We start from the raw sequence: 144,179 nt of genomic DNA on the forward strand, positions 1-144,179 counted from the left end.
TGAATAGGAGCAATATTACTTTTTGGGAAGATAGCACCCCAGTTAAGATTTCCCTTGCAATACTCCCTCAAACCCCTATTAACCGTATGAGTGGACAGAAAGGAGCAGCAAGGAGTCAGGTATACTAGGCAGCAAACTGAATTAAAATCTGACCTTCGCCAACGAAATAGGATTTAAAAACCTTTGCAAATGCACAAAATAGCACTCGGAATTAGTAAATATTTGTTTTACATGTGTGGTTGAATAAATGAGGTAAATTTGAGTATAGCACTATCACAGATGTAAGAACACTAGCAGACTACAAGCAATGTCCTAACAATGGGCAAACAATTCAGAAAATCAACTTGAAAGTGAAAAATACAGTGCAGCCAAATCACACGCATAGAAATTGCATTTGCTAATTTCCACAGGTTTAAATATCAAAATGGTTTGAAAAACGGGTGAAATAGACAAAATCGGAATGCGGTCTTTATGCAAAGGGAGAGTTACACTTCATAGGGATAATATGAAAGTGAAAGAGTGACTCTAAATTAATGACAGGATGAGATTCTCAATGGGAAAGGAAATTCAGTTTTAAAAATAAAAGCAGTTGACAGAGAAAATCGGTTTGGAAAGGGAATTCGGTTTTACCTAAACTAGATTTTAGAGGCTAGAAAAGAGAAATGCCACCCGTAAATAGAAAGGTTAAGCTGCAGTTTTAACCCCTTCACGCTGTGTGCCTCTTTTAGGGAGAATTAATTTATTTAATCAAAATAGTACTAAGGATTTACACAAGGACAGAAATGAGTGGAAGAATGGTGCTAACACTTAGTAATCTCAGACAGGATGCACATATGATTCTGACAGTTTTAAGGATTTCTGTTAAGGCAGTTATGGGATTTCTATGGAATTGGACCTAATACAATTTAGCAGAGCAAAGCGTAAGCAGGTAGTACAGGATAATCCCAATGATGATTCAGCCACCTTTCCCCTTTCTCCCTGGGTTATTGGGGTTTTTAGTGGGGTTTTTCTGGATCAGTGGTCCTGCCTAGATAGGGGCAGCTATGCTCGGGCCTGGGAATGGAATCTGGAGTCTTGCAGAGTGGATATGGAATATCTGGATATGCAGGAGCTGGAAAATTAAGAAGAGAGGATCCTTTGTCTCTGTGAGCCTCTACCTTTTATAAGGTGGGTGACATCACAGGATTTACTATGGGGCAGACCTAAGCCAGCTCTACGTCTCAGAATCCTATGAATGTTACCTCCCTAGAAGCAGATTGGACTGAAGGAGGGGACTCAGTTTTATGTTAGTTATGACACAAAAATGCACCTTTTTACAGTTGTGGCACTTTTGAAAATCACATAGGCAGATTACATATTTCACACAGAGCATAACATTCCAACTCCCAAGTTTGTATGACTTTGTTTCATTCTTCTAATCTTTTGCAATTTTTGGTGGGAAATATTTCTCTTAACATTCTACAATTTTATATATGTGTACTTATTATCACAGAGCATGTTTGCATTAAATTTCAAAGTTATACCAGGTACACTTTTCCCATGAAGTACATTTTTCTGCCATTTGCGTCCCATACATACTAGGGAAAGACAAAATATCCTTTTTTAATGCTACAAAAATGTACATTTAAACTGTTAAACCTTTGCATTCCTGCGTTTTCCGGTTGCAGAAATAAGAGTCTTCAAGTTTATAAATTCAAAACAGTGTTTTGCCCCAAATGGGCCAGCATTGTCTTCCAAATAAGGGCATTTTTTCAACCCACAGCAAACTGTCAGGCACTAGCCCTGTGTTGCCATGGATTTGTCTTTGAAGCTTCTCAGTTTGAGTGGAGCGTAGGTGCTGCTAAAAAGTCACACCTATGTGTCCTAGAAGTCCATTGTACCTGCCTGGAGAACTGCCAGAGAGTCTGACAAGGGTGCGAAATCCACCACCCTGGACCATTCATATGCCCCAGGTGCTGGTTCACTTGGGGGGAGGTAGATCCTGTAGTCAGTCCTTTGAAGCCAAGGCCTAAAAATCCTGTCCTGCTGGTTTCACAGTAAATGTATTTATTTTTATGTTTTTATTTTCTTTCCTGAAGGAGAAAGCAAGACTGTTGGAATTAAATAATCTATCTATATTTTAAAACAAACCCCCCTCACCTTTCTATGCAAGGACAATGGCCCTCATTACAACTCAGGTGTTAAGGGTTTAATGGCGCCGTCGGCGTCGTTAACCCTTAACGCCGGATTACAAGTGTCCCTTTGCGGGTTGGTGTTCAACGCCTGCTTTTAGCAGGCGTTAAAAATCCAACCCGCAAAGGGACTTGGAGCTAATAACGGCACCGTAATTTACGGTGCCGTAATTAGCGCCTTTCCCATTCCCATTATGCCCTATGGGGGCAAAAATGGGAATGGGGAAGGGCAAATGGTGAATGGGGAATTACCGCCCCACTCACCTTGGAATGGGGCGGTAATTCCGCCATCCACCATGGCGGAATCGTAACCTTAGCGGCATGGACCATGGTGCTAATAGCACCATGGTCCTCCGCCAAGGTTGTAATGAGGGCCTTTTACTTTTAAACAGACATTTGCTTGTTTGTAAAAGCACCATTTTACACTTGGGTAATTTTCCTTTGCTGTCACTTCACAATGCCGTTTTCTCTTACATCTAGATTCTAAACATCATTTGTAGCCCTAGTCAATTTCTCATACACAGAAGTCTGTTAAAGGCAAGGGGCCACTGAAACTGACACGAGCAAAGAGAGAGAGAGCTTCTTATGAAGGGTTTATCTGTGTCATTTTGTTGCAAAAAAGAAAGCGTATGGCTATGACTTGAAGTGATTTTCTTTGTTATTTCTTGCCTGACACAGCCTGCCATTCTATGAGAAATGCCCCCTTTTTGCTGGAGCACAACCTGAATATGGAGGGACCTAGCTGGGTCTCACTGGATCAGAACTGTCTGCTGTTGAACGGATGAAAAAGAGCACCAGGGTGCAGTCATTTTAAATGCAAGATATTTCCTTTTTCAATGGGAAATTTTGAGCTAGCAGCATAGCAGCACTGCTTTTCAATTCTTTTATTTGGTGCACATAAGGAAAACACTGGCAGTCTTTCTCGGGGTGTTCCATCTCGCCCCATATGTGCTGGGCAAAGACAGCGCAGCCATTATTTCGGTGACGGCAAAACAAAGTTTTGGTGCAATGCAACAGAGCCACCGCAGCCATTCTGCTGGTAGTGCTTAAAAATGCCGTTTGGCGATGTAAGGGAGTTCTGCTGGGTGAATAATCTGCCCCACATCCCCGATCAAAGTATTTCTTATAAAGCTTCCAGTATGTTATTACTCATGCTTAAAATGTTTTATGCCAGTTTTTTGTTCTGTGGAACTAATCCCTAAATAGGGGCAAATGTTTTAAATTCCTTATTTGGTCTGATCTTTTAAAACGTTCTCGGGTGGAGGAGAATCCCCCCTCAAGCACTGCTTAGTGGGACTGCGCTTGATCGCTACATTCAGTCACACGGTGCAAAAAAAGAGCCATTTTGAAACCTACTTCCAAAGGCACTTTTCATTCTTCATCCCCACCATGATTTACCTCAACCTTCAGCTGATTAAGGGGGCTTCAGTTAAGGTATAAGCACCATGGAGTAGGCAATTCATTTATTTCTCCTGCATGCCAAATACTTGATTTCCAATATGCTCATCTATTTGACCTTTATTGGCCTGATGTCAGCATTGAACATGGTTAATAGAGAGAGGCTGTGCTCTAATTTGAAGCGTTGGCATGTTCCTTTGCGTCTCCTCAATGTAAATCAACTTTTACAATCAGACACACTGACTACTAGCTTTGGGGTTGCAGAGGGGGTACAAATGCAATTTCTGTGATGAGGGGCATTTGCCAGAGGTGTGTACTGGCACATGGGTGCCATTGATGAGTTACACTGATGATACTTTACTAATCGTGAGAACACCATATGCCCTAGTGTTTAACTGATAGGTATTCAAAGTATATGTCAAAAACATAAATGCCCATTAATAAGGAAATCGGCAATCTTGGCTATAGGAGCAAAGAAAAACGTGAACTGTAGCTTCAGAATTAACTGCAAGAGACTCAAAAAAGTTTAGACCTTCGTTGATTTGGGTTCTCTCTTTTCTAATAAATGTTAGGGGACTTGGTCACATAAACAAGCAACGTTATTATCTCAAGTTAACGGTGCTACTTTACAATGTTCTCTTTGTATAGGAAGGCAATCAATCAAAGGTTTACTCCAGATTTATAAAACTTAACAAGGGGAAATTGTGCTTAGGTTTCCAAGTTAGGGGGCCAGAACATTTTGAGTGGCTTCAAATTATTGACGATGCCTTTAAAAAATAATTACGTTATCTAAATCATCACCTAACGTTTCTGTGCACAATAAACTAAATGTAGGCTGCATTTTAGATACATTTCAAAATTAGACCCGTGCTGATGTGAATACCAAAATGAGGAATCCTGTGTCATTTTTCTCATGGAAAATTCTGGGAGCTATCCGGAAAAGGGAGTGTGCTTTTAAAAGCCATTTGTTTTGTAAGAGACACATTGCAACTCGTTAAAAAGGTTAATGCCCACAAAAATTGAGGATATGGGGTGATCCACTAAATTAAGTCAAAAGTGTACTAGACTGCACTTTGCACTTTCGCTATATGGGTCAACTGAACAATATCTGCTATGTATAGCAGAACCGGTCCGGAGAAAATGTCTAACATGCTTTAGATTTCATGTACTACTGATAGATAGCACCTTAACTGTTTAGTCAATTAGCCCAGACAACATTAAAATATGCCCTTTCTGCACTTAGTTTCAGGGGACATTAATGAATGATTTGCTGTTTTACACAAATGATCACTGCGTCTGTTGCCCTACTACAGTACCTTTCCTGAAATCTAGCGGATTTAGACATTGTTGTGTTTTCCGCCAGTATTTACAATGTATCTCTGATCCTACTGTGGCTTGTTCAATTCAGCTGTTTTTATGCTGAACTCTAACAATTAGATTGAGAGCTGTTTACCTATGTATAATGTTTTTTTATGTTTTGATTTTGCACCTAGCTCTTTGCATTTATATTTAGTTGTTATTGTTCTGATTGCCAAACTGCCATTCAAGATTGGTGTGCCGCCAATGATCTTTGTCTGAATGCCAGCAAGACGGAGATCCTCCTCATCGGCACACCTTCACCATCCTTTCCCCTCACTCTCTGCCCGGCTTCCCTTGGCCCTCCTCCTACCCCCACCTGCGAGGCTAAGAACCTCGCGGTCATCTTTGACTCCACCCTTTCCTTCCCCGCCCACATCCCTGAGGTCTCTAAAAAGTCAAACTTCCTACTGCACCTCTTCAGAGGTACTCTGCCTTTCCTCTCCTTCCCCAAGAAGCTCCTTTATCCCAAGCTCTGGTTCTCTCTAGGTTGGACTATTGTAACAGCCTCTTTCTAAATCTACCTACCTCTACTCTCTGCCCTCTGCAACTAATCCAGAACGGGACTGCAAGACTTGTCCTTGACCTCAAGCCCTGGGATCGTATCTCTCCAGCTCTGAAATCTCTCCATTGGCTCCAAGTGGATGCAAGGATTAAATTCAAAACCCTCTGAATTGTCCACAAGGCTTTCTGGTGCCTCGGTCCAAAATACCTTCAGCTATCCCTCCGCAAATACCTTCCCTCTCAAGCTCTTTGCTCCTCCACCTCTTAACTCCCTTAGGGTCAGTCATTTTTCAAAGAAACCAGCTGGGGCTAGATCACACTAACTATGCAGATGATACACAGATCCTCATACCGCTGACGGCAGATTACGACAAGGATTTGGCCTTCGTGAACAGAGTATATCTCATCATCCAGGCATGGATGGCCTCACATGGACTATGCCTGAATGATTATAAAACTGAACTCCTCATCTTGGGCACTACCGCTAATCTTAATAAATTAGGCCATATACTCTAACATCACCATAGACAACAACAACATCCCAGTAGCCAAGGAAGTGAAAACTCTTGGCTTTTACCTAGACTCCACTCTTACCAAGTAAATTCCTTGGCTTCGGTCACTGCCTACACGTGCAAGCTTATTAGAGCAGCTAAGCCATTCCTCACACCTAACAACTGCATTACTGTAGCAAGAACCTTGGTATTATCTAAACTGGATTATTGTAACACCCTATATATAGGATGCAACAAATACATTACCAATAAGATCCAGATCTTACAAAATAATGCTTTAAGTGCAGCCCTCAACATTCCTAAGAGAGCCCACATATCTGACTTTAGAAGATCCAACAACTTGCTCTCCACCAAAGATAAAATCCTCCTCAAATCAGCCTCCCTAACTCATAAATGCTTACATAGGGCCGCCCCAATACATTATTTGTAGATTCCAGAGACACTCCACTAACCGCCCTTCCAGAGCAGCTAATACTAACCTACTTCAAGTGCCTAGATTCATACGCATGAAGACTGGTGGTAGTAGCTTCCCGGTCAAAGCTGCCCAGAACTGGAACTCACTCCCACCCTCTCTAAGAGAAGACTTGCCCTACCCACGCTTCAGATCTAACCTCGTCCAATGGATTAAGGAGCAAGACATCTGACCTCGTCCACACCACCACACCACTATCCAGCACTGCGTATAACTGTATACATGTACATATATCTGTACCTGTATCTGTATAATTGTATATATTGTACATAACTGTTGCTTGATGCTCAATGCTACCTCTTGCTTATTTGTATGATTTAGGCCAGCACCGTCTATCACTATTATTTTGTATTGTATTGTACAGCAATGTAACCTAAGCTGAACAATCCTCTTTCCCTTTTCTGCGCCCTAATACCCTTGGGTCTGGTGCGCATTATAAATAAATAAACAAACAAACAAACAAATCTCTGTTTTCGGCTGGGGCCTCCCTTTGGAACAGCCTCCCTGCCACTCTAAAACTTGAGGAGAACCATCTCCGGTTCTGAAAGCACCTCAAGACCTTCCTCTTTTCTTCTGTCTTCGCTCCTCCTCTCCCCTGCTGCTCTGTTCTTTCTTGGCACTGTGCACCTGGCCACCCTCTGTCCTCTGGGCACAGGTACCTGCTCACCCTGACACCCTCCCGCACTGCCTCCGGGCCACCCCTTGCACTGGGGTCTGTTTCTGTACCCATACAGCCCCCCCATTTTTCTTCCTGCACTTATCAGACCTACCTTGTTTGCTGCCTCAAACCTAGCACTTGCAAATTGCTGGCAGCACTACCACTGTTTGTTGCCTTTATTATTTATTTATCATTATTTATCTGTTTCTCCTCTGCTTCACACTTTCCACTTCTCCCTCCTTCCATGCCATTTTCCCCTCCACCTCTCCCATGTACTTGTGCGTTCTCAATGTCACTGGGCCTAGTAAGATCGCTGTTTTGTTCTCCCCATTTCCCCTCCCTTACCTTGTCGCGCTCTGAAACACTTGTGTACGAGCGCAATAGAAATAAAATATCAAAATCAATATCAATACAGATGTATATGAATTATGGATTTGGTAAAACCCGGATAAGGCTTACCTATGAGATTAGTTAACCAAAATAAAGTATTTTGATTGAGTGATAAAGAATGTCATGGCTCCTGAAGGACCTTGAGACGTTGTGTATCACCAAGTGTGATCCCTTTGTGTTTTCACTGTGGAAACGAGTATTCAGTATCTTAATACATGTTCTAGTTTCATTGCATCTTTCACGTTTCACGGTTCCAGTTTCAGTGTAATATTTCACATCACATGTCAATGTTCAAACGCTGTATTACTTTCTGCTTTTGCTGTTAGGTATTAGTACTCAGCTTCCCTTAATGTAGGATGTCAATGTCCAGCTGCTTTCTTGCTTCACTATGGGCATCATCATTATTCCGTTTCTACAGGTCAGTCTTTCAATGTTCAAATGCTTCCTTGCTTTACTATGGGCATTCATGATTACCTTTACAGAATTCAACTTGCTAGTGAGCAAATGCGTTCTTACTTCACTATGGACGTTCACGCTCAGTTTCCCACACTTATTTATTTCCATGCTCACATGTTTTGTTGTTTTACTATGGGCAGTAGTACTCTGTTTCCCAAGGTTCTGTGTTTCAAAGTTAACATTCAGAATGTTAATGTTTTTCTGTGGGTATAGTTACTCAGTTCCCCAGAACACACTCTTTCAATGCTAAATTGGTTTTCAATGGTAACTATCAAGGTGTTTAGACACATCTTTGCTGGCTGCTCTTTCCTTGGCCCTTCTGACTTCCTTTCTCCACAATTATGTCTTAAATATCCTCTTCTGCACTTGCTCTGGACTTTTGCCAATTCTTTCTAGGGCTTTCCACTTCTCCTCAGGAGTTAGCTCCCACTGCTGAAAAATAGCAGATTCCACTTTCATGGCTTGGTTCTTGTCAAGGGTTATCCTTTTGGGTTATTGTATCATTTTACCGGTCTCTTGACTGGATGCCATCAGTAGTTCTGCTCCCCCAATTTAAAGTGGATCTGTATTGTATACTTTCTAGTGCTTAAGTTTCTTTTGCCACTCGTCTCCCTCGTCTCCCTGGTACCTGGTTCATGAAATGGGCTTTTACCGTTGGCATTTCTAGTTCGTACCTTGCCTACAAGCACAGTTACAGGTTTCCCATCATAGGTCAAAAACTCTTCCAATGCATTTCTCAGAGCTATTTTAACCATAGCTCGACTTGCGGGCTGGATCATGATCAAAAAGATAGAAGGCAGAATCATGTCACATGTCTCTGAGGCTCTGTACTGAGAAGAAAATCTCACATACCTTACACCTTGGAGTTCTCATCTCTGGTTGCTCTCCAAAAGGAGTAGGGAACATGATTACAAACATCTGTGTTCTGGTGGAGTGTACTGCTGCAGTACACAACCGTAAAATTGCATGGTTGTAGCACCAGAGACCCCTTCAGGTGCCGGCATTTGTGTCCTTTTTTGCATGACTAACAAAGTAAGGGCACATGATTGGTGATAAGTGTAGACTTCCTTCCAGCCAAATAGTAGCATAGGGTGCCTAGTGCACTTTTTACAGATGTTAACTGCTGCTCAAAAGCGCCATAGCTGATCTCTCTCGGGAGCAAGTTCCCACTAATATATAACTCAAGTATTGCTTTCCTGTCATGTAATTGAGGCAGAACTACGAACTGAGTCTACTTTTAAGTCATCTGGCTGTAAGACTAATAGTTAATGAAACGGGAGCATTTCACAAATCATCTTTCATTACTGAAAGGCTTTTTCTGTTACTTTACTTGTGGAGTGCTGGGTCAATTGTTGAGGAGTATGTTACTAAGAGTAGCTGATAACATGTACATCGAAGGTATGACGCATCAGTCCAACCAAGCCCAGAAAGGAGCATGCATTTTCGTTGCATCTTCTTGGCCATGGGTTGTATCTTTCAGTTTCCCACATGATACCTGAGATATTTAAGTCATTTGATGGCTGGTGTATACTTTGCAGTATTAGAAATGAGGCTGGCATCCTTCAGACTTGTGAAGACTTTCCATGATGAACTAAGGATCACAATATCAAATAGGTAGGCTCCAATCTACTTTCAAAGAGAAATGAAAGGTCCATCAAGGCATTGGACAGTGGCAGAGGCCCAAATGGAATCCAAAATGTAGTAGAAGTGTCCTTGAGGGCTGGCAAGTGGAGCTTTATCTTTATCCTTGGGTGAAGGGTCACTTGCCAGTTATCCTTCACTATGTCTAATATGGTGATAGCTCTTGTTCTCTTCGCTTGCCAATCCTAGGCAGAAGCGTCAAGATGGTAATCTGCAATCTAGCTTTGGGGAGAGAATTAAGGGGGAGGTCCACTCACTAAACTATTTTTCCATAAACTGATTTGTAGAATATTTTCCACTCAATGATGCATGGCAGGCCATTGTGCCTCTATAATTCTATATGGTCACTGCCGAATTATGTTCCCTCTAGGGGTCCTTATTCAGTGTTGGGTGATGTTAATTTTTGAAGAATGATCTGCGAAGAAATTCTTTCAAAGGTATCTCTTGGTCGTGTTTCTGATCTTTGTTGATATCTCAGGTAAGTGGTGATAGCCTTCTCTCTTTGGGGTCTACAGCTCCTCATTACCTTCCTTATGGTTGTGGTATAGCCACTTGGAAGGCCTTCCTTCTCTCTCCCTCAGGATTTCAGGCACTTGATTCACTATACCTGATCTTTTTCCATGTCTCTCTTGTTAGTACACACTCTAAGTCAAGTCATGTCCAAAAGGTAATCTGCTCGTGATCTGGATGTGTTTCCGGTTCTTTCTCTAGGCTTTCTTCTTCTCCTCATGTTCTTTCTCCATTTGTGCCTGCTTTCATGGCTGAGCCCCTGCTTGAGGGTCACTTTTTCAGTAACCGGGTCATCTTTCTGGGTCTCCTGAATCTGGATGGTATTAGTAGTTTCCCCCTATTTGCATGAAACAAGTTCTGCTTTGAACATGTTTTATGGCTGCATTTATCTGGGAAAGTCCTGTAGGCACTTATTTCCCTGGTATTCAGCATTGGAAATAAGATTTCCACTTTGACACCTGCACCTTGTACCTTGCTTCAAGGTCAGCACAGATACCAAATGCACCGTACATTTCAAACACTCTTACAATGCTCATGGGCTAGGCCACCTTTCAATAAGAAAGAAAACAGAGTCAAGCTGCATGTTTCCACAGTCTTACGCTTTGTAAAATGATGCCCAGTTTACACAGAAAGGCCACATTATTTTACTCTGAGCAGAGTAACACCATATTCTAGTTTTCCATTTCTACACAGGATTCTAAGCATCCATTTATTACAGTAAGGCCTGATTCTCCGGCCTGTTTATCCCTGGCTGTAGGTGCTTGCTTTTATATTGGGCTACCACAAACAAAAGGAGGGTCTGCTGAACAGCACCCCCACAACCTTCCCCTTTATGCAGAAAAGCATCCCTTGTCTGTTTGCACATGTCCTTCAACTTTTTGAAAGCCACTAGGTTTATAGGGAACCAGAACATTACATTGTTGATGCAAATGAATGACATGCCCAACTCCTTTTAGTAATACATTGACCTCTAAAGATGGCTCCGGTCTGGCATGATCAGCCCATCTAATCATTGCTTGTGTCTATGCATTTCCAAACATTTCCTCTACATATTATCTTTAAGAAGTAAGAAAACAACAAACCAATAATCAGACGAACATGGGGTAACTTTCGAGAGGTTAAAACAAATGGAACAATGGCCCTCCTTATGAGTTTGGCGGTCTGGAAATAAAGATACTCGTCACAACGTAAGGGCACACTTTCCTGACCGCCAAACTATAAGTATGCCGGTAGGGGCACTGAACTACCGGCAGGCCTGACCTGCCGGGAGTTCAGCCTCCTACTGGCGTTTTTTCCACTGAAGCACCAGCACCATTGACAACGGTGCCCGTGGATCACGGCCCCCATTCCAATGGAGTGCTATGGGACTCCATGGGAAATGGGATTTTCCGTACCGCTGCCGCTTTGAGATGTCAGGTGCTGGTAACAATGTTACGGGGTTGCCGGTAACCTGCGGGTTACAAGCAGCTTTTTACCGGCCTCTCTTAATGAGGCCAAATGTATTTTGAAGTTAAAAATGCTTTCCCATGCATGAGAACAATGCTTTATGTGAATCCAAAATGTACTATTTTTACTCTGCATGAGTCACCCATCGACTCTTCCTTTGTCCCCTTTCTTATCCTTATTATGTTATTAGGGTATTTATTGAGTTCAGACCTAGCTCAGGGAAGCAACTGAGCACTTTACATGTTATAGGGGCAAGTACAAAGAGGGAGATCGCAAGGAATCAATACGAGGGCGCAAGGTGCTAACAAGGGGGAGGGCAATTTGGCAGCAAGGGATCTACAAACAACCATGTGAGGAAACAGGTGGAGATAGATTTCCCATTCACAGGTTAGGTGGGGAGTGGAGAGGGTGTTGACATAGGTTCTATTGTGGAACAATTCCCTGAAGAAGAGGACCCTGAGCTCCTTCCTTCATAAATACCCAGCACAGACAGTTCCCTGAACATGTGCACTTGTACAGACACAACCCCTCCATGTAACTGGACGTTCTGCCATTTAAGACCTGCAAACCCTTTTAAAATTCTCAAATGGTGCATCTTGCACACAAAGTTAAAAACACTTTTTGATCTGTAGCTCCAGTTGTTGATCAAAAATGAAAGTTCACCTGTAAAGTGGATAGTGCTAAGAGACCAGATGTTTCCGAGGACAGCAAGTCCCCATTATGTGGACGGTGGTAATGGCAAAAACCTGCATTATTTTAAGTACAACTCGTGAATTCACTTCTGCCCCGCAATGGAACATGGATGAGTAGAGACTAAAGTGCCTTCTCAGCCCCCACACTTCCACAAACTAAAAGCCAATACAATCACAAAGTTAAAACAGGCACAGTTTGGAGATCTACCTCCTATGCCTTTTGTGGTAACATGGGACAAGGGAAAGATATACTCTCCAGAGGGGTGTGAATGCGATTCAATAGTGACCCAAACAGCAAAGCATAAGAGAACAAAATAAAGCAATGTCCAATAAAGAACGCCATATTCAATAATAAATAACTTGAAAATACTACACAAAATGTATCCCTTAGGAAACAACACAGGATCAGCAAAGATAAAAAGATGCAGCATTCTGGGTAATTAATCAGGGATGAAAAGCAGGTAAAAGCCACTTTGTTCTTTAATGTCAGAACCTAACAGTCAAAGGGGTGACCTTCCCTATGAAACAGACCTTCCCTAGTACAACACTACAAGGGAATCTCTGGTTCAGATGGAAGGGTGAAAAGGACACCCAAGACTTCACCAGGTTGTAAAGAAGAAGGAACAGCACTGTCATTTCAGCCATGATTGTAATACAATGTGTAAGTAGGGAGAAAGGGACCCATCTCGATATCCTGGGTGATTGCATGGTTTCCCGGAGAACAACTCTGGTGATTAGAAAGAATGATTGTCATGTTCTGTTATCAAAAGAACAAAACAATACATATGTAAGGGTTGAAGAACCAAAGGAGTAAACAAGACAGGGATTAAATGGAGACTCAATACTGACAAGAGGGCACAGCCAAGGGATCTGATGAGGTACATCAGTTCCAAATATACCCAAGACAGGATAGGGATACATACAAAAAGAGATTTGAGTAGAGACAATTAGGAGGGATTAAATAGGGTTTTCGGACCTGAGCCCGAACGGCACAAGGACGTACTAGAAAGGGAACCATAACAATGGAGCCAGTCCGAGCACTTGGAGAGCTTCCACAAAAACAGTTCCACTAATGAAGTAGCACATCCAGGGAAGAGAAGGGTCAGGAATAAACTGCACAGAAACAGAAGGAGCAAAGAAGAGTTACCAAACGACTCAAATCAAACAGGCATAATACAATTGCAGATCCCTAACAACAAAGTCCAGGGGTTTGTCAGAAGTAATCATCTGAGCAACAGTACCAAGGGAGAATCCAGAGAGTGGCCAGAAGGAATAGTGGGGGTCAAAAACACAAGATCGAGAAGCAAGAAAACAGAAGGCAAGGATAGCGGACTTACTTCAATAGAAAGCAGAGTTGCTGCTTTGGCGAGGGTCTTTATTTCTTGCTGAAACATCACTGTTGGTTACAGGTCATCCGTGTGTCCAGGCGAACACGTGACACACGTCATGTAGCATGGAGAGTGTGAGCTTTGGGTCACCCAAGTCCAATGCGTTGTGCTTGTCTCCATGGATACCACCATTGGTGCAATGCGACGATCCATTGCACCTGCCATCGGCGCTAAGAAAGGCAGGGATGGGCGGGGGGACAGACGGATGGACGGACGGACGGACGGACGGACGGACGGACGGACGCGAGTCCTGACATTTAAAAGGATATGTTCTTAGTTTCAAAAGGGATGAAAGTGACCTAAACAGTCTTTAGGGCCCACGCAAAAATGGACCAAGGTGGGAATTAGCAGTCAATAGTACCTTTTTTATGGTTCTTGGTGGTTCGACAGCCTTGAACCAGGCTTTGAGCTGTTGTGTAAGCAGTTCATGTCAGGTCCAGATGCTGGCCCAAGCGCTGAGCTGGCGTCGAACGCTGGCAATTTTGGAGGTCAGGACGCTTTTGAAGGTGGTGTTCGAGTGATACAGGCTGAAGCACCTGAAGCACTGACCAGGATATGTTTGGGGTTGAGCTGGTTTGAGTCAGGGTTCTAACCTCTAGGTAGGATTGACGAGAGACAGTGCTGTGATTCATGTCGAGGGTTGGCAATGGTTTGAAGCAGCGATCCTGATGCTCTGGTGTGCGCTTTGAAGAAGCAGCAGTTTGAGAACAAGCTGGGTTGAGTTATTTATGTAACAGTTGGTTTGATCCAGCGAGTGACACTCCAGAAGTTCGAGACGGGGTCCGGTGTTAAGCAATTGATTTGAGCCAAGCAGGCGATGAGCTCTACAGGCACAATGCGACGTCAAGTTGATTTGAGATGCAAGCACGCTGGCTCGAAGTGTTCAATCGAGTGCCAAAGCCACTGGTTGGAAATTAGTTAGATCAGTTTGAAAGCAGTTCAATTGGTTTGGTGCAATGAAAACAGGAACCCTGGCTGTCTTGGCTCTCTGGATGCTGTGAGTCTCAATTCAGGGGCTTAAGGATAAGTTTGGTCCTTGTTCTCAGGCTCCCAAATATGGTGGAGACTGGCACACAACTACAGGGGTCCTTCAATATGGTGAACTCCTGGGTACTGTTGTAGCAGACAGAGAGGCAGATCTTGTCCCAACAGCAGTTGACCCTCACTGTTAGATGGTTAGGGGACAGAGCTTCCCTCTGCCTTGGACACTCAGTCTTCACCTCACTGTCGGAGGACTTTGGAAAGATCAACTCTCTCAACAGAGAATTCTTTCTTAAGTGTTTGTCAAAAAGTGAATTCAGAAAGGAGTGGGAAACTCCTTATTTTAAAGACAAAAGCCCACAGCTGATTGGAGTAAAGCTAAACTGATTTAGGGGGTCTAATCCCTGTTCATAGAGCTAGTGGACTTTGCTTTCTGATATCACACACAAAGTTCTTTGTGCTAAAGGAAGTGGAAAGGGCAGGTGCAGAGAGAAACAAGATGGTAGAACCTTCCTCAAGCTGTACAGAGCTCCCCCTGTCTACCTCAACCCCAACCCTTCCCATCTCAATGCATGAAAGGCCTTTTTGGTGTGCAACAGCCCGGCATAAGGCTACGCTTTTTGAATGGGGGAGCCCTTTGGTTCCTGTTGATAGGGCAGCTTCCTCTTGAGTTGCTGTCCCTCTTTGGAGGGTGTTATCTGCCCTCACAAAGGATCAAAGAGAGGCAATCCTCAAAGCTACCATCCTGCCAGCAGTGGCAAGATCAGCATGTCTGGGGAAAAATACATACTCCTTTCACAACTGAGGTGGACTCACAGGGCAGACACATGTGATATCAAAATAATTTGGCTTGGATAACTATGAGAGTTGCTGACCACCAAACCTTTAACTCAGGTCTGGTTAGATTTAAATTTGTATGTGCCTCCAGGTCAACATAGTTATGTAGTTCAGCTCCTGAGCTGCAGAGACTTGGCGGTCACGGCAGCTGTTAAATGGGCACCTGTGACCTCTAAACCTGGTCTGTGTCACTGGAGAGCAAGTGTTGCAGATCAGGCTATTGATGCAGCAGGGCAAGGGTGTATACCGTGTTTTTGGGATGGAGCGTCTGACAGGGGAATGTGATCAGCAGATTACCCTTTTAAAGATGGAATTACCTGCATAAGTGTATTAATACAAACTAAAAAAGCCACGGTTTATACCCCTTGCCAAATGGTAATTCCACCAAACGTGTTTTTCAAAATACTCCCAGTTTTGAGTTCAAATCGCATGGGATATTTGTTGCACGAGTGTATAGAAAGTACTGCGTGGGGTAAATATGGATTACTTATTCCAATGCTTGACATTCGATTTCCCCCTTACTGTAAATATTCCATGCAATGGAAACTCATAATTAGGAGATATTTTAAAAATATTAGTAATTAATAATATCCCATGTTCTTACTCTTAACACCAGACTCATAATAAGACTAAAGATAAAAAGAGATTGTGTAAATGGCACATCTGACAACTTGGGGAGGATCCCTATGAGTGTCAGACGGTGAGTGGATCACTTCAATGGGATGTGAAGTAGTTATTTGGACTTGTGTGACTTGAACATGATACTTAATTCTAGTATAAGTGCACCTGTACTTGGGAGTGAGAGTGATAGAGTACGTTATTGATTTCGGTTATGTTTCTGTATAGATAGTCGAATTATTTCATTTTTTGTTTGATTTTTTGAATAATAATAACATTCTTTCAAGAAAAGTGTGCCGTAATCGGTAAAGGGGAACAATCTTGCGGATACTCATCTTAGTATCTGCTGAAAATGCTTAGCTAAAGTGCTGTAAATCGTCTTGTGAAAATGGCGATACAGATCTGCAGTTTGGCAGCAGAAACAGTCAACCACTTTTTTAGTTCGTGAGATTGAAGAAACACCTTTATGCAGAGGCAGCGGAAGATACATGGAAGAACCTTGGACAGAATGAAATCAGAAAAGAAAAAAAGATCAATGTTAAAGACTGGGGTTACAGTGCAGGACGGGCCACAAGCAGAGTGTGTCCAGGCTGGTGCAGTGTTTGCACTTATACGCAGAGAAATGAGAAAACATTCTCCCTATCAGAAGAAAATAGCATTTTTTAGACCAATAGCAGAGGTGTCTGTCTTTGAGGGTAAAGGAGGTTTGCAGTTTTATTTTAGAACAGATTGGACATGCATTATTTTCCACTGAAATGAACACCTGTCTTTCTAAAATCAAGACTTCATTCCAGAATGTTAAAGGATAGTGCGGTTTTGTGAAAAGTGAAACCAAGTCCTAGCTTTTATCTGTCAGGAGCACAATTAGCTATCATTGTGCCAGGCAGATCAACCAAAGCTGCAAATACTAAATACATGTTGCTCTAAACAATTGGAAGAAAAAACACAAATACGGTACATAACATTTTTAGTAAAACTCCCCTTTGTGAAAATAATCTCATATTGTATGATAGAAATCACGAGGCAGGCTTTTTATCTGTTGCAAATTGAATACCTATTCTGTAGCCAGAACCCTAAAACATATTTATCCTCAATTCAACCTGTTTTAACCAAATCGCTAAGTTTTCACAGGCCATTGCAGTTGCATTTTATGCACAACAGAATATTAACATTATATGGTCTAAGTATTCTTATCCAAACACATGTTCATTGTTTAATGTTCATATTAAATCCAGAATGCAGTATATGCAAGTCTGAATAAAGGACATTTGAATACTGATGATTAGGAATTCGGCCATTATAGCGTATACACATGTCTTCATTTCTATAGGAAAGTAGTCGCTTTCCGGCAGTGAAAGGGCTAGTTTTTCGCCTTCCTAATGTGCTTCTGAGTGTCTGATATGTCACTTGTGAACTACAGTATGTAGCCATATAAATATAAAAAATATGTGGGAACGGACACACATCACGTCGGAAGTGTTTGGTTGTTTTGACCCCCCCCCCCCGCCACACACACCTCCCCATTGAATGGTAATACCATTGCTGGCCTCTATAGCCATTGGCACCCTCTACCTGCCCCTCTTAGCCCATAACACATCCCACTAGGGTCTCTTTGAGCTAACTCTGTGCTTTCTGACCAGCCCTCTGAAAGATAAGGGTTTAATTACTGCTGGAAACCAGCTGCTGGTGCAATAATATTGTCCAGGTGTTGCCTGTGACCGCACCCATTATCTTTTTGTTTGCAGGATCTACATGTTTTTGGCTTTGCTTGATCCTTCTTTTCATGGCCCACTGGCTCACCCACTCCTCCCCTCCCCCTCTGCTGCTCTTATCAGTCAATTCCAAGGCAGAGCTGGACACACTATCTGCAGTGGCAGGAGCTGTGACAGCGGTTTTAACCCATCACCAGCCTTACATGAAAGCAAGACTTTCTTTTTCTGAATGCACGTTTTACCTCATGTTTCAGAGGCAAACGCAGGAATGTAGGATTTTGTCTGTGAAACTAGGATACAGAACACAAGCCTTCTCACATGCACCGCTGCCAGTCTCAGCTGATAACGCTAATGAAAACCCATTTGGCTTAGGGACCTGTGTGTAAATTAACACGCTTAGATAGACGAGGAGGGGCAGCTGCTTTGTGAAGAGATAAACAGGTTAAGCTTTCTAGAGCCATTTTAACGTTACCTTGACTACAATCACCCATGCATAGAAAGTAAATATTTTAAAGTTAAATTCACTGGCTTAATTCCCTGTTTAGTTTCTATTGTGCAATGGTACTTCAACATTTAGCTTGATTTGCTTGATTGAGCTCCCAGGTTTCTCCATGTGTGAGAAGTCATCCAATCCTGTTTTTACATGGAATTCTGGAACTTGTAGCTTTCCAAATATTCAAGAGAGAAATAAAACTTCAGGTATTATGGCTCATGCCGGAATGAAATGGATTGATTGATTGAACAAAGAGGGGCATATCAGTCTTTGTCCTGCTCAGGGGCAGTCCAGCACTGACATGCTACGCAATTCTCCTCTAAACAAGAGTACCAACAGCAACCCCTGACACGTGTTTCCAGCATTTCGGTGCTGGACTGCCCCTGGGCAGGCCAAAGACTGATATGTAGGGATATTTCTACTCAGTGAAAGGGACAGTGAGCTGAAGACTTGGTTGAGACACTCCCAGGGGCCATCCACCCAAGAACAGGTCAATGGGCTGTGTCCGTGCTGGTAGAGAGACTCACAGGCCCCTCTTTGTTCAATCAATCAATCCATTTCATTCTGGCATGAGCCATAATACCTGAAGTTTTTTTCTGCCGGGAGTTCAGGCTCCTACCAGCGTTTTTTTCACTGAAGCACCAGCACCATTGACAACGGTGCCCGTGGATCACTGCCCCCATTCCAATGGAGAGCTATGGGACTCCATGGGAAATGGGATTTTCCGTACCGCTGCCGCACCGAGATGTCAGGTGCTGGTAACAATGTTACGGGGTTGCCGGTAACCTGCAGGCTACAAGCAGCTTTTTACCAGTAGCTCGTAATGAGACCAAATGTATTTTGAAGTTGAAAATGCTTTTCCATGCACGAGAACAATGCTTTATGTGAATCCAAAATGTACTATTTTTATTCTGCATGAGTCACCCATCGACTTTTCCTTTGTCCCCTTTCTTATCCTTATTATGTTATTAGGGTATTTATTGAGTTCAGACCTAGCTCAGGGAAGCAACTGAGTACTTTACATGTTATAGGGGCAAGTACACAGAGGAAGATCGCAAGGAATCAATACGAGGGCGCAAGGTGCTAACAACCCCTGACACTTGTTTCCAGCATTTCGGTTCTGGACTGCCCGTGGGCAGGGCAAAGACTGATATGCAGGGATATTTCTCCTCTGTGAAAGGGACAGTGAGCTAAAGACGTGATTGAGACTCTCCCAGGGGCCATGCACCCAAGAACAGGTCAATGGGCTATGCTTGTGCCGGTAGAGAGACTCCCAGACCCCTCTTAGTTTTTCATCCAAAACAGGACTACGAGACTTGTCCTTGGCCTCAAGCCCAGGGATCGTATCTCTCCAGGACTGAAATCCCTGCACTGCCTCCTGTTAAGCGACTTCAATTCAGCAATCCCACTAAATCAATGCCTCGTCTAGGACGCCCAAGGGAAGCCCTTATTTATATATTTTTATGACAAGTTATACTCTGGATGATAAACCCTTATATTATGCCCCTCTCTTTGAATTCCCCTGACCCCAATGAGCCAAGAAGTAGGTTTGTTTTGCAAATTAAAAAGGTTTATTTGATAAATTAAACAATAGAGATATATCACACTTTGATAATAAATTAATATTTGATAACACACTTAGACATATGACAGTGAGTGATCAACAATGGATGATGTTATACTAGCACACTGGTTTAATTACTTAGGAGTAGTATAGAGGATAAGGTAGCTAAGAATGCTTTATATGGTACAAGGAAATGCAAGGTGGAAAAGAAGCAACACAGGGATAAACTTGATATGATTTCAGCAAAACATAATATAATCACTTTTCCCCTTTTGGCAATTTACCCCCCCCTCTATGCAATGTAAGGAGGTGGAAGTAACACACACAGTCTTCAGGAATAAAATCACAGTACAATACGAATTCAGTTCCCCCCTAGCAAGCTTAGTGAAACAGGGATGATTTTAAACATAGGCAAAGTACTTAAAAGGTGGTATGAAAAGAAGGGAAAGATATGCTAAACATGATTTTAATTCCCTATAAGAGATTCAGGGTGCGTGATAGCTACTTTAAATTAGTTCAGGATCACTTTAGCAATGCTCTATGAATGATTGTCAGGTTGCAAACGAATTTCAGCAAAGGAAAGCAAGAAGCTGCTATTTTGACACGTGAAGAAATTTGAGCCAAATCGCAAATTGCGGCACTTTTTCCGAGTGCGTCGAGCGCGATTACAGAAAACGTATAATGAATAGGAAGTCGGTTCTGGGTTCGTTGGAAAGCCTAGAATCTTAGCTTTATAATGAAAGTAAATCTCGCTTCTAGCACAAACAGTTCAAGAATACGGACGATTTAGTGGAGGTAGATTTTCAGAAATGAAATTTTAAAGTTTCAGAATGACAGATGACAGTTTTGCAGCTTTAAAGTCACAGAAGGACACACAATTCTATGATGTAGTTCTAGATAGGTTAAAATAGTTTGAATTAGATTATTTTAAACTAAGAGATTGGGTTTTGCACAGTTCTGGCTGAGTACTCACACTATAATTTGGACAGGAATTCGACTTCATCACGGATCGGGTCAATAGGTTTAGCTGCAGTTCTCTCTGCTCGGCGGGTCAATCAGGCACCGGTTCTGCTCACAGCGGTCTGGGTCAGGTCTGCGGTTCTGCTATCGGCACTTCTTTCTGGGTCTGCTACCAGTTCTGGCAAAAGTTCTTGGCAAAGAATTCAACAGCTCGCCCGGCTGTAGAATAGTTTGTTTGGATTGCTGGATTCTGAAGGCCTGCTGAAAAAGGATTTAGCTGGTGGTCCAGGCCTCTCTGCTTTAAGTTCTGGAGTTAAGTTCTGGTCTCTGGAGATTGATGGATTTGAAGTCTGGAGTCTCCCTGCAAAGCATTCCGCAAGAAAGTGGAAAGTGAATCTCCCTGTCTGGCTTCCAGTGGCTCTTTTTTATGTCTTTTGAAAATGGATGTGAATGCTAACTTTCTTTGCCCAACTCACTCACGATTTGATAGGTCAAGGATTTCTCTTTGACCTGATTTGAGAAGGGAGCAGTGAGTCATCCTATGTCATCCGGTGTCATTTTTATGGCTTACAGTTACAGAAAGGACACTCCCCTTGTCAATTTGCCCACAAATCTATTTCTGATCCAAATACATATTTCTCAGATACACAAGTGGTTGACATTACATGTACATATTACAGATTACTTATGGTACATTCTTGTTCAACTCTGATCTTCCTAAGAGCTTGCTTTCAAAAATGACAACTTATTTTTGTTTTTAGTTGGTTTACCAATATCGGACGTTTACCGAAAATGGCACAAATGTACACCGCCTTTCTACACATATTCCAGTAAATTTCCATGTCTCTAGCTTAAACCCAGTGTCTGCAACATGAATAAATTGGGGGGTTCGGCCCCAGAACATCGTACGGAATTGAGTTTAAACTCAAATTGTAGGTACATTATCCATTTTAAGGATCTCCAAATTGTACATTCCTGTCATCTGGTTACAATTAGTTATCAGTGTTTTTATAAAACATATATTTGCCTTCAATTCAATTCACAAAAAGTGTCTGAGTCCGCCCCCAGAAGCTTGGTGAGTCAGAGATCACATGTCTCTTCTTCCAGGCAGAGCTCTGTTTACAGTGCACACCCAAATCAGCATACTCCATTCAATTGAAAGAGTCTATTGTGTTGACTGAGGTCAGCAGACCAGGGGGCCACTCTGCATTTGGTTAGCATGACCATGTGATCTCCTGGGCTGTTGCTGGTAAGGGCTGGTGTGACTTTTTCCCATGGACAGAGGCCCTTTGAACTGTTTTAATTGAATCAGACTGCCTCCTGAGAACAAACCTTTGAAGTGCCAGCTAGCTCAGGATGCTATTTAGCTTCTGCAACACAGGTCCCCGGTCAGAGTTTAGACCGCTAGCGCCGGCTTGTGTCCAATGCCGGTACTGCACCTATTTTTGAGATCTGTCTTGAATTAATACATTTGCAAAAGAAAGGATTTTACTTGATAGTGTATGATCCTTGCTTGACATGTCATTGGTGTGGATCTGTAGTAGAGCAAAGTAAAACACTCAACTATAGTTGGATTTTTGTTTGGTGGTTCCGGGACCATGATCTTAGCAATTTTTGACATTAATAAAAACGGCTTTGAACAGAACCATCTTTCTTTGCACTGGTGGGTGGCAGGTCAGGGGACCATTTTGCTGTGTGCAAAACTACACGGTTTTCCAGGATTCTGGCGCAAATGTGGGCTTTTCCGCCCTCTTGGATTTCCTAAGCCCACAGCACCAAAGTTGCAGCATAATAGTCCAAACATGGGTCATAACACCCAACAAGCCCCCCCACCCGACTGCGCTTTGATTTCGAGTCGAGGGGGAGTCGGGTGCAACGGATGTTTTGATCCACGCGCTGGTATGTCCGCATCATCTTCTTCCAATTCCGCAGATGGCACAGTTCAGCATCTTTTTCCTCCATCCGGTTGGATCGATCGGTTCTCCTCACCTGTCCTGATGGGAATATTGGGCGGTACCCCGGGCCCCTCGGATCTTTGCTCCCTGTCCCTGGGTCGTTCCCCTTGGTCAGTCTCCATGGTTTCATCTCTCCTAGGATGATAAAGCAAAGCGGCAATACACATTCCTAGACATTTTTCCACCGCTATTAATGGTGTGGCGAACATATACATTTTATACATCCGGATACATTTTTCAGTCTTATTTTAAAAAACAAGATATAACAGGAAACATTTTCATACCAGAATCATGATATTTTAGAGACTATATGCAGGATATTTTAGGGTTGGATTTGAATTACTCTGGAGCACCCCCCTCTGGGATTCCAGAGGATTCCTCCAGTTGCTGCAGAGTGTGCCTGGGATGGCAACACTTTAGCTGATTTATATGTACCCACTTGTCTTCCCCTTCCGCCAGACTACCTTTGGGGATGCAGATATTATAAGCTACTTGGGAGATCTTGTCTATAATTTCAAACGGTCCCTTCCATGTAGGCAAACATTTTTGCTGTTTGGCCTGGTTTCTTTGGAAATTGTATAGATAGACCCGGCCTCCCACATTATATACTTTCCTGGAAGTTTTCAAATCGTAATGGGTCTTCATGTTATCAGCTGATCTTTCTAGATTTCGCTGAGCATAGGCAAAAGCATGTTGGAGGTGTTTCCTCAAATTCTCCACATACTCATGAGTTGTGGAGGCATTGATCAACGTCTGCTCATGGGTCCTGTATAACAAATGCTGGGGAAGCACCATCTTGCGTCCAGTCATCAACTCAAATGGTGACATTTTGGTTGCAGATGAAGGGGTAGATCTGATGGCCATTAGGACCAGAGGTAATTGGATATCCCAACTTGGCCCAGAATCTGCCACAAACATTTTTAAGATGCTCACAATGGTTCGGGTATAGCGTTCTACTGCCCCAGAAGAAGCTGGTCGGTAAGCAATATGTAGCTTCCCTTTTACCCCCAGCATCCCCCACATCTTTGTCATTACCTCGCTGGTGAAATGGCTACCTCTGTCTGACTCAATCCTTTGAGGTAGACCAAAACGGGAAAATATGTGGTTAATCATCAGGGCAGCTGCTGTTTCTGCCTTGCAGTTTGGGGCCGGGAGACATTCCACCCACTTGGTAAACAAGCATGTGACCGTCAAGATGTACTTGTTTCCTCTAGATGAGTGAATCACAGGGCCTACGAAGTCGATTTGCAAATCTGACCATGGCAGTGTCATCCCCCTCTTTTGGAGAGGCGCACGGTGTGAGAGGGATGTTGGCTGAAATTGTGCACACACAAGACACCCCTTCAAGTATTGGTCGAGGTCCTGCCCCATGTGTGGCCAGTATGCAACCTCTCTTAAGATTTCCAGTGTTGTGTAAAACCCCCTATGACCGGCGGTAGCCGCATCATGGGCGTGACTTAACATCAGGCTCCGGAATGAGGTAGGAACCACCCACTGATCATGGCCAGCCTGGGATTTCCTTACCAACAAACCGTCTTGGATTCGAAACATTTTTGGACATTTCATCAACACTCTAAGGTCCTCCTTCCCAATGTAATCGGTATCCGTCAGGGGAAAGTTCTCAGGGTCCTCAATGTGTTGGTAAAACTTACCAATTATTGGATCCCCTTTTTGAGCCGTGATCAAATTGGCATCTGGGGTCTCCTTACTCCATCGTGCAGTTGAAAGATCATTGTGAGCATTTGTCTGGGACCTAGTGATAGCAGTGACCTGGATTTCCCCCAACAGGGACTCTATTTCTATTAGATCCCCTTGGATGGCCCCGGTTTTGGCCAGCTGATCAGCGAAGTCATGTCCAGTTTTTTCTGGTCCCTCTACTTTGGAATGACCCTTGATCTTTTTCCAGTAGATGGTCATCCCATTCGATGTGACCAGATCATCAATGTTTGGATGAACTTCCCATGTTTCCAGGGTTTGTTGTTAGCACATAGCATGTCTCTGGTTTTCCAATTGACCAGGTGCTCCACGAACCCGTTCCGTACATAATCTGAATCTGTGATTATGACCAGTTTGTGGAGTCGATGTTGGACAGCTATGAGATGGCTTGATGCACAGCCATCAACTCTGCTACTTGACTACTTTGGGGACCAATTTTGTACCCAGCGGAGGGTTCTGGGGACTCATTCACCCATGCATTCCCTACGCCGGCCACTAGTTCTTTTTCCCCATTGTTGTCAACATGGTAAGAGCATCCATCCACATAGACAGTGGGCATTCCCTCACACTTGTCCTCTTCAAAGACTTTGTGTGGGGAATTAAGGTATGCCTCCATGTTGTCCTTGATTTTTAGACTTTCGTCCTCGAGACAGTTTTCTCTGGCACAATCATGCAAGTCAGCCAGACCTTGCGCTAGGGGACTCTTCTTGTTTTGGCCATATCTGACCTCCACAGGAAAGCCTTGCATTGACAGAATCCAGGAAGTAATTCGGGAATTACTCACATTTCCGTCTCGGATTCTGTCACTTTGGAGATATTGCAGAGGCTGGTGTGGAGTCTCCACTATGATGTGTTCCCCCTGGATGAACGGGCGGTAATTCCTCAATGCCCACACCGTTGGCAGGAGTGCCTTTTCACAATCGTTGAATTTTTCCTCCACAGAGGATAAAGTTTTGCTTGCATAGGAGATTACTTTATTGACCTTGTCATGCTTTTGGTATAATACTGCCGTCAAGCACGTATTAGAGAACCCTGTCTCCAGGAAGAACTCCTTGTTTCTGACAGGGTAAGCTAGGCAAGGTGCTTGTGATAGGCTTCTTTTGAGTTGTCTTACTGCCTCGGATTGTTCTGGACCCCATTCCCACTTGACCCCCCCTTCAAAAGATGAATCAGGGGTCTGGTGATGTCCGCGTAGCCCTCAATGAACTTTCTGCTGTAATTAGTCAGTCCAAGGGGCACCTTAGTTCCCGCAGAGTTGTGGGATCCTTTAGTTTCTGGAGTGATTCCACTTTCTTTTCCTGGGGACAGAGACCCTGAGGAGTAATCTCATGCCCCAAGAAATTAACATGTGTTCTACACCACTGTGCTTTCTGAAAGGAAAGTTTTAATCCGCTGCCCTCAACTGTGTCAGAACATAACGGCTCTCCGCTATGTGTTCTTCCACAGATGAACTTTTGATAAGGACATCATCTACATAAGCCAGGTTACCCCTCGCACCCAGGTCGGGCATGGCCTTATGTAGGAAAATGTTGAACTCATTGCCGGAGTTGAGGTATCCGAAGGGAGTCCGGGTCCATTTGTACTGCTGGCCCCCAAAGGTAAAAGCCAGTTTGTATTGGTCCTCCCTACTGACAGGCACGGTCCAGTATCCATTGGTCAGGTCTATTGCAGTGAATACCTGTGCCCCCTGAATCTGGGCCAGCCCTTGGTCAATGTAGGGCAGAGGCTGTGTACTGGACGGATTATTCCCCGGGACTCAAGGTTCTTAATTATTTCAGTAAGGGACTCCATGGATACGAGAGGCAAACGATATTGCTTCACAAACACTGGAGTCATTCCAGGGTCCGTGGGAATTGTTGTTGTGTGGATGTCGGTGCGACCACAGTCATATGAGTCTACCGCAAAGAGATCTTGGAAATCCAAGAAAACTTGTTTCAACTTTTGCTTCTGTTCCAGAGTCACGCTGGCATCAGCTAGGTTGACCCTCTCTTCCACCATCTGCCTGAAGCCTGGAAAGACTTCTGGTTTTGCTATCTCAGCGGCCTCCTCCAGATGGGTGGAGAAGTCCCTGGTCAGAGTGCTGATATGGACCGGAGGCTTTAGGTGGGAAAGGCATCCCTCATGGACCTTCTGTTACGTCTCCCACTACCCCACACACTTACCTGGGTCCACGTAACCCATTGACCCTCAACCATCCTGTTAGAACACTGCATGGCAGACCCGGCGTTTATCGCCCCTCCCGTTCTTGGCAACTGAACTGGAGATTGACATCTCGCTACAACGCAAAGCGTTGCCCACGGAGACATCCGCGCGTCACGGATCACGTGATTGCCCTTCACGCAGCAACGCTCCCGTGTCACGTATCACGTGACCCCTGAAATGATATAAAAGACTTCCGGAAACAAGGAGCGTTGCTTCACAGCTGTTTTCCTCCTGGATCACGTGACGCTACTTCTACGCTTCTGAAACTTACGGATTGTTTTTCTTTCCTCGACCACGCTTTGTTTCACGGATTGCCTCGCATTGCCCTTCTACTAACAGAACTTTTGGATCTTCAGTTGCCGAACTACGCTTTGCTCCACGGACTGCTTCTGCCTCACCCTCCTGTTCGAACTTTGGTCCTCTTGTTTACTTGACCTCGGCTTCGTCTCTGGATACTCTACGGATCACGTCTGTCTGCTTGGTAACCTGGCCTCCGGCCTCCACTCTAGGTGTTTACCTATCCATATTCATAGCCTCCAGCAACTCCTGCTCCGGGGTTCAGCCTTTTCTCACATCTCTGGGCCACCTCTTGTACAGATAGGTAAGCAGCACCAACTTACCTGTGTCTTTAGTTGTCCTTCCTGTTCTGTGCATAACTGCCTAACCTTTTGCTTTACAGCGTTCAAGGGGTTCTTCCGGCTGTTCCCAAATCGGCTCGACGGACTTCCACCTGTGGCCTCAAAGACCGCACAGGCAGTATTTCTGGTGTTGTCTGTGGGGTACTTGGGGACGGAGGTATTTATACTCTGCACGACCATCAAGTCCATAACAGACTGTGAAGCCTTTGGCCGTTCAGAGTATGAATCCCTCCGCCGGGGACCCAGTGACCGCTCTAATGCAGGCCGTAGCGGCCCTTAGGACCGACATGGCGGCAGCTACGACCGCCATTCACCATCGCTTAGACGCCTTGCAAAGCACACGTTATCCTTTGCCTGCAGACGCCGAGTTCGGAGACCCTGCCCCTCCAGTACAGCCTGTCCCGGCCCCGGCCTCCGCACCCACACCTGTTTTGCTCCCAACATCTTTCCCACTTGCCGCTCCAGAACGCTATCAGGGTGACCCGCGGAAATACCGCACCTTCATAAACCAATGCAAACTCCACTTCTTGTGCAGACCCCAAGCCTTCCCCGATTCTATCACAAAAGCTGCATTCCTTTTGTCCCATCTTTCTGGTGTAGCGGCTACCTGGGCAAACCCAATGTTAGAAAATGACCATCCTGCTTTATATGACTTTGAGCTCCTCATAACGGAAATGGCTAAAGTGTTTGACACCCGCTACAAGGCCCAGTCAAGGGACCTGGAATTACTAGATCTCTCACAGGGAAAGTAAACACTTATCGAGTACATCACCCGTTATAATCAACTCGCCGCTGAGACCTCCTGGCCAGAGGAGAAAAAGGCGATCGTGTTCTACCGTGGGTTATGCAACCCCTTGAAGGACGCTCTATCAGTGGTTCCTGCTCTTCCCTCTGTGTTTACGGATCTTGTAGACCTTGCACTACAGGTGGACGCCCGGAGGTCCGAACGGAAGGCAGAAACCACGTTTGCTGGCCAGTCAACCCCTGTTCCTTCCCCCGCCAGTTCTGAACCCATGCAAATAGGTGGGATCCGAAGCCCAATAACGCAGTCTGAACGGGAACGTCGGAGAACCGACAACGCCTGTTTTTACTGCGGGTTAAATGGACACTACGTAAGGGAATGCCCCCGACGACCAAAGAACAAGGCGCCGGGTTTTCAGAAGGCTCGCCCATGATACAGGGGGCACCGGCGAGCCTATCCACGACCCCCACTGAACCCACCTTCGGTCCTATCAGACCGGTTGTGGTCCAGGCCCTGTTGAAACCTACCCAGGAGATCGTCCATGCCGTTCAGATCGTGATCGACTCCGGGGCCACGGGTTGTTTTATAGATATCACATTAGCCCATCGTCTCAATCTGCCTTTGATCAAAAAAGAACACCCGGAACCAGTGCAAGCGGTCGATGGCACGTCCTTGGCCTCTGGTCCGATTAAGCACCAAACTGCACCTTTGGAAGTGGTGATACAGAGCACTCATAAGGAGAGCCTGTCATTTGACCTCATCACCACGCCACAATTCGGGGTTATTTTGGGTATCCCCTGGTTAAGGCACCACAACCCTTTGATTAATTGGGGAACGGGACAGGTAACGTTCGAGTCAGAAGAATGCCAGCACTTCTGCCTAACAGAACCAGAATCACTCTCCTCTCCCGCCAGAATCCTCGGCGCCTTGGCTTCCTCCAGTATCAGGGAAATAGCCACTGACACCACGTCAACACACACTGTGGGAGCCGTTATGGCAAGTATTCCCGTGGACTACCATGATTATCATATGGTCTTTGACAAAGTCACATCGGAAGGTCTACCTCCACACAGACCTTATGACTGTCCTATTGATCTTCTCCCGGATGCTCCTATACCAAGGGGCAGGATCTACTCGTTATCACAGTCTGAAGAACGGGCTTTGAAAGAATACATTCAGCAAGCCTTGCGTTTGGGTCATATCCGTCCTTCCTGTTCTCCAGCTGCCAGCCCTATTTTTTTTGTCCCGAAAAAGGAAGGTGATCTGCGCCCGTGCGTAGACTATAGACGGTTAAACGCTATCACCGTGAAGAACAGGTACCCCATTCCGCTCATCTCCACGCTACTAGACAGGTTGACAAAGGCGTCCCTGTTTACCAAATTAGACCTGAGAGGGGCATACAACCTAATCCGCATGCGGCGTGGAGACGAATGGAAAACGGCATTTTGCTCCAGACAGGGTTTATTTGAATACACAGTGATGCCTTTCGGGCTCTGTAAAGCACCTGCAACGTTCCAGCGTTTCGTCAACGATGTATTCTCGGACATCTTGGATACGTACGTGGTGGTCTATCTGGACGACATTTTGATCTATTCATCCTCCTTGAAAGAACATATTGCTCATGTTAGAGAGGTACTCTCCCGTCTCAAGAAGAACGCCCTGTTCGCCAAACCCGAGAAATGTCTGTTTCATACAAGGGAGGTGGAGTTTCTGGGGTTTCACATCACCCCTGGAGGGTTGTCTATGAATGAGGCAAAAGTCCGTGCTGTCACGGAATGGCCAGTCCCTGTCAACCTCAAACAGCTCCAGTCTTTTCTCGGCTTTGCTAATTTTTATCGGCGTTTCATTGCCGGTTTTTCTTCCATTGTATCTCCCCTGACTGCGCTGACCAGCCCTCTCGTCCCTTTCGTCTGGTCCTCCGTACACCAGGAGGCTTTTGAGGCACTTAAATCCAGATTTGTTTCTGCCCCCGTATTGCAGCACCCTGACCCGGACCTTGCGTTTGTAATAGAGGCTGACGCTTCCTCGTTTGCTCTGGGTGCCATACTGTCACAACCATGTCCAACCACGGGTAGTTTGCATCCGGTAGCTTATCACTCACGGAAGTTCACGGTAGCCGAGTCACACTATACAGTGACCGAGAAAGAGCTGTTGGCCATCAAGGACGCCCTCCAATCATGGCGTCACCACCTCATGGGGGCAAAACACCAAACCATAGTATACACAGATCACAAGAATCTACAGGATCTGGCCTCTCTTAAATGCATGAACAGCAGACAAGTGCGTTGGCATTTGTTCTTCGCTGCTTTTGATTTTGTGGTTAAGCACAGGCCAGGTCTTGTTCATGGTAAGGCTGATGCCCTATCCCGTTCACCTGGGGGGGAACCACTGTCTTCATTTCCAGACACATTGTTGGGGAAGGGTCATGTTGTTTGTTTGTGTACACCATCCCAGCCACTGCTTACCTCTATTAGACAATAGGTCTCCCAACATCCGCATACACTCACAGAATGGGACATTGTACTACGAGAGGGGTTGCCGTTTGTTCAGGGCAAGTTGTTCCTTCCCACATGCGATGTGCGCAACCAAGCGCTGGCCTGGTCTCACGATGCTGCCATAAACGGTCACCCAGGGCAGCAACGCACCCTGGATCTGTTACACCGGTGGTGCTGGTGGCCGTCCATGAGAAGGGACGTAGAGAACTACGTGAACACCTGTTCGATATGTGCCCAATGCAAGTCACGTAGAGGACGCCCCCTAGGCCTACTCCATCCATTGCCCATACCCCCCCGACCGTGGCATACTATCTCCATGGACCTTGTCACGGATCTGCCACGCCGACGAGGTTATGATGCCATCTGGGTTGTCGTGGACTCCTACACTAAGATGGCACGCTTCATTCCCTGTACCGGCATACCTTCGGCCCCAACGCTAGCCCGCCTGTTCTTCAGGACAGTCTTTTGTCTCTTTGGTCTTCCACAGCTCATCATATCGGACCGCGGGTCGCAGTTTACTTCCTGTTTCTGGCGTGCCCTTACCAAACTACTGGGAATTGATGCTCGTTTCTCATCTGCCTATCACCCAGAAAGTGATGGGCAGACTGAGAGGGTAAATCAAGCCATGGAACAATATTTGCGGTGCCTGACCCTTCAATACCAAGACTCCTGGTACGATCTGCTCCACCTCGCTGAATTCGCATATAACAACTCACGACACTCAGCTACTGGTTTCTCTCCTTTCTATTCTATGTATGGTCAACATCCGCGCACCCTTCCGCTTCCGGATCTCTCCTCCGACACCCCTGCTGCCAACGCCTGTGTTCGCGACCTTGCGGACGTCCATGCTCAGACCCTTGTCCATCTCCGTGAGGCCCAAACATTGATGAAATCAAAGGCTGACCGGAGACGGTCGGTGGCCCCTGCTTATCGCGTAGGGGACCGGGTGTGGTTGTCAACCCGACACTTGCGTATACCTGGGTGTCGCAAACTGTTGCCCCGTTTTGTGGGTCCCTATAAAATCACTGGGATCTTGAACCCTGTGGCCTTTCGCCTTGCTGTCCCTCCTTCTTGGCGAGTCCACCCGGTTTTTCATACCTCTCTCCTCAAGCCTTGTCTGGCCCCTACCCGTGTCACTGCTCCGCCACCCTCTGTCTCGGTGTCCTCTCCGGATGTTTTCGAGGTCAGTGCTATCTTGGGTTCCCGTTTTCACAGGGGTCGCCTTCAATATCTCGTCGACTGGGTGGGTTACGGTCCCGAGGACCGCTCTTGGGTTTCCTCCAATGATGTCCATGCCCCGCTTCTTGTTGCCCGTTTTCATAGGGACTGCCCTGCCTGCCCACGGGGTCGTGGGCCTTTGAGGGGGGACTCTGTTACGTCTCCCACTACCCCACACACTTACCTGGGTCCACGTAACCCATTGACCCTCAACCATCCTGTTAGAACACTGCATGGCAGACCCGGCGTTTATCGCCCCTCCCGTTCTTGGCAACTGAACTGGAGATTGACATCTCGCTACAACGCAAAGCGTTGCCCACGGAGACCCGCGCGTCACGGATCACGTGATTGCCCTTCACGCAGCAACGCTCCCGTGTCACGTATCACGTGACCCCTGAAATGATATAAAAGACTTCCGGAAACAAGGAGCGTTGCTTCACAGCTGTTTTCCTCCTGGATCACGTGACGCTACTTCTACGCTTCTGAAACTTACGGATTGTTTTTCTTTCCTCGACCACGCTTTGTTTCACGGATTGCCTCGCATTGCCCTTCTACTAACAGAACTTTTGGATCTTCAGTTGCCGAACTACGCTTTGCTCCACGGACTGCTTCTGCCTCACCCTCCTGTTCGAACTTTGGTCCTCTTGTTTACTTGACCTCGGCTTCGTCTCTGGATACTCTACGGATCACGTCTGTCTGCTTGGTAACCTGGCCTCCGGCCTCCACTCTAGGTGTTTACCTATCCATATTCCTAGCCTCCAGCAACTCCTGCTCCGGGGTTCAGCCTTTTCTCACATCTCTGGGCCACCTCTTGTACAGATAGGTAAGCAGCACCAACTTACCTGTGTCTTTAGTTGTCCTTCCTGTTCTGTGCATAACTGCCTAACCTTTTGCTTTACAGCGTTCAAGGGGTTCTTCCGGCTGTTCCCAAATCGGCTCGACGGACTTCCACCTGTGGCCTCAAAGACCGCACAGGCAGTATTTCTGGTGTTGTCTGTGGGGTACTTGGGGACGGAGGTATTTATACTCTGCACGACCATCAAGTCCATAACACCTGGAAAATCACCTCATCCCCTCTGAAGTCACAAGTCACATCTTCCTTACCATAAGGGCAAGAAGTGTACACCAGGAAGTTCCCCCAATGCCGGGTAAAGATCCTGTCTGGTGTTGTATTGTCATCACTGTCACTGTCAAAACAGTCCTTGGGGATTGGTCCTAACAGTTAATTTCCTAAATCAATGGAGAAATGACGGTCATCAACCGCCATTCTAATAATGGTGCCTGCGGCTAGAGTAATACTCTTTAAGTCGCTGTTATCCACCTCTATTGGAATGGTGTCATGTTCTATGTTGACTAATGGTGTTGGGTTACCCCTAACCCTTGCTGTTGGAGGAAAGCATTTAGATGAATATAAGCATCAGGAGTTTGCAATTTTTGTCCTCTTTTAACTTTCACTTCCACGGAGAATTGTCGGGTCCTTTCTGGGATGGTGACTTCCTCTTTAATCTGAATTTCAACTGCATAAGGTAGCAATTGAGCTGACCTAAATGCTTTTTCTGGATCATCAAAGCCCATGGGAATGTCACTGCCTAAGTAAAAGGCGGCAGTGACGTCTCGCACGACCCAACAATTATGGACTATGCTCTTGTTGCCAATGGAGATTTTGAGCATACACCTGCTTGGCAGGAGATGTTTGGAATTAGGTGCTTCCAGGTCCATTTCCCATTTGTCTATCAGTTTGAATGTGGGAATGGCTGGATCTTTTGGGAGTTGGCGGAACATGGCTTCGCTGATGAAGCTCTTACCGTTGTTCACACACACTCGGGCGAGAACACAGTCCTTCCCATCATTTAACTGAACAGGGATGAACAACTGCTCTCCAATTTTCTGAATATCAGCCAGGCTCTGAGCTGATTTCACATCTTTCTGGACCATAGGAGTGGGAGTTTCTGATTGTGGATTAGTAAAGCATTTCAGAGTGTTTCCTTCCAGTGTGGAATACCACCTTAAACTGGAAGGAAGGTTGATTTTCAGAAATAGAGAGGACCCCCCATCACCAGTCTGTTGTCCTACTGCTATTACTGTCACATCTGGAATTTGGTTGTTCTGGAAGTGAAATTCTACTTGGTCAGATTTTTGTTCAACCATGTGGCACGTGCCGTTTAAACTAACATGGTTGACACTCTGTTTTAGTTTTATTGGGCGGCTAGTCTGGGTCCAGAGGACCCTGTTTACGCACTCTATTAGCGGTGACAACCTTCTCAGGAGGTCATTCCCTAGTAAACAAGGGGTGCCCTCTGTAGTCACTACTATGACCGGGTGTTTCACCTTGTGTCGCCCAATTTTGATGTCCAAATCTGCAGTCCCCTCGACGGGAATTTCCTTCCCGTCAAAGTTCTGGAGTTGTCCAGGAAGAGAGGTGAGAGGAATACGGTAATTCTCCCCACTTCCTGCATTTAGTTCATCAAAGGCCCTTTTGGACAGAAGGGTAGCTTGGGATCCAGTGTCCACCAGTGCCAAAATTGTACCCTGCCCCGGTACTTGTACCGGGGCATAGTATCGTCCCTCCTTCTCCTCAAGGGGGCCCAGATAATGCACATTTTTGGACAACTAGTGGGCTAATTTTCTGGTTTTGGACATTGGGAGAGAAGAGATTTGGGCAGAATTCTGTGGAGAGTCGTGGGAATCTGCAAGAAAAAGTTGGCATCTGGAAATGGTTTCGGATTCCCCTGGTTCCGGGCCGCCCCCCCCCCCTTTTTGGAGGCAGTCATCAGGATGGGTTTGAACCAGGGGTTTTTGGTATTGTTGGTTCTGGGATAGAATGATGGGCGGCGACAGCTCAATCCCCACATCTACCCAGTCTATTGACTCGGTTTTAGGTTCCCCTGGTTCCGGTTCTGGGCCGCCCCCCCCTTTTTGGAGGCAGTCACTGTCACGCTCACCTGATTCCCACGGAGGCGCTGGTCTGGCTTCGAGTGCTGATGAAGCGCAGGACTCTGAAGATGGCCTCACTGGTTCGCAGGAATATTCCCCTGTGCGTGAAAAGGGAGTATTACCTACTGACGGAACAATGCTCAAGTCTCCCACTCCCTTCCAACCCTCCACGATACCCTTCCTTGATTCCCCGTGAAGTCTCACCTTAGGGTCTGGAAGGATGAGTTCTCCATCCTGCTTCTGATGCAGGGGCACGTTGAAACCCAGTTACTTCACTGGATTGAGGTTTGATGGGAGTTCAAATAAGCTTAACTATTCAGGTAAGGCGCTGTAAGAGTTCTGTAGCAAGTTCAAAAGTTCAAGCTTAATAATAATGTTCTTTGTCTTATTGCAGCAAGCGCTAACGCTTATGTCTTTTTCCCCTTAGGGGCCGGGGTTCGGAATGCCGGAGATATGGCGCCGACCCGAAGTGAAACGTGCAGTTCCAGTAAATGACAGGTAAGTTCTGGATGAGCGTTCGAGTAATGTCTTTGCATTCGCTCATTCAATGTCTTTGTCTTTTTTCCCCATAGGGGCCGGGGTCCGGAATGCCAGGATGCGGCAGGACCCGAAATGAAATGGGAATGACCCAACAGGTAAGTCTTAGAAGGAAACTGAGCTTTTCCTATTCCCTTCCTTCTCTCACCTTGTGTTCTTGTCTTTTTCTCTCTAGGCTCTGGGAAGTGGCTGCGGATCCGGACGATCGCTGCTGAAGATGGAAATGCCCTGGAAAGGTGAGTGAAATGCAGCGCTGCAGCGATCGAAGCGAAATGCTTTTAAAATGATGTCTTCCCTTTCAGGATCGTCGGTGTGAAGTCTCTGTGATGCAGCTTTAGCAGGTAAGGTCTTCTTTCTCTCCAATTCTCTCTTAGCAGGTGGCCCAGGATGCTGACAGGCGTGGCTGCAGTCCAGATGCAGGAGCTGACATGGTGAGCGTCCAGCTGCGAGGAGCAGAACAACGCAAAGAGTGAGTTGCTGATCGGGCGTGGTTTAAATAGCTTTGGAAGAAGTTCCAGGTATCCTTCCACCGATCAGGTATGTATCCTTCCCCGACCACACCCAGGGGAAAGTAGTTCCACAGGTAAAGTAGTTCCATTCAGGCCTCAAGAGGGCCTGGATGTAGCAGCATGGTCTGCATCAGGTAAGTGCACCTTAAAACACTTGAACACATGTCTAGCTTTATGAGTCTGGCGCCTAAGGCGCCAGGACAGGGGTCCAACATGAGCCTGGCGCCTAAGGCGCCAGGACTGTGTCCAAAGGGCCCCAGCTTGGGCCCGCTGGCACTTCCCTGGGGGAAATGATGCCTGCCTCTGGGGTTGCTGGGTCAAACCTGGCTCCTTGGAGGTAGGCATCATGACAGTCACCAGGATGGGTTTGAACCAGAGGTTTTCGGTCTTGTTGGTTCTGGGATAGAATGATGGGCGGCGATAGCTCAATCCCCACATCTACCCAGTCTGGGTTGGAATCCCTTGGGACCCATTTTTCCTTGGGAGGAGTTCCCTCATCTCTGAAGGAGAAGATCCTTTCCCCAGGATCCTCTTGGGATCCCTCTCCATCAAATTGGAAGACCTGTACCTCCTCCATGAAATGGGTCTGTTTGGGTCCTTGGTTTCTCCTACCTCCTCTTTGCTCCTTGGGTGGCTGACTTTCAGGGGTAGGAGATTTTGTTTAAGGTTCCTGGGTTTCCAGGGGCTGTTTACAAGTGGGGAAGGAAGCTTCCTCCAAGGCTTTACACCCCCCTTGCCCTTGTGCCTCCTCCCTGGGAACCGGTGGGTTATCGGGGTGCTGCCCCGTCATTGTTCTGGAGCACCAGGCCCAGAGTTTGGGGCATTCTGCGGTGGCATGCTCATCTGAGGGTTCTGTTGAGCCCTCAGTATGTGACCCAGATCCCGTGCCATATTTTGGACCTGGCGCTCAAGTTGGGAAACCCGCTCAGGCTGATATAGGGTTCTGTTTTCTCCCCTGGGCTGATCCCGGGAAGGGTAGCTATCCCTTCTCTGGTAGTGTCCCGGGTTGGGAAGATTTGGGTAACCCTCCACCCTTGGCCTCCCCTCTCCCGGATTAGGTTGTCTGGGATCAGGGAAGTGGAGAAAGTAGGATGGATGATTTTGGGGCTGGAAGTTGGGTTTATACCTGGGGAACAGGTTCCGCCCAGGATTTGGTGAATTTCTGTCACGGATCGGGTCAATAGGTTTAGCTGCGGTTCTCTCTGCTCGGCGGGTCAATCAGGCACCGGTTCTGCTCACAGCGGTCTGGGTCTGGTCTGCGGTTCTGCTATCGGCACTTCTTTCTGGGTCTGCTACCGGTTCTGGCAAAAGTTCTTGGCAAAGAATTCAACAGCTTGCCCAGCTGTAGAATAGTTTGGTTGGATTGCTGGATTCTGAAGGCCTGCTGAAAAAGGATTTAGCTGGTGGTCCAGGCCCCTCTGATTTAAGTTCTGGAGTTAAGTTCTGGTCTCTGGAGATTGATGGATTTGATGTCTGGAGTCTCCCGGCAAAGCGTCCCGCAAGAAAGTGGAAAGTGAATCTCCCTGTCTGGCTTGCAGTGGCTCTTTTTATTTCTTTTGAAAATGGGTGTGGATGCTCACTTTCTTTGCCCAACCCATTCACGATTTGATAGGTCAAGGATTTCTCTTTGACCTGATTTGAGAAGGGAGCAGTGAGTCATCCTATGTCATCCAGTGTTATGTTTATGGCTTATAGAAAGGACACTCCCCTTGTCAATTTGCCCACAAATATATTTCTGATCCAAATACATATTTCCCAGATACACAAGTGGTTGACATTACATGTACATATTACAGATTACTTATGGTACATTCTTGTTCAACTCTGATCTTCCTAAGAGCTTGCATTCAAAAATGACAACTTATTTTCGTTTTTAGTTGCTTTACCAATATCGGACATTTACCAAAAATGGCACAAATGTACACCGCCTTTCTACACATAATCCAGTAAATTTCCATGTCTCTAGCTTAAACCCAGTGTCTGCAACATGAATAAATTGTGGGGTTCGGCCCCAGAACATCATACGGAATTGAGTTTCGACTCAAATTGTAGGTACATTATCCATTTTAAGGATCTCCAAATTGTACATTCCTGTCATCTGGTTACAATTAGTTATCAGTGTTTTTATAAAATATATATTTGCCTTCAATTCAATTCACAAAAAGTGTCTGGGTCCGCCCCCAGAAGCTTGGTGAGTCAGAGATCACATGTCTCTTCTTCCAGGCAGAGCTCTGTTTACAGTCCACACCCAAATCAGCATACTCCATTCAATTGAGTCTATTGTGTTGACTGAGGTCAGCAGACCAGGGGGCCACTCTGCATTTGGTTAGCATGACCATGTGATCTCCTGGGCTGTTGCTGGTAAGGGCTGGTGTGAATGCTTCCCATGGACAGAGGCCCTTTGAACTGTTTTAATTGAATCAGACTGCCTCCTGAGAACAAACCTTTGAAGTCCCAGCTAGCTCAGGATGCTGTTTAGCTTCTGCAACACAGGTCCCCAGTCAGAGTTTAGACCGCTAGCGCCGGCTTGTGTCCAATGCTGGTACTGCACCTATTTTTGGGATCTGTCTTGAATTAATACATTTCCAAAAGAAAGGATTTTACTTGATAGTGTATGATCCTTGCTTGACATGGCATTGGTGTGGATCTGTAGTAGAGTAAAGTAAAACACTCAACCATAGTTGGATTTTTGTTTGGTGGTTCCGGGCCCATGATCTTAGACATTTTTGACATTAATAAAAACGGGTTTTGAATAGAACCATCTTTCTTTGCACTGGTGGGTGGCAGGTCAGGGGACCATTTTGCTGTACGCAAAACTGCACGGTTCTCCAGGATTCTGGCGCAAATGTGGGCTTTTCCGCCCTCTTGGATTTCCTAAGCCCACAGCACCAAATGTTGCAGCATAATAGTCCAAACGTGGGTCATGACACCCATCACTCCCAGTGTCAGCGATGATTAAGTTCAAAACACTCTGAATTGTCCACAAGACCTTCTGGGGCCTGGGACCTCAATACCGTCAGCTTGCCTCGTCGCGCCTTGAAACACATGTGTATAGATGCGTTATAAATGCCATATCATATCATAACAATATTTCAGCTTAATTTTGAAACATGACATCATAGTCATGTTTTGCAGCGCTATCTAGATTCCCCAAGCATGTGTGATCTGGACATTCTGTACTGTTTTTTTCTTTGAACTGTAGCATTTTTACTTTAGGTTTTCCAATTTTAAATTGACTAAAAGTCAGAGAATGAAAAGAAAAATACCAAGACTGGAGGACCTTCTTAGGCATGGCATGCGGAGACTGTCAAGATCTTTTTTTTATTATTGAAACAAACGTTGAATTGAGGCTAATACCTTCCCAAGTGAGGGTCTCTTAAGCTCACGTGAGAAGGAAGTGTTCACAGTAAAGTTCATACAATCAAGGAAGGTGTGGAAACGTAGTTATTGACTATGGTGCACATACAGTGCCTTTTGTTAAGTACATCACAAAAGCACAGTAGGTTTTGGGGCAGTTCCATACAGTTTTTAGGAATTCCCTTCCCAAAAATATAATTTGACCCCACTCACCTAATTTTTTCAAGACAGTGAGTTGCCATTAAATGTAAAGGTTTGACTAAATAAAGATTGTTAGTAAGCCATTTTGTTGAATAAATATGCCACCAAATATAAAGGCAAAAACACATCGGGCCTCATTACAAATTTGGCGGAGAATCAGTGGTAAAGCCACCTATTTACCAACAACATTGTTTACTGTTACCTGCACCCGGTCCTTTGGCATTACCACAGCCTTATGAGTGGTAGCATGGCGGTGCAAATCCTCATTTGTAGAGCCTATAGGAGTTCATGTGGATATTTGACAGATTTAATCAGAGCAGTAATTTGGAAATGCCCAAAAATGTTGAATAGAAAATTCAGAATGTGCGTTTAGTGCGCATTCGGCTCCAATGAATATGTCGAAATTCCATTATACTAAACAGTGGTGTCCTCCGCTCCCCATGTTCAGTGTAATGGGATTCGGGGGCTGTGGGGGTGTTCCCTGCTTCAGTCAGAAGGAGAGCAGTGCGTCCCTAAAAAAAGAAAAAAACTAAATAAATAAAAAAGGACTCTGCGGTGGAAGTTCCGATCCACTTTAGGGTTGGGAAACCTCCACTACAGGCAGACAGGAGCATCAAGATTTGGGAGTGAGGAGACAGCAGCGAGGGAACAGGTAAGTGGGGTACCATGGTTAGCGGGTAGGTTTACTGTGGGACCAGGGGCTCCATGTAAGCACTGCGTATGGTGTGCATTGCTGTTTTTTATTTTTTTATTTTTTATTCAGCGTAATTTTCACATGAATTCCAGTAATTGTGCATGGTAAATCTGATGATTTATGGCCTTAAAGTGGAGGATTTACCTCCAGCATAATGTAGTAAAACGTCCACTTCATGGTCAAACTCACAGTTCGACAGAGCGGTAAGAGTATCAGTTATTTCCGTTACTGACAAAAAAAGTGACGATAGTGACATTCCTGCAACTTCTTTTTACTCTGCCACTCCCAAACGCATAATGAGGCCCATTTTTTTGTGGGGTTTCAACATATACAGTTTCACCATGAGATGGATACATTCAAGACATCGGGCCTTTTTCTGTGTAAAAAAAGTGCTGGTATTCATGGATACTGGCACTTTACCAGAGCGGCCAACTCTGGGTTTGCCGGTGGGACACCTGGGTTAGAGCTGGAGGTAAGCCAGGTGCTTTACCGGCAAAAAATAAGCTAATGGCTGGTGCCGTTAATGAAACACCTGTCTTAAGCTGTCTCTCCTTTCAGCACCGCACCCTGTAAAACACAGGTGAGTCCGACGATAAATTAATTCCAATTGTATACGAAGCTCCTCCACCTTTCCTTGCAATGCCTGACTGAGCATCTTATCTATCCTCACCCTCAGCCCAAATATCTACCAGACCTTGCTCCTCCCTACCACTACTGAATGTTCTGTCATACTCCTTTGCCTCTCTGACAGGCAAACAGTGTTTCAATGCTATAACCTATGACAGCAGGTGCTATACAATTGCAATATGACATAACATATGTACAATGAGATACATGACCAAGGACTAAACCAGATGGATTCACAGACTGATGCACAGACCGCAACAAACAGTACTACGCTATTGTTAAAAGATGCCAGCCCAAACACTGGCTATGGTGATGCCTGCTCATGAGTTAGGTTTGCGCTTTAAACAATAAAATAAATAATAAAGAAACATTACCTCCATTTACCTCTTCTTCATCACAGTACTTGCTTATTGTAGGTGATACAACTTCCGACAGAACCCCTGCCAAATTGTTTTATAGACCCACCCTTTCACAGCCTGACATATAAAGCACCTGATATGTCACATAATTCTTCTGCCTACACCAAAAGAACCGAAATGTTAATTAAACTGCTGCCCATTAGTGAAAAGTTAAAGAAGAAATAGATCATTGTTTCGGGTATGTTTTAATATGAAAATCTGTGTTAGTGAGGAAAAAGCTAGAGGTAACTCATAAGTGTTATTACATGGCTAAATTGGCATATATTGTTGCAGCCAGTCTGGGCATTTTCTCTTACTGTGGCACAGCATTATTTACTGGGTATCAAGGGTAAAGCAAATATGATAAATACTATTGCATGGCTAGATATGCCAGTCCTGACCTGTTTTCTTACTGCAACATGGCATTTTCACTAGCAGAGCCAACATGAGTATGTTCTTACGTAGCCCATCTTTACATGGTTACTTGCTGTGGCATGGCATTTTTTACTGGGCATCAAGGGTAAAGCCAACATGATGAGTGTTGTCATCTAGCCATAATATCCTACATTGTTGCAGCTAATCCGGACATGTTTTCCTATTGTGGCATGACCCTTTTACTCGCAAACCCAACAGTATTATGGGGTAGGCTCCTACATGGGGATACTGGCTTATATTGGCAAAGCCAGCATAGATATGTTGTTTTATAATATCAATACTGGAATTATGCACAAAGAAAACATGAGTATGTCTTTGGGAATACTGGCATGTATCTGTGCCCCTAGCATGGACATGTGTGGGCACAGTTACTTGAACATTTTTATATACTGTCATATACTATGAGAACAAGCATCGTGAAATGAGTTAACCCACAAAACCGATTGCAAACCATGTGGCGATTTGCTCAATTTATTACGGAAAGTGTGCTGTAAAATGCCCCACATTAAGAAATTATTTTAAACATTTCTCGTGGAAAGAACCCTCCAAGCCCACCCTGATTGGGTTTGGCTCCCTTGATATGTTTGGTTGGTCCCTCATACTTGTGGGTAACATTTACACCTTTTCAATTAAAACATTCACCAGCCGACAACTGCGTATTTAGTGATTTGATTTCTCCTGATGGGTCAGATCTGGGTTAGACTACATCAGAGAGTTGTGATGAATCAGTAATAATTCCACTCAGAAACCTGGTATGGGACCCTCCTCATGTGGCCAGGGAAAGGTAGACGCGTCCTGATCCCGACCCTGGAGGTGGTGTAATGTGGGAGGATCACAACGGTGGGGTAACAGACAAGGAGGACTGGGACAACTCTTTTTTTTAACTTTCCCCATAATCACACACTTTTGATTGCTATTTGCCAAACTGCAGAAGTGGACAAACATAACTTTGTTGAAAGGGACCGCAAGTCCCAGAATCCCAGAGGTACTGTGACGAGGAGGAGGGCTGAAGAGGCACGCAGATGTAGCAGTAAGCCGATTTAGCCTAGTAGCCATTGCAGAAGTCAGGCAATTGAGCTTAACAGACAGCCCAAACCTGAAAAGTGTTACTAAACCTGAGAGGTAGAAGGAGCTGGAACGGGAGCTGGAAGGCAGGCTGGAGTAGTAGAAGTAAAGAAGAAGTACAATTCTGGCAATTCACAAAGAAGTGGGAGCACAAGAGGAAAACCAGAATGTGGAGACAGCAGATTTCACCTGCAAGTTCCGAGAGAGTCCTGTTCTCCCAAAATCTGAAATGCAGAGCCTGCACAGTGGAAGACATGCAGAATACTACGTTTTCCCCATGTGATACTTATGGCTTTAATTGTAGAGCCGTGAATGTGCAGGAGACTGAGGCCAGAAGCAAGGGGCAAGCCAAGGTTTTCAGGAGGAAAAGGAACTCCCAATTTGAGTGGCCGGACCAGAGACACCCGTGCAGGAGAAGGGTGGGTCCCCAGCGAACCAGAAGCAGTAGACGTGGTAGTGCAACCCACAAAGCAAGTGTCTAAGAACCCTGTGAGTGAAGCACAGGCTTCTAACACTTTGCACAAGCCTTACTGGTAACTGTTTCCAACTCTTAGTTGAGTTGTGTATGACTTCACGCGAGCATAAGCTGGTTGTTATATTCAAAGTGCTGTTCACAATGAAAATGTAGCCCTTGCGTATACTGTGGAAGAATTAACATTCGCTTGAGAGCTAAACTACATTGTTGAACTACTTAAAGACTGTTGCTGTATAACAGAGTTGTCTTTTGTCCCTAATTAAAAGGGGGGACAATCTCTAAACCATTACCGAATACTTAATCTTGACAATACCTGAGTTACAAAGTATAAAGTCTGAAAGCAACATCAAAAGGTGGTTGCAAGTGCTTAGTTGTGATTCCTAAACGAAGTCAGAACTTTATCTTTTGCTGTTACACAGGAATAAAATACTCTTTGCATCTTTAAACCTTGAAATCTACTTTAAAGAGAGGTCACGTGAGCCTAATTGGGTTTTCAACTAAGAGACTGAATTTTTATATTGTATCCAGAAGTACTTATATGCAAGGTTGGATCAGTAGAATGGGATGACACTCTTTCAATACATATTCAAATTGTATTCAATCAATTCATCACACGAAAAAATCATCTAAATACCATAAAAATTGATAAAAAGCACAATTTCATACCAACAATCATAGCCACATACAAAACTCATTCAGACATTCACACAATAAGAACACCCAAGGTGTTTCATGCATCAATAGGTATTGGAAATATAGTATTTCCCTTCATTTAATACATTAAACAATGACCCAGTCCCTAATATTAGGTGTCGTGGTATATCCAATGCCGAATTAAGGTCAGATATCTTTCACAGAAAAGCGTCAACACGTGTTTCGGTCGGAGACCTTCTTCAGGACGTAGGGCAAAGAAAACTTCGCCCTGTTCTTAACATGTATGGGCCTGTAACCAATCTAAAAACAATAATAAAAACAAAGTGTCATCCTTATTTCTTCAAAAAAGTGACTAATAATGTCACAATGTGTACCAAGTCTCTTAACACACCAGTCCCTACTCACCCCCAGGTTCCAAGTCGAGGGTAGGTGAACGGGATAATGGACATTAATCCTCCAATGGAAACAGTGTAAGTACTGTGCCTGTGGAACCAACATAAACACACATTTCAGTGTCCATGCCAATATTAGTATCACTGCAAGTAATACCGTGAAATTTAAAAACAATAAAAAACACTTAGAGGCACCCGTGGTGCAGCTCAAGAATCTTCACCGAGATATCGTGACCAATGGTCACTCACAGACCAGAGTAGAACTGGCTGGCTCAATAGAACCTTCACAGTGCTATAGAGAAAACACATAATAAGACCCATGTTATAGACTGGATGTCTTCTTCATATGTACCCCCAGTTCAAAAGGGGGGGAAAAACACTCCCCTAGTGCCAGTAAAAACACATTTTCCATAGCCCATTTTACTGTGTCCGCATAACCACGCGTATGTCCCAGTGTGTGCACAACCATGCAAAATGCAAAGTGAAACTTCTCAAACCAAATCGCGAAGTGAAACATCTTGTTAAAAGTACTCAACAGAAAGGGACCACCCTTCCATCTTTTTATATTTATTTTGGTACACGTAACTCCTATCCATCAATGCTACACTCACAATTCAAGCTGCGTGCCTGTCCTCTGATTAAAGAACGTCTTTGCATGAAGACGAAAACGGAAACGGCACGCCGTTAATTACACAGCGCTCGTTTCATTCTATAGTTACTCGGACACACCACCGACTATTCGCGTGGTGCTCAGGTCTGCTATGGAGGGCTGACAGCAGCCGACAAAGCTTAAACAAGGGTGCACGTACTGGTAGCTAAACGAAACACCGGCTGCTTGCGAGATACTAGGACATGCTATCGAGGGCAGGCTGACACTGATCAACAAAGCGTTTACCTTTAGTGCGCACAAGAGTTTCAAAAACGTCTGCAATCCATCATTCGGCTCAAACAAACAAGTGAGCTAAATATAGGTAAAGGACTACCAACTATAAAGAGGGCTCCAGACATTAAAAAGGGACCAACACGCCGTCTGCATTAGCCCGAGGACTCGGAACCAGGAAACGTTTGTACCTGTGTATCCCGAAAGTGATCTACACCAAAGATAGAGCAAATTTTTACCTGACTCACTAATTTAAGGAACTGGGTCAATTTTTTAATATGAACATGTGGGTAATTGTACCAGAAAGGTTTTTGCGTGCACCTGATTACCATGATCTTTAGGATACCACGAGGATGGCTCATTAAATTCACATTATCGCATTTTTTGGAAACATTTCTAAATGTAAACATGTGGATGATTACAGTCCATGGCTTTTTACATAAACAAAAGATCTATTGTGTATCTAGGACCCCTTTATATATTACATATAACACTTGAACCCCATGAGTGTTAAGATGTCAATAAATTGGCTCATTGTATACACAACACCATAATCTATTCTGAACAGGATAATATACTCCAATTTACACCATATACTTGAAAATTAGTGTACATAATGGTCATTGGCCAAATGGTTCAAGGCAGTCTATCATATACAGTAAATTCAGTAAATACATCTATTGTTCATATTAATTACTCATTTAGCTATCTATTTTTTGTGATCAAGTTGTTCCACTTTACCGAAACGTTAAAACCCTTATGGACTGTATTCAGGGTAAGGATCCATTTTTGTTTAATACGATGCAGTGTTATACCAATGTCACCTCCTCTCATGTTAGTCTTAATATGTTGCAGTACAAACCCCCTCATATCTGTATCTTTGTGTTGCATCTTAACGAAGTGTTCAACTAGCGGTTTATCTGTTACTCTGTTTCGGATACAGCTCCTGTGTTCAGATATACGCTGTCTAATTTCACGTGTAGTCTTCCCCACATATAGCAATTGACATGGACAACTAATGATGTACACTACATTTTTAGTCAGGCAGTTAGTGTGGCAATTCATCTTCCAGGTCCTCTGACCGTCTCGAAACTCACGTTTCGTCTCAGTCAGAGGGCATGCAACACACCCGCCGCACTTAAAATGTCCAACAATGGGTGGCAATCCCCATTGGTCATTGATAGTAGGTTCTCTTGTTGGCTCTCCATAGGTATGGACCAATTTCTGTCTAAGATTTTGATTGTGTTTAACCCTTTAAGTGCCAAGGACGAGGTATCTCGTCCTTGGAAGTGCACACGCAGTGCCAAGGACAAGATAGCTCGTCCTTTTCGGCACCTTGTTTTGAGCGATCCCTGCAAAGCAGGGATCGCTCAAAACTGTAATCCAACCCCCGGGCTATGTGAGGGGGAGGTCCCCCCTCACTGCCCGGGGTTGGATTTCCTTCAGTTTCACGCCGACGTGCGTGACGCACGTCGGCGTGAAACGGAAAGTAATTCCACCGCAGCAGCCATTTTCGGCTGCTGCGTTGGAGAGAGAAGGTGAGTGCCCTTCTTGCTCCGCCTCGATCTCCTCCTAGGAAGGGGCATCTGACCCCAGGGAGGGATGCATGAGGTGGGCCCCCCCCTATCTGCCCCCAGGGAGGGTTGCATGAGGTGGGGCCCTCCATTTGGGGTGGGGGGGGTTGAGGGCCACCCCCCGTTGCGGTACATCATGCGCTGCCAATTTAGGGTGGCCCTCAGCCCCCCCTAAAAAGCAGCCTGTGGTTTTGTATATTTTTTTTTGTTTACCCAACTTTGCTAGGTGCAGATGGCCACATTAGTGTGGCTATCTGCCCCCAGGGTGCCCAAACCCTACTGCCCCATCTATTGGGGGTCCTGCCCCACCTTTTGGGGTGGCCCTCTCCCCCCTCACCCCAAATGGAGGTGGGGTGTACCTCACGCAGCCGTTTGGAGGAGGCCCAGGGAGGCCTGCATGAGGTGTGTCCCCCAGCCATTGGGGGTGGGGTGGGGGGGGCACCCCAAAAGGTGGGGCAGGACCCCCAATAGATGGGGCAGTAGGGTTTGGGCACTCCGGCGCCAGATTGGCACACCAATGTGCCCCTGTGCACAAAGGGGAGTTGGGTTACCAAAGGAAAACAGTGAAATTGTTGGAAGGTTTTTTTAGGGGGGGCGGTGGAGCACCCCAAAGGGTTGGGAAAGCTTCTAAAGGAATGGGGCGTTAACCCCCCCTGCCCACAATGGAGTGGGTGCCATGTCATGCAGCCCTCCCTGGGACCAGATATCTGCTCCTAGAACGGACGCCTGAGCCTAGGGAGGAGTGCAGGACAGCCTTCCCCCTTATCTGCCCCTTGGGAGGGCTACATGAGATGGGCCGCCCCTCAAATTGGGGTGGTGGTGGAGAGGTGCAACCCCCCTCACGTTAGGAAATTCCACAGCGGTGTAGGGGGCCCCTCCGCCCCCACAAAAGGGCAGCCTGCCATTTTGAATTGGGTTCTTCGTTTACTATACCTGCCTTGGCGTAGAGGGGCACATTGGTGTGCCAGTCTGGCGCCGGGGTGCCCAAAACGTACAGGCCAATGCAACAGGGGGGGCCAATATGGGTGGTCTGGTATTTGGGTGGGCTGACACAGATAATATATGTTTTGTTCTTCCTTTACAGGTCTTGAGCAGTTCAAGCTTCTCCCTTGTTACGTACGTATGAAATTTTGCTTATTCCAACATTTTATAGTGGGTGGAGGGCACATTGCTATTCGGTTGGGGGTGAACAGGGCCTGTAGTGTTCTGTTGTGAAGGAAGTGGGTGCTCTGGGGAGGGATTGGGGTGGCCAGGAACACACTTGCCCGGGTTGCGGACGAAACGCCCCCCCAGTGCAGCTGAACAGTGCTGTTTCCCTGGGAGGGAAGTTTGCCACTTAGCCATCTGTGCAATGTTTTTTTTGTGTGCTGGGGGTTGCCATACACCCATTTGTCTTAGGCCAGTTTGCTATCACTGTGCAGTCCAGCCTTCTGTGGAGGTAGATGACTGAGAAGTTTCATGTATGTGGTGGAAGGAGCTGAAAAATGTACAGATATATGCCAGACAGTTTGGATGTGTTATTGGTAGGCAAAGCACTGAATGTAAATCTTTTATGTTTCTGTTGCAGTTGCGGCTACTGAAAAGCTTATGCTGACTTATGTAAGTACCACATATATTACTTGGTAATGTGCGGGTGGAGGTTTACTGTGGTGGGAGAAACTGTGGCTGCAGTGTCAGTGGTATGGGTGAGAAAGGGTAGTAGGGCGGTTCGGGGGCCAGTGATGGGAGTGCCTTGCATTGAGGAAGGTGGCTGCTTTGCAGAAGGAAAAATTGGCCGACATAAGTAGCAGCTCCTTTTCAAAAATGTTGCCGGTAGTAATGCAGATGGTCATTTTGTTCTGAGCATGGTACGCGTACTTGATACAGAGAACACTACTTTTACTGCAACGATCACCATTTCTGTGGTCCTTTTCCAGCAGTCGTCCCAGTGAGCCCCGCCAGGCTCCCCATCCTTTTGCAGGGGGAAAAGCTGTAACGCAGGGTAGCTAGAGGGGCAGGAGGGGTGGGGGATGAAGTCATTGCCCTTGGGCGTCCATCTCCCAGATGGATATTTAGTCCCTCAAAAGCAGCAGTGGGTGCAGGGTGCCCCGGCACGGTCCCCATCCCGTCCTAGAGGGGAAAGCTGCAGTGCTGGCCAGGCAGAGATGTAGTGTGGTGGTGGTTGATGTGTGTGACCTTGGCTGCCTCTCTGCCTTGGTAGTTGAATGGCCCCAAGTTCACCAGTACTTTAGGAGCTGCGCCCCAATTTCTCACAATCAAAGTGTCCAAATTTGCATGCATGTGTAATGAATGGCGCACATTCTGTCAGAGGAACTATATTCGGAGAGGTTACAAAACACCCTTGCTGCACAGGTCATATCCTCTGTCAGACTAGTCACCCTGCCAAAGTGTAATGGTGTAGCATGTGGAAGTCACCTTACCACCGTGCAGTGCAGGCGGTGGGCCACAGGAGCAGACAACCTTTACTGATTACAATTGCCCCAGCAGAACTGTGTTATTGGCACAAGGTGACATACTGTCTTCCTCACCTCTTTGCCACCTCCTTCCCCTAAAACACAAGTGCCAATTACGTAATTACCTACTGTAAATTCACATGAGAGGTGCATGTCCGAATGGGTGAAGTGTGTGTCTGGGATTGTTACAAGAGCCATGTGTTCACACAATCATTCAGCTAGTTGGTAAACTGTATGTATAGGCATATTCATGGGGGTTCACTTGTTTCCATATCATAGTGACGATGAGGGTTGTGTAGATAATTGCCTACTCTTTCACCCAAAGGGCTGCACGATTTTCCGAGGGCCAACCACATCTGGCTCTCAAAGGGATGCCCTCCTGGTGCATTGGTTTGGGGTTAGGGGGAAGTGATTTCACCAGCTCAGAGGAGCCATCAGCGATGTCCATGCAAAAGGAGATGCAACCCCAACACCCTACAGTGGTGCACCTGGGAGGAAAAGATTTAACGTCTGTGGGAGGGGAAGGGATACATGAGCTGCTAATGGAGGAACTGGAATGGATAGCACAGATGTTTCCAAACAGTGATGTTTTGGTGCCAGATTTCCGGGATTTATTTATTTTTATGTTTTTTCTGCAGGATGCCATATGCCCACTTGTCTTATTTCCATTTCCAATCCGTGTGCAGTCTAGCCTTCCGTAGTGGTAGATGACTGAGAAGTGTCATGGAACTGGTGGAAGGGAGTGAAAAATGTACAGATAGTAGCCAGACAGTTTGGATGTGTAATTGGTAGGCAAAGCATTGATTTTAATTCTTTTATGTTTCCTTTGCAGTTGCGGCTACTGAAAAGCTATTGCTGACTTATGTAAGTACAACATTAATTACTCGGTAATGTGGGGGTGGAGGGTTACTGTGGTGGAAGGAATTGTGGCTGCATTGTCAGTGGTAAGGGTGGGAAAGGGTAGTGGGGAGGGTCGGGGGCCAGTGATGGGTGTGCCTTGCATTGAGTAAGGCAGCTGCTTTGCAGAAGGAAAGGTTTGGCCGACAAGTAGCAGCACATTTTTAAAAAAAATTTCCAGTAGTTATATAGATGGTCATTTTTTCTGAGCATGCCATGCACACTTGTTACAGAGCTCATTCCTTTCACTGCAAAGTTCACCATTTCTGTGGTCCAATTTCAGCAGTGGTCCCAGTGTGCCCTGTCAGGGTCCCCATCCTTTTGCAGGGGGAAAAACTGTAACATAGGGTAGCTAGAGAGGGGGGTGTCATTGGCCTTGGGCGTCCGTCCCCCAGGTGGATATTTTGTCCTCCAAATTCAGCAGTGGGTGCAGGGTGCCCTGGCAGGGTCCAATCCCTTCCAGGAGAGGAAAGCTGTAGTGCTGACCAGGAAGCTATGTAGGGTAGTGGTGGGTGATGGGTGTGACCTTGGCCACCTCCCTTCCTTGGTAGTGAAGTGCCCCCAAGGTCACTAGTGGTCCTGGAGCTATGGCCGAAACACTCACATTGAAAGTGTCTGAAGGTGCACCCATTTGTGGTAAATGTGGCACATTCTGTCAGGGTACCTATATTCAGAGAGCGTACAAAGCACACTTCCTGTGGACTTCATATCCTCTGTGAGACTAGTCACCCTGCCAAATTGTAACGATGTAGCATGTGCAAGTCACCTTACCACCGTGCTGGGCAGGCGGTGGGCCACAGGAGCAGACAACTTTTACTGATTACAATTGCGCCAGCACAACTGTGTTATTGGCACAAGGTGACATACTATCTTCCCCTGAAAATAATGTGGCAATTATGTGTCGATCTACTGTTATCTCAAATGAGAGGTGGTTTCCGAATGGGTGAAGTGTGTGTCTGGGATTGTTACAAGAGTCATGTATTGGTGCAATTGTTGTGTAATGTGGTAAAATGTATGTGTAGCCATAATCATGGGGGTTTTCCTGTTTCCATTTCCTAGTGAGGATGAGGGTTGTGTGGATTTTCGGCCACTCTTATATCCAAAGGGCTGCACGACATTTCCGAGGGCCACCTACATCTGGGTCTGGAAGGGATGGCCTTGCAGTGCATTGGTTTGGGGTGGGGGGGGTGCGCCTTCACCAGCTCCGAGGAGCCATCATCGCTGCCCAAGCAAAAGGAAAGGCCCCCCCCCTGACCTTATAGTGGTTCACCTGGGAGGAAATGATTTTGCGTCTGTGGGACGGAAGGGGGTACGGGAGCAGCTCATGGCAAACCTTGAATGGATTGCACAGAGGTTTCCAACACTGTGGTGGCCTGGTCCCAGATGATTCCCACGATGGATTGGAGAACTCAAGGGAATAGAAGGGCCATCAACCGCTCGGTGTGGAAAATGAATGGCGAGTTCACTAGACTGACAGAGGGCAACACCAGAATACGGACCATTCACCATGGCAATATCAAAGGTGCTGTGATGTTTCACAGAGATGGGGTGCACCTTTCCAAAACAGGCATGGAGCTGTTCATTGGAAACATAATGGATTTTGCCCAGACGCTATTTTAGGGGGAGTTTGCCCAGTGACTGATGGACACACTGGAAGATGTGAAAAGTGAATACAAATGGTAGTAAGTATGTTGGCAGTGAGACTTCCACTTTCTAGCAATTGTTTGCATTCATGGCATGTCAAAGCATTCAGTATGTGTCTGCTACTTAAAAGCAAACATAGGTTTTTTCATCAAAGACCCAGGTTGTTTGACTAAATTCCAATATTTACCAATAATTCTTTTGACATCCCCACTAAATGGATTAAATGTTGTGACACATACCAGACGGTCATTCTTATTTTTCTCTCGTTTGGTGAGGCAAATATCCTAGTTAGTGTTTTCAGCACTTTTCATTTGATCTTTTATTAACCTTCTCGGGTACCCCCTATTGGTCAATCTTTCTTTAAGTTGTTCTGCATGCACTTCAAACTCCTCCCTCTCGGAACAGTTTCTCTTGATACGTAAAAACTGCCCATAGGGTAAGTTTTGGAGTAAACTTGCAGGGTGAAAACTGTTAAAATGCAACAGGATATTCTTGTCAGTTGGTTTCTTGAAAAGAGTAGTAATCAGTTGGTTCCCAGTCTTTTTGATCAAAAGATCGAGGAAGCTAACCTGACGGTGGTTGTATTCAATAGTGAATTTTATGTTTATGTCACATTGGTTCAACCATTCATGAAACTCAATAAGGGATGCAATGGAGCCCCTCCAAACTAGAAAAACATCATCGATATAGCGATGCCACGTTTTCAAGTGTGTCGTTAGAGTGGGGTGAACCTTGAGCAGATGATGTTGCCCTAATATGAACTTATCTTCATAGTCTGCCATATATAGATTTGCAATGTCGGGGGCAAATGTTGCCCCCATACTAACCCCTTTCTCCTGTTTGTAAGGCTGTTTTTTAAACGGGAAGACATTTTCGGTCATCGCCCAACCTAATACACTCTTGAATAAACTCTGTTGGGGGCAAATGTGGTCTGATTCTTTTGTCTAGATAAAGACCCAACACATGCAAACATTCCATCTGGGGTATCGCCGTGTACAGTGATTCAACATCCATTGTTACAAGGATATCACCTTCTTCAATTAGAAAGCCACTGATGATATGAATCATATGGGTCGAGTCTTTCACATATGATGGCATCTCCTGTACAAACAGTTTTATGAAAAACTCAGCATATACAGACAATGGTTCTAGCAGTGAGTCAATCGCCGAAACAATGGGTCTACCCGGGGGCTGAGTAGAGTTTTTGTGGACTTTCGGCAGTGTGTAGAAGGCTACCATCTTTGGTCCAGTTTTTTTCAGAAAAAGGCCTTCTTCGTCGCTAATCCACTTTTCATTCATAGCATGGTCAGTCAAACACTTTATTTCCTCTTGTAATCGTATTGTGGGATCCTTCTCAAGTTTTTTGTAGGATTTCTTATCATCCAACAAACGCCTACATTCTGTTTCATAAATGAGTGTATCTTGTATAACAATTCCACCCCCCTTATCAGCGGGTTTTAGGGTAATGGATTCATCATTACACAATTTAGTAAGGCTAAGCCTCTCCACCTTAGTCAAATTGTCAGGCTTACAGTTCTTCGACTTTCTGACCTCGAGTATTTCTCGTGTAATAATGTTCTCAAAGGCCATACTTTCTGGTGGGCAAGTATGGGGCGGTGGAATGAAGCCCGATTTTATTTTGAGACCGCTAATGTTAGGTACTTTGTCAGAGAGGGATCCCTTTTCAAAAGGATTGGCTGGGAGGTACACCTCAAAAAAATGTTTCAACTTAATATTTCTAAAAAATCTGTGTAGTTCCAATGCCATATTGAAAACATCAGCTCTCGTGGTTGGAATATATGAAAGCCCTTTGGATAAAATATCCAAATCGATATAGCGATGCCACGTTTTCAAGTGTGTCGTTAGAGTGGGGTGAACCTTGAGCAGATGATGTTGCCCTAATATGAACTTATCTTCATAGTCTGCCATATATAGATTTGCAATGTCGGGGGCAAATGTTGCCCCCATACTAACCCCTTTCTCCTGTTTGTAAGGCTGTTTTTTAAACGGGAAGACATTTTCGGTCATCGCCCAACCTAATACACTCTTGAATAAACTCTGTTGGGGGCAAATGTGGTCTGATTCTTTTGTCTAGATAAAGACCCAACACATGCAAACATTCCATCTGGGGTATCGCCGTGTACAGTGATTCAACATCCATCGTTACAAGGATATCACCTTCTTCAATTAGAAAGCCACTGATGATATGAATCATATGGGTCGAGTCTTTCACATATGATGGCATCTCCTGTACAAACAGTTTTATGAAAAACTCAGCATATACAGACAATGGTTCTAGCAGTGAGTCAATCGCCGAAACAATGGGTCTACCCGGGGGCTGAGTAGAGTTTTTGTGGACTTTCGGCAGTGTGTAGAAGGCTACCATCTTTGGTCCAGTTTTTTTCAGAAAAAGGCCTTCTTCGTCGCTAATCCACTTTTCATTCATAGCATGGTCAGTCAAACACTTTATTTCCTCTTGTAATCGTATTGTGGGATCCTTCTCAAGTTTTTTGTAGGATTTCTTATCATCCAACAAACGCCTACATTCTGTTTCATAAATGAGTGTATCTTGTATAACAATTCCACCCCCCTTATCAGCGGGTTTTAGGGTAATGGATTCATCATTACACAATTTAGTAAGGCTAAGCCTCTCCACCTTAGTCAAATTGTCAGGCTTACAGTTCTTCGACTTTCTGACCTCGAGTATTTCTCGTGTAATAATGTTCTCAAAGGCCATACTTTCTGGTGGGCAAGTATGGGGCGGTGGAATGAAGCCCGATTTTATTTTGAGACCGCTAATGTTAGGTACTTTGTCAGAGAGGGATCCCTTTTCAAAAGGATTGGCTGGGAGGTACACCTCAAAAAAATGTTTCAACTTAATATTTCTAAAAAATCTGTGTAGTTCCAATGCCATATTGAAAACATCAGCTCTCGTGGTTGGAATATATGAAAGCCCTTTGGATAAAATATCCAAATCGGATTTATTGAGATGGTGCTGAGACAGGTTGAAAATGGGCATCTGATCAGTGGTACCTTGGGTCATTGGTTGGAGTGCCACTGTCTGGTCCTCATTCCCTGTCTCTGTCCATACTGGGGTTGTTGCTGCCTGGGCCTGCCTCGCTGCCCCCCTCTTAAAAAAACCTGTTGTTTTTTTTGGCCCCTCCCGCCCGTGCCGGTGCTAGGTGGTACATTGAGGGTTGGGTCTGATCCACTGGAGGATCCTGAAGTGTTGGAGAAGTTACAATAACAATTGTTCCTACGGGGATTGTAACCACCTATTGGGGGATCGGTAAAGAATCCTTTTCTTAAATAGGGGTAAGTTCTCTCTTCGTTGTCATTTGAGATATCTTTTTTCAACTTATTGATTTTTTTTCCAAGTTCAGGTCTTTAAATTTTTTAATTTCCTCTTCTAATCCTTCAAGTTGTTTCTTAGCATCCTTGATTGTGGTATTTTCAAGGAAAGCTTTTTCCAAAATCTCCAGCTCCTCCCCTTGTTTTTTGGTTTTTTCTTGGGCTGTTTCAATAATCAGCATAATCCAGTCCCAAGAACATCTGTTGCCAACCCCACTAACATTTTTCAGGAATTTGGGGTTGTCAACAAATATCCTCGGGATATTTTTAACCTGTAGGCCCTCCGGAATAATTCCTGACCTCGGGTATTGCAACATGAACTGGCCATGTAGGTCTGTCCTTGTTATTTTTTTAATTTTTTGTAAAAAAATTTCAATTTCATTCGTGGCAGCCACTTTTTCCACCAATGGACCCTCTCCAAAAGGGACCATTGGTAATTCCAACAACTTTTTGTACTGATCATCTGTGAACGAAAAAATGTTCACATTTTCCATTTTTTTGAAAAAAGAGGAGAAACTCCTCACACTTATTTAAGTGTAAACCCCTGCAGCCACGGGCTGTACTAGACAAAGGGGAAGTCCTGCACTTATATCCCTGATCCTTCAGGTGTAGTGTACTTATATCCAAGGTTGGATCAGTAGAATGGGATGACACTCTTTTAATACATATTCAAATTTTATTCAATAAATTCATCACACGAAAAAATCATCTAACTACCATAAAAATTGATAAAAAGCACAATTTCATACCAACAATCATAGCCACATACAAAACTCATTCAGACATTCACACAATAAGAACACCCAAGGTGTTTCATGCATCAATAGGTATTGGAATATAGTATTTACCTTCAATTAATACATTAAACAATGACCCAGTCCCTAATATTAGGTGTGGTGGTATATCCGATGCCGGATTAAGGTCAGATATCTTTCACAGAAAAGCGTTGACACGTGTTTCGGTCGGAGACCTTCTTCAGGACGTAGGGCAAAGAAAACTTCGCCCTGTTCTTAACAAGTATGGGCCCGTAACCAATCTAAAAACAATAATAAAATCAAAGTGTCATCCCTATTTCTTCAAAAAAGTGACTAATAATGTCACAATGTGTACCAAATATCTTAACACACCAGTCCCTACTCACCCCCAGGTTCCAAGTCGAGGGTAGGTGAACGGGATAATGGACATTAATCCTCCACTGCAAACAGTGTAAGTACTGTGCCTGTGGAACCAACATAAACACACATTTCAGTGTCCATGCCAATATTAGTATCACTGCAAGTAATACCGTGAAATTTAAAAACAATAAGAAACACTTACAGGCACCCGTGGTGCAGCTCAAGAATCTTCACCGAGATATTGTGACCAATGGTCACTCACAGAACAGCGTGGAACTGGCTGGCTCAATAGAACCTACACAGTGCTATAGAGAAAACACATAATAAGACCCATGTTATAGACTGGATGTCTTCTTCATATGTACCCCCAGTTAAAAAGGGGGGGAAAACACTCCTAGTGCCAGTAAAACCACATTTTCCATAGCCCATTTTACTGTGTCCGCATAACCATGCACATGTCCCAGTGTGTGCACAACCATGCAAAATGCGAAGTGAAACTTCTCAAACCAAATCGCGAAGTGAAACCTCTTGTTAAAAGTACTCAACAGAAAGGGACCACCCTTCCATCTTTTTATATTTATTTTGGTACACGTAACTCCTATCCATCAATGCTACACTCACAATTCAAGCTGCGTGCCTGTCCTCTGATAAAAAAACTTCTTTGCATGAAGACGAAAACGGAAATGGCACGCCGTTAAATACATGGTGCTCGCTTCATTCTATAGTTACTCGGACACACCACCGACTATTCGCGTGGTGCTCAGGTCTGCTATGGAGGGCTGACAGCAGCCGACAAAGCTTATATAAGGGTGCATGTACTGGTAGCTAAACGAAACGCTGGCTGCTTGCGAGATACTCAGACATGCTATCGAGGGCAGGCCGACACTGATCAACAAAGCGTTTACCTTTAGTGCGCACAAGAGTTTAAAAAACGGCCGCAATCCATCATTTCGCTCAAACAAACAAGTGAGCTAAACATAGGTAAACCACGGGTGCCTGTAAGTGTTTTTTATTGTTTTTAAATTTCACGGTATTACTTGCAGTGATACTAATATTGACATGGACACTGAAATGTGTGTTTATGTTGGTTCCACAGGCACAATACTTACACTATTTCCAGTGGAGGATTAATGTTCATTATCCGTTCACCTACCCTCGACTTGGAACCTGGGGGTGAGTAGGGACTGGTGTGTTAAGAGATTTGGTACACATTGTGACATTAGTCACTTTTTTGAAGAAATAGGGATGACACTTTGTTTTTATTATTGTTTTTAGATTGGTTATGGGCCCATACTTGTTAAGAACAGGGCGAAGTTTTCTTTGCCCTACGTCCTGAAGAAGGTCTCCGACCGAAACACGTGTCAACGCTTTTCTGTGAAAGATATCTGACCTTAATTCGGCATTGGATATACCACGACACCTAATATTAGGGACTGAGTCATTGTTTCATGTATTAAATGAAGGGAAATACTATATTTCCAATACCTATTGATGCATGAAGCGCCTTGGGTGTTCTTAGTGTGTGAATGTCTGAATGAGTTTTGGATGTGGCTATGATTGTTGGTATGAAATTGTGCTTTTTATCAATTTTTATGGTATTTAGATGATTTCTTCATGTGATGAATTTATTGAATAAAATTTGAATATGTTTTAAAAGAGTGTCATCGCATTCTACTGATCCAACCTTGGATATAAGTACACTACACCTGAAGTATCAGGGATATAAGTGCAGGACTTCCCCTTTACTTTCTCTTTGTATCCAGAAGTGACATTCTTTCTATTTCTATGAAGTAAAGAGTTCAAATTACTGAAGAGAGCAAGCGTTACCTAAGCCAATAGGCAACCCCTTCTAGTGAAACCAACCTTTCAAGAGTTAAAGCAGCATCCAACTGCACTATGAAGTTGGTAACACTCAAGTGGCCTTTATTATAAGTATCCCAGTATTACTTGAAGCTGAGAGAGTGGCACCAAGGCTCTTTGGTAATTACTCTGGGCTGCTAACTGACAGAAAGATGTGAGTAAAGCCGGGGAAGGGAAATCATTATTTGTGAAAGACATTCTGTAGTAGACAAAACCTGGGGTGCCAAAGACTGCAGAAACCAGAGAGAGAGGGGAATTTTATGGGCAGCACCAGGTTGTTATTGTGACAGACAGGAGAGGCAAAAAGGCTGCCCCTTTGAGAAAGTAATTAAAGGAAGAGTGCCTTGCCTACATGAGGAGGTTGAAGAGTCTTGTCAAAACCTTCATAACCATTCCAAGTACTGAGCTGTGGTAATAGTACTTCAAGTGTGGTGCTATAAAAAGTTACCAACAGTAGAAGTATGGTTGCTGAAGTGGAAGCAGCAGCACAAAGAAAACATCCTGACAAATATACTGATGTAAAGTTGTAAATAATGAAGTCCTAACTGTTGATTAAGAACTATGGGTTGTTGACAGTGGGAGATATAAGAACCTCTTTTGAACTGTGGCACATTTTCTGGAAGAAGAGACAATACATCACAACCAGGATTAGCATTGGTCCTATTTCTTTTCTGGAAGTTTGAAGTGGATCTTTCCTCCAGGAACAAAGAGTTGTTACCAGTGGATTTGTGTTCGTTGAACTTTTTTCTTTGACTTGGAACTATCAAGAGCTGGTTCAAAACCTTCCTTTTCTTTTGTTTGAACATTTTTAGTTGACTTTGAATCCTGGGGAAGGGATTTAGCCAGGACAGGAGACGGCCATTCAAACATTGTGTTAATATTGTTTACTATATTGAGTTGCTATATATTTTCTGCATTTGTTTGTTGTTTAGTGTGAGGTCCAGTAATCCCATGCTAGAGAATGTTCCCTTAGCTGTTAGACAGTGGCGTAACACAAGCTCTGGGGGCCCCCCTAACTCGGCAACAAATCACGAGTCGCGCCACACTCTGGGCCGCCCTAGATTACCACGCTTGCGCAACATGCACAAACGTGTTGCTGAAGGGGTATGCCACACACTGCACTAGGAGAAAGATATAAATATGTGTTTTAATGCAATATACAGCACACTTTCTGAGAAAAATTTACTTAAAAGCCACAGTGTTTGCTTTTGTTGTGTAGGGTAACGGCAATCCAAAACATGCAAGTCACCAACAGTGCACATGAACATTAATGCTTTGCTATTAAAAATGCCATGACACAATGAAAACATGTCCAACTGGCTGCACCATGTAGACCAGTGTAGACACATAATAACATTACAGTAAAGCATGCCAGGCCACATTAAGACATACCTAGACCGGTTGCACCAAAATGGCAGTCGAAGCAATAAGACTCATCAAGCCTGCGTCTCTACGGCCTCTAACATACTGCCTCATACACAAGTACTGGGATGAGGAAGAATAGGGCTAAGTGTAAAGAAGATTACCAATAATTAATGAAGGCATTAAACACAAGTAGTGGTGCAACACCATTGAGCTGACTGGGCTTCAGCACTTCCCCCCACTGAAATTGTGGGCTATGTTGACTTGACCTGGCTGCCCTTCAGAGCAGTTGCTGGACAGAAAAGGACACAGATGTTAACAGGCACCTGGGTTTTGCCGTTAACAAGGGCCCAGCCCAGCAATTACTAATGTGCATCATTTCACTGTTAGTACCTGCATTCAAATGCCATTTTTTTTAAGCAATAGAAATTGTGATCTGGGTTTAGTACTTGCATGCCTGCCAGGGGAGTGATTGGAAGGGTAGAGCGGAAACAGGAGACCAGTCATTCTCACAGCAGCCCATAAGTGGGTCTTTCAGACCTAAAGGAGAGAGTTAACTGCATGTAACATTGAAGCTGCACTAGTATAGTCTCATTAAAATGCGTAAAGAAGTTAGATGCACCCACACAAATAGGTTTGCTCCTCCCCACCACACGTGAAGTTAGCACCTCTGCCAACATTTCAAAAGTTAGCCCCCCTGAAATGTAGGTTTTGTTGCGCCCCTGAACACAAGCACACACACCATTCACCATATATACACACACACACCCAGCCATCCATATATTTAAGAGTGCACTCTTTCACCATACAGGCACACCCAGGCAGCCACCTGTACATTTAAGCGTGCAACCTTTCACCACACAGGCACACATACCCAGGCACCTACCCATACATTTAAGTGTGCACCCTTTCACCATACATGCACACCCAGGCAGCCACACATACATTTAAGTGTGCATCCTTTCATCATACACGCACACCCAGCCACCCATACATTTGTGTGCACCCTTTCACCATACACTCACACAGGCAGTCACCTATACATTTAAGTGTGCACCCTTTCACCATACCCTTCACACAGTCCTTTACTATAATCTGGTTAGCGTCATATGTAAGGTCATGTTATTTCCTGTGATATGATCAGGTTAAAGGTCATGTGATGTAATTTCCTGTGATGTCATCTTTATGCCAATTACTATTTTTGAAAAATAAACAATCCTTCAGCTTTTTGGTCACACAATGTTGGCAAGCATGCAGCCCCAACAATAGCCAGTAGAATCATTTAGCATTCCTTCAGGCTTTCATTCCAGTCAAGATCTCCAACAATCTTAAACTCATCTAACTTAACGCAAATGCGATGTCTCCCCACTACACAAAAACGTACTGATCCAAACTATGTGCATCATTCTTCTTCACCCACACCCATTTAGATGTGGTTGACAGAAAGAAAAATGGCGATTTCTCTGAATTGGAGCATCAAAACTGTGCAAGAGTTTAACCCTCTGGGATCTCTTTGTGTCTAGCTCTGTGCATTCTGAGCTGCCTTCTGAAAGATAATAGCTTAAAAGCTTAATTGCAGCTATAAACTAGCTCCTTATGTAATATGTCTGACTTAATCAAGTGTGCCTTCAGCCACCTTAATTTGTAAGCAATGCATTCTTACATCTGTTCCTCAAGAGGAAACGTGCACACATGGAAAAAAAACCAGGAAAGAGCCCTTTTCTTAACATGCCTTTGTCTTCTGCAACACCATCCTGTTGACATTCCGGAAAGTACCAATGCTCTTGTGGTTCGGAACAGAACTCACAAACCTATGCTTCATGCAATGCCTAGGTACTATCTAGTCTCCTTGAATTCCTGCTTTTACATGCAACCCCTATGCCAGAACATCTGTGCCACAAATTGGAACCCCATTTACTTCATATGTGAACCTGAAAATGCTATTGTTTCCTAGATAGGTTTGCGCTATATAAAACCCAAATACATACAAATCCATATAGGTATTGGACAGGTACTTACCAGGCAAGGGCGGCATATGCCCAGGTATTAGCACCATGTTTCAACTTTTGCAATCTGAAGTAGTACCATTATGGCAATGCCTGAAAAATGTGGATTCCAAGCTCACAAAAGTCAAAACTGTTGGCTTTGCCATTCTTGTTTTAAAAGTGTTAACTGCATGCAGGGTACTCCTATGTTACCACTTACATTCCTTTGGGTCCCCTCCAATCAATTTTACACATTGACGAGGCAGAGGGGGCAAATAATGAGTAAAAGCGAGGTAGTAACGTGCTTGAGATGTGCAGACACAACGTTCCACACTCTGTACCAAGGGACACAAAACGAGTGACACAATTCACCTCTCTTTTATTCTGTCAGACAGCTTGGTGCGGAACAAACAACATACATGTGTTTAATAAAACGACTCGTTCTTGGTGCAGAACGGAAAGGACACCTTTGAGTTAGTCCCTCGACCTATCAAATTTGCTCACGAGGTATTTGAGATCTAGCGAAGGTTTTGACAAATGAGGATCCCACCTGAGGAGCTCCTCTTGGACAGCTATAGCCCAGCCACTGCCACTCCCTTCTTCCAGTAATTTGCAGAACAAACCTTTGATGACCCTATCTGATCCTTCTCCTGAAAAAGTGGCGATTTGTAGTGTTGTCCATAACAGAAATAATTCTCCATGAAGTCTTACATGGACGTGTGATTCTAGACCGTGCAGGACGCAGGAACAGCTGCTTCAATATCACATGCATGTCAGACACAGTCCTACAGTGCTTTCTGCTGCCCTCTGAGGACAGCACATTCTCAGGTTTTGTGAATCTGTTCTTTTCATAGACAGCCTAATGCCAGTACTGCGGGGGGAGGGCGGTAGCGGGGGGTTGGCGGCAGGGGGGTGCTGGGGCGCCATGCACCTTTCCTGCTTTCAGAGAGAGATGGACCTAGCAGCTGTGCTCTTTCTCTCCCTCCTGCTGCGTGCACCCACAGCATTCCATGTGTGCATTCATGTGCATGCAGAAGGATAGACACAACATGAAATGTTTAGGAGGCAGTATTTAGACCAGGCAATGCCCCAACAAGAGATGAAAAAGCTGAACACAAGTTGAAAAGGTGTTGGTACCACCAAGCAGTCAAATTTAAAAGTTGAAATGCCCATGTTTTCAATACAATGTTAAGATTTGCAAAACAATACTAGGAATATCAGATCACAATGTTTTATGGTACACAGATTTAACTTATTAATCATTATCAGTATATTTCGTAATGGCAAAAAAAAACCCTGATGATTGCATCTATGTCACCTTGCTTTTACTCCAGCTGTAGTCCATTACACATAGAACACTCGTGTCATTTCCTAGTTTCCTGAAATGCGGCTTTGAACGTTGTGTGCTGTCTTTAAAACTGTATTTAAAATTGCAATAAGAAATGTCTTACCTGTTGAAAGTGATAGATTTAATTAGAACACAATGCACAAGCTATCTATTGAAGAAGATATTGAATACGCAAAATGCTGTCTCCACTAACAGCTCACATGGCTATTTGTATGCAACCTAATGTCTGCTCATCCCAGCCAACAAAAGAAGGCATCCAGAAATAGCTGGCGTGCTACTTTATGTGAGGTCACATCAAATGACTTTACACAATCTCCTATCAGTTGTCATGGTTTCACGGGGTAGCAATTCACTTCATATGGCCAAACACATATTCACTTTTATGTACCGAGAATCGAATGCGTTTCCTATTAACATTAAGCATGTTCTAAACATATTTAGATTTAAAAGAGGTGAACGTATTGAAGTGATCAGTTTGCCATCTTTCATTGCATTTTTCTCTTGCATTTCAGATAATGGTGTATCGGTGATACAATGTGAGGGTAGTGAGAGCAGGCGTAATGAATGTTGCCACTTTAAGCGGCATTCTCCCCTTCATGTGACCTGACGACCTCATGGCAATTAACCTTTTGGCACCCACTGATTCCTGTCACTTGTGGCAAAAAGGTATAACCATAAACATACCATTCCCCTAAAACATGCATCTCTAATTTGATGCTATTGATGTGTCAGACAAATATTTTATTGTCTTTCTATGTTAGTAAAAGATGTATGAACAATATTCAGGAAAGTGCATTGGGCTAAATTGGTTACAGTTTAAAGATCTCTTTATGGTGCTGGGAAATCTATTTGCCTTTCTCCACAGGCCAAGCAAAAGATGACCAGAGCTCATATTAACTTTAATAATAATTCATATTGGTAATTCCCATACCCAATAATATATGTCTGCCCCCACCTCTCCTCCCTCCTTCTCTTCCTTTCCTCTTTCCTCCCAGGCCATCTGCATGGCACTGGCCTCTCATTTCATCTCTGAAACTCAGGACATCCTGCCCACCCTCTCGTCCTCTCCTCCTCTTAACTCTTCTCTCTCCGCCACCACCGGCCCCCTGCAACAGCCTCTCCTCCCTCCTCTTCCTTTCCTCTGTTCTCCCCTGATGATATTTCCAGACAAGTCTGATCTATGAAAGTCTCGTCAAAACAGGTTCATCCCTGTTCGTCCATAACCATTAAGGACCATACTGACACCCTCACTCCTACCCTAGCCGATTTCTGCAACCACCTCTTTGCCTCTGCAGCCTTCCCCTCCCCTCTGAAGCCCTCTCTTGTGCACCTTCGTCTCTAGAAACCCTCTGCCGACCCCTCCCTTCTGGCTAACCATCGCCCAATCTATATCACTCCTTTCCTGGGCAAACTCCTGGCAAAGCTGGCCATCTCCCAGCTTAATCTTCACACCGATTATGTTGGCTGTCTCCATGACAATCAAACTGGCTTCAGAGCAGCCAGATGCACGGAAACTGCTCTCCTGAACATCTGTGTAAACCTGCTCTCCAACCTTGATTCTAATATGCCATCTGTCCTCATCGTACTTGATCTCTCTTCTGCCTTTGACACCCATGTCAACCATGGCATCCTGCTGAACCGACTCCGTGATAACCTGGGTATCACTGATCAGGCTCTGGCCTGGCTGGCCTCATTCCTTTCTACCAGTCTTTCCCAGGTCCAACTTGGGTCCTTCCTTTCCTCTATCCCATTCTCTACCTGTGGTGCTCCCCAGGGGTCTAACCTCGCTCCCTGGCTTTTCAACCAATATCTGTCACCCCTCTCCCACCTCATTGCTGCTCTCTGCTCCAATTTCTAGTGCTATGCGGATGACACTCAGCTCGTTTTCAGGCTCCCCTCTGCCACCTCTTCTCCCTCACTCATCTCTGTCTGTCTGCTATACAGGAGTGGTATGCTGCCCACAACCTCTGCCTTAATGCCAGTAACACTGAGATTCTCCTCATCGGCACACCGGCTCCCTCCTTTCCTATCACTCTCTGGCCGGCCTCTCTTGGCCCTCTCCCTGCTCCCACCTGTGAGGCTAAGAACCGTGGGATCATCTTCGACTCCACACCTTCCTTTTCTACACAAATCTGACGTTTCTAAGAAGTCAAACTTTCAACTACACCTCCTCAGAGGTATTCTTCCTTTACTCTCCTTCCCCCAGAAGCTCACTGTCTCTAGAACTCTGGTTCTTTCTAGGCTAGACTACTGCAACAGCCTCTTTCTAAATCTTTCTGCCTCTACTCTCCACCCTTTGCAACTCATCCAGAACGAGACTGCAAGACTTGTCATTGGCCTCAAGCCCAGGGATCGTATCTCTCCAGCCCTGGAATCTCTTCATTGGCTCCTAGTGGCTGCAAGGATTAATTTCAAGACCCTTTGCATTGTCCACAAGGTCTTCTGGGGCCTGGGGCCGCAATACCTTCAACTCTCCCTTCGGAAATACCTTCCTACTCGAGCTCTTTGCTCCTCCACCTCCAACTCCCACAGGGTGAGCCACTTCTCCAAGCAACGAGTTAGGGCTAGATCTCTTTCTTCGTCTGAGGCCTCCCTCTGTAACAGCCTCCTTGCCTCTCTGAAACTTGTGGAGAACCATCTTCGGTTGCGGAAGCACCTCAAGACCTTCCTCTTTGCCTCTGCCTTTGCTCTTCCTCTCCCCTGCTGATCTCTCTCTGCTTCGGCACTCAGCACCTGGTTACCATCTGATTTCGGGCCCAGGTCCATGCCCTCCCAGCCGCTCACTTGCACTGCCTCCTGGCAACCCTTGCACTTGGGTCTGTATCTGCAACCCTACAGTTACCTTCTTGCACTTACTTTGACGCACGCTGTCTGCACCTTTTGCTCGCACTTACCACCTGCTGGCAGCACTATTTGTTGTTATTTCAATGACATGTTCAGCACTTTCCATTCCTCCCCTCCCCTTCGCACTTCCCCCTTCCCTCCTCACCTGCACTTGCATGTACTCAATGTCACTGGGTCTAATAAGATTGTTGTTTTGTTCTCCATTGCTCCCCTCCCCTGCCTCGTTGCGCTCTGGAACATTTGTGTATGGGCGCGATATAAATATCATACATGCACAGTAAACAGTGATGCCACCTTCTACATGCCCAGTGACAGTTGTAGCCAACATTGACTAACCCAGTAGAGGGCATTGTCACCTTCCACATCCCCAGAGACAGGTAAAGCTAATTTTCGCTCATGTCTAGTATCGCTATCTACCACTCATTTCCTGTAACCGGGAACTCTAGATCCCACTCATGCCCTGTAACAGGTGATGCCAGCTCATCATATACTATATAATAAAAGGCCAGATGCATGTTTGTCCAAAGCCGTCCTGCCTACTTCACCTATTATCACTGCTAGAGGGAGCTGTTGCTTTACGCATACAACAATAAGACTTCAAGCAAACAAAAGGTGTATTTCAGCAATAATAACATACAATTAGCTGCAGAGAAGACCAAAGATAGGATACCACTTCAGCACCATACTTCATGTTGCATACACTGAGAAAATATATACATTTAAAAAACATAAGCAGAATCCATTTGATTAGGCGTAATTTCTCTAACAAAATAAATTACAATGTACTTATATATTATGTAATTATTGATTGTAATATTTCTTGGTATGTATTATTATATTAATAACATTCTTCATTTAAATTTTAAATTTTATTTGACTTCAATGTACTATATTTTATTATCTAATGTCTACTTTGAATCATGCTGCATGTGAATTGTGCTACTCTCACATCCCTCAACATTATACATTTGAGTCGAAAACCCGTAAGTGGATTCCAAGACAATGAGGAGCAGATGTCGAACTTTCAACAGATTCTGTGAGATTTAGTTTGAGGTTACTACTCCTCCATGCAAAAGGAGCAAGATCATTTACAAAACATTTCTTTTATCTATTAACATAAATTACATTAAAATACACCACATAATATATTTACACTCTGAAAATGTCTTCCTTTATGCACATAAGCCTGTGCAGACAGGCTTTCCCACTAGTACCTGATCATTGGCCAACATTACAAGTGCATGCAGTGCAGGTAAAAATGGTGGTGATGCAGCATTTGTTTTAGTTATTGCGTTACTGCTGCATTACCACACCACCGTACTACAAGTTCAGTGGTAAGGTGGAGCTTTTACTCCACCTGTAGTTCAGCTTGTTGCTGGAGGTAAATCCCCACCTTACTGCAAACAATTGGCAAAATTGCAGAATTACTGCTGCTGAAATTCCCACAGAGTCCTATGGACTCAGAAAATGGGGATTAACACCACCCTCCCACCGCTTGTAATGCTGCAATAATTCTGCAGGAACCGTGGATCTTCCATTCCATGCACTGTCTGCATTCCCTGGCTCTGCCCCCCTGGTCTACCCCGGCACTTGCTTTCTCCTGGGCCCTCCGCCCTGACTGGCACTTACCCCATCCCCTCTTCCCCTCACTTCTTGTTACTGCATTTGCACGATACGAATATCACAAGGCCTAGTAGGACCATTTTTGTTTCTGCCATCCCTGTACCCCCCCTTGTCCTGTTGTGCCTTGAAACACATTGTGTATAAGTGTATTATAAATACCCCATAAATACAATAAATAAATAAATAAATGGTAGGGACGGTAATTGAGTTCGGCGGTAATTCAGCGGATTTACCACCAAACACATAATGATGCCCAATGTGTACAACCAACTTTTGCTCACACCAGTTAACATGCTCCCACTTATTTCTAGTAACAGGTACACACTGTTATCACTTTCATTTCAAAAACATTTCCAACTATTTGCCTCCATTAGAGGATAAAGGACAATCAACTTCCACTTCTGGCTATTAACAAGAACAGCTATGCAAATCTTCCACATGTTTTGCAATCACCTGTAAAGCCAATTTTCATACAACCCATAATCTGTTTCTATTGGACAGCGAGAGCACAGCAAATATTTCATTGTGGATCGAGAGCAGGTGGAAATAACATGGATTAGAAGCACCCAGAATGGCACTTTTTATGGTAATTGTTCAATCTGCAGGTAATATGTACTGGTATAGACAACAGATTATCACGCCATTATAGCATTGAGTGCACTCAGCCACCATTTCCTATCAAGCGCAGTACCATTCACCAAAGGAGCACCTGAGCGCCATGCTACAGATCAAAGACGTTCTTCTGGAGAACTTTATATTTCTAGAAGCCTAAATCCACGTATCCCTTAACTGAACCACTAACAATCCCCCTGGTTCCCAAAACCTAAATCTCATGCATGGTGATGTCTTCCAAAGCACTTATTTGTCTCTTCATTAAAAAGCTAAGATGTGATGGACATGAACACACAAATCATAAACCAAGCATCTCAGATAGTGATCTACAAATAAACAAAACCAGCGGCATAATCAAAGCTGATCACCTCTTTAAATTCCAGCTCAAGTTGAGGTATGGCATCCAGCTTCACTTCCCCCGATGAAGAAGAGAGGCTGAGCCAAAACTGCCTCCAAACACATTCACCTTTTGCACGGATGGACAATGGCAGAAGATATACCAATGTATCCTTCATCAAAGCCACACAAAAATTCTCAGTTAAATCAAAAATAAGAGCTCCCCTTCATGGTGCTCTGTATGAAGTGCCTCACGATGAAACATGTCTGTTGATTCACTGCAACTTTATATGCAAATACAACCTGAATGCACTCCCTCATTCTTTGCACAATATGTCAGTCCAAGAACCCTAAATGGAACTCACTTGTTACACCTGCAGGGCACCTTGGAAAACACCCTAGCCTTAATTCATGATGTCGACCATTAGCAAAAAAGCCAACATGGGTCCTATAAATACACCAATGCCTGTGAGCTTCTGCCTGGAAAACCTTAGCCAATGCTGGACTACATGCTCAACAAATAATGACTGTCACCAGACACCGGAACACATCCTCCATTCGATGCCACTGGGCTCATCAACATGCCAAAAAGTATAGAGGGTCCAGACTCCTACAAAATGATGGCAATCCACTTCCCAACACTGCATCAACCTCTATTCCGACTACCACTTCTAACTAAAGCTCGCTTTAAAAAAATCTTTCATCATCAATATCTCTGGCACATAAGTTAAAATCAGCAGCCTCTTTCCACAGGGCCACTTTATGAAGTACACCCTTAATTTTAATCAAAATGTTCATTTTCACCTTTAATACATTCTTTGTATCCTGTATAAGTATTCATGTTAAATGCTTGAATCGACCTTATTTTGCCTCCCCACTCCTTTTCAAAGTTATTTTAAAGAGTTTTATTTTATAGTCCTTGGACAAATAGGTCAACCCTTCTCTAAGCAGATTCCCCTTTCCACGTGACTTACTACATCATCACTACTGAATCCAGGTACAGGGTTGGCAAATAAGTATATTGATAAACTAATAAGTCATGATCATCATGTGATGTCTTAATACCAGGCTGTTTGTTTAGAATCATACCATGGTTTGTGTCTTTGTCTTTTGTCATGTCCCGTGTTTGCCCATTATAGTGCCTCGATGCCTGAGTGCTTTTGACACTCTCTAAGTATAATAGAATAAAATAGAATAGATGTGCACCCCACCGATCCAGACACGTTCAAAGTAAGACTGTCAAGGTCAATTCTGCTATGATAAGACAATAAGCCTTCTCATTATAACAGATACTGTGGCATACACAAGCTGCACCCTTGTACTAAATGTATTGGCATAACCTCTGATCCTCCAATCCCAAATCACAATGTGTTCCAGACAAGGTCCCCCGTATCTCCTTTAAACCCTAGGTGCTCAGTAATGACGTGACCAGGGCACCACTCTTGGGCTTATATTTCAGGGATTTATTTGCTTTGGTAATGCGTCTACGTGTAGTTCAAATAGGATGACAGCTCCATGGGTGAGGGCAGTAGTGCTCTAAATCTTTGCATGGCCTGTTGGCATCACAAACCCCCTGCCCTGTTCTCACAAATTTGCCCTTCAAAGGGCGCATCCTTATCTTCCCTCCCCACATCTAGCATTCCTTTCCCAGCACCTTCAAACTTTTCAGCTGGATACAATTAACATTTATCTGCAGAGCACGGTTGCCTCTGGCCTTGGCTTCTCTCTTGGGGGATAGAAAGGGGAATTGTCTTGGGACTGAGCTAAACAGAGCTGCAACTCAACATAAGGCCCTTCTTTCTAATAATCATGTACTAAGACTAGAGATCCAATATGGTGGCACTCTTGCCATGTCTACCGGCTGACTTTGCATTTTCCGCATCACCTTTCTGACTCCATTGAGTACATCTAAACACTGGACTTAAAATGCGCTGCCCTAGCTATAACCTCTGCAACTGCAACATTTGTACATTTGTCGCGCTGTCTGTGTTGCTATGTGATATATCTAATGTGTGTCAAAATTAACTGCCTTCTGCTGTGCCAAACTCAAACTGCCCACTCTGCAGCACTTGTTAATATGTATTTCTCAGCCTGAACCTTTTTGTCTGGCTGGGACACACTACGTGCATCCCAAAATTCCCCCTTTGGTCAATAGTTCATTAACTAACCTATCTGATTCCCTTCTTCCATAGTCATCATCTCTGGGTACCCATGCACTACACACATGGCGTAAGCTTCCCCAATCTGGGCATATTCCTCTGTAGTGCATGTCATTAAGCAACACTCCTATCTATGCTTAGATCAACCCAATAGACTACGTAATTCTCAGTAGCAGGTGTAAGGGAGGTCAAGGTACTTGGGGGTCCAAAATCCTGCTCTACTCTCACCATGCTTGGCTTTACAACACCATCCACTTATCAGTCAGGGTATACACATGCTTTGTGAGAGGAGGAGGCCTACCCTTTGTTCTGAATACCATCATAGTCACACTCTTCAGCAGAGTCTTTGTACAGCATCTTGAAATCATCTGGCATGAGCAGAAAAACCACTATAGGATTCAGTAACTTTACGGCTATTTCCAACCACGACAGGGCCCACGATAACATCAAATTGAACCATTCATCAGAATTTACACCTGCTTCCTTCTCCATGACAATCCTCAAGTTGTGAAGAGCCCTTATTTCATGAGTCAGGGATCCATTCTCTGCATCATTTGGGGGGGTGTACATGCAAGAAGACAATCCAATTTTCCTGCACCCCTACCCCCATAGCTGTGTGTAAATCCAGATCATATCTGTTCTGGAGGGTCATGAGTAGTATTGCTTGTAATTCTGTCTTTATCGAATTAAGACCCACCTCTGTTTGCTTTGCGAGCTGAAGCTTCTCCCACCTGGTGATCTGCCGCCACTTGCCATTTGCTGCAGTCTGCATACCTGGCACAAGGAGGGAGGTGAAAAATGCTTCTGTCTTGGTAAACAGTTGAAACTGGTCTGGAAACGCCTTCAGTTTGTCGGTATGAGTCCGGCGACCAGTAACTGGACCTTTTCTGGTGATGGGATCTTAATCAGCAGGGGGCACACTTGTAGGAAGGGGCTTAGTTGATACTGGGGGACACATGGTTATAACTGTTAGGTACGAATCAGGAACTACCAAGACTGCTGAATGCAAAGTGGTGAGTGAACAGACAACCCTTCCAGATGACGGAAGGTGGAGGTATGTGTATTGTCCACATACCAATACAGATCCATCAACATCACTGTGCCTTCAGTTAGATCAGAAATTAACAATGTTCTATTAGAACAAATGTTTGTACCTACAGGTATAGTGCCATTTCCTCAAAAGCAAAAGGAATAATCCACTGATATCTGTACTTTTGCTGGCTTCTCACTTAACTCAATCCATGTCAGCTTTGGCACATCGTTTCCCCATATCCTGCCAAAATATTGATTGACACATGCCACTACGTTCTCTGAGAACCCCAGTAAGCCCCCGGCTGTGCAGCTCGCTACTCATGTCACCCATCTATCATTGGAAAACAACACACCTTTTATTTTTAACAATGGTCTTATTTTACATGGGCTTGTTCTTTCTTCTTGGCAAACTCTTTCTCATCTCTGTCCATTATGATTGCTTGGACTGTGTGCCCTTGGAATAGACTTTGTACTCTGCACAGGTCAGGGTGTGCTAAACACTGGGTGATAGAAAGCAGCATTTCTTGAGGTATAAACAGCTCAGGTGTACCCGTCGTGTGAGGTATTAAAGAGCATACATATCAGCTCTACTTTGAGCTCGCCCTACCCCCCCCAAGCATGTGATTATACCACATGTCGTCGATCTCCTCGAGGTGGTGTACATCTGCCATAGCCCATATATATATATACATATATCTATATATATATATATATATAATGTGTTATCTCCAAGGTTTTTACATCTGTATCATTTCCAAACCCTCTCTTTATATGGCCCAACCATACAAATAGCTAAAGAGTTAAAATATAGAAAAAAGACAAATAAGACAACATATACAAAATAACATATATATTACACAATGCTTGATGTGTTGACCCTGCAGAGGGAGAAAAAGAAGAAGAGAAACCACAGACAAATCAACACATTTCATTGAATTATAGGGATTGATTATTGGCAGCATCATAATCAGACCTGAAGGTAAGTATACTGTTACTGTATCCACTAGAATCTGCATCTTCCCGAGAAGGTGGAGATGCTCTGGGTGCCCTACTGACATCAGATAAGTGAACACAATTCCGCCACTCCTTCACACAAACTGCAAATAGCCTTGAAAACACAGCTCGTCCACCGCTTCACCAAATACTGCACATACATTTTTTATATGGCGTACAAGTGTGCTGCTGGTAAGCTCACTGGATCAGTTGAAAGTGTCACAGCCATCTCTTCTCTTATATAGGAGTGATCCATTGAGATAACAACTTGATGCTTTTGGTTAACTCCCTCAAATATCCCTGAAACTCCTCCCCCAACACTGCTGCCCTGTGCACGTCTGACACTCTGCATGGCAGTGTGAGAAGTGTGTGCATTCTTCTCCCCATCACTATCTCGTGCGGGGACAAGTGGTGGCCCTTGCTTGGCTGTATTCCTAAGCTAAACAATCCCAGATGGAGACAATGGTGCCAATTCCTCCATAACGTACTACACATTTTAGACAGCTTAGCTTTTAACAGTCAATTGAATTTTTCGCAGTCCTATTGGACTGAGGGTGGCAAATTGAGCACAGTTTGTGTCATATCCCTAATAGGGATGACATTTCTTTGATCAAATCATTAAAAAAGTGAGCCCAATTATCAGAGGTCAGGACATCACATATCCCCCAGTGAGGAAAGACTTTGCATACTAGAAATTTAGCATCTGGTTGTGCACAGAGGTCAGCCTCAATCCAACTGGAAAATGGGCAATCACTGCACCTGCTTAACATGTCCACGTAATCATTGTGAAGTTCCCGGAACAGTCCAGGTTGATGTGAAAATGTGCTGTGCAATGTCCTGATAGTGTGTCCTGTACTGTAAAGATGACAAGTGGAAGCATTTGACACACATTCATTGATCCATTCATGCATGTTGGGGCCAAACCAGTCCTCTTGAACATCTGCTGCAAGTTGCTGCTTATAAGTATGCACTGGATATTGCAGTTGCTGAAGAGCAAACAGGCAATTCCTGTGGCATTACTACTTTACCTGTAAGGTTTTGTCTCAATATCAGTTTTGTCAGTGATAGAGAGCACCCCCTTTTTACATACCTGTCTTTTTCATCTTGGGGTGCCTGACCCTGTAGTTTAATTGTTTGTGTATGCGGTGCTGTTGTATATGGTATGGCTAACTTCAGCTGTTGAATTGCCACCTCAGGATATGCGGGTACATCTGACCCTGCAAATATGCTGCTTCTTTGGCTGCTCTGTTTGCAGCATCATTGCCGAGTGAAACAAGGTCTGCATTTTGGGGGTGGGTGGCGCATTTAAGCACTGCCACTAGTGTTGGGTGGGACAAGGCATAAATCAATCTCTAGAGCAAGGCCCCATGCTGCACAGGTGTGCCATCTGACCTTCTAAATCCTCTCCTTTTCCACCTGGACCACCCTGAATGTACGATGGTTATCACGCATGCAGAGTTAAGAGTATATGGCTACTAAACATCCTTGAGATGCTTCTAGTGCCTCAATTAATGCAATCAATTCTGCCTCCTGTCTGTTCAATGGTGTGTTGGTAACCTCTTTTTAACTATAACCTCATACTCCTCCATCTACAAGATGCACCACTGCTTTACCCATGTGCCTCTGTCTTATCTCCTGAACAATCATTGATGACCCATCAATGAAGAGGATTTCCTACTGCCTGTATTAACTCATCCCCGGGTCCTTCATATGTAACACAATCATTCACTCTTCTCCTTGCTGAACAGGGATTGCAATGAATTTGGCAGGGTTGACTCTACAACACCTCACACTGTGAATGGACAGACTTGACAGTATTACCTAATAGGTAGAAACCATTTGTGTGGTCAGAGTGGATTGGGATTGCTCCAGAATTGCAAACACTGCATGCTTTACATATAATGTCACTGATCAACCTATATTGATTGTGGAGGACTTTTTCATTGCAGAGGCTGCAGCAGCCAATGCTTGTTCACAAGAGAATTAACCCTGCATTATTGAGCATTGACTGTATGCCACTGTAGTACACCAAGGGCTTGTGTCCCAAAGCTGTTTGCTGGGACAATACTGCAGTCATGACCTGACCATTGGAATATGAAAACAAATACAATTCCTTAGTGTAATCAGGGGTTGCTAGTACTGGAGCACCACTTATGGCAGTTGTAAGTTTCTGGAAACATGTAATCATCTCTCCTATCCACGTGAGTGTTCCTTTGCATTTCTCTGCTTCCTTTAGTCGCTGCAGCAGTGGCTTTGTGCAACTAGAATAGCCAAAAATCCATGCCCTACACCTGTTGAATTTCAACTGTATTTGGCTGTGGTGTGTTTTGACCTTCAGCTGCTATCTCTGGTGTTATCCATTTTCCTGCAGACAATATAATATATCCCAAGTACAGTACTTTCTACTGACAATATTGCATTTTTCCCTGTCCACTTTGTATGCTTTGTCCACAGCAGTGATAGCAGTGTCACTGAATCTGCTCTACACAGGTCTTCTGTTGTGCTACACACTAGGAAGTCATCTGCATAGGGGACATTACAAGTTGGCCAGTGCCGTAATAACATGGTGGTATTAATGTACACTGGCACATTACCGAAATGGCAAACTATGAGTTTGCTTGTAAGGTGGCAGATTGACCTCCAATCGCTGATATTACAGCTGCTGGTATTACTGGCACTTGTAATACTGGCAAAATCCCCAACGGAGTCCAATGGAGCTCCATGAAAATGGGACTTACACCATCTACCACCACTTGTAATCCAGCGGAAATACCACCGGACAGAGTGGCGTTATCAGTAAATCCAGTTGCCGGTATTATGGTGTATTTACTGACAGAATACCAGCAAACACATAATGACCCCCGTTGAATGACAATGCTCATCGCATGTATGTTACCCAAATACATGCGAGGCTCTTTTGAAAATGCTGAGGGGACTCACAGTACCCCTGAGGAAGTCTGTTGTGTTGGAATCCTTGCCCACTGTACGTAAACACAGTGAAGTATTGGGAATCGGGATGCAATGGAATGGAGAAGAATGCATTTTTCAAATTAATGTGAGTGAAATATGTGGCTTCAATGGGTATATTACAAAGGATCGTGGCAGGATTTGGTACTACTGGAAACTCATTTTCTACAATATTAGTCAATGGGCGTACATCCTGTACCATTTTCCAACTTGACCCTTTTGCTTTTTTGACAGGATATATCACTGTGATACACAGGGACTCTGGAGGTATTATGATGCCCTGCTGCCATAATGCCACAATTGTCTCATGTATTACCTCCTCTGCTTCTCTCAATAATGGATACTCTTGTACTCTGGGTAATTCTGCACCCTCCTTAAGCTTGATATGAACAGCTCCTATGCTCTTCAAGAACCCTACATAATGGGGATTGTCAGTCCATAGAGTGCTTGGTACCCTCCGTATATTTTTCTGTAAAGATGCAGACATATTTTTAGCAATGAGAATAGGGTAGGTTACATTTCTGTGTTGAATCATTATTTGACATGGGATACAAATCTCAAATATAATTTCACCGTTGTTGTCAACAGCTTCGAACAGCTGTCAATCTCAGTTGCTGGGCTGGATCAACATGCAAAATTGTATGCCACTCCTCTCCCCCCTCATCAGTTCATATTAACACTAATTTGTCATTCATAATCATCACCGCTTCCAGGTCTAGTGTGACAATGGTACCCAGAGCATGGTTGTGGAGGACCACTGGCCTGAACAAAAACGTGGATGGCTCTCTCCATGGCATGTGTTGCATGCCAGGCGTCCAACTCAGCAACACTGTCACCCCAAACATAAATAAATCTGGGTGCAAGGGTATTCCTCTAGTGGCGCTGTTGCTGTACAATACTAGGGTTCTGGTGGTAACACAAGCATTGTCTAGAAACAGCGCTATTAGAGGAATAACTCTAGCATAACACATTCCTGATCTTGTGAATGAAATTGTCATATTTGATTGATTGATTGATTGATTGATATTTTATTTCTATCACGCTTGTACACAAGTGTTTCAGAGCGCAACAAGGCAAGGGAGGGGAACAGGGGAGAACAAAACAGCGATCTTACTAGGCCCAGTGACATTGAGAACGCGCAAGTGCACGGGAGAGGGGGAGGGGAAAAGTGCATGGAAGGGGGGAGAGGTGGAAAGTGCGAAGCAGAGGAGAAACAGATAACAATAAATAAATAATAAAGGCAACAAACAGTGGTAATGCAGCCAGCAATTTGCAAGTGCTAGGTTTAAGGCAATGGAGGTGACTGCCTAACAAGGACACTGGTGATTCTGTGTACTTACCTTAATGGGTAAATCTTCTGCGCATGGAACCAATTATATTGCCCCAGAGAACCCCTGTGTGTCCATTACCTTTCCTGTTAAAGGGGAGCACCCATCCTTTATGCAGGATTTTGTTGCACCTATATCAACCATGCAAAAGAATGATTTTCTACCTATCTTTACCCCTACTACTCGTTTCTCTTGCGGGTCGCTAGTGACTGACAGAACCGAGCATGTCAGGGCTCGCTGTGGCTGTGCTAATCCAGATAGGTATTCGACCTTGGGAATAGGATGGGGTTAGCGCCCACCACACTTGTCCCCATACTTGTCCCCATATAGTGCATCACTCTGCCGTGCGGCCAATTGTTTTTGTCCCATAATTGGGGTGTTGACTGTTGTATTTTGCTGTTGTGCATATGCTGGTGCGATATTTGGCGTGTGGCTGTATCTGTTGTGGTACTGATGCCGGATACTGATACTGTAAGCAAAAATGTGATAGGTAGACCTGGCCTAGCAGTTTGGGCAGGGCTGTTCCCATTGGTAGCAGTACACGACTGATTTGCATACGGCTGGGCCACTTTTTCAATGGTGCAGACAGGCTAAAAAACGTTGGTGTTGAAGGTTGCCCAGAGTAATGTCCGTGGTTCAGATTCATTCAAAACTTTCCACACATAACTTTTTTGGTTTCAGTTTGTCTCCCTATGTGAGAGAGGGTATGCCCAGATGTGGGTCCCTTGCTTGCTGTGCCATAGAGACCAAGTTGCACCTCACTAAGGAGTCCCATCAATGCCAAAATATGTCTGAGGATGCTTGTGTTTCTGTGCAGAGGGGACCTGGCCTTGCTGATTGGGCAGGGCTGCTCCCATTGGTGGCAGTGCCTGACTGATTTGCATATGGTCGGACCCCTTTTGCAATGGCACAGACGGGCTAAAAACGGTGGTGTGTAAGGTTGCCCAGAGCAATACCAGTGGTTCAGATTCATTCAAAACCTTCCACCCATCACTTTTTTGGTTTCAGCTTGTCTCCCTCTGTGAGAGATGGTATGCCGAGACGTGGGTCCCTTGCTCCATAGGGAACCAAGCTGCACCTCACTGAGGAGGCCCATCAAGGTTGAAACATGTCTGGGGTTGCTTGTGTTTCCATGCAGAGGGGACCTGGCCTAGCAGTTCGGGCAGGGCTGCTCCCAGTGGTGGCAGAATGTGACTGATTTGCATATGGCAGGACCCCTTTTGCAATGGCGCAGACAGGCAAAAAAATTGTGGTATGGAGGTTGCCCAGAGCAATGCCAGTGGTTCAGATTAATTCAAAACCTTCCACCTATCACTTCGTTGGTTTCAGGATACTGATACTGTTACTGGTGCCCCTATAGGAGTCCCTGCACAGGACACTGAGGGGCATTATTCTCAAAGCTTTGGGATATTTAATTAGGACCACAGGTCTGCTGGGGTAGGCACAGGGATCATACGAATATGCTGATCTACTATTACATTCCCACGCAAAGTGGCTCATTCTCCCACATGACCAACACAGTCCTGGGCCCCCAAATCTCAGGCCAATTCCTCAAAATCCTCCTCCTCTGACTTCTCATCCTCCTTGAAAACCCCCTCTCCCACATTGATAACCTGCCTGATACCCTCTGTTATCCAGATAACCTTGGAACCCTTCTTTCCACCCCGTTGTCATTCTTGTATCCATCTGTCCTACAGGCAGGCTTGTAATTACTGTTCCTTCTATACTCAACTTTGCTTCTGCGCTAACCTAGCTTCAACCTTCTGTGCATTATCCACCACTTCCTTCTCCTTCTCCTGTCATTGCCTACAATGGTGTACTATATGCCTGAATCTCTGCCCATCCCTTGGCCTCAATCCCCACCACTTTGTCCAAATAATACCGTATATCCTAGTCCATTCTTTAGAATATGGACGAATATTGCTATGTTTTTGTCCCATAGTTCACTTGTCTGAACCCTCCACATCTCCTGAATTTGATTTATATATTGTGCAGGGTCTTCATCTTCTTTAACAGTGCGCGCCATAATCAAATGTGTATCCGGTGTCGGGATAAGCTGCCCTTAAGGCAGCCCAAACATTTTCATGACAATCATTAAAATGTGCTATGTCATGATTATCATCACCCATTTGTACCCCTGGGTAAGCTTTCCTCCAAATATCATCTGCTTGGTCTTCTAATAATGCAGCAAACAAGCTTTTCATATCCCCCACCGCTAATGTGATGCCTGGTGTCTGCTTTTCAAGTGCATATATTCACTTGCCTGCTCCTGCTGTGAGAAATGGCAGGGCCTTCATCAAATTGTTTCTATCCATGTGCGGCCACAGCATGCATTTTGCTTGTCCGGGGCCTTTATGTAGCAAGGGAAGTTGTGTACTCATCTGTATGGCTGATAACGTACCCCCCACCACTTCCCTTTTATAACTGCCATGCGACCTGATCACATTTTGAGTCTTTTCAAAATAAAATATCACCTACTCTCCATTCATCCGTGCCTATTGGCACTCTTTGTCCTTTTCCCAGTCCTAAAGTTACTCACGTAAGCTCTGCCTCCGCCCTTCGAACCGCTGTTTCTTAGCCTCTCTGCGCTCTTTTCTCTGTCTCCATAAATAATGGTTTGCACATTATATTCAGGATGTTTTCACAGGTGGTGGGGCTCTCTGTCGCGGGGCTGAGGGTCGCATATACTTGGGATCAGTATAACCTGCAGCTGCTTGCATGGTGTAACATCCCTGTGGAGCTGGTGGGGCTGTGGGGGCTGTCGGGGCATAGCAGGGTGCTGGTGTTACACAAGGTGTGATGGTAACACTGGGTGCTGGGGTTATGATGTTTTATTTGTGTTACACGGGTTACAGTTTCTCGTCCCTTAGGCTACTCGGGGACATCTTCTAAATTCTCAGCCACGCATTCCAAGTGTGTGCAAGTGTGCTGTTAGGCTGGGGACTACGAACTACGGTCGTTGGCCTGATGGCTCCTGGACGACTATTTCATGGGAGAGACTGCATGCTCAAGAGGAAGAGCTGCTACTGCCTCCCAGGCGAAAGGCCTTTAAAGGACAGACACGGACTCTAAAGCCCAAAATCCATTGCGTGGCGTAGCCCCGCCGCCTGTGTACCTGGAAGCCCTTCTTGTAGTAGGGTGAACGTGCATTCAGCGCACAAATTCCAAGTGTGTGCAAGTGTGCTGTTTGGCTGGGGACTACAGACTACGGTCTCTGGCCTGATTGCTGCTGCACAACTATTTCATGGGAGAGGCTACATGCGCAAGAGGAAGAGCTGCTACTGCCTCCCAGGCAAAATGCCTTTAAAGGACAGACATGCACTCTAAAGTCCAAAATCCATTGCGTGGTGTAGCCCTGCCCCCTGTGTACCTGGAAGCCCTACTTGTAGTAGAGTGAACACGCATTCCTTGCGCGCATTCCAAGTTTGTGCAAGTGTGCTGTTTGGCTGTTATGGTGTAAGGGTGTGCGGGTGTGAGGTAGGAACTTTTTCACCTTGACATCTCTCACCCCTTCCATTGTATTTCCGATGTATAGTTGTTGACAAGTGTACTGTTTAATTTGAGCTGGTGGTAGGTGCCTTGTGCTTGGGTTTGCTTTGCCAAAAATATGGCAAGTGGTCTACACAGTGTTCATTGTACTGACCTAACTTTCGCTGAAAAAATGAACATTGGCCTTTTGGTGTGCCCAGGCAGTAATACCTTTATCGGGATCAAGGCTTTGGACCTTGACCCCAGTATAGGACATGCGACCCTTTGTAAGGAAAGTGCTGGCATGTGCAATTTGCTCCTTTAGTTGCAGCTGCTTTAACTAGTAACAATGCCTAAGCAGCAGGAGCACATAGTTCACAGACTTTGCACACTGCCCAGGTGCACTTGACTTTAACGAAAGTCCCAATAAAGTATTATCTTCTATTTCAAGTCAGGCAACCCTTGACAAGGAATCAATGGTAAGCCTTGAGAAAGAGGAACATGCTCCCGTCCATTTGCTTGAATTCCGATCACCAAACACATCATCTGTGAATAACGAGGTTTTGAATGACTTATCCAAAATAGGAAGGGAAGTTACAGCTGAATTGAACAAACAGGTTAGACTTTCTATTGGTCTTTTACCTCCCTTAATTCCATGCTTAGTTGATGAAGAGGATCTCAGCTATCTTGGCAATAAAAAAGTATTTGTGTACAACACCAGCAGTGCAGAAAATCCAATAAGCTGCTCACAAGCAAAATATTCCCCGGATCCGAACCATGATAATAAGAGTGGCGAATATATTTCCGGGAAAATTAGTGATTATCCTAGCTACTCTCCTTGTGTAAACGAGGAAGTTAATTAGAATCGTTCACAGGAAGTGGCTTAAAACATCAATATATATCGCCCTCACCAGTCACAGAAAGACCTTCTACTTTTCTGGTAATAATTTGAATACTGGATCTTCTGGATAAAGGGCACAAAGTCACACACCTAGCGATACGGGAAATCAAAGGCTCATTGAATTACATCCTCACTAAGATTAATCATGTGGTGGGCTTCACAATAGCGAGGGAGACAATTTCAAGAACAAGCCAGTTAATGACCCTATTCCTACTGTGTTGCCTCCTTCCTCAAAAAGAGTGAGCATGAGTTATGAAAAAAGTTCCCCGTGCAGTATAAAAGATATGGTTGAGATTGGCGTAGGTCAGATCGAACCTGCATCATCGGATTCTGATCTAAATACTCCTGGTAACTCTGCACATCGCATGGCAGACATAGTTGGAGACCTTAAGGCTATGAAATCTGCCATAGATGAAATAAGACTATATATTCTGACGTCTAAAATGGAATCAATTTCTCAGCCATCCTAACAGGTAAACAAGCCCTTAGATATTCCCTCTGCTCATACTAAAATTATTGAACAAATGGAGTATGAGGATGGAGTGACTGAGTCTACGAAGCAAACGGTAGGCTTTATGTCTAGATGCACCAAAAAACTGCAGTTGAGAGCTGTCAAAAGGGCTAAGAGGAGAAGAAAAGTAGCTGATGATCAAGCTAATAATAAAAAAAGCAACCTAAAAATATACCTATTGGAAAAGTTTTAGTAAGCAAAGCGAATAGTAATGACATTAGCAATGGAATCAGTGAGGACAATCCAATCAATGTTGAACAACTCACTGCAGAGAGTCAGGCCCTTCTCCTGCATACGAAAGTAAATGAAAAGAGGGGATTAACTGTACACACCTCTTCACCAACTAAGAGGGGTGGAACGAGTGCCCATGTGGTAAAAACTGGAGCGCACGTATTCACAGCTTCTAAGACTGATAACATCTCAAAACATAAAGACTGAGTACTTGACGAAAATATGATTCAAACTGAGAAATAAAAAAATGTAAACAATTATTTTCCAATAGAAGGAAGGGCACGCAGACTGCCCTTATCTATAGCACTGAAGGGCTCTCTTCCGGCTACTGGTAGTGTTATGATTCGCTTAGCCAGTGGTGGCAATCAAGTGCACGAAAACAAACGCTGATCGTATGTGGAGGCCTGCTGCACTGAGAATGCTGAGAAACCAGCAACGTCCAGTACGGACACTAAAGGTTTTATCATAATAAGTGGCTCCAGGAAATCCAGGGAATTACCGGCAGCTTAACTTGTTGAGCATACATCATATGGTATTACTTCTGAGCCTGGAACTAAACCTAAGTTGCAGGCATTGACTAACGCACCAAAAATCTGCACCGGTCCTAATCCTGTGTGCCCCTCAACTGAGAGCATAAGGAATAAATCACCCACACAATGTAAATCTTCCACTATGCTGCAGGAGGCTCACTCGTACATGGTGCCATACTCTTCCCAGGCAAGTGGTTCCTGCCAAGATAGAATCTCAGGTACATATTCTAAGTACTTTGAGAAAAGCCTTGGACATCAGCCTAATAACTTCAGAGGCTCTATTAAGGAATTAAAACTATCTGGCCGGGAAATGCAACTCACTACTATCCAAACAGGAGTGGCAGGAGCCGTATTGTGTGCAATACCGGACCCTGTGGTGCCTGGTTTGGCCGTAGGGCGAGGCAATGATAGGGAGTCTCCCGCAAGGTTAGCCTCTGCTTCCCTAACTGCTAATAGGCCGACAAATGGAACGATGCTTTCCATTGAAAGAACTGCTAATCCCTCGATCGATGACCAAGCCCCTCGTAGTGCAATTAATATCATTGGCCTGGGGGCAAGGCTGATATACTTGGAGATGCAAGAATAAACTGCAACTTTTTTCTTGAACTAATTGCTTGTGTTCCCTCCTTAAGAATATTTACAACTAAAGATTTTAAAAGATTTTCGCTTTCACGGCTGAACAAATGTGTTTGGTTACATAGGCCTGAGCTGTTATAATTAGGTTTTACATTACATACTTCTAATGATGAGATAGTTGCGCAGGAAGTCTTGCACCTCCAACTGACTAGCAAGGGTACGTTGGTGGAGGCAACCACAAGAGAGCATGGTAGCACTGCTGAGGAGAAATTGTGTATCTCGCAATTTTTGGCAATTGCGGGGAACAATAAGGAGATGGCATGGATAGAGCCCTTATTGCGAATCATCTTTAATACCAAAACTGATAAGAACTCAACCTAGCATTGTCCCAAACAGATGTTCACAATAGTATCATGGAACTCATGTGGTTACTATAATCTCTCTAAGTGGTTGGCTTCTCTTTTTCCCTCTCAAATCCCGAATGTATTGTTTATTTAGGAAACAATGAAAATTGATGTACTGGCATTGCCGGGCTTTCAAATCTTTTGCTCTTATGTGGCTAAGGCAAAAGAAGGACGCCCCCCCCCTCTGGTGGCCTTGCCATTGCTATTCATAACAATATCGAATGTCACACTGAGCTTATGTATGAATCCAAAAATATACTAGCAGTGGCAACGACCCTCAAAAAAAGCAAATGTAAACCATTGCTTCTAATGAGCCTGTATTGGAACCCTTTTAAATTGGCTATTGACGATATGTTTGACGAGATTGTTAAATGTTTAGAAAGTGCAACTATGCAAGATATCAAGTTTGAAATTATTATTGGAGGCTATTTCAATTCATTTTGTGGTACAAGGTCAGACGCAGTAGATGCATATCAAAATGAAAGAGCTAAGAGAGCTGGAATGTGAGGTAACAGATGGGTGGCATATTTTGAAGATTGGGATATGAGCATTGTTGAACGCGATGAAACATGTTTAAATTATACATGGAGCCATGGATCGCTGCGTTCAATTATTTTTTTATTTTGTGTATCACAATCACTTGTACTCTTAGCAGACCCAGTGATTGTACAAGGGATCAGCTCTAGTGACCATGCTCCAATATTATTGTCCATTGACATTGCACATTCGTTACTCGCTGTTGACGAGTTGTTGCAATTTCCTAAAATCCATCGGCCAAATGTATCCCTCAGATGGAATCCTGGGATATGCAGACAACTTGCAACTCTGGTGACTTTGAAATTGGATGATACTGATGAGCACATTTTACATTTTAGCTATCCCGTCTATCAAAGGGAGGTGATTGTGTCGAATATTGTGAGAACAGCCAAATCAATCTTATTTCTAGGCAAAAGCCACGTCACAATTTGACTACCCGCTCATTTGATCAGACTTGCAAAATGCTAAAACAAGGAAAGAACAGGGATTTGAGAACTCTGAAAAAAGAACAAATAAGTAACTCACATTATCTTTATTTGAAAAGACATATTTTTCAAATTTACAGGAACACTGTTAGAGGATCCAGAATCCTGAGTTATGATGAAGTAAACTGTGCACTTATAAGAGCGATTTGTCAATACGATACGAGATCTATTTGGGCTGCAATTAAGCAGTCAAATCTACAGAGTAATCCAATCTCCGCAAATATGATATCGTCAGAGGTTTGAAGAGCGCATATCGCTACCAAATACGAACTTCCACCACATTTTATGGATTGCACATTTCAGCATTCCCAAGGCATTGTCATGCAAGAACTGAATTGGTCCCTACTGGACATCGAGTGGGCTATAGGTAAGTTGACCCATTTGAAAGCAGCTGGTTCGGATGGTATCCCGCCTTGTGTATACAAGGCTGATCCAGCGCAATGAGCCACAATCCTTAAAATAAAATTGATCTAATTTCTCTTTCTCTTTACATTCCTCAGTCGTGGGTCACCTCGATAATAGTTCCAATTTACAAAAAAGGTGACCCCTCCAATCCTGACAACTATCGCCTCATCTCTCTTATGGATGTGCTGCAAAAATCTTTGCAATCCTGATTCTGCACGAGCTAGAAAAACACATTTCTGTACATGACATCTATTTCAGATCTCATATTGGTTTTCGCAAGGGCATGTGCACCGTGCTAAATGCAACCGTCATGTCACACATATTAGCTGGTACTAAAACCAAAGGGGCCAGTCCGGTATATATGGCATTTATAGACATGTCTGCTGCATTTGATACAGTGATTAGGAACTTTCTATGGAAGAAGAGGATCAAGTTAGATATTCAACCAGTCCTTATTTTATGGATTACACTACTTCATACAAGCACTTTGTATAAGATCAGAACAACACAAGAAGGAGCATTGACTGAACCAGTAAGGATTTATCTTGGACTAAAACAAGGCTACAATTTAGCAGCAACACTATTTAATCTTTATCTATGCTATCTGGACAAGAAATGGAAAGATCTAAATATGTTTGCTGTAAAACTTGGTACCGTGCGGCTTCGTTGGTTAGCATTTGCAGATGATGTTATCCTATTTGACCCTACTCCATCAAGGCTCCAAATGAAGTTACATCTATGTGAGCAATTTGCGTACAATCACAACCTTAGACCCAATACTACAAAGACCTTTATGATGGTCTTTAAAGCTGGAAAAAGGTAGAAACAGTATTGATGGAAGATCAATGGTACATAGATCTCCCAATATACTGATGCTATCTATGTCGGGTACTATATTAGCAATGCTTCATCTATGAAACTGTGGAGCGAGAGACTTAATATGAAAGCTAGACCTCTATTGAGCCAGTTGAAGGTGATCGGCTCCAAGTACTGTAAATTCTCCTTGGTCCCGTTCTTAGATTTCTTTAACCTTAAGGCAGAAGTAGTTCTTTTATATTCCTTAGACATTTGATTGCTTAGCCTTAATACATTTCTAGACTCTTTACAGGGGCGCTTATTGAAATCTGCAGTGCACCTATCTTTGTCAATTCCAACTTGCATAGTGAGACATGAGCTTGGCCTTATCTCACTCTCTTGTAGATGGGAATGGCAAACTCTGGCTAATTATGTAAAAAATTCTTGATCCTTCCAAAAAATCTCTTTTATCAGGTTTTCCATCAAATTTTACTGGGAAATGGTCTAGGCTCCTTCAGGAAATATAATGGGAAAATGCAAGGTCTGCATAAGGACCTAGATGTTACCAATCAGGATTTATGTACTAGACCAGCATACGTCAAAAATAAGTTGTTTGAAAGGGACTGGATTAGCACAATCGAAGAACTCAGTCGATACAGCACTTATAGGGACTATGCAAAGCACTCTCTGAAAAGAGTTTCGTGCTGCACTTACCTAACTATATTTCCCTGTAACCTTACCCACACGTACTACATGCGTTTTAAACTCAATCAATTTCATACACGAGAAAGGGCGAGGCATTGGGAAAACGAAAAAGGGCTTGAGCATGCGAAGAAATGCCGCTTTTTACTCTGTAGCGAACTAAACAAAACCCTCCAACATCTAGTGTTGGAATGCCCTCACTTTAGGGTTGCATGAATAAACCTGTTAATGAGATTTATCAATATTGAATTTGAGGACTGCCTTGAATCCCTATTGACGAGTATGATGTTGGGCAACTATAAACCTTTGATATTTGCACTGTTACAGTTATTGAAAGTCATTGAAACCGATTTAGTGATTCATGATTGCAGTGATGTAAATAAAATATAAGTAGTTCACTAATTGCATTGCAATGTGTCCATGGTGATCTAGCGGGCCGTTAAGGTATACAATTTGTAATGGGCTTTAGCGCTCCCACATGCATGTATTCTACAGGATATCTTGCGCATTAAATTAAGTGTTACCCGATTGTTGTCCTCTGAACTGTAAACGGTTTTTATTTCTTACTTGATCTTATTAAACCAATGTGATTCGGATATTAGTCAAGTGTTTACACATTGAGCGTTGTAATGAACATATTTTATGTTGTATTGATATATCAGCATTATATATTATTCTGAATAATTTGAATGGAGTAATGTTTAATATTGCATTTTATCCTGTGATTTGGGTGGTAGAAAACACACACCTTGTAGTAAAATATTATATAAGCATTCAGATTTTCGTGTATTACACACTATCGTGAAGATGCTTATGTAAGGGTGAGAATTTTAATTTAGTTGTTATATGTTACATGAAAAAGGATTGGAATTGTTTTTAGATTTATTCAATTTGCTATAATGTAAAAAAAAGTAGAGTTTTTTTAAAAACCATAAACAAACAATCCTCCACAGCTCCAGAATGCTCTGCCTATTCCTCAACCTTCTGCCCTTAAACTTCGCTGCTAAGTATGTCCTTGTCATTCAATCCTTCTTTGGGCCAAGGTTTAGACATCCCTCCCCTCGTGTAAGAGACCCACTTGTGGTGGTACTTAACTATCATTTCCTGGCACTGCGAAAGCGTGGTACACATGTATTCAAGTGGGGTCAGAGTACTCATGGTTACTTCTAGTTGCACACTGTTAATACCCTTTTGTTTCCTAAACACTGATCCAGCGGTGCCAGTCTGTGCTGCCCTCCCAATACTGCCCACACTCCCCATTCCCCCTCCCCTTTTCTACTCGCCCCACACACCATGCCCTTATTACACCACATCTATCTTCACACAACTCAACACCCACCACTCCACACTATAACAATTCCATAAATAGCATAAACCACAATTCAATAAAACACAATTATATACAAAATGGTTTAGACCCTTCCTGAACCTCCTCATCCTCATCTCCGAGATGAGGGAATATAATATGCTGGACAAAGGAATCCCAGACCCTCCATATAATGGGCCTACACAACAAAATTACACAATGGTTTAGACCATTCCTTTGTCCCCTTGCCTAGAGGACTGGGAATTTCTCATCCTCACACTCCCTTTTGCCAAGTGGAGGGATTCCAGGCCCTTCATATACTGGACCTCTACTTTACTGCAGCGCTGCCTTTCTGCCACAATGGAGGAGATTCCATTGTATCTCACTTCTCTTTTTTTCACACTATACTATTGAGACGTCACCTTTCCTCTTGACAGAGGAGATCCTTCTGGCCAACTCAATTTAAAAACCAATATATATTGCCATGTGGTCTTTTACACTTCACAAACTCCCAATTAACTCATGCAACAGACACCCTGTCCTAGTTGTTTTCTCGCTCAAAGGTGCACTTACATCTATGCATTCTACTGAGCACCTCTGATACGGGGTCCCCATCAATGGACTGCACAGCTGGGTGCACTGCCGCACTCCAAAGAAGAAGCAGGACATTTGGTAACATGGCACCTGCAAACCTCTTCAAGATAAGGGTTGCATCCTTATCTTCCCTACCCACATCTAATATTCCTTTCCCAGCGCCTTTGAACTTTGCAGCTGGATACAAATAGTCTGACCTCGGCTTCTCTCTTGGGAGATTGAAAGGGGGATTGTTGTGGGACTGAGCTAAACAGAGCCGCAGCTCCATATCAGGGCCTTCATTCTAAACATTGTGTACTAGCACTAGAGATCCAATATGTCGGCACTCTTGCCATTTAGACCTGCTGTCCTTGCACTTTATGCATCACCTTTCTGACTCCATGTTCTCTCTCTCCACCTACTTCATTTCCCTTCTCGTACCTTATGCAAGACTTAACACTGTGTACTACATCTAAACACTGGGCTAATAATACCCTGCCCTATCTATAACCTCTAACCATATTTGTACATTTGTTGCTCCTTCTGTGTTGCTATGTGATATATCTAATTTGTGTCAAAACTAGTGATACAATAGCCTTCTGCTGTGCCAAACTCAAACTGTTCACATTGTGGCACTTGTTAACATGTCTTTCTCAGCCTGAATCTTTTTGCCTGGCTGTGACGTCTTCGCGTATCCCAACAGACCTGTTAGTGACATTTGGGTGAGGTCTACACCACTTATTTATGATGTTTACTATCAGAGTGATTAAAATCACTTGTGCATTATTTACTGTGCCCTACCTTGTGTTGCTCTCCCAATCACCATGCAGAATGTATCTTAAGCTACCTTCCATGTCGCGCCTGGGGAGGTAATCAGTCAGAACTGAGGGCCGCAGGGGGTGTAGTACAATATAATGGGCCTCATTACAGGTCGGGCGGTCCGGAATTAACAGTAACGGTAAACCCGCCGCCACTGTTAATTCCGGATGCCCGATCCCGAGTCCTGCAGGTGGGAGCTGATGTTCCCGCAAGGTCTGACCTGGCAAGTTTAACACCGCCCGCCTGCAGGCGGACGTGGAAACATCAGCACCATCACGAGATGGTGCCGGTGTTTCCACTTCCCCATTCCCATTGAGTCTTATGGGACTCAATGGGAATGGGGATTTACCGAATTCTGCCTCCGGAATTCCCAGGACACCAGGGTCGTAATGCCCTGGGATTTCCGGGAGTCACGGAGGCAGAATGATAATACGAGTCCAGCAGTAACAAGGTAGTTTTACCGCCTCGGTTACCGCCGGACTCGTAATGAGGCCCTATGACTTTTGACCTGCTGGGATATCTAAGGCTGCTCTAAATTAATACTTTGGCATGTTAAATACATTTTTAAGACACCAAAATGTAGGTTACTATATTACTAAATAGTAATTAATAGCTTTCATTAATATTGAATAACAGAGAAAACTACATTGTTGTGATTTGGAAACACATGCCTGCCCCTATCTCTCCAAGCCCACTTCTTTAGTTCATGGTTCATTTGAGAACACATTGTTTGACCTGTGCACCACGACTGTTCGTTACAATCCTGACTCAGGGCTTACAACATCTGTGCCCTCCCAAACAAATACTCTCCAGCCACTCTAGTTTTACTTGCTTTTGTCTTGAGGATAAGCAAAGGGAGTCCTTCAAATGGTGTCCAACAGTGGTTGATTCTGCTCTTCACCTTAAACGTTCAGCAGTCCTTCGTGTATCTGGGTTACGCAGCAGCTAATGTGCAGTCTCTGTATTATTCCCATTCAGAGAGAAGCCACAGAGCTGTCACTACCCCAGGCCAGAGTAAGGAAGTAGAAAATAACTGCCTCTCATGATGTGAGGCATATAGAAATGACTCCACCCCCAAACCAGTCTCCACTGCTGGGTAGCCAAAAGCGAACAGGCTTTGAGTAAGAGGTGTTAGAGATGGCCCGTAAATCTTCCTGGACAGAGGACAGCAGCCACAGGAAATTCGACCATGTGAATATTGTGTTGTAGTGTCTTGCTGGAACTGTCATGGTGACCCCCAATCATTGTGGTCTTACTTCACTCTTCAGTTGCGTAGGAGCTGCCTCAACCAATGCATGTATGATCATTTTGCAAAAACCTACCTGGTGCGCTGTGATCTTTATTAGCAATATGATGTGTTTTACTATAGATTTATTGAGTGCATGAACAGCACATTTAGAATCTTGTGACTTTAGGTGTTGTGAAATATTGTGAGTTGGCTTAGTAAGGAAACCCTGATGTTTGTAATTGTTTCCAAAAAACAAGATGATCTGGAGGATTATGAATGAGTCTCTGCCCAGTATTCAAAACCTCTCCTGCTACTTATAAGCATTGACTTTATACATTATACAACCTCCATGATTGTATAGACCCACGAACTATACAACAACCTTGTTCTTCATCCAAAAAGCAGATAAAATTAAAGAGCAATTCACTTCCCCTACCTAACCAATGAACCACCAGTCCCTCCACCAGTCATTTGCCGTCATTATGACCCAGGCGTTGGACCATGGTGCTAATAGCACCATGGTCCATGCCGGTAACTTACTGACTCCGCCATGGCGGAATGGGGAATTACCGCCCCATTCCGAGGTTGGCGGGGGGGTAATTCCCCATGCCGCCATGGCCCTTCCCCATTCCCATTTTTGCCCTATAGGGCTCAATGGGAATGGCGAAGGCGCTAAGTACAGAGCCGCAAATTGCGGCACCGTACTTAGCACCAAGGTCCCTTTGCAGGCTGGTTTTTTAACGCCTGCTAAAAGCAGGCGTTAAAGTGCCACCCGCAAAGGGACCTCGTAATCAGGTGTTAAGGGTTTAACAGCCCCGCCACCTTTTACGGCGCCGTTAACCCCTTAACGCCTGGGTTGTTGTAATGAGGGCCATTGAATTGTCTGATTCACCCACTCTTGCTAGTTTGTGGGGTGCACTTAAGGCCCTCAGTAGAAATCGCTTTCAAACCAAAAATCACATGAAATACCACAAAAACACCGGTGCTTTTCTTTTCCCTGACACAGTTGTGGCGATTATTGAACACTGCCACCCAAAGAATGGCTCTGCATTTGTTTTTCTTTCAAATTAAATCATAAGAAAAAAGCTGCATTCAGAATGGCTCTACATTTGCTGTTCTGTCCTCTGGAATACCAAAGGTACGCACAGCATTCAAGACAGCCGTGCATTTTTCTTTCCTTCATTAAAACATCACAAAGTTGTGCTCTCCATGGAAACACACCTCTGCACGCTTTATTTCGTCTGATTGCCAAGATGTTAGGCAATACCTCCTAAGAACGTCATTGTATACTGAGAAATCACATTAGGGGCAGAGAGTTCTGCTTTTCACTCAACACAGCTTTTGTTTCCTTTTAAAGTGAACCATCACGCTCAAATTGCAGCAAATGAAAGAAATAATGTGGCATTTCTTTTTTTTCATGTCATTATCAAAGAAATCCTGTGAAGCATCCTTTTTGCCAATAAACCAACAGTACATGCAAAACCCCCCAGAAGATTAATTGAAACCATCCTTTGGTCTGCAGAAACCGCATTTGTAAACTTGAACTGAAAGGAAATGAACACACGGGTGAATCTGCTCTTTTGAAAATAAGGAAAATGCTGTTTAAAAGCTAATATTTTAGCTATATAATGTACATTATATTTGACCCATATGACTTGGTTACATAGAAAGGACTCAGAAACCAGTAAAACTGGGTTTTTGGCTTGGGCACTGAATTCAATGGCAGGCCCTGTCCCACAGAAAAGTCGAATCCATAAGTGAACCAGGCCACAATGACATATGAAAAGGCTGAGAGTGTGAGGATTCACTGCTATGCTAGACTAGTAGGCATCCTTGCCAGAATGAACAATGGAAGCCAGTAGGGCTGGTGCATGACTGAGAGGTGCGATTCCTCCAGCATCCCTTTGAAGGAGGAACTGTCAAACTTCAAAGGGCATCATAAAAGTCCTTTGCTGCAAGCCGAGCCTGGCAGAGACAGTTTGCTGTGGGGGTCTGTAGCACCACCCACACATGTGACAAATCCACCCCATTGCCATTAAAGGACTGCAGTATTTTAAGACATTTCTCCCAGCACCCTGAATAAGTAATACTTTTGTATTATGCCAGTTTTCCATGTGATTTTTAGAGAAATGTAAAGAGACGAAGTACATGTTTCTAGTACTTGGTGAAGAGAAAATGTCATGAAAGACGCATTTTGGGGCAAATTATAAATGGGACAAATATGAAACTAGGTGGGATGATGCAAATTGTTATTGGGAATATTGTTATTGGGAATATGTGTAGTCATTGGCAGAATTTGAAATATTATGCAGTTCTTAAAAAGGGCAAAAGTGTGCCAAAGGACGATGCAACCTCACACAGAGTAGGAGGTCGGATTGTCCAATTCCATGTGACCTATTGAATCCGCATATATACTTCTCATGGTGGTGGCTAGTATAAGTTTGAATTTTTGATCTATAACTCTTTTTTGGTAAAAAGTAGGCTTGGGAGACAAAGAAAGGTCATAAATGCAAACACATAAATGATGTAATTTCCCCTGAACCAATTGGCCTGGCGGGGGAGGGCAGACCAGTAGGCTGTCCTATCCCAGGAGATTAATCATTCCAGGGTACTTACCCCCAGGTTGTAAATTCAATGATGTCTTTTTGGCTATATAAGGGGGAGATAGAGAAACACAGGAGACTCTCAAGACTCACTCATTCACTCAAAACTCAGAATGCATGGAAGATCCTGGAAACCAGATACATCCATCCAGGCAGATCCATCCATTCATCCAGATCCAGGCACACCCAAGAATCCCGGGAGAAAGGAGAGGAGGCAGCTGATCCCATCCTAGAGAGTGCAGTGACCAGACCTTGACTAGCTGTCCAGCATCCCATCCAGGAGAGCCCAGTGACCAGATCCCTTGGCCCAGCTGTCCCATCTGGCCCAGCCCACCAGAGTGACCAGATCCCATGGTTTAGCTGTCCAGAGACCTTGCTGGCTTTCCAGAACCCCAAACTCAAGATTACAATGTAAGCAGCACATAACACCAGTTCCCAAAACTGCATATCCCACTTTTTTAACCCTTGCACCCCATTGAAATCCCATTCAAGTCCCAAATTGCCAGTATAATCTGTTCACCTTTCCATAGACAAATTGGTGTTAGCCTGTGTCTTTAGAGTATTCCTTTTATAGTTCTTTCCGTTAGTACCATTTTGAAGTAATTTAAGTAATTCCCCTATAAGGAAATTCATGGTGTGAGCTGGTTAAAATTCAAAATTAACCACCTTGCATTTAGTGTCTTCCTTTAAATAACCATAGTAATTATAATAGAATTAGTCCCTGGTAGGAAAAAAAAGAATTTGCCTGTGTGTGTGATTTCCTACCAATTTCGATTTGCATTTGTCCCATAGAAAAACCCAAACTGTAGTCCCATTAAGAGTAATGTAAGAGGATTCAATTCAACACTACAGCTAAGTCAATGCCTAGTCTGGGATACTGAATGGAAACCCTTATTGATATATCTTTATGTCCAGTTCATGCGTTCTGGATGACTACCCCTATATAACACCCCTCCCTTGGAATCCCCATGACCCCACTGAGCCAAGAAGTAGTTCTGTTTTGCAAGTTTAAAGGATTATTTGATAATTTAAACAATATATATGTATATATCACACTTTATAATAAATTAATAATTGGATATCACACTTAATCTGATCAGTAATCAATAATGGATAGTCTGGCACTAGCACACTTCTTTATAATCAATGATGAGTGGTTATAGGATGGCTAAGATAGCAACAATACTTTATGGTTTCAAATGGATGCAAGGTGGAATGAAAATGCAGTACAGAAAATACTCAATATGCGTTCAACAAAACAATGTAATCACTTTTCTCTGGCAATCCCCTCCCCCCTTTATGCAATGCAAGGAAATGGAAGGAAAGCACACAGTTCTCAGAAATGCAATCAACTGTAATTCAGTTCACCCCAGCAAGCTTAGACTACAGAAGTTGGAAACACAGGCCCAAAATGCTTTTATATGTGCTGGCAATGAAGTGAAAAATATGCTAAAATGCTTTTAATTCCCTCTAGAGGTTCAAGGTGAGTGGTATCAAGTTAATATTAGTCCAGGCTCACTTTAGCAATGATCTATGAGTAACTAGCAGGTTAAACGAATTTTTGGCAACTGAAAGCAAGAAAACTGCTGTTTTCACACGTTGAGAAATTTGCAAATCGCAGCAAATTCGCGAGTGCATTTTTCACGATTACAGAGGTACTACAAGTACTAGCACTATCGTTTTGGGGTCTTAGGACAGCCTAGGATCTCAGCTTCCAGATGAAAGTTACTGCAAGTCTCTAGGACAAACGGTCACAGAGATATGAGCGATATGGTAAAGGTCGTTTTTCAGATTTGAAATTTTAAAGTTCAAAAAGACAAGTGACAGCTAGCAACTAGAAAATGACAGGTGACAGTTTTACAAATGACAGGTGACAGTTAGGAGGCAGTTCTACTTAGATTAAAATAGCTTGGATTAGATTATTTTAACTAAGAGATTGGTTCTGCACAGTTCTGCTAGGTACTCACACTATATTCTTGAATTAAATGGGCCTCGCCACGGATCTGGTCAGGTTTTAGACTGGACTCTGGTCTGGTCTCTGCACTTCACAGTGATCTGGGTCAGCTCTCTGGTTCTGCTAACAGTGGTCTGGTCTGGGTCTCTGAAGGTGGATAGATTGAAGTCTCTATGTTGGCTCTCTGGAGGTTGATGGAGGTAAAGTATGGATTTTCCCGGCAGAGCGTCCCGCAGCAAATGGATTTGAATGTCCCTATCTGTCCTGACTGTCTGCTTTTATGTGTTTTGAAAATGGGTGTGTGTGCAGCATCACTAGGCTCTACCCCTCTCCACTTGTCATTGGCCACTTCCTCCTCTTCCCCTTGATTGGGGGAATGAAATGAAGTGTCATCATGATGAGGTCTGTTTATGGTACAGAGAACCCACCCCTGTCAAATTACACACAATCTATATTTTGACCCAAAAGACATATTTGCACAGGTACACATTTGTTTAAAATTACATGCACCCATCACATATCACAGGAGGTATACCCTGTCCAAATCTGCTCTTCCTGGAGCTTGCATTCAGAAATGGCGACATTTGCACTTTTTAACTGATTTCGTAATATCGGACATTACCCCAAATTTACACACATGTGCGCAAGGAGTATGGACATTAATTGATGAAGTGTCAGATTTTTAACATGCATACATTTTAAGTAATACCCTCTTAACTGCTAGCTTGCCCCCAGATCATGCCACCGGTTCTAAAAACCTCTTAAAATGTGGGCAGAAAAATCACAAGAATTATGGTATCATTTAAATAATTATGACAAGTCCGTACTATGAGTTATTCATCTTTTTCTAAAACCATATTCTGGCTACAGGGGTGTGGTTTCCCCCCAGCACAAGGTTGAATTTCTGGTTTTTCCAGTTCTGCCAAGCCAGCTTGCTCTCACATGCAGTGCTCCTCCCCTTTACTTCCAGGAGGAAGCCACTTTTTACGGCCCCCATAATAAAACATTTGCCTGAGTCAGGACAGGGCTTTGTTCAATTTCCTGCAGAGCCCAGGTAATTCAATCAGGGAAGTGTCATATCGCTTTTGGTGGGAGCAGCAAAAGGGCAGCTAGGCCTGGGAACACAGCTGTTGTGCAAGTCTCATCTCCTGTCGGGGGTAGCTGGTGGGCAGAATTCAGTTCCTTAAGCCAGGCCACAGCTAAAATGTCACTTTGTGTTACCCAGTTTAAGTCAAGACAATGTTTACATATGCAGCTAGAATGCTGATTCTAAGTTTAAAACTATGACATTAAAACAATTGCAACCTATGTGACACTCAAAAGTAGGTCACTTATTTCTTTTAAACATTTAGTTTTTTAGTGTCTTTCAGTCCAAATTTACTTAAACTGCTGAAATCCACAGCTCAGCCAGTCTTGTTATAAACCTTCAAGTCACTTCAGAATATAACTTTAGATTGTATCCACCTCTCAGTAAGTCTTTCTTTGGCTTGCCTTGGGTTCATTTATTAAGTTTTAAACAAAATCTGGTGGTTTTAAAACGCCGGCTTTCTGATAGTGGTGAGTACTGGTACTGCACCCCTTTTTGGGATTTAAGAAAATGAATTCCGCACAATTCTAGGTTGCTTTTGGCAATCAGCTTTGCCATTCCCAATGGTTTCAGACTACTGTGTGGGTAGTCCAATGGTGGTTTTAGGCAGTGCCCTTCTGTGCCCATAACATCGGCAAAAATGAGTGGCAGCCTATTCTTCATGCACTTCCCTGGGCATTTTCTGGGAAGCTCTGGCCATCATGATGTTTTCAATGCCAGTACTGCACAGTTTTTGAGGTAGGGTTTGGATGCTTGGGTAAAAACATCCCACAGTAACCCTTACTGTCAGAATCCTATTTGTTGTGTGCCTCTGTTCCTTGTCCTGAAAACTGATTTTCCATTTTAAGAGCCAAGCCCTTTCCGTGGCTGCCTGTCATCGCAAGTCCTGTGTAGAAAAGAATTGCCATTCTGCCGCTTGTGTTTTCTTTTGCATTTGTTTTCATTCCCAAATCGATTTCCTTACCTGTGTTCATTTTGACTTGGCGCCCTGCTGGTAGTCTGTCAGCTTCCTTATCTCTCAAGTGTAGCAACACACATTTCTGTCCTAGCTATCCCACCGCAGTTGCAAACTGTTCTGTGAGTAACAAGTGAACTCCGATAATGCCATTTTGTTCATAAATATGGTTTTCATTTAAGTTTCTGGTCTCCCATCTTGGGCTGGTGGGCTTTATTCAGAATCTGATGTTTCCCTCGTCATTCTGACTCCTTGCCACTGCCTTCCATCCACAAATAATTTAGTTAGCAGGAGTGAGTGTGCAGTGGGGTGCTCAACTTAAACACTATGGGCCTCATTACACGGTAGGCGGTGAGCCATGGCGCTATTAGCGCCATGGCTCATGCCGGTAAAATACCGGCACCGCCTTGGCGGAAAGGGGATTTACCGCCCCATTCCAAGGTTGGAGGGGTGGTAAATCCCCCTTCCGCCATTGCCCTTCCCCATTCCCATTTCTGCCCCATAGGGCTCTATGGGAATGGGGAAGGCGCTAATTACGGCACCGAAATTTTGTACAGTGCCGTAATTAGCTCCGAGGTCCCTTAGCGGGTTGGATTTTAACGCCTGCAAAAAGCAGGCGTTAAATCCCTCAACCCGCAAAGGGACCTCGTAGTAAGGCGGTAGGGATTTACCGGTACCGGTATTTTACCGGTACCGGTAAATCCCTACCGCCATCCGTGTAATGAGGCCCTATGTATTACTTTTAAAAGCAATGGGCCTCATTACGAGGAAGGCGGCCACGGAATGAACGGTGCCGGGAAGCGTTCATTCCGGGCCATCCTACTACGAGGTCTGCAGCAGGTCCCTTTCTGGAACGCCTGGTCAGACCAGGCATCCTTAGCGAGACCCGCTAGCAGACCAGGATGCTAACAACAGGCCTGTCATTAACAGGCGCGTTGTTAGCAACCTCCCCATTCCCATTGACCCCTTTGGGGGCTCAAATGGGAATGGGGATGTACCAGGTCCGGGTCCCGAGAATGGGAATTACTGGGCCCACCAAAGTTGGCATGGCCCCGTAATTCCCTATTCCTGGAACCCGGACCTGATACCCGGTATGGGGGTAGCCATGCCGCTAAAAGCAGCATGGCTACCTCCATACTTGTAATGAGGCCCAATGTCTCTTTTGCTTGCTATTAAAGGTTTCTGTATATTATGTTAGGAGTGTGAATTAACTGTGTTGTGAGGATTTTTTAAACTTTTTTTTGTTTTTTTATTTTTTTATTGTTTCATAGTCAAAACGAAAAAAAACAAAGTTTTTAATAAAGACATTAAGAAAGCTTTAACATTATTTCCCATAATGATCCTCCTAGGACCCTTCACAACACATAATTAAAATCTTAAAACCATCACAAAATCATAAAGTTAACACTCAACATTCATTCCCTATAGTGCACTTCTTCTTCCCAGATGTACCCTTCTATTTATACATCCCGATATTTACCTTCATTTCAATCTTCGTCCACTACCCAAAGCACCACCAACTGTCTTTTCTTCTTTGTCGCCTTCATCTACTTCCATGTCCCTTCTTCATCTTCATCTTCTGATTCTTCTTCTTCTTCTTCTTCTTCTGACCTTTGGCTTCTTCTATGTCCCATTCTTCTCATTATTATTCTTCCTCCTCTTCATCTAAGCTGACAACATGCCGATCTACTGAATTTTTCCAAAGAAGCAAACAGGGCTACACCAACACATAAGGGCTTGCACCCGGGGAACAGGTCCTTTAAGAAGAGATAACACTATCTGAGATGGATGCGGATGCAGATCATACTCATACATCAATAATCAGACCGACTCAGGAAGTTGGCGAAATCAAGGCTGTTTTAATAACAAGTCTTTAAAACAGGGAGTACAACGGACATAAATGGACGCCGCACAACACGCTCAATGAGTTCTCGAAAACATATCATAAAAACATTCTTTTATACAAGAAATTCATCATAAGTGATGTCATACTAAGTGGCAAATAAGAAAAACCTACTAGGGGTTGTTGTTGGGCTACGGGGAACATCTACATATACTTGTATGGTATACAGGGATGTGATTGGGTCTCTAAGTTCAAGTGGACAATGAAGCCTACACCAAGTGCAAGTCATCTTCCGTGTCAGACTAATACCCAACATACTAGTGGCTTCTAAAACTGTAAGGCTCCCCAATACGTGGCCCTTTATAATTGGTTGGCATGCTTGTACTAATCTGGAATATTCCACTCACTTAGCAGCACGCAAGCTGGTATACCAGGTACTGGGGGGGGGGGGGTTGGCCTGGTCATGTTTCCCCTCCCAATTAGCCCTGCACCCATCATCACTCCTGTTGTCTGCCATTCAGTAAGTTCTTTGAACTCGGCCTTGCAGAGGCTCACTATGCCTGAGAATAAAAGGGAGTGTTGCATGGCCTTACCTTCTGTTCTCGGTGTAGCTCGCCCCAAAGTCTATTTTCATCTAACCATGTGACTGGAGACCACGGTTTTGAGCTCCTTTATTATATTTTATGCTATTAAATGAAGAAATCTTGACACACTCAGTGGATTTCATTACACCTCAAACAGGAGCCCAGCTTGCTTCTCACGTTATTGTATCTTCTTGAGTACATAACCAGGCTCTCGGCGGCCGACTCTTGACACTTGGCCAGGCAAGCTTTCTCAAATCTTCCTTTGCCATCAGCTATTCTTATTCTGCTGTGCCTTATGATTACTTTGTCTACTTGCGTTAAAGAATCTGTACATTTGTAAAATGGTTTTGCATTTTCTTCAGTGCTTCTGCGCATGTGCAATCTTCATTTCGCAACCGAAATGTTGCTCACTTCGCTACTTTGTCATCCGATTCTATAAGGTCTTTATATCTTTCTTCAATCGTATCTCTTCTGGGTGCTTCATGTGACCTCACCAGTCTTCTCTTTCATTCATTTCACACTTCTTCCAGAATTTCCTTCAGAAGACCGTCATTTCTCAGTGGATACATATAGGGTATTCTCAATGAATACCTTGTTTCAATTACTTTTTGCGATATAGGCACCATTAATGATTTGCGTATGTCACAATTTCTGGTTTCCAACATCTAGGCAGAATTGGGGCAGGACCTCCGATAGAGGGACTTGGCTCCTCCTCTACAGGCTGGTGGTCATTGAATTGTGGATGAGCAAAGTCATCTTGGCCCCATTTCTATCTCTTCTTTTGTAAAGGTCCATTGAGCTGTGCACTTTAGCTCTGAGTTAGATTGGCATATCTATCAACCATTTTGGGTGGAACCACCAGTTATTGCTATTCTCTCTTTTAATGTATAGTGAACATTTACCATATATTTATTATATTTAGGCATTTTCATGGATACTTTTCCATATAACAATTACATCTGTTTTGCTTTGCACAAACACTATTTACATTAGTCCACGCGAGAGGTAAATCTTTAGCAATGTCTATGGGCCTCATTACGAGTTTGGAGGTAGCCATGCCCTTATGGCTACCTCCAAACTCAGGTCCGGGTTCCTTGAATGAGGAATTACCAGGCCATTCCAACCTTGGAGGACCCGGTAATTCCTCATTCAATTTACCCATCCCCATTCCCATTTGAGCCCCCATAGGGTTCAATTGGAATGGGGAGGTAGCTAACAACGGACCCGTTAAGGGGATCTCGTAATGGGGCGGAATGGGTTTAACACCTCCGGCACCTTTACTGGCGCCGTTAAACCCATTCCGCCATGGTCATAATGAGGCCCTATGTGTGTTCATACAAACCTTTACTTGTCTTCAATGATTCTCATTATCATCTCTTTTGCGCTTCACAATTTTGGGTATTGGGTAACTGTCATGGAGTAAAAACATATAGCACAGGTTATGTCTGGCATCTTGTGTTGATGTATATTTGTTGTGTATCTGTAACATCATCCATGTGCCACAGCTTTTTTGGTAATTCATGTGACAATGCTCTGAAATGATGTCTCTCGTTAGAAGATGCAAAGTTTTGTGGATAGAAAGATAATTCTACATTGGTTAAGCCAACAATCTTGATTATTTAAACATTGACACCATCCTTCTTTGTAGATTGAAAGACTGTTTAGAAACAGGTTATATCTGACCTTTTAGGTAGGCCTGCAATCATATTCATCTCTAAGGATGTATCGGGAGAGCTATAATGCAATTCATCCTTCCAGTGTTTACAAATAGATCTCCCATGATTACTGACAATATGACTATGTAAGAACTTCATTAATCTTCGATTAACATTCAACTAATTACATGTAAATCATGTTCTTTGTTAAGGGATAGAGTTGTTGCTTGAAGCCAGGGGGATTCAATTATTGTTCAATGTCTGAGTTTGGAATTGCTGTTGCTGCCTCTTGGCTGTCCTCTGGTGTGATCTACACCTACGATAAGGAGTTCATTCTGTTTAATTTTTAGTTAAATGGCAATTTCCACCCACACACGACCATATTTGATACATCGAATATACATCTGTTAAATTCCAGATGTGTTCTACAATGCCATAATTTTAATACTGGATCTTGTTTCTGTTATAGAATATTTTACATTAACATGAGAGCATACACTCTACAAGTGGATGGGCAGTTTCTAAAATCATGCATTCTATATTCTCCGACAGCTCCTAATGTAAATGCCCATGCCATTAAATGCATGTGGGCATATCAAGAGAATGATGACAGACTTTGCAATTTCTGCATTGGAAACAACTCAAATGACTTGAGGGTAAAACCAAGTATTGCTGGCTAACTTTTTAAGCGTAATGTTTCCAAGTGTTTTTATGGGATATTAGATCAATCGGCTTCCATGTATTCATCATCTCTGAGATGGATGAGAATCTTGATTTACAGGACCCTATGCCCAGATTCTTAACAGCAGCCGTGTTCCCTTTCCTGCTTGCATGGCATGTTGGTGTTCAATTTGTTAAATCATTTATCCAAGCTTAGATTGGAAAAGGAGCAAAGGGAAGCTATTGGTACACCAAAGTGGTGCACAACCTGCTTAAATGAAGTAAAGTAGCCCAATGAGTAATAACTTAATGCACATGACCGCAATACCTAGTAGGATGAGCAGGAAGTAAAAACGTGTAGCACAGAGTAAAATAGCAATTTAAAGACATTTGTGGCAGATGATGCAGCTGAGAACCTCAATTAATTATTTGGTTGAAGATTCATGGGAGGGTTTGAAGGTCAAATGCTGCAAAATAGGATGTAATTCCCCCATGGAGGGATAACGTGGTTTACAGATTACACTGACGCTGGAAAGTACAAGGTTAAAGTAATTAGATGGACCAAGATGAATTGCCTGTTAGAAGTAGAGAGCCAAGGGCATGTGAAATGAGTAGTGGGATGCTGTGGCTTGCTGCGCCTTCTGCAGATGGGCCCAATCAGATACTGCAGTAATCCACTGCCTATGTTGCTATGAAAACACGTATAGTCAACGTGCATGATATGCTGTACTACGAGTTAAACAAGAAAACGCTGTATTTCAGAAAATAGGCTTAAAGCCTCTGCAAACAACACAAACGACTAGCCGTTGAATAGGGGAGAGCTTGCCAGCAGTAATGTATACAGACACATTCTTAAATGAGCACTCACATTCATCTGTCAAAACACGTAGCTTGTCTAAACATGTTTGCAAGATGTGGACTAGCAGATATCGTGGACTGCAAACATCCAGTCTCATTATCTGGAGATGCGCGCCCTAATCATGTCTTAATTGTTGGATGCGCTGCCTGTCTGAAGGCTCGAAAGCAGCGGGATCTCGGGGATGCCAAAGTGGTGGTCCATATGGCATGCTTCTTCACTGGCAGTTTCTAAAGAGACAGAGGCTGGCAGCGTGAGCACATGCAAATCTCTTTGTCAACTCGAAAGCTGCTGGGCGAAATTCGTCTGTTCTCAATTTATCTCACATCATTGAGTGAGATTTTTTCAGCATGTAAAACCCAAGCTACTTAGATTCAATACACACATCGCTTGTAAGCTTATTATTAAAACAAATCAAACAAATATGTGCTTTGGCATGTTAGCCGTGGAAGTCGTAAATAATTGTCATGCTGTTACCCTCAAATTTTATATATATATATATATATATATATATATATATATATATATATATATATCAAAAACAATGTTAAAGGGACACTATGGTTGCACCAGCAAAAACCTATCAAATTCAATGGAAAAACGTTGCTACAGGATTGTTATGGTTACAGGTAAAACCGAAACCCCCCTGAAATTTGACATTTATGGTAAGCTATGCAACCATAACTCGTGCCACCAGTGTGCACTGCAAGGACTAACACCCGTGACATCAAAGATGGCATCCCAAATCTCATTCGTGACATCACATGTGCATTTACTTTTCATAGGAAGCCTCCTCAAGTGATTTTTTATTGTAATAGGGGCAGAAAACTATGAAAGAATATTGGAAGAACTATCATGAGAGAAGTATGTCATGGAGGAATGCATTGCTATACACACCATAGTATTACACACTTCTTCAGTGTACATGAAGGAACTCATGTGCAAACGTAGCCATTGTCTGCACCATGCCTCATGGAAGTGTAACCTTCAAAATCTTTCCATGTTACATAGTGAAATCATGAATGCATTCGTTTTAGAGTGTCGGGTACTGTGAAACATGTAAGAAATAGCTACCATTGCCTTTATAACTACATTTTTTCACTACTGCACAGAAACCATAAAGAAAGCATAATGCATACAAACATGACCATATGCAAGGGAACTAAAGTAAGCTAAAATGCACCAGTATTACCAGAAACTATTCATAACATAAGTGATTCTGTTCATGCACAGAAACCAGTGCTGTGTTTTACACTTTCCTCTTCCCTTATATGTATATGTATCATATAATGTGAGTGAACCATAAGGAAAGGTGTGTAAGAACATATGAGAAGGTTGCCCTACACAAATATAGAACCTTTTGAATAGTTTGTTCCTGACTGTTAGTGAAGAAAAGCACCTGCCCTACTTAGGGTAGTGAACAAAACAGAGGGAGCCACACATGTGATGCCATGAGTGATGTAATGAATGAGATTTGTGATGTCATCTTTGATGTCATTGGTGTTAATTTTTGCAGTGCACACTGGTGGCACGAGTTATGGTTGCTTAGCTTAACATAACTGTCGAATTTTGTTTTTTCCTGTTTTACCTGTAACCATAGCATCCCTGTAAGAATGTTTTTCCAATTGAATTTCATAGGTTTTTGCTAGTGCAACTGAACCATAGCGTCCCACTAACAATGTTTTTGTTAGTGAATTTCATAGGTTTTTAGTAGGGTACTGTAAGCAGAACATTGCTTTAGCATACCATTTTCTGTAAAGAGGATACGTATTTGGTACAGCAACATAACCATAACGTCCCGTTAACAACAGTTTGTTACTGATTCCTTGCCTGCCCTCATGATAAATGTATGGAAAGGGCAAATTGTCTGGTGTATGTATCCTTTTGCGCTACCCCTTATTTTTCCAAATGGAGTTGCTGTATCGTACCAATTAAAGATGTACATAGTAAATGTTGTTTAGTGGGACAGGAGGCTCTCTTTTTCTGTTAACAGTGCATGATAAATCTATACCACACACTAATGGCTGAGATAACTACAGATGAGCAATATGGACGTTTCCTAGGGACAGTGCACCTGGTTGTCGTGTATGCAATCACACTGCAGCTATCCATAGGACTACATTACTGGTTGCATGTTCGCATCTTCGAATGCACTTGTAAGTAGTTGTGGAAGGGCACGTGTTTCCATTCCACACCTAAACCCATGCATAGCTCATCCACTGTATGCTGGTAACACTTACCCTGTCGCTAGCCCTACGGATTCATGCAGTAGGCTACCGCATTTAAAGTACTGCTGCCGACTTCGTGGGTGGTTCTGCAAACCAACCAATGTGTGGCTAAAGTACTCCTAACTGTATAACGGCCACTGGTAAACAAAGAACAGCAACCTGCAGTGTCACGTGGGCGTGGTAAATGTCGCATTACTTTGATGTATCTGCTGTTTTCCTTTCCATGACCCGTGAAACACATACATTGTGTCTGCACTCAGAAGTGTGATGGAAAGTATCAATAGGGAGCCTGCCGGTCGTGCAGTTGAAGAAAATATGTAACCGCAAGTGGGACAGTTTGTACTAAGTCTGCAAAATGGCAAAGCTGGTGCACCTTCCTCACGCACATACTAGTGCATGTAAAGGTAAATAAGAAAACAGCAAAATATGCAGAGCACAAACAACCTTAGTGGTGGTTAGAAAAGCGTGGTAGCTGCATGGGTCGCATACAATAAATGGCTCCCTATTGCACGTAATAAAGCTGTGTTTCCCATTGTTGTAAACATTATTGTATTCCATAATGTATGTAGATCAGTGAATGCTACCCCTAACACTAATGGCCTAGCATAAAGTGTTTATACTGCATGTGACAACAACTGAAATGAAAGCACAGGGCACCAGTGGGCAGGCTACCGCCCTTCCAACAATTACGTATCCTACTTTCATGTACAGCATTTCCCTCATTTGCTGCGGGCAACAAGAAGGGCACTCCTGTAGGGCAGCAGAGCTGTAAAACAACCTTAGCAAACCATGTGCCGCACTACTGACCCTTACCCGGAAAAGGGCATTGTATTGTGCATGTACGGGAATGCGATACTGTACAGAGAGGAGGTACTTCGAAGTGCGTGGGAACGGTCCTTACGGGAGCATTACAATGACTGTTGCCTATGTACGTGAGGGCCACCCAATAAATATGTCTCTGGGCACGTCCCCTATAGTATCCAGGTGCTGCCCCTTCTGTACCTGACCTTTGCTGTCCTTCCTTCTGTGATGTGTGTGAGAACAGCATGATAAATGAAAATGAACTGGGAAAGGAACAAAAGGTAAATAAAGAAAGCACCTTTCACAGATCAACAACGCAATTGCTAATACGCGCATGCAGGGCTGGACGTGTGGCAGTTTGATAAACACTGTAGTGGAATCGGTTGGAAAGGGGGTCACTGTACTAATAGTTTTTTTTACGTGTTGCAGAGTGTTTTCAAGAGAGTGAGAGCACAACACTAACTACAAAAAAATATGAATACTTTCAAGAAGGGCACCAAACCAATGTAGTTGGGGGGTACAGAAATCGGGATTGCTGGCATAATAAGATGAACGTTATAGCTGCCGTAAAGTATTCATGGTATGAAACGCCATATACCCAAGGGCGAAGTATGTCAATGGCACATGTTGAAGAAAGGCAGAAATACACTTCTTTGCAACATATCGCGCTGTCCACATTCACAAACCAAATAGAAAATGACGCTCCCACATCAGTGGCTGCATAATGCGGTAAAAACGTATGCAAAAGATCGGCAACAAACGCATGGACAGGGCAAGTGCCTCCTTCATGGCAAACGGCACTGAAACTCATATAACACGCTGTGCAATTTTCCTTACACAATCAACAACAATAATATTGGAATGATTGCATGGCACCAAAGTGTCACACAGAGAAACCAAAATCAGGCAATTCATTGTAGCTACTCCATAGCACTACACATCATAGATTGCAAAATGAGTAGCCACTGCACAGTGTTTTGCATTCACTTTCAGTCAATGTATGTCGAAATTGCCTAAAACCAGCATGCTGTGCCTTGTGAAACACACAGTCATAGGTGCACCCTCTGCATTTCTGTCCACAAATACACTGTGTAGCACAGTCTGTCCGTACACACCACACCCACAAACTTTGTTACCCAATCACGTAGTCTGCAAAAGTGGAGTATGTAACACGTGCCACCCTGCAACTATCGCGAAATTTGCTGACTTTTCGTGCTGGGTGCACGTGGGAGTTGGGGAATAACTTAGAACCAGGGGAGCGGACGTTGTTAGTTGTGGTGGCTCTTAAAAGAACCTTTGGGGTCTTTGTCTGTGTTTTTTTTTTAAAGGTGCTTCCCTAGAAACACTGTTTTTGATGTTTTCATACGTAAATGTGTGTTTTCAACGTTAGCTCACATTCTTACGATAGGCTCTACATTGCACTTTGTAGATTGTGAAACAACATTTAATTCCCACTGTACGACAAAGATATGCCATTTGTGGCAAAAAGGTGTATGTATCGTGAACCAATGTTCACATTCTCACAGTAGAACATCCCAGCAGCACTTAGGAAGTCACACATGCTTCTGTTGATGAGACCCCTTCTGACCTCTGGCTGGCGACAGGAATCATTGGAATACTTCCACACTATTATTGGGGATATACATGAGAAAAGCACCTTTGCAGTAGGAAAAATGTTCTGCACTGCTTTCATCGTAATCTTCAGTTGACGGAACACACAGGAACAAGGCATGTAACCCATAAAGAAGACCCCAAAGTGCACAATCACTACATGTACAGTTGACAGAGAGGCCACGCGTCGACATTCTAGAAGCAGTCCAGGCACTACTCCACAAAGCGTCCACTCCCTCCAAACCGAAATTGCCAGACATGTCTTCTTGGAAGGCATACACGCACAGATCTTCCACAAAGCCATCACCCACGACAAAAACTGTACGTCTTGCCATGTTTGCCAGCTGCAGTACACAAAGTAATGGGGAAAGTGAATGCCTCCCTTTCCTGTGACGCACACCCAAAGCCATAGTCCCATTTCTATTGGCCAGCATGCTCACAAGCACAGAATGTGGCATGTGTCTTTCTCCAAGTACCACCAGGGCCGCATCCCAGTAAAGCAGGAGGAGTCCCTTCTTCCTATTGGTGCGCTTTCCTCTGATGCACACCCTGAGCAGCACCTGATAGGACAATCGCTACAGTCCCATTTCCATAGGCCAGCATGGTTAGGAGCGTCAAATGTGGCACGTACGTACGTATTGCCGCACATCCTAAGCAACTCATTGGCCAATCCCCACTGTTACATTTTCATGGCTGCCACCCGCAAAATCCCTGCATGTGGCTTATGTGCTGCGTGTGGGCATGGGGGAATAACTTGCAACCAGGGCTGGGGGAGTTTGTGGTAAGGTGTGACTCTTAAAAGATTCTGTTTTTTTTGTGTAGATCCTTCAACAGAAACAACTTTTTTGTCTTTTTAGTAGCTTTTGTGTTTTCTTCTGCGCACATTAGTTCAGTAAACTCTTCACTGCATCCTGTAGATGAGCAAACAAAACTGCATTGCCAGTGGGTGACAACATAATGCCATTTTCTTGGAAAAACTCTGCATTTCCACAAGTAATGAGGTCATTGTTGCAGAAGAACATTCCATGAGCGGACAAAAAAGGGTACATGATTCTGTTGATGAGAAAACTTCCTTCGTCTGGCTCGGAACAACATCCATGAGCAGTGGGCCATACTCTTTGCAGTATTATAGATGAGAAAAGCACCTTGGTAGTGGGAAAAAGCATCCTCACGACATCCAGCAACCTCCTCAGTCTGCGCAACAAATCTAAGCAAGTCAGGTAACCCATATGCATGCCGCTGTAATGAATGACGATAATATCTACTACTGAAAACGTGGCGAGGTCTTTGCAAAGTGCATGCATATCGAAGAAATTACACTCATACACAGTGTTTCACAATGCATCCACTCCTTCCAAACCAAAATTGCTGTCAAAGTATATTTGCAGGGCATAGCTGTGCAAATTTATTACAAAGGGATTACCTACAGTTAACACAATACGTTTTGCCATGTCAGCCACCCTAAGTACGCATAGTATAATGTGCAACCGTTTCACCTCCCCTTCCTGTTAACCACACCCACATTACCTGATTGGCTAATCCCCACACGGCCATGGCAATTGGGCAAGGTGGTGTAAAGGACAGATTTTGGCATGTGCGCCTCCCAAAGTAGCGCGTGGGCCGCACCCCTGTAAAACGTGAGCAGTCCTTCTTCCCTTTGCACTATCTTCTCTGCAGTTCTACTTCATTGGGTTACGGGTAAATAGGCACAAGTGTATCCATTAATCACATTGAAGCCGCCATCATCAAACACTGTCACTCCTGTACAACACTTGAAATGTACCATTACACATTTAAGTACAAATGTCGTGCCATTCCAAAGCACGTCCACTACAAAGTTCAATGAAAGATGCACTGTTTCTCCATCCGCATACATCCACATAGCCACCCAGGATGTGGCACGTGAAATCCTGAAAGAACTGCGTAATCCACTACCTTTTCGTGATAGTGAAGCTAGGGGTGGTAGGTGGTAAACAATATGAAACTTGGTAGGGGATTCAGTCTTCCAGCGTAGATGTTTAAAGGTTTTTTTTTTTTTTTTTACATGCATGCAAGTAAGCCTCTCCTCACATTGTTACAACATTCTGGTCAAAGCTTCTTGCACAGTGTAAATGAAAACGGCATTGCCAATGGCGCTCAAATAAATGCCATTTCTACGGAACCACTGCATATTTTGCGACCTCATGATCTCATAGTGGGTGGAGGACATGCCAGCAGTCTGCATAAACTAATGCATAATTATGTTTATAGCTCACCTTCCGACCTCTGGCTGGGGACAATCACAGACCCACACTGCTCTTGGTGTTATCCATGAGACAACAACCTTGACAGTAGGAAAAATATGCATCACTGTGGTCAGCAACCTCTTCAGAAGACGGATTAATCGTCCACACGACATGTAACCCAAATGTACACTTCCATAGTGCACCACGACAAAGTCCACGGACGCCACACATCTGCAAAGGCGAACCATCCTGCCGAAACTGCAGTCACCCTGACAGGCCCAGAAAGCGTCCACTCCTTCCAATCCGAAATTACCAGTAACACCTCTTTGCACGCAAAACCTGTGTAGATGGCGCACAAATGTATCACAGACGATAAGCACTGTACGTCTGTCCATCTTAACCACCCTCAGGACACAGTATTGGGACAAAATGGTACCGCCCCTTTATATGAACCACACCCTAAACTCCTAATTGCCTATTTCCCACAATTCTATTTCCATTTCCACTCTGCTCATAATGGGAGGATATGCATGTGCGCTTACCCATCTAAAGTGAGGGCTACAGCCCAGTAAAGCTCAGACAATACTTCTTCTCTTTGCACAGTCACTTTTTGCAGCACTCCCCCATTGGGTGCTGTCACATTTTAAAACACGCATGCACCAATCACATACTAAACCTCTGCATTGCACACTGTCATTTCTATACATCATTCCATATTTACCATTAAACACTCTCAGTACACGTTCTGTTTAATTGCAAAGCTCCTCCATCAGAAACTTCTGCTGAAGAATGCATGATTACAGCATCCACAAACATCCTAACACGCACCCAGCACACCTTTGGCCATGCACACAACATTGCACCCCTTTCCACACCCACTATACATCCAAGCAAGCGACCATGTGGGCACCTAACATTATGCACAAGCGTAGCATACGTAGCGGCACTTCTACCCAACTCCTCCACACCAAAAAAACACCCATTCATGAAAACGTGTCACACTTAGCAGAAACCACAAACATAGCGCAGCCTGCACCACCCCTATTCACTGCCATTCACAAGCAATTGAATCACTGCCAAACTATGCACAGCAGCTTCACAACATTGGGCCTACTTCAATATATCTACACACAGCAGAGTAACGAACCACATATAAGCTGCCCTACAACCATACCCACTTTCATGCTCACATTACGTACGCACTGCACCCTGTGCCCACGCTACACAATTTCTAACTGCACCATCTCCTGCCGCACACCAAATGTTGTAGCATGTTCCAACTATCACCACCACCATAGAATGCACAATACACGCTTTGCAACTAACTTGTGCTGCTGTGGCATGTCGACAATGTGCTCCCCACACATTCTCCAAAGTTCACCACCCTGTGCCTCATATAATGCCAAACCTGCATTGCTCCGGTGGGTGTTCTCCTTGCACACATTCCCTCCATCGTAATTCAACCATGCATGTCAGCCTATCACTATGCACATATGCATCACTGGCACCAGCACTCCTAACCAACCTCCACACCGCAATGGACATGCACACTGTTACATACAACTGTTACCATAATGTATAAACATTACACTGTCTCCGGCACCCCTACGCCCTTTCATTCACATACTATTGTCTTACCCACTTCCACTCAGAAAGGATTGTTTCACTGCCACCGTAACCACAATCTGTTTGCAACAGTGGCCTATAACGGCTTAAATGTGCTTCACACCCATTCCTTACATGTCACCACCATCTAACTGATGCACATTGAAAAATGCATTACTGCCGTGCGTGTCCTCAAGGCCTTGGCTCTTGAATGCATGGTTTACGGCCTACGGCTTTCGGCCATGCATCCAATAGTATAGGCCTTGAACACACTCACTGCAACGTAATGCCACCATGCATGTATCCATATCAGCAACTACGACAATCCACATAGACACCACTGCCACCAACACTCCTACCCAAACTGTACACTGCCATGGTGCTACGCAGCAACAAATTGCAACAGTTACCATAATGGCCATGTTGTAAGAAGATTCAATTCAACACTACAGCTAAGTCAATGGGCCTCATTCCGAGTATGGCGTTAAGGGATAGCGGCCACCGGTAACGAGACCGGTGGCGGTGATCCCTTACCGCCATACTCCGAGTTCCCTTTGCGCCCTCGCCCTTAACGCCTGCTTTGAGCAGGTGTTAAAGTCGAGGGCGCAACGGGGCCTCCAAGCCAATAACGGTGACCGTAATGAACGGTCACCGTTATTTGCATCTTCCCTATTCCCATTGAGCCCTATGGGGGCTCATTTGGGAATGGGGAAGAGCGTTGGTGAATGGGGAATTACCGCCCTGCCAACCTTGGAATGGGGCGGTAATTCCGCCATCCACCAAGGCGCTGCCGGTCCGGGTACGCGTCAACCAAGGCGTTAATAGCGCCATTGGTTAGCGCCGTACTCGGAATGAGGCCCAATGCCTAGTCTGGGATACTGAATGGAAACCCTTATTGATATATCTTTATGTCCAGTTCATGAGTTCTGGATGACTACCCCTATATAACACCCCTCTCTTAGAATCCCCCTGACCCCACTGAGCCAAGAAGTAGTTCTGTTTTGCAAGTTTAAAAGGTTTATTTGAGAAAAATTAAACAAAATATATATATATCACACTTTTATGATCAATTAATAATTAATATCACACTTAAAACATGAGCAGTGATCAACAGTGAATAATGTCCTACTAGTAAACTGATTTGGTTACCCAGGAGTAGGATGAGGTAGCACACTTGTGAATAGGAACAGAAGAATAAGGTGGGAGAGAATGCTTCATATAAGTTCAGATGGATGTAATGTTGAATGAAAATGCAGTACAGAAAATACTCAATATGATTTCAACAAAACAATGTAATCACTTTTCTCTGGCAATCCACTCCCCCCCTTATGAAATGTAAGGAAATGAAGAGTAGCACACAGTTCTCAGGCATGCAATCAAATGTAATTCAGTTCACCCCAGCAAGCTTAGACTACGGATAGAAGTTGAAACACAGGCCCAAAATGCTTTTATATGTGCTGGCAATGAAGTGAGGAATATGCTGAAAATGGTTTTAATTCCCTTTAGGAGGTTCAGGGTGAGTGAAAGATACTTGGGATGAGCTCAGGCTCCCTTTAACAATGCTGTAGGAGTAACTAGCAGGTTAAACACATTTTTGGCAAAGGAAAGCAAGGAAGCTGCTGTTTTCACACGTGGCTGGATTTTTAACCAAATCGCGAATCGCGGCAAAATTCGCGAATGCGTGAATCGCAATTACGGCAAAAGTATAAGCAGTAGCAAGTCGGTTCTAGGTTCGTTGAAAAGCTAAGATTCTAAGCTTTCAGAGGAAAGTTAAACCAAGCCCAAACGGTTCCAAAGATATGAACGATTTTGTAAAGGTCGTTTTTCGAATTTAAAGTAACTCAAATTGACAGGTGACAGCTTTTAAAAATGACAGGTGACAGCTATGCGGCTGCAGAATTGACAAGTGACAGTTAGGAGGCAGTTCTACTTAGATTAAATAGATTGAATTATATCACTGGAAACTAAGAGATTTGGTTTCACACCGTCCTAGCTGTACTCACAATGTATTTGGAAGGTCTAGGTCTCACGGATCGGGTCAGGATGGCTTCGGTTCTGGTTTCGCCCCGGACGGTCTCTGCGCACAGCCTCTGGTCTCTGCTCTGCTGGTCTGACACTGTTCCTGGCCCGGCTCCTGGATCTCTGGGTACAGCGTCTGTGCACAGCTCCTGGATCTTTCTGCACAGCTTTCTCTGGCCACAGCGCTGATCTGCACGGCTCCTGGATGCTGCTACCACTGTTAGGTTTGCTGGATGCTGAGGCCTGCTGAGAAGAGTTCTCAGTTTGTGGGTTTAGGCCCTTGCTTTGAGTTCTGAATCAAGTTCTTTGGAGTTTTAAAGTCTAAGTGTTGGATCTGGTATCTTCTGGATGTTGTGTGGTCCGGCAGAGCGCGTTGCAGCAACTGGATTTGAATGTCTCTACCTGTCCCAGCAGTCTCTTTTTATGTGTTTTGAAAATGGGTGTGTGCCTGGGCCTAGCTAAGCCTGCCCCTCTCTACTTGTCATTGGCCCAATTCTCCCCTCTCCCATGATTGGGGGAAGGAAATGTGAGTCAGAGTGATGCTGTAGGTTTTATGGGTCAGAGGATCCTCCCCTTGTCTGTTTGCCCACAAATCTATATTTGATTCAAATACATATTGCACAGATACAGAGTTGTTTAAAATTACATGCACCCATCACATATCACATGAGGTATCCTCTGTTCAAACTCTGCTCTTCCTGGGGGCTTGCATTCAGAAATGGCAACATTTTGCACTTTTTAACTGGTTTTGCAATATCGGACATTTACCCAAATTTACACACATGTGCGCAAGGAGTGTGGACATTAATTGATGAAGTGTCAGATTTTTTACATGCAGACATTTGGAGTGAAACCCTATTTTCCGCTAGCAACCCTCCAGATCATACCACCAGGTCCGAAAACCTCTTAAAATGTGGGCAGAAAAATCCAAGAATTATGGTATCATTTAGATAATTTTGACAAGTCCGCACCATGAGTTATACATCTTTCTTAAAATCATATTCTGGCCAACAGGGGTGTGTCTTCCCAGGTCACGTGGTGGAGAAACCAGTCTATCCACTTTCTTTAAGGTCAGCCTGTCCTCAGAGGGGCTGCCCCTCCCCATTTCTGCCAAGAGGAAGCCACTTTACGACCTCCCCTGAGTCAAGGAAGGGCTTTGATCAAAAGGAAGCCATTTACGACCACCCTAATAAACCATCTGCCTGGGCCCAGGACAGGCCTTTGTTCAACTCCCTGTAGCTGCTCCACCCCTAATCTAATCAGAGAGGTGACAACTCCTTTTGGCAAGGGGAAGAGTGGCTGAGCAGGTTTTAACTCCTGTGGGGGTAGATGTCAGGCAGAATTCAGTTTCATTAAGCCAGGTTTCAGCTAAATGTCACTTTTTGTCCCCCAGTTTAAGTCTATTACGATTTTTACATACACAATAAATAATTACTTCCTTCAAGTCATTTCAAAGTATAGTTTTACATTGTATCCACCTCTTAGCAAGTCTTTCCTTGGTCTGGTTTTGTTTCATTTGTTAAGTTTTACACAAAAGTCTGGTGGTTTTAAAACGCCGGCTTTCTGATAGTGGTGAGTACTGGTAATGCAACCATTTTTGGGATTTAAGAAAATGAATTCCCCACAGTTCTAGGTTGCTTTTGGCAATCAGCATTGCCATTCCCAATGGTTTCAGGCTACTGTGTGGGTAGCCCAATGGTGGTTTTAGGCAGTGCCCTCCTGTGCTCACAACCTAGGCAAAAATGGGTGGCAGCCTATTCTTCATGCATTTCCCTGTGCATTTTCTGGGAAGTTCTGGCCATCATGATGTTTTCCATGCCAGTACTGCACAGTTTTCCTATTCTGGCGTACATGTGGGCTTTTTGGCCATCTTGGATTTTCTAAGCCAACAGCACGAAATGTTGCAGCATGATAGCTCAAACGTGGGTCAGGACACCCAACAAAGCCCCCCCATGCGACTGCACTTTGAATTTGAGTCGATGGGGAGTCGGGTGCACAGAAGGTGATGACCCACGCACTGGTATGTCCGCATAATCTTCTTCCAATTCTGCAAATGGCACAGTTCAGCATCTTTTCCTCCATCCGGTACTGATCGATCGGTTCTCCTCGCCGGTCCTGATGGGAATATTGGGCGGTACCCCGGGCCCCTTGGGTCTCTGCTCCCGGTCTCCGGATCGTCCTCCCTGGCCAGTCTCCAGGTTTTCTTTCTCCTAGGACGACAAAGGAAAAGCGGCAATACCTATTCATGGACATTTCTCCCCCACCATTGATATAGTGGGGTGGCATATATATTTTAGAACTCAACATATATGAACATGCACATTTTTTTAAATTAAGAGACAGGAACATATAAACTTGAGAAACACAGAATTTGATAGGCTATATGTAGGATCTTTTAGGGTTGGAATTGACTTACTCTGGAGCGGTACCCTCTGGGATTACCGAGGACTCCTCCAGTTGCTGCAAAGTGTGCCTGGGATGGCATCACTTCAACTGGTTTATGTGGACCCACTTGTCTTCCCGCTCTGCCAAACCGCCTTTGGGGATGCGGATCTTGTAGGCCACAGGGGAGATCTTGTATATAATCTCAAAGTGTCCCTTCCATGTAGGCAAGAATTTTCGCTGTTTTGCCTGGTTTCTTTGGAATTGTATAAATAGACCCGATCCCCCACCTGATATTCCTTCCTGGAAGTTTTCAGGTCATAGTGGGTCTTCATACTCTCGGCTGATCTTTCTAGATTCCGCTGAGCATAGGCAAAAGCATGTTGAAGGTGTTTCCTTAAATTCTCCACATACTCATGAGTTGTGGAGGCATTTATCAACATTTGCTCTTGGGTTCTGTAGAGCAAATGCTGGGGAAGCACCATCTTGCGTCCAGTCATCAACTCAAATGGTGACATTTTGGTTGCAGATGAAGGGGTAGATCTGATGGCCATTAGGACCAGAGGTAATCGGATATCCCAACTTGGCCCAGAATCTGCCACAAACTTTTTTAAGATGCTCACAATTGTCCGGTTGTAGCGTTCCACTGCTCCAGAAGAAGCTGGCCTGTAAGCAATGTGTAGCTTTCTCTTGACCCCCAGTATCTCCCACATCTTTGTCATCACTTCACTGGTGAAGTGGCTACCTCTGTCTGACTCAATCCTTTGAGGTAGTCCAAAACGGGAAAAGATGTGGTTAATCATCAGGGCAGCTGCTGTTTCTGCCTTGCAGTTTGGGGCTGGGAGACATTACACCCACTTGGTAAACAAGCATGTAACGGTCAACATGTACTTGTTTCCCCTAGACGAGCGGATTACAGGGCCTACAAAGTCGATTTGCAAATCTGACCATGGCAGTGTCATCCCCCTCTTTTGGAAGGGTGCACGGTGCGTGAGGGATGATGGGTGAAATTGTGCACACACAAGACACCCCTTCAAGTATTGGTCAAGGTCCTGCCCCATGTGTGGCCAGTATGCAACCTCTCTTAAGATTTCCAGTGTTGTGTGAAACCCCCTATGACCGGCGGTGGCCGCATCATGGGCGTGACTTAACATCAGGCTTCGGAATGAGGTAGGAACCACCCACTGATCGTGGCCAGCTTTGGATTTCCTTACCAGCAAACCGTCTTGGATTCGGAACATTTTTGGACATTTCATCAACACTCTTAGGTCCTCTTTCCCAATGTAATCGGTATCCGTCAGGGGAAAGTTCTCAGGGTCCTCAAGGTGTTGGTAAAACTTACCAATAATTGGATCCCCCTTCTGAGCTGTAATTAAATCAGCATCAGGGGTCTCCTTACTCCATTGTGCAGTTGAAAGATCATTGTGAGCACTTGTCTGGGACCTAGTGATAGCGGTGACCTTGATTTCCCCTAACAGGGACTCTATTACGATTAGATCCCCTTGGATGGCCCCGGTTTTGGCCAGCTGATCAGCTAAGTCATTTCCAGTTTTGTCTGGTCCCTCTACTTTGGAATGACCCTTGATCTTTTTCCAGTAGATGGTCATCCCATTCGATGTGACCAGATCATCAATGTTTTGGATTAACTTCCCATGTTTCAAGAGTTTGTTATTAGCACATAACATGCCTCTGGTTTTCCAATTAACCAGGTGCTCCACGAACCCGTTCCGTACATAATCCGAATCGTTGATTATGACCAGTTCTTGGAGTTGATGTTGGACAGCAGTGAGGATGGCCTGATGCACAGCCATCAATTCTGCCACCTGACTACTTCGGGGACAAATTTTGTATGCAGCGGAGGGTTCTGGAAACTCCTTCACCCATGCATTCCCTACGCCGGCCACCAGTTCTTTCTCCCCGTTGTTGTCAACATGGTAAGAGCATCCAGCCACATAGACAGTGGGCATTCCCTCACACTTGTCTTCTTCAAAGACTTTGTGTGGGGAATTAAGGTATGCCTCCATGTTGTCCTTGATTTTTAGACTTTCGTCCTCGAGACAGTTTTCTCTGGCACAATCATGCAAGTCAGCCAGACCTTGCGCGAGGGGACTCTTCTTGTTTTGGCCATATCTGACCTCCACAGGAAAGCCTAGCATTGACAGAATCCAGGAAGTAATTCGGGAATTACTCACATTTCCGGCCCGGATTCTGTCACTTTGGAGATATTGCAGAGGCTGGTGTGGAGTCTCCACTATGATGTGTTCCCCATGGATGAACGGGTGGTAATTCTTTAATGCCCACACCGTTGCCAGGAGTGCCTTCTCACAATCGTTGAATTTTTCCTCCACAGAGGATAAAGTTTTGCTCGCATAGGAGATTACTTTATTGACCTTGTCATGCTTTTGGTATAATACTGCCGTCAAGCACGTATTAAAGAACCCTGTCTCCAGGAAGAACTCCTTGTTTCTGACAGGGTAAGCTAGGCAGGGCGCTTGTGAGAGGCTTCTTTTGAGTTGTCTTACTGCCTCGGCTTGTTCTGGACCCCATTCCCACTTGACCCCCCCTTCAGGAGATGAATCAGGGGTCTGGTGATCTCTGTGTATCCCACAATGAACTTTCTGCTGTAATTAGTCAGTCCAAGGAGGCTCCTTAGTTCCCGCGGAGTTGTGGGGTCTTTCAGTTTCTGAAGTGCTTCCACTTTCTTTTCCTGGGGACAGAGACCCTGAGGAGTAATCTCATGCCCCAAGAAATTTACACGGGTTCTACACCACTGTGCTTTCTGAAAGGAAAGTTTTGCTCCGGCGGCCCTCAACTTGGTCAGAACATAACGGATCTCCGCTATGTGTTCCTCCACAGATGAACTTTTGATGAGGACATCATATACATAAGCCAGGTTACCCCTCGCACCCAGGTCGGGCATGGCCTTATGTAGAAAAATGTGGAATTCATTGCCGGAGTTGAGGTATCCGAAGGGAGTCCGGGTCCATGTGTACTGCTGGCCCCCAAAGGTAAAAGCCAGTTTGTATTGGTCCTCCCTACTGACGGGCACGGTCCAGTATCCATTGGTCAGGTCTATTGCTGTGAATACCTGTGACCCCTGAATCTGGGCCAGCCCTTGGTCAATATAGGGCAGAGGCCATCGGGAAGTATGGACCCGTTGGTTGAGCTCCCTGAGGTCGGCGCAGAGTCTCCACTGGCCGTTTGGCTTCAATATTCCCAGCACCGGGTTATTGAAGGTGCTGTGAACTGGACGGATTATTCCCGGGGACTCCAGGTTCTTAATTATGTCAGTAAGGGACTCCATTGATGAGAGAGGCAAGCGATATTGCTTCACAAACACTGGAGTCATGCCAGGGTCCGTGGGGATTGTTGTTGTGTGGATGTCGGTGCGACCACAGTCATATGAGTCTACCGCAAAGAGATCTTGGAAATCCAAGAAAACTTGTTTCAACTTTTGCTTCTGTTCCAGAGTCACACAGGCATCAGCTAGGTTGACTCTCCCTTCCACCATCTGCCTGAAGCCAGGAAAGACTTCTGGTTTGGCTATCTCAGCGGCCTCCTCCAGCTGGGTGGAGAAGTCCCTGGTCAGAGTGCTGATTTGGACTGGAGGCTTCAGGTGGGAAAGGAAGCCCTCATGGACCTGGAAAATCACCTCATCCCTCCTGAAGTTACAAGTCACATCTTCCTTACCATAAGGGCAAGAAGTGTACACCAGGAGGTTCCCCCCATGCCGGGTGAAAATCCTGTCTGGTGTTGTATTGTCCTCACTGTCACTGTCGAAACAGTCCTTGGGGATCGGTCCTAACAGTTCATTTCCTAAATCAATGGAGAAATGTCGGTCATCAACCGCCATTCCAATAATGGTGCCTGCGGCTAGAGTAATACTCTTTAAGTCGCTGTTATCCACCTCTATTGGAATGGTGTCCTGTTCTATGTTGATTAATGGAGTTGGGTTTACCCCCAACCCTTGCTGTTGGAGAGAAGCATTTAGATGTATATAAGCATCAGGGTTTTGCAATTTTTGTCCTCTTTTAACTTTCACTTCCAGGGAGAATTGTCGGGTACTTTCTGGGATGGTGACTTCCTCTTTGATCTGAATTTCAACTGCATAAGGTAGCAATTGAGCTAACCTAAATGCTTTTTCTGGATCATCAAAGCCCATGGGATTATCCGCTAATCGGGACCAAGCTTTGAAGTTTATTAGGTCCAAACTAATGGCAAAGCGATTGAGAATGTCACTGCCTAAGTAAAAGGCGGCAGTGACGTCTCGCACGACCCAACAATTATGGACTATGCTCTTGTTGCCAATGGAGATTTTGAGCATACACCTGCTTGGCAGGAGATGTTTGGAATTAGGTGCTTCCAGGTCCATTTCCCATTTGTCTATAAGTTTGAATGTGGGAATGGCTGGATCTTTTGGGAGTTGGCGGAACATGGCTTCGCTGATGAAGCTCTTACCGTTGTTCACGCACACTCGAGCGAGAACAGAGTCCTTCCCATCATTTAACTGAACAGGGATGAACAACTGCTCTCCAATTTGCTGAATATCAGCCAGGCTCTGAGCTGATTTCACATCTTTCTGGACTATAGGAGTGGGAGTTTCTGATTGTGGATTAGTAAAGAATTTCAGGGTGTTTCCTTCCAGTGTGGAATACCACCTTAAACTTGAAGGAAGGTTGATTTTCAGAAATAGAGAGGACCCCCCATCACCAGTCTGTTGTCCTACTGCTATTACTGTCACATCTGGAATTTGGTTGTTCTGGAAGTGAAATTCTACTTGGTCAGATTTTTGTTCAACCATGTGGCAGGTGCCATTTAAACTAACATGGTTGACACTCTGTTTTAATTTTATTGGTCGGCTAGTCTGGGTCCAGAGGACCTTGTTTACACAATCTATTAGGGGTGACAACCTTCTCAGGAGGTCATTCCCTAGTAAACAAGGGGTGCCCTCTGGAGTCACTACTATGACCGGGTGTTTCACCTTGTGTCGCCCAATTTTAATGTCCAAGTCTGCAGTCCCCTCAACGGGAATCGCCTTCCCATCAAAGTTCTGCAGTTGTCCAGGAAGAGAGGTGAGAGGAATACGGTAATTCTCCCCCCTTCCTGCATTTAGTTCCTCAAAGGCCCTTTTGGACAGAAGGGTAGCTTGGGATCCACTGTCCACCAGTGCCAAAATTGTACCCTGCCCCTGTACTTGTACCGGGGCATAGTATCTTCCCTCCTTCTCCTCAAGGGGGCACAGATAATGCACATTTTTGGACAACTGGTGGGCTAATTTTCTGGTTTTGGACATTGCTAGCGAAGAGATTTGGGCAGAATTCTGTGGAGAGCCTTGGGAATCTGAAAGAAAAAGTTGGCAACTGGAGATCAGAGCCATTGTGGATTCCCCTGGTTCCGGTTCTGGGCCACCCCCCCCTTTTTGGAGGCAGTCACCAGGAAGGGTTTGAACCAGGGGATTTCGGTGTTGTGGGTTCTGGGATGAGATGATGGGCGGCGGTAGCTCAGTCTCCATATCTCCCCAGTCTTGATTGGAATCCCTTGGGACCCATTTTTCTTTGGGAGGAGTTCCCCCATCTCTGGAGGAGAAGATCCTTTTCCCAGGATCTTCTGAGGATCCCTCTCCCTCAAATTGGAAGACCTGAACCTCCTCCACAAAGTGGGTCTGTTTGGGTCCTTTGTTTCTCCTACCTCCTCTCTGCTCCTTGGGTATCAGACTTTCAGGGGTAGGAGATTTTATTTCCGGTTCCTGGTTTTCCAGGGGCTGTTTACAAGTTGGGAAGGAAGCTTCCTCCAAGGCTTTACACCCCCCTTCCCCTTGTGCCTCCTCCCTGGGAACCGGTGGGTTATCAGGGTGCTGCCCCCGTCATTGTTCTGGAGCACCAGGTCCCGAGTTTGGGGCATTCTGCAGTGGCATGTTCAGCTGAGGGTTCTGTTGAGCCCTCAGTATGTGACCCAGATCTCGTGCCATATTTTGGACTTGGCGCTCAAGTTGTGAAACCCGCTCAGGCTGATACGGGGCTCTATTTTCTCCCCTGGGCTGATCCCGGGAAGGGTAGCTATCCCTTCTCTGGTAGTACCCCTGGTTGGGAAGATTTTGGTATGCCTCCACCCTTGGCCTCCCCTCTCCCGGATTAGGTTGTCTGGGCTCAGGGAATTGGGGAAAGAAGGATGGATGATTTTGGGGCTGGAAGTTGGGTGGATACCTGGGGACAAAGTTCTGCCCAGGATTTGGAGAATTTCTGCCCTCCTGTGGGAAGTTGGGAGGGAAGTTCCCTGGGTTAGGTGCTTGGCTGGATCCCCCCCCTTGGGCTGGAGGAGTCCACACATAACCCAGGATTGGTCGGTTTCCCTTATAGCGGGGACTTACATAGTCAGGGGAGCGGGGGACCCCATTTGTGGGACTACCTCCTCGACTCCCTGCTGTGACTGGCCCGAGGGCCTTCTGGGCTGTGAATTACTTGGTGCAGGCAGGTTTTTAGGCCCGCCCATCTCCAAATCTAAAACGGGGGCAACCTTTACCTCTGCCAGCTTGGCAGCAGCAGGGGTGCTGTTGGTTTTGGGGTTTTTCGGCGCGTTATTTTTATTTTCGATAGGCTTCTGCACCTCATAGATCCGGGTAGCCTGTTCAATGACCCAGTCAAAAGATCTTTTCTCATGAAAATCTCTCACGAGCTGGGTCATTATATATTTAGGGAGAGCATGGAAAAATGTATTGACAAACTCTTTGCTGTCTGTGCGCACCCTTCTGGTGGTCTGCGCAAAAGCACGCTTTAATTCTTGCACAAACTCTTGTGGGGCCTGATCCTCCCCACATTGCAAATTGTAGGCTGCCTTGCGAGCCTCTTGAGGATTTCTGTAAACAGAAAAATGTTTCAAGATGGCCGCCTTATAGGTGGACCATCTTAAATGATTTTGGTCCTCCAGCCCCGCAAAGAAACTGGAGTATTCTGGGGAGAATGTCCATTTGACGTACTGGATACAGCTACTGCTGTCCTTCAAATGGAAAGTCTCCATCATTTGCTCATAGAGCTCCAAGTGTTCCCAAACGGAATACTTGGCGTTCTTATGATAAGGCGTGACGACACTCCTTATTGCCTTTATTTGCTTCAATGGGTCCTTAAGCAAGGCCCTTTTTGCCTTATTGGCCTTTTTGGTTCGGGTACCCTGGTCCATTCATCCTCTGACTCAGAGGCACTGCTCCCAGAGGTTCCTGTCTGCTCTTCCAGGTTTTCCCGGATTCTGCAAGCCTGGGAATGGCTGGCAGAATGTGGGGACCTGGTCTCCTGTGTCCTGCGCCGTTCAGAGGAGTCTTCAGATTCCTCCTTGCTGCCAGGATTTGATGGGTACCCTCCCACTGACCTAACTGGGCAGAAGTTTTCAGGATGCCCTTAATGGGCCTATTCTCCTGGGGTTCCCCACTAAATTGCACTGTGCTTGGGTGCCCATACCCGGATGCCCGCCCATCCATTCCTGGGAGGTACTGGCCTATGAGCCCCATGCTCCTGGCTGGATAGTAATCTGCCATCCCTGTGGCCCGGTGCTCATGTGCGCCAGGGGACATGGGGGTGGCAGAGTCCAGGGACTGAGAGAGATAAAGGCCTCTGGTACTAGGGCTCCTGAGGTTATGCTCAGGAGTTTCCCTTTCCCAGCGAACCTGGTCTCTATCCGCCCCTGCTCCCTGTTGCAGTGCAAGAGCCTGCGCCTTCAGTTCCTCAGTTAAGGCCTTACTAGACTCTATCAGTCTCTCCTGCATCTCTACCTGTTGTTGGAGCCTATCATTGTGCTGGCAGAGAACCTCATTCTCTCTCTGCGTTTCCTGATTGGCCCTGGAGCACTGGGCCAGTCTTTGCTGCAGGAGGGTTACCTCCTGAGTCCCATCCCTACTGGCCTGCTCCTGTCTTGCCAGAGCCTCCTCCACCCTCCTGGTGTGCTCTAGCAAGTCCTGGTGTTCTTTTTGGAGGTCACCCAGTCCCTGGTGGGCCAGGTGATTTTCTTCCATTTTTGTTTTTAAGTGGCAGACTTCCTGGCCTAAGGTGTCCCTTTCCTGACTAAGAGTCTGCATCTGTGCCGTCACGTCATCCCTTTGCCTTTGGAAGGCACCGGCTTTCTGGCGCTCCTGATCAAACTCTGCCTGGGTATCCAGGTCTTTCAGGATCAGTTTATTGCTTTCCTCTTTCTCTCTGTCTAGTTGGATTTGCAGGGTGGCTACCTGCTCTGTGCATGCCCTGTTGAAATTGATCTGTTGCTCCAGCTTTTTCTGGCTCTGCAGTAGGGAGTCCAAACTGTCTTGGCGTTCCTTCTGCAAGGCCAGAATTCTGGTATCCTGGTCAGCCTTTTCCTGTTGCAGTATATCCATGTCCTCTTTTATTTTAATGATATACTGCCTACTATCATTTTCTGCCTCCTGGCTCCTCTGCAGCCTCTGCTCAGAAGAGACCAGGTCAGATTGGACCTTTTCTAACACCATCTGTTGCCTATTTGCCAGATCGTGGCCTTCAGCACATCTGTCTTGCATGGCTCCCATATATAGATACAAATATGCCGCTATCCTAACCATCTTGTCTTGTTCATCCTTAGCTTTAGGAGCCATGTATAGTTCACTTAGGGCCACAGGTAAGGGACCCTGATCTCTCCATATATCTGACCCTGTTTCAGTGACCTGTTGCGTGATGGCCTGCAACCAGACCATGCGGTCCTGGTGAGTCCACTCACCTCTCACAAATAACTTATGTAAGAAGTGCTCTCTGGCTATTTTCATGTCTACTAAGGTCGTCATTCTAGAGATTGGTCTCTGTCCTGACTTACAGAAATTAGTATTTTATTTTTGCAAAACAGACCTTTTCCTTAGACTGTCCCTTTTGAGGAGTGCTTTACAGCGCAATGCAGCTTGGTGATCCGACTGGATGTATGTATCCCGTCAGTTAGCACACTGTATTAAGCTGCACAAGTGATAGATCTGACCCAGACGTCCGGCTCGAGCCCCCAATTTGTAAGAAGATTCAATTCAACACTACAGCTAAGTCAATGCCTAGTCTGGGATACTGAATGGAAACCCTTATTGATATATCTTTATGTCCAGTTCATGAGTTCTGGATGACTACCCCTATATAACACCCCTCTCTTAGAATCCCCCGGACCCCACTGAGCCAAGAAGTAGTTCTGTTTTGCAAGTTTAAAAGGTTTATTTGAGAAAAATTAAACAAAATATATATATCACACTTTTATGATCAATTAATAATTAATATCACACTTAAAACATGAGCAGTGATCAACAGTGAATAATGTCCTACTAGTAAACTGATTTGGTTACCCAGGAGTAGTATAAGGATGAGGTAGCACACTTGTGAATAGGAACAGAAGAATAAGGTGGGAGAGAATGCTTTATATAAGTTCAGATGGATGCAATGTTGAATGAAAATGCATTACAGAAAATACTCAATATGATTTCAACAAAACAATGTAATCACTTTTCTTTGGCAATCCACTCCCCCCCCTTATGAAATGTAAGGAAATGAAGAGTAGCACACAGTTCTCAGGCATGCAATCAAATGTAATTCAGTTCACCCCAGCAAGCTTAGACTACGGATAGAAGTTGAAACACAGGCCCAAAATGCTTTTATATGTGCTGGCAATGAAGTGAGGAATATGCTGAAAATGGTTTTAATTCCCTTTAGGAGGTTCAGGGTGAGTGAAAGATACTTGGGATGAGCTCAGGCTCCCTTTAACAATGCTCTAGGAGCAACTAGCAGGTTAAACGAATTTTTGGCAAAGGAAAGCAAGGAAGCTGCTGTTTTCATACGTGGCTGGATTTTTAACCCAATCGCGAATCGCGGCAAAATTCGCGAATGCGTGAATCGCGATTACGGCAAAAGTATAAGGAGTAGCAAGTCGGTTCTAGGTTCGTTGAAAAGCTAAGATTCTAAGCTTTTAGAGGAAAGTTAAACCAAGCCCAAACGGTTCCAAAGATATGAACGATTTTGTAAAGGTCGTTTTTCGAATTTAAAGTAACTCAAATTGACAGGTGACAGCTTTTAAAAATGACAGGTGACAGCTATGCGGCTGCAGAATTGACAAGTGACAGTTAGGAGGCAGTTCTACTTAGATTAAATAGATTGAATTATATCACTGGAAACTAAGAGATTTGGTTTCACACCGTCCTAGCTGTACTCACAATGTATTTGGAAGGTCTAGGTCTCACGGATCGGGTCAAGATGGCTTCGGTTCTGGTTTCGCCCCGGACGGTCTCTGCGCACAGCGTCTGGTCTCTGCTCTGCTGGTCTGACACTGCTCCTGGCCCGGCTCCTGGATCTCTGGGTACAGCGTCTGTGCACAGCTCCTAGATCTTTCTGCACAGCTTTCTCTGGACACAGCGCTGATCTGCACGGCTCCTGGATGCTGCTACCGCTGTTAGGTTTGCTGGATGCTGAGGCCTGCTGAGAAGAGTTCTCAGTTTGTGGGTTTAGGCCCTTGCTTTGAGTTCTGAATCAAGTTCTTTGGAGTTTTAAAGTCTAAGTGTTGGATCTGGTATCTTCTGGATGTTGTGTGGTCCGGCAGAGTGCGTTGCAGCAACTGGATTTGAATGTCTCTACATGTCCCAGCAGTCTATTTTTATGTGTTTTGAAAATGGGTGTGTGCCTGGGCCTAGCTAAGCCTGCCCCTCTCTACTTGTCATTGGCCCAATTCTCCCCTCTCCCATGATTGGGGGAAGGAAATGTGAGTCAGAGTGATGCTGTAGGTTTTATGGGTCAGAGGATCCTCCCCTGGTCAGTTTGCCCACAAATCTATATTTGATTCAAATACATATTGCACAGATACACAGTTGTTTAAAATTACATGCACCCATCACATATCACATATCATATGAGGTATCCTCTGTTCAAACTCTGCTCTTCCTGGGGGCTTGCATTCAGAAATGGCAACATTTTGCACTTTTTTACTGGTTTTGCAATATCGGACATTTACCCAAATTTACACACATGTGCGCAAGGAGTGTGGACATTAATTGATGAAGTGTCAGATTTTTAACATGCAGACATTTGGAGTGAAACCCTATTTTCCGCTAGCAACCCCCCAGATCATACCACCAGGTCCGAAAACCTCTTAAAATGTGGGCAGAAAAATCACAAGAATTATGGTATCATTTAGATAATTTTGACAAGTCCACACCATGAGTTATACATCTTTCTTAAAATCATATTCTGGCCAACAGGGGTGTGTCTTCCCAGGTCACATGGTGGAGAAACCAGTCTATCCACTTTCTTTAATGTCAGCCTGTCCTCAGAGGGGCTGCCCTTCCCCGTTTCTGCCAAGAGGAAGCCACTTTACGACCTCCCCTATAAACCATCTGCCTGAGTCAAGGAAGGGCTTTGTTCAAAAGGAAGCCATTTACGACCACCCTAATAAACCATCTGCCTGGGCCCAGGACAGGCCTTTGTTCAACTCCCTGTAGCTGCTCCACCCCTAATCTAATCAGAGAGGTGACAACTCCTTTTGGCAAGGGGAAGAGTGGCTGAGCAGGTTTTAACTCCTGTGGGGGTAGATGTCAGGCAGAATTCAGTTTCATTAAGCCAGGTTTCAGCTAAATGTCACTTTTTGTCCCCCAGTTTAAGTCTATTACGATTTTTACATACACATTAAATAATTACTTCCTTCAAGTCATTTCAAAGTATAGTTTTACATTGTATCCACCTCTTAGCAAGTCTTTCCTTGGTCTGGTTTTGTTTCATTTGTTCAGTTTTACACAAAAGTCTGGTGGTTTTAAAACGCCGGCTTTCTGATAGTGGCGAGTACTGGTAATGCAACCATTTTTGGGATTTAAGAAAATTAATTCCCCACAGTTCTAGGTTGCTTTTGGCAATCAGCATTGCCATTCCCAATGGTTTCAGGCTACTGTGTGGGTAGCCCAATGGTGGTTTTAGGCAGTGCCCTCCTGTGCTCACAACCTAGGCAAAAATGGGTGGCAGCCTATTCTTCATGCATTTCCCTGTGCATTTTCTGGGAAGTTCTGGCCATCATGATGTTTTCCATGCCAGTACTGCACAGTTTTCCTATTCTGGCGTACATGTGGGCTTTTTGGCCATCTTGGAGTTTCTAAGCCCACAGCACCAAATGTTGCAGCATGATAGCTCAAACGTGGGTCAGGACACCCAACAATGTGGGCAGCTAACATTTTGCACAAACGTGCCATACATAGGTAGCGGCACTTCACCCCAACTCCCCCACACTATAAAACACCCAATGATGAAAACAGGTTGCACTTACCAGAATGCACAAACACACCACATCCTCCACCACCTCTACCCACAGCCATTCACAAAGTATTGTGTCACTAACCACATCATTTTTACAACATTCTACCTTCTTCAACAAATCTGCACATCGCATAGGCCTTGAACACATCTACAGCAACGTAATGCCACCATGCATGTCCCCATATCACCAACTACGACCATCCACATACACACCACTGTCACCAGCAGTCCTACCCAACCTGTGCACCACCATGTAGCTATACAGCAACAAATTGCAAAAGTTAACACAATGTACAAAGAAGACACTCTCTCTTGCACCCCTATGCACATACTATGGGCGTACCCACTACCATTCACAAAGTACTGTGTCACTGCCAACCTACCCACATTCAGTTTGCAGCACTAATGCTACTGCAACCAATCTGCACACACTGCACTATGCAAGCACCACCCTGTACCAGATGCAGAGTCAAACATGCCTTCCTGCGGTGCGCATGTTGCAGCCCTATGCTCCTGAGTGCATGCCCTATGACTCTGCATCTGGTACAGGGTGGTGCTTGCATAGTGCAGTGTGTGCAGATTGGTTGCAGTAGCATTAGTGCTGCAAACTGAATGTGGGTAGGTTGGCTTCTGTCATGCACCCAATAGTGTAATCATTTCACAGACCCACCACACCTTTAATCACCAATGCATGCCTTCATGTGCCCAACTACCGCAGTATATCCACTGCGCACTGCCACCTGCGCTCCCACCCAACCTATGTCATGTGTAATTCACTCCCCATCTGCAATTCACCTGCCACCACTCACCACAAAAAGAGGTTGTGCAAACAGGTCGCGGCAGAAGCTATAGGGCCGCTGCCTCCAATCACCACAGAAAATACTCACCTACATATGTCACATGAACCACTTCTCACTCCCCCAGCCGTTCCCTCCCTTATTGCCACCAACACAACGCGTACGGTACATTTTCCAGACCCTTCCACCACCTCACTGTCCTCCGATACACCATGGCGACTTTCCCCAAAAATGTTGACGCACAGCACGCTTCCCTCCAGCCAACCACCGGCCGCATCCAAACTTCTCTGACACCACGCTGTACCACGAGCCAATGGCACCTCTGTCCGTGGAGCGAACAGGGAAATGGATCCGCGGGAGCGGACCCAGATATCACACATTTTTGGGACGTGCATTTCAGTATTTTACAAAGAAATTACTTGTCGGATTTCCACCAAACACACAAAAGCACGCTTTCTGGCCCAAGCCCCCGCTCCAAATTTGGTGAAAATCCATCCAGCCGTTCGGGCTGTAGCCGTGCACAATGTTTTCCCTCATTCAGTCTATGGGGAAAAAGGAAAACAAATTGGTGGGGCCCCCCCTATAACTTTGCCCCTCCCGCACAAAACCTCGTCCAACTTGGCAAAAAAATTCAGAGCCCACCATATACTTTTTTTTGCAAAGTTTGGTGAGGACTCATCCAGGGGGAGCGAAGTTATAAGCCGCCGAAAAAGTGCTCTTCCTATGAGTTTAGCAACTTAACCATAACTACAAGGCTGCTATAATCAGTAACAGAGACCTCTTTATAGTTCTGTTCCTGCATTTGATATGATATGATATGATATGGCATTTGTAACGCGCCTATACACAAGTGTTTCAAGGCGCGACGAGGCAGGGAGGGGGGAACAGGGGGAGGACAGACAACGATCCTACTAGGCCAGGTGTCATTCAGACCGCGCAAGTGCAGGGGTAGGGGGAAGGGAAAAGTGCAGTACAAGGTAAGTAGAATAGAAATAAATAGATAAATAAATAAATAGGGCCAGCTGGTGGCAAGTGCAAGGTAAGTGCAGACAAGTGCTGGGAAGGGGGGGCTGTAGGGATACAGAGACAGTCCCGCAGTGCAGGGGTTGCCCGGGAGGCAGTGCAAGTGGAGAGTGGCTGGGCCCAGGACCGAGGTCGGTGAGAGTGGGCAAGTTTCAGATTCAGTGCAGAACTTAGTGAAGAATTTAGCAGGGGAGAGGGAGAGAGAAAGCAGAAGCAAAGAGGAAGGTTTTGAGGTGCTTCCGGAACCGGAGATGGTTCTCCTCAAGTTTCAGGGAGGCAGGAAGGCTGTTCCAGAGGGAGGCTCCTGCCATGGAGAAAGATCTACCCCCAGCTCGTTGCTTCGAGAAGCGGCTGATCCTGAGGGAGTTGGAAACAATTTAACATTCATCCAGCAGCCATGTGCTTTACACAGCACAGACCTCTTTGATAACCTATAGTATACAGAAAGGTGTACTCCCAGTGAAGAACTGTAAGGATGTTGCATTACACAAAGCGCTGCATGCATTTTACCGAGTACAAAACCTCTAGGTGATTAACGGTACCATGAAGGTGTACTTAATGAGGGAGTGCATTAAATTGTATAATGTGAAACTGCCTTATTTGTTGTACCTATCATTAAGAAGTAAATGCAAACAAATAGATAATTTTAATATAATATGTAGGATATCTTAGTGGGTGGATGCACCATCTACAGATATCTGAGCATCATTGAGTTAGCTGCTGTCCCCCTCTGTCGGAATGAGGTGCTTGTTCCAAACCAGAACTGGTAGTGGTATTCAGCCATAGGTGAATCCCCAAAACTTCCCCAGATAAAAAGGGAAGGAGGTGGCAACCCTATGGTCTAGATTTGGGTCAACATTATGCAATGTGCAGGATGGGTAAAGTCCAAGGGCGTAGGCCTAAGTAGGCGTACTCATTGCCCAAGACTAAAGGGCCCTCTGCATTGCCTAGACATAAATAAGGTAGCAGGTGGCAATCCCATTGTTGCAGCCTCCAGGATTTAAGCAGTCCGACTGCGTCCCCAGATAGGGCCTAGATGCACAGATCTACCTGTGGCATAAGCAAACTAAGTAACAATTAAGGATGGCCCGTGGCCCACATAAGTGATCAATCTTATTATTATATATGGAGTAACAGTGCTCTGTATGAAACCCTGTATGAGTGAGACGTTTTTTATAATGCATGCTTAAGAGAATCAAGGCTAGGTGCTCCTAATAAGTTTGGGCTATTATAGGTGTTTCTTGCGACACCTATACTCGCCCAAACTATGGCATTCAAATACTGAATCATGTGTACATTGGTATCATGGCTTCTGACAAGGGGCACACACGAATGACATTTGAGGAGGGATACATTGTAGTGTGATTATGAGTGCACTCACTCCTAACCCATTGCCTTGCTAATCCCTATGGCTAATCCCACCCATTCCTGCCTACCTCCATCCAAACTCCTCCTAGGAACTCTGAGCTCTTGCTCTTCCATGCGGGTGGCCATGTCAGAAGAAGTTGACACATGCACACTGCATGCTAAAAGACTGCCAGCAACTTCAGTCAGTTTGATTTTGGGCTTGTCGAAGAATAGGTAATTCATGCATATACAAACCACGTTTCTGTAAAATTAGCGTTTTGCTTATAGTGGAAGAGGGTGCCTTTTAGAAGAATGAAACAGTTGCTTTCTTGTCCTTCTTCGATTATCATGTTTAACCCCTTGTCAGTGTATGGGAGGAGTGAGTCAAGTTGCCAGCGGCTACAGTACTGCCGCGCTTGTTTGACAGTTGTTCCTGCAGCTAACATGCTGATGTAAGGAGCAGGCAGCCTGGAAGCATGGACGCATTCTGTCAAGCAGCTGTCATTTACGTGCGTCATTCATGTCTCTGCTTAAGTTGCTTGTTGGGAAATGCTGCAGGAAGGTTCTGATGCTAACACACATCCTCCTACCGCTGCCATCTATACACAACCCCCTCTTCCAAACAACAACAGCACCGGCTCACAGTACTCACCCCTCCACCCCACACACTTTCAGACATGCCAACATTCGGGAGCCCCCGAGAGGGAGATTTCATCACAGAAATCGTGAGAATGTATTTTTCCCATAGGATTGCATTGGAGTTATAATTATTTTAGGTGGTAGGCAGTAAAAAATATCATGATTTTTAATTGAAAAAGTGGGAGTCTCCCACCTAAATCGGGAGGTTTGGCATGTATGCCCTATTAATGGCTGGATAAAACGCATAGTTAATGGTGCATCCGCCTGTTTCTGCCGGGGCATGCATAGAGTGAGAGGATGCAGGAGTACGCTCTGGTTACGGCGATACGATAGTGTAGTGGGTTAACGTGCCCGCTGTGGAGTTCTGTGGGCACTCTGCATGTCACATGTTGGACCAGTCAGAAACCGATGCAACCCTTCATCCTCCACTGGCCATTAAAACGGGGGCCATTGAGTTGGCTGATGGTGACACCGTTTTCTTTCAAAGTTAAAGTTCTCTAGCCATGCAAGCTCAAATGCTGGCTGGGGAACTGCATGTCTTTGTGTGCAAGGGGGCACTCCTGCACCTCCTCGCACATACAGACAGAGCAGGCTGGAGTGGAGTGTCTCGTTGCCCACGCTAAGGCCCCTCTACGCATGAGCAGAAACCAGGAAGCTTAATGATTCCTGTTCATGCTAGCAGGGGCCTGAGTGCTGGTGAGGAAAATCCCACGGCAGAAAGTAAGGTTGTTTATGTTCTGTTTTTTTAATTTAAATTATGTGTATGGATGCGTGCATGCTTGTGTTGTTGGGTGAATTAATGTATGATCATGGATGCTGGTGTGCACGCGAGCATGATTGCTGTGTGCATGCTGTGTAAATGTGTGTGTATGTTCATTTATTTATTATTTAAATATGTGTATGGATGCATTTATGCTTGTTTTATGAGTGAGTGCATGATGTGTGCTTGTGTAAATGAGGCAGAGAGTGCTTGCTGTGTGTATATTGTGTAAATTTGTGTTTTTGTATTTCCATTTATTTATTATTTAAATATGTGTATGGGTGCATGTATGCTTGTGTTATGAGTGAGTGCATGATGGGTGCTTGTGACTGTGAATGAAAAAGCAAGTGCATGCTGTGTGTATGTTGTGTAAGTGTCTGTGTGTGTGTTTGCGCTGGTCCGAGATGATTTTAGCAAGTGCGGGTAGGAGGTTTATACAACAAAGGCATTTTACAAATGCCTTTGTTGCACAACCCCCTTCCCCACCAGCCAAAATCAGCTCTCCGTCTGAGGTGCTGTTGGGCCCAGGAGACAGGGATGATATTTTTTTACTGGTCATCTATGATAGATGTCTAGTAGAAAATACCATACCCGCCCTCCTGGCCCCCCAGTGCCTTGCATACACACATAATCACTTTGATTGTGTGTATCTGCGTTTGGTGCTTTGGGGCCCAAGGGACAGGCATGGTATTATTTTACTGGACATCTATGATAGATTACAAGTAAAAAATACCACCCCGCTCCCCGGACCTCCAGTGCCTGGCATACACACATAACCACATTGATTGTGTTCATGTGTGAGGAGCTCGGGACTCAGGGGACAGGCATGTCTTTTTTTTTACTGGGTATCTATGATAGATGTCCAGTAAAAAAAAAAAAACATGACTTCCCCCAGCGCCTCACATACACACAATCACTTTCATTTTGTGCATGTGAGGCACTGGGGCGCAGGGGGCAGGCATGACATGTTTTACTTGGTATGCCCAGCAAGCAATGCCAGTCCAGTCTGCTGGGATTCCTAGCACCGCACATGAAATGTCAAGCCTGACCCCTAAGCTCCGCAGCCTCGCATGTACAAACATTTGATTATCTGTGCATGTGAGGCACTGGAGGGCAATGAGGGAAGGAATGCCATTTATTAAAGGACATTTTATAGATGCCCAATAAAAAATACCATGACTGGGCCCCTGGAACTTCGCATGCAAACAATGTGTGCGTGTGAGGCGCTCAGGGGCGGGCATGGCAGTTTTTTCTTAGCATCAATGCCCAATAGAAAATGCTCTGACTGCCCCCAGGGCTCCCAGCACCTCACAATCACACATAATCACATTCATCAGCACTCCGTGAAGTGGGAATGGCATTTTTTGACTGTGCATGGTTGATAAATCAAGCATGATAAGTGTTATTATGTAGCTAGACATGCATGTTAAAGCAGCCAGTCTAGACATTTCTTATTGTGGTATTTATATTGGGCAGCTATGATAATGCAAGCATGATCAGTGGTATTATTCTTTCTGTGGCATAACATTTTGTATTGGGCATCTTTGATAAAGCAAGAAAGATAATTGTTAATATGTAGCTAGACTGCCATTTCAATGCAGCCAGTCTAGCCATTTCTTATTGTGGTATGACATTTTGTTTTGGGCATCTTTGGTAAAGCAAGCATGATAAGTGTTATTACAAAGCAAGAATGGCATTTTTTTAGGCAACCAATCATTGATAAAGCAAGCAGGATCAGTGGTATTATTCTTACTGTGGCATGACATTTTCTATTAGGTATCATTGGTAAAACAAGCATAAGTGTTAATATGTTGCTAGACTGGCATTCCAATGCAGCCAGTCAAGTCATTTCTTATTGTGGTATGACATTTTGTATTGGGCATCTTTGGTAAAGCAAGCATGATAAGTGGTATTAGGAAGCAAGACTGGCATTTTGTATGCACTCACTCTAGCCATTTCTTACTGAGGCACAACATTTTGTATTGTGCATCTTTGATAAAGGACACAGGATGAGTGATATTATTTTTACTGTGGCATGTCATTTTGTATTAGGGATCTTTGGTCAAACAAGCATAAGTGTTATTATGTAGCTTGACTGGCATTTCAATGCAGCCAGTGTAGTAATTTGTTATTGTGGTATGACGTTTTGTATTGGGAATCTTTGATAAAGCAAGCATGATAAGTGTTATTATGTAGTCCAACTGGCATTTTAGTACAGCCAGTTTGGACATGTTTTCATACTTTGGCATGCATTTTTAATGGTAAAGCCAACTGGAGTATGTTCTTACGTAGGGATACTGCCATATATTGGCCGAGCAAACATGGACATGTTTTCTTATAGTATCATTACTGGCATAATGCACAAAGCAAACATGAGCATGTTCTTATTTGGGAATAATAGGGTATAATGGTGCAGTCAGCATCGAAATGTATGGGCACTGCCAGTGTGAAATGTTTTATACTGGCACATATTGTGGGAAAAAGCATCATCAAAATGTGTTGGAGAAATGTACCTGTGCACTTTTGATGACTTGCATCTATTGGATTTTTTTCATAAAGTCCCCTACAAAATCTAATTGCAAAGGGTTGGACTTTTTACCCAGTTCCAAAAAGTGTGCTCTAAAATGCACCATTTTCTCCCATTATTGAAAAAAGATTCTTGGGGGAGACCCCCAAATCCCTTTTGATTGGTGTATGCTCCCTCGCTACGCTGGGTCGCTTTGGCATATCTGGGACACATATTTACACCCCTCCAGTTAAAAAATTAACCAGCCGCCGCTGAAAGAAAGGAAAGGCAACAAAGCAAAGAAGAATAGGGAGTGGGGATTGAAGCACCGTCTAGGAAGTGATGGAAGAATAAGGTGTGTATTCTACCAGCCATATCCAAGACTCAACAGGGAGCGCAGTGATCAGAGCTCAAGGGTTCATCTAAACCGCGAACAGCAACATTAACCATCCCTAAGTGCACGCTTTTATTTTGTTGAGTTGCCTAAGGCTAGCACTGCACACCTGAGACACTGTAGCGGGCTGCAATGCCAGAAGATGTTCCAGCAAATGCAGAAAAGCAAGCTCAGAGGGTTCATATACACCCCACAGAGCAACATTAATCATCCCTACCCCAGTCAAAAAGGAAGATCTTCCTGGAATAATTCTGGAATCATCCGATGACTACAGCCTAGTGTCATCCATGGATACTTGAGTAAGATCATCTGAAATCATCCTGAAGTATGTGTACAGGCCAAAATATTTAAATGAGATGACTCTAGAGTCATCACAGAAACTATTTGAGGGTGAGTTCTGATTACTTCCATTGATGATCTTGTATTACTCCAGGATGACTCAACGACAACTTCAGGATGACTTCAGATTACTCCAGGATCACCCCATGACAACTTCAGGATCACTCCAGGATGGCTCCACAACAACTTCAGGATGACTTTGGATTACTTCAGGATGACTACGGATTACTCCATGACGACTCCATGACAACTTCAGGATTATCCAGGATGACTCCATGACAACTTCAGGATGGGTGGGAATTACTCCAGGATGGATCCATGAGAACTTTAGGATGGGTTTTGAATTATGAATGATCATTGCAGACAACTCCAGGATGAATTTAAATTATTTCACGATGCTTCCAAAAGATTTAGGAAAAGGATTTTGATAATCACAGGATGTATCCCTTTTGGGTAAGACTGGTGGTATTACTTTAGGATGGGACCAGTTAGATTTATGAATAGTGTACTGGAAAAACTCTAGGGAATTTTGCGGCTGTCACTTTCCATCTTTGCCTTCTATGCTAGAGCACCCAAATGTTGTTAACTAAGTTCGCTGATTCAGTGTATAAAACTACAAATCCACCACACAATGTCACAAACAACCTGTAAACTCCCTCATTTCCGTTCTCACCTCTAGCTAACATGCCACTTCACTATTTACTTTGAGACATGCCGGCAAATCCAAATAAAAAGATGAATCGGTACGGACGCATTTCTCATTTTACACAGTAAAATGCATCCCCATTCTCCCTGCTTAGTGAATAAACAGGAGTGCCCCAAAACCCTACACTAAATTTACATCTGCTCGATGTACTTCCAACAATAGTTCCCATCCGATGCCGAAATTCAGATCCATGATTAATTCTGCCGCCATTGTTCAAAGCAGCACTGCAGCAACCAGGACCGGAAGTGACGACCTTCAAGTGAAGTTGCATGCCGGGAAGCTGGATTTTGTTAGCAATGCCAAGAGCACTTATAGCTGCTTTCAAAAAGGAAACACCAGCTGGCAGTGAAAATAATGCATTTTATAAACACTTCAGGGACATGTTTCTCCTGCATGTGTGCCTCAGCAATGTTTGAATGTTTGAAAGTTGAAGTGTGAGGCAAACATTTGAAAAGGTAGCTCAGTAGATTCAGCAACTGTTTCAGAAATGTCTTTAGAAATGCCTATAAATAATATTTCTTTTTTCCGATGTCTTTTCAAATTTCACATTTTTTTTTAAAAGGCAAACATTAGAGGTTATCTTCCTAAACCCCTCCAGCACCCTCCCAACATCACCAACATCACCTGATTACTACCACCAGTACACCACAGTAGCTCACCCCAAAAACTTCTCATAAACCAAATAGCTAAACTACCCAACACCAACATCCCTCCTCATTACAACCTCAACCAAATAGCTAAACTACTCTACCCCACATCATTGCAACCCATATCCACCAAACAACCCAACTGCAGCATACAAACACAACCCAACACCCAAACCACCCAAACATATGCACGCATACAACTACAGCCCAGCACACAAACCACTCAACCTTATCCCACCACTTCACTTAAGTTCCCCACCACCCAACCTCACCCCAGATTGTACCCAGACTCCCACCATTCAGACTCATGATAGAACCTTCACTGACTAACTTCAACCTAACAATCCACCATCACTACCCAGGCTCTCTCTAGCGCCACCACGTAACCCCATGATCCACTCTCACCTCAGCACTACCACCCCTTAACACAGCACCCAACCTCATCTCAGCAACTTAAGCCAGCACCCCATTACCATCCAAACTCAACCCAGCACATAAACCATCCAACTTCCAGCCTCACCCCAGGACCGGCCAGAGGCATTATGTGCCGTGGCCATGGGCTCAGCTCTCTTAGGGGCCGCACAAACACCAGCGGCCAAGAGAATTAAAAGTAATACAGGGATGCGCTGATTCCAGCCAGAGACCTGTTTCCGGTGCCTGTCTTAGTGCGGTGGCACTGTCCGCTCCAAACCCCTGTGACTCGCCTCTGCCACCTTCCCAGCGGCCCATCAGACCCTGTGGGGCTTCACAGGACTTATCACGCTCTTCGTTTTAGTATAAAGTTGAAGCTCTTTACAATTAATGGTCCATTTAAGAGACATTGGGCCTCATTACAACTCAGGTGGTCCGGAAATAACGGTGGCGGTAAACCCGCCGCCACCGTTGTTTCCGGACTGCCTGATCCCGACTCCTGCAGGCGGGAGGTGATGTTCCCGCCAGGTCTGACCTGGTGTGTTTAACACCGCCCGCCTGCAGGCGGACGAGAAAACACCGGCAGCATTACGAGATGCTGCCGGTTTTTCCATGATCCCCATTCCCATCGAGTCCCATAGGACTCAATGGGAATGGTGATTAACACCATTCCGCCTCCGTGATTCCCGGAAAACCGGGGTTGTAATGCCCCGGTAATTCCGGGAATCACAGAGGCGGAATGGTAATACGAGTCTGGCGGTAACCAGGCGGTTTTACCACCTCGGTTACCGCCGGACTCGTAATGAGGCCCATTGTTTTGGACAAGGAATTCAAAAGGGGGATTTTATTCTCAAAGCGCATACAAAAAATACTAGTTTGCAGCCTAAATCTGACAACAATGAAGGCAGTTAAAATATGATAACAAAAAGGAGTTTTGGACTATTTTTCTAGTTTTCATATGTTCGCTTTTCGTGTGTCAAATACTTTTGTGTGTGTAAAATTTCATTCACATTTCCCTTAAATCATACAAAACATGCCTTTGTCAAATGGCACACAAACCTGGTTACCTTTTCACATTATCTTTTGTTATGAGTCAAAGTCTTGAAAGACAGCCTGAAAGTGATTTTTTAAATCATTTTGTGCAATTGCATTCTGGGATTTGTAGTCTTCAAGGTGAGGTGAAAATAACGCGACAGTTGTACTATTTTTGTTTAACATATTTACTCTTACCCAGAGAGGGCATGCTGTGGGATGTATTGACCCACTCCGCTGTGCTATGTGGCATCACTCTGCTACTTATGGCGCAAGAAACAGCAACAATGGCGGCAAAACTCTTGTGTATGCCAAAAACCTACAAAAACTGCGTCCTAAACGCACAAAAAGATGTATGCACAACCTGCCACCCACGGTGCATGGCGGTGGGATAGAGCACACACTACAGAAAATGTGCCAGTGGGCTCCATGACCAGCAAACATAGTGCAGAAAGAGAAGCAGTGCTTTGCAAATTAAACTCCAAAATGTGCCTATAAAGGACATTTGCTTTGTTGCTAAAAACTCCAAAATGCCTATATACAACACTTCTCAACATTTAAAATATTGCTTGGTGCTCAAGTTCATGTAATCTTATGAAGCAGGGCAAATATATAAAGTGCTAAAGTGTAAAGAGTAAAACATTTCTTCAGAAAAACTTGATTGTCTGTAAACTGACAGCCCCTGTCAAATTCTGTGTGCAGTACCCTGGGTTACCTGTAAATGACAGCTGTCAGATGAGCTCCTGATGAAACTTCAAAGTGATCTAAACTAAAAGCCTGCCGGATTAGCAAACATAAACGGATTGTTGCTAAAAGGAATACAGATCTCAGTTGTGTTTGTGATCCCACAGTTTTAAAGCTCAGAAAGTAATGTATTTATGTTTGATGCAACAAGTTTGGTTTTTGCTGGATTTTTAACCAAGAATAAATTAGCCTGGCTGAGCTGCAACCCTCTGGAAGTGGAAAAACAGGTTTATTCCAAGGGAGGGGAAAACCCTCTCAGCAGAAACTCACTGGGAGATGATAATTGTGGGTTAGCCCAGACTTTTGTCTACAGAAAGAGAATGAACAATGGCAGAGCTTCAACCCAGGAAACGGAGGTGTGAAAGGGGTCGTAAACTGCTCCTGCAATGAACTCCCCAAGGGAGGGGGCTGCTCCTGGACTGCAGGGAGTGACAAATGGGCGGACCATTTGCTGTTAGGCATGAACAATGAACAATTTTTAAAGACTCATAACTTGTGATTCAAAGTGGTGAAAAATATACAAAGGACAGATCTGTTAGTCTAATTTTTGGCTGTACCTTTCAAGAGGCGATAGAGCCGTGTAACATGTTCTGGACAGGAATGGCAATATATGTGGTTTTATGTGAACTGCGTTAATGCTAAAATTGTGAAACTTTACACACATATCCCTATTGTAAACACACACTTTTGTGGAAAGTTGCAGAAAGTTTGGAAATTATGTTCATAGTGAAAAGGACAACATTCTGTAAAAAAGTGATACATGTTCCCACAGCTGCGGGATTTTGAGGAATAGCTACTACATAAAATATGGAATCTTTGTGTGTGATTTGTGTAGAGGTGACCAATGTAGAAATATGTATTTGGGATAAAATCCAATTTTGAGACTAGTGACTAAAGGGAGGTTTCTAAGGACTGTAAAGCAAACCATAAAATGTGGCATTATCCGGCCTTGATCCAATCACTCAGGTGCAAGGCAGAGATGAGGTTTTGATCCAATACCAGCTCACAAGGGCAAGCTTAGTTAAGCCGGCCCATACACCCATTTTGTGATGTCATTTGAAAGGATAAATAGAGACAACTGACAACACATAGGGACTCACTGATTCACTCACCCTCCTGATTCCGGCGAAGCACTCTGATCCAGCATTCTACATCCAGCTTTAACATCCTTCCAGATCCAGATGCCAAGACTCTTGCCAGCAGTAGAGAACTATTGACTTTCTGCAAGGTCTAAATCCTCAAACTTATTCTCGCAACCCAGTGAAGCGCTGTGGTGTGAGAAGGCCTTTGAACTAGTATCCTAAAATTCTCTGGCTTGCTACCACAAGGCTTGCCTGAGGAACTCAGCTATCCAGCGGATTGAAATACCCACAAAGAAGAAGGGCAGATCCTGTGCAAAACCCGTGACCGGCCTAGCTGATCCAGTCCAACTCCTGATGTGCCGTCCTGTCTTGACAGATCCAATCCATGACCAGAACTGATGGTCCAATTTAATAACTTATTCTGTAAGTATTAATAGGAGGAACAGTGACCCATAATATATCTGCATTGTATGATCCCAATCTCAAACCCATCCACTCTTTAATTCAGAACCATAGTATTGCTAGAACTGTCTTTGTGCCTACTCTTTTCTCATCTGTGTTATTAAACCCTAACTTCTTATTGATTTGATTAAGAAAAGTAAATCCCAGGAAGAAGTAGAGTATCCACAACAGGCTGGTTACGCTGATCACTTGACTGTAAGATCCATCTGTGGCATTCGCTTTTTCATAGTCATAATATTGTGTAATCAAACCCATTTGTCATTTTCAAAAGTGCATTTCTGTTTTCCATTCTCGAGCCTATTTTGCAAAGATGACTCTTACTAAAACCTCTATAACTCCCTCAGTTTTTATGATAGAAGCGGAATTTCAACTCCCACTTGCAACACAGTGCGATTCACCCGCAAAAATCGTGCAAGGAAAGGTTTGCCACGAATTGAAATTCTGAAAGGTTTTACACGTGTGAATTGGCTTAAATTATTTCCCACTTGGACTTTTAGATTTCCAATATTTTCTTTTGACTAAATCATTGTTTGTGATTGTGTGAAACTGTTCAAAGCAACTCCCATAGGAATTTATAATCATTTAAGTATTTTTGACCACATTTGGTGTTTTTGCTCAGCCAATTTCAAAGACAATTTCAAAGCCATCCTGACAGCTGAAAAGTCAATTCCATTTTTCTCTTGTGTTTGAAGGGGGAAGGTGGGAGTGATATTCGGTTTGATTTGTGCTCTTCCTGAATACCTACTCTCTCCTCACATCTAATTAATTGTATATTGGGGGGTTGAGGGGTTTTGCAGGAGGAACCCCTAACCATAGTGCCATCTCTTCCAAACCAACACAACAGTATTCTTTTCTGTGCTGCATTTGTTTTTGTGTTCATCCTTGATTCAGAGTGCATTAAAATCTTATTCAGTGTTCGGTCACCCCATTGGTGATTGTTGTTTACCTATAATTCTAAATACATAAATAAATATTTACCTTTGCAAACTAGCCTGATTCCTGGTTCAGTGTGACCGGGGGGGGGGGGGGGTCTCAGGAGAAGGGTGTGATACGAGTGGTTTATCATTCAGAATATTGAACTTATAGATACAAATAAATAAGGGTTTCATTTGTGCACTAGATGCTGGGCATGACTTGGGTGTGTGCTGGATTTAAATCACTAACAATGCTATGTTTTGGACTCCAGCTTTTATTATGGCCCAACATATCATTAAGCCAAAAAGATGTGCTTATCAAAGCATTCTAAAATCATTCAGCACAATTGCAACTAAGCAAAAGCTGAATGACTAATCGGTATTATGTTGTCAAAGTTTGTTCACAAACTAAAAACAACTAATAAAAAAAAGAGAAATTAGTCTGCAAATCATCCTACAAACCCGGATGGCTCTGAAGTAATCAGTAAGTCATCCCCAAATCATCACAAACAAGCATGTTTCATTGTAATGCTCTTGAAGTAGTCAGCAGGTCATCCCAACATCATCCCCAAATCATCAGGGACAAACATGTTAATGTTCCTGAAGTAATCAGCAGGTCATCCCAGAAACATCCTCAAATCATTAGGGACAAACCTGCAATCTCTTGAAGTAATCTTGAAGTAATCAGCAAGTCATCCTAAATCATCAGGAACAAATAGTTTTCTAAAATAGGGATGATGCTGACATTATCAGCAAGTCATCCTAAGCTCATCCCCAAATCATCACCCACCATTCTGAGACATTTGCTGATGACATTAACAGCCTGATGACTTCGGATGATGCGGGAGTGACTTCTAATACAGTTCGATGATCATCGACTCCAGGATGATCTCTAAAGTCATCTTTTTAGACCAGGGTATGCCTGCGTTTATTTTGTTGCATTGCATAAGGCTAAAACTGTACACCCTGAAAAACTGAGGCAGGCTGCAATGCCAGAAGATGGCCTGGTTCCAGCTGCTTCAGTAAAGAGAGCTCGGAGGGTTGAAGTACACAGCACCACTCTCAGAAACATTAAAGCATTAACCATCCCTAAGTGCGTGTGTTTGTTTGGTTGCGTTAAGACTAGCACTGCACAACCTGAGACACTGCAGCGGTCTGCAATGCCAGAAAATGGTGCAGTTTCAGCCTCACAACCAAGTGTGAGAATACTGTGGACCCCATCAAGGGTGGGCTTGCATTTGCACATTTTCAGTGGTATATGCTGCCAGGTTTCAACAGGTGCCTGAATGGCCAGCCCACAGTTGGAGTGTAGGCCAGTTTCGGGGGGGCAAAAGTGGCTAGTTTGATGAGTTACTGAAAGGTACAAGTGGTACTTTTGGCAAATCTTACTGAACAGAAGGATGTCAGAAAGCACTATTGGCAACACATTTGACCAAAAATGCACCCATTGATAACCCTTGCATTAGTCCATTCATACCCATAGCCGATAAGCCATATTCTGCTAATTCTTCTGTTTTCCTTTATTTTTCTCCTTTAGAAAGATTTTCTTGAAAATGGCAAACTTGGCCGCAGATTTATTTTCACAACAAAAGCATCACTGCACACATTTAGTGAAAATCAGTCTGAAAGTGTGGCGCCTGCTCCGTGTCCGATACACCTGCTTCCCCCTATTCCTTTGCACCAAGTCCATAGTAGGCCCAACTCTCCCAACCCTTTGTGCCTGAGCGCCGCATGCCCTTGCAGCCCTGTTGTTACCACCAGACGCCCCTGCCGTTAGGCTCCCAAGAGTCGCTGGTCCGAGAAGAGCGAAGACCCTTCTGGCTTCCTCATGGCTCATTCGGAGTCTGTCTCTTGTGCTTGGTCACCCAAACACCACCACACCACGGGTGGGTTACCGTCCACCGTGGCTCCCCTTCCTTCCGCTTATTTTTACAGCTACAAGAGTTTTGTACATACATTCCAGTAGAAGAGCTCCATCCCAATTGCCAATAAATGCACTCCATCTTTTCGAAAATACTCGCAGGGATTTCACGTTGATCAGGCCATGCGTGATATGTTGGAAGCCTCTGCCCCTGCAGAATTTCGACATGGCACAATCCAACTTCTTCCTTGATCTTTCTACTGCTGTGTGGTTCTCTGCTCCCCTCCATTCTGGCCTGGGTATTATCTCCGACCACATGATCTCCATCTCTCCCAGCTGCGATGATATCTCCTGTAATGAGAGCATCATGTCCCTCAACAAGACCCCGCTCCCCAGGTTAGTCAGGTTGTTGCCCCCAAAGTGGATGACCAACACCTCAGGCTTCTGTTGCTTACCCAGCAACTTGCATATACACCCTTGAAGCTGTGCCCATTTCATCCCCGGTACCCCATGCCACCAGATCCTGTACTCGCCGGCCGTCAGCTCCTCCTGCTGCGGTGTCCAGCTTGCCCCGGCCCTCGAAACAAACGAGTGCCCCCAACACAAACAGAGCGCCTCTTCCTCCTCTGCGAAGCTGGTAATGAGAAGGAGCGAGAAGGTGGCATGTTACTTTATATTTTTTCCGGCCTGATGTATTTTTTAAAACACCCAGAAGACCACCTCCCTATCTTCTTGATTTCCTCAGCCCCTAACCCCCCAGCTGCTGCTGAGGTGGCTGCCCCGATCCTAAATAAGTGCGTTCCAAACCTCCCATCCGTCAGCCCCAGGTTCGCTAGTGCCAGGTCCATCACTTTCCTGAACTGGAAGCGGCTCAATGAGGACCCATCCCCCATGCAACAGTAGCGGGGCCCCCGAGTCCGATGGAGGCCTCCGATGAAGGAAGCTGGCCAAGGCGGCCACTGGGCAGACTAAACTCGCCCAGATGGCCTGGAATGTCACCTTCACCCCATTTCCCTTCTGATCGTTTTTTGACCTACGCAAATAAATGATCGCCTGTGTGCTGGTTGCTTGGACATCCCTTGATTGCAAGAAACCGGACCCCTTACCGTCCTTGTTCTCGGGGACTAGTTCGCTGACCCTGAAAGCCCCAAAGTATGCGGGCATACATTATACACCAAAAGTATGCACCACGAAAGGAATCTGGATACTGATCTTGTTTCCAATTTCTGATCAAGAACTGACCTTTAGGCATAACTTTGATGCTTCAATGTGTTTCTAGAGTTCGTTTTTTGGCCTACTAAAACTCGCTGCAAGTCCTTGTACCCCTGCTAAAATATCTATAAGGAGTATCATCTGAGT

This window comes from Ambystoma mexicanum, chromosome 9, assembly GCF_040938575.1.
Source record: "Ambystoma mexicanum isolate Mex_15411 chromosome 9, UKY_AmexF1_1, whole genome shotgun sequence".
Taxonomy (NCBI): Eukaryota; Metazoa; Chordata; class Amphibia; order Caudata; family Ambystomatidae; genus Ambystoma; species Ambystoma mexicanum.